Source organism: Pinus tabuliformis, chromosome 5_2, assembly GCF_031772625.1.
Source record: "Pinus tabuliformis cultivar Carrire ecotype Pingquan chromosome 5_2, CPIR1, whole genome shotgun sequence".
In the NCBI taxonomy this organism is placed as follows: Eukaryota; Viridiplantae; Streptophyta; class Pinopsida; order Pinales; family Pinaceae; genus Pinus; species Pinus tabuliformis.
In genome coordinates this window covers 518915223-519059401 of record NC_142306.1, presented here as the reverse complement: position 1 = coordinate 519059401, position 144179 = coordinate 518915223, and the positions used below count along the sequence as shown (strand labels likewise).

At 38.8% G+C, this 144179-nt stretch overlaps 1 protein-coding gene and 1 pseudogene across 2 annotated transcripts; one reads left to right on the top strand and one right to left on the bottom strand.

Annotated features, from left to right (window-relative positions):
- The first annotated feature begins 31670 nt into the window (after positions 1-31670).
- Positions 31671-68771, top strand: LOC149159962 (U-box domain-containing protein 45-like; annotated as a pseudogene). Its single transcript, XR_016261343.1, has 3 exons — positions 31671-31898; positions 67541-67866; positions 67991-68771. The product of XR_016261343.1 is annotated as a U-box domain-containing protein 45-like (transcript).
- Positions 68772-74605: 5834 nt separating this feature from the next.
- Positions 74606-114759, bottom strand: LOC149159961 (uncharacterized). Its single transcript, XM_089434477.1, has 5 exons — positions 114280-114759; positions 113805-114042; positions 102848-102993; positions 75818-76173; positions 74606-75693 (listed from the first exon to the last, which is right to left on the bottom strand). Exons 1-5 carry the CDS (start codon positions 114757-114759, stop codon positions 74913-74915), a joined length of 2001 nt encoding a protein of 666 aa, XP_089290603.1. The 3' UTR covers positions 74606-74912.
- Positions 114760-144179: the final 29420 nt, after the last annotated feature.

The following is a 144179-nucleotide window of genomic DNA, read 5'->3' as shown; positions in this document are numbered from 1 at the left end:
TTTATTATTTTCCCTAAAAAGTATTTACATGTACCTCTTTTTAAATTTAAAGGATTTTAATTTGTTATATTATGAAATGGAAGTTACATGAAAATTTCTTAGGCACTTTTGAGCTAAAATTTCCCCTAATGGTATATGTTAATGACAATGCCAAAATAAAATCAGCAAAAAACCCCCTTTCTTCTTCCCATTTTGAGATATCATAGTCCTGTCACTGCCTTCTGAAGAAACCATTTTTGTCTATAGTATATTATTTATATTTTCCACTTTTCTACATGATTTTGCACATACATGAGCATATCTTAGAAAATGTATCCAACACATTGTAAACCTAGAGCGCCACTTGATCTCTTATTCATCCACTTGCTAGGCCTTATGCTTGAGCTTTGTACATGGAATATATATAATATATTCCACATATTTAACACATGGGATAATTTTGATATCTAATAATTGTTGAATCAACGTTTGAGAATCCACCCAGTTAGAGCCCCAAATCAAACTATTTTCCATTGAAGTTGGTGGTTCCGACTGCTATTTTGGGTTCGGTTACCCGTGAAAAATTATTTGTGTATGGGGATCAAGTGGATGGTGTTGATAACTAATAAACTAATGTAATTATTGATATAAAATACAAGCTAATCTAATCTCATTACTTTTACCCTGGTATATTAAGTTATATGCGCTAGAAAAATAACATTGTTTCATGACAATAAGGATTCTCATGGATTAACGTTATTAAAACTGATTAAGGAATTAATTTGATTAAATAGTTAATCAAATTAATTATAAGCTCATCACATATAAACAAAAAATTCATTATTCATTGTATGTTATGTAATTTAATTCACACACATAAAAAATGATGATGCTAGAATTAATAAGAATGCATACATGAATAATATTTAAACACTTGAAACAATTTCTTTAAAATAGAATGCATACGGAACTGATAAAAGTTCCTATAATTTTAGAAATATATGCATACTAGAATTGAAATTGGTTCAAATTATATTAAAGTAAAACTCGAGTACAAAAGTGCAACAAAAGATTTTCTTTTACCTCAAATTTTGAAATCCATAGAAATGAGTTTGAGAGGGTGATTATAGCGTTATTTACAACAAGGAGTGAAACTATTATCCTTAAAAATGATCACCTAAAGCATAAAAAAATAACAGAGAAATAGAATAGTTGTAACAACTCTCAGTTGGTTGAGGAAAAGCCAATAATTTGTTGCCATATCCTTTGGATATCTAGAAGCACTGCTAACTCTGGAGGGGAACAAGGCGCGATGTGCACCTGATTGTTGAAGATAGATTCTTTCAAAGGTGGCAACATTTGAACAATAGTATTGGTGAGTGCCTTTTAAAATAACCAATTACTATGTGGCTTGACCAAGAATTTTATATTAAGTTCAAGATTAACTTTAGTCAATTGGTAAATTCTCTCAGAAAACTCTACCTTCTCTTTAAGCCAATATTTATGCAATCTCTACACATCTAACAAATAATCTTCTGAACAACTAGGAATAAAATTTAATTCAAGCAATGAATCATAGATGGATTCAACTATGGAATTTTATGACTCTCTTGCATCATTGATAAGCTTATTAACCAAATGAATCTTGGCTTTCCATCCTTTGAAAATCATTGACATTTGTATTTTGTCAAATTTTAAGAAAGTAAGATTTGTTTCCCTCAACACTATTTTTCCATTTCAGTAGCTCATTGAGGTATCATTTTGTCTGATCATAATATGTTGTCATATCCACCAACTCATCAGTAAATGTATTACCCAGTTTTCATTGTACCTGAATCAATTCTAGCTTGTTGCAGAAAAGTTGTTGCTACTTTTGGAGCTAAGAACTAAGGTCATAATCCCCCTATTTGAATTTCAATAAATAGGGTGTCTCAACCTAAAATTTCTCCAGTTTCTACTGTGATTCTCTGAGCAATGCATCTTTTGACTTGATTTCCTCTGCATGCTGAATTTGAAGTGTATTGAATTGATTTTGCAATTCTGCCAATGTAATATCTTTCTGGTTTAACTTAGTTTTCCATTGTGTTATCAATTACTCTTTTTCATTCATGAATTCTTGCTCAATAGTGGTAATGTTTTCATCCTTTTCCCTTATAAATTATTTCACCTCTATTGCTTTATCCATGGTTACAGAGGCATATGCACCTTTAAACTAAGTTAATTTCCCAAGCTCTTTAGCAAGGGAAGCAGATGATCCTTTCCAGAGAACTTCAAGAGAGGTGACTTGAGAGGCTTTTCCTATTACTAAAGAATGGGATTCATCTGTTTTTCTCTTATTTCTTCCACTATTGACCAAAAAATTGTTCATTGGGCTATAAAATATGTCCATTGGAGACTCAATATTGAGGAATATTTTAGAAGTAGAATTAACAGGAGTAATCTCTACCTCAGTTTGAGTGGCCACTAGTGTCTTCTCAGATACAAACTACTCTAACATGGTATTTTTCTAAGAGGAGGGATTACTATGCAGATTCTATTTTTAATAATTAATCTCTCCTCCTAGGATCACATGTTCTTATTCCCCTTTCTTTGGTTGTTTTAAGAACTGATCAAATTGTTCCCAAACCTTTTCCATCCTTCGATCCATTGTACAAATTTATCTGCTAGGGTTTGAAGAAATAGTTGCTGCTGTTTGTTGTAGTTGAGGAGGGGCCACTGGTTGAGAGGAAGCTTCTCGTTGAGTAGAAGATCTAGTGTCCTTCAAAGAGGCTTGTTTTTGTAGGGGAGGCTGCAATAATTCTATAGGTAGGGGAGCTATTCTTGAATTCCTGAAGGTGAAAAATTGTTCTCACTCCACTAATAATTTCTCACCCACAGTACTCAAGAATGTATTATAATAGTAGGCTTCAACAAATAAGTCATCTAATTTATGTTCCTAATGCAAATATTTTCTAATACTAGAAGCTATGGAAACCTGTTTTTCTACTCCATTAGGGTCATATGGACTAGCTAGGATGGTGGCTAACTTCAATGCTTCAATAGGTCATATCTTGTTCTCAACATAACCATAAATGTCCAAAGAGAAAATACCAAAAAGTAGAGGAAATTGAGTCTAAACTTTCTTGCCACTGTCCTTCAATGCCTTAGTAAATTTATGGAATGTATAGGGGCAAGAGATGGGGAGTTGTGTAACTTCCCAAGTCACTGATATATGTAAACAAATCTTCACTAAACCAATTCAGAACCTTCTTGAGGTTTTCCATGGCTTCCAAAGACATTTTGGAAGGTTTGGTTCCAAATATGATTTCATAGATAGGGATGATGACCTGGTGGAAAAAATGATAAAAATCGTACAAATAATTGGACTCTAGGAGTATATTATGATAGATATGAAGTGGAAGAGGATTAGAGGGGGTCCATTTCCATCCCATAGTTGGGAAATAAAGAGAAAAGCACAAACAATCCATAATGTAGGCTAAGATGTAAAATGGGGGTATTTTATTTTAAGACACACTGCAGGAGGTACGAAAATCCAAAATGTGCTTGGCTAGGTTATTGGATAATATGGCGGTCCAATAAAGATATAACCCTCAACAACCTCACAAATTAAGGAAACCCAACTATTAGGAAATTTAGACACATTGGGATAGGCATGCAATCTGTAAATCATGGCAACAATCTGACTAAAAGGAGAGGAAAGTGAGTCTATTGAGTACTTACCATCCTCTTATGTTTTTTGTTTATTTAAGTCCTTCTTCCTTTCTCTTATAGATTCAGCTGGTTCCCCATGCTTCTTTATGAAGTCCTGCACATAATGGTTGTTGTAAATGCATTGTGGGTCTGGTAAATGGTACATGGCCTGAAGGTCCTTTGTTGTGAATGAGATAATTATGGTTCCTTTCTATGTATGAAACTTCCTCTCTTTGATATTCACATTTTCTACAACCCATATGACCTTATTTGTATATGGAAAAAGTCGACGCCTCACTCCAATTCTGTGCAAGAAAGAATTTTCCATACCTTGAGGGGTTGTCTATGAATTTGGTGTTTCATCATCAATCGAAAATTTTCTCATTGTCACACAAGGCTATTCATCCTCAAAATATTTGTAGATGTTTTCCCACAAGGAATGCCCCAAATCACTGGTACAAATTGTATCTGAGAAAAATCCTGCACCCGATAGCTTTTCTCTATTGTTTCTTTGAATGGACCAATGGTTGTTTTACATGTGCCTTATTCTTTTCCTTAGACTTCTTCATTTCTTCTTGACAAGAGGAATCAAATCTTGCCTACATAAAGAGCAGAGAGATTAACAAAGTATAGCCATTACAAGAAACAATGGGACAAAATAGTAAAATAATAGTTTAAACTCATTAAATAAACTAAGTTTTTAACCATAAGTGTGCGCACACCATCAATGAAGACATTAAATTTATTGGACAAGGAAAAGGTAGGGTACCACATGAAGGATGTCACATCATAACTTGGGAGTAGAAATACTGTAAGAGTTTGGAATTAAAATTTTCTAAAGTTTATGTGGTTTCGGGTATTTGGGAAATAGAAGAGTATAAGTGAGGTGAAATCGCAAAGGGGAAAATACCATAAAAGAATGAAATAAGGCTCTAGGGAAATAAGGCGTGGGATGAATGAATGGGAGAGAGGATTACTTGGAAGGCCAGATGATATGATAATCACCCTATGAGTGACCTCAGTTAAAGATTTATTGAATAAAGGTATTATAGACTCATGTGTTGATGTGTGTGTCTATGTTATTTAAGTAACGGATCGATCAGATTGCAAATACACAGACACTAGAAATGGAAAGACAACAGAGAAATATAGTAAGCAAAACAAGAACACAAGAAATTAATAAGGAGTTCACCCTATACTCCAGGGCTACATCTCAGGTCAAGCTCTCAGTGGTGGCCTTATTTTATTATGTCTTAAGAAGAGAATTACAATGTAGGAGCTCAATATGAGTCACCTGAAACAGATTTGCTTGGCAGGGTGGTTCTTGGATTCCCCAAGCCACTGGAGTGCACAGACTCTGTTGCCTACCAGCTCTTTGACCTCTTGGGTTTGACAGATCCTCTCAGGGATGGTTTGAATCTCTCAAACTCTCCGGTGCTCGACACTACCTTTGGTCAGCTTGGCCCTCTGTCTTCTTTCTGCTTTTGCTTCACTGTCTTCTTTGCTTCTCTGTCTTCTGTCTTCCTCTCTGTGTTTTATCCTCCTCTCGTGGTTATCTCTTCTCCATGTGTTTTCTATCTCTGTTCATGGCTTTAAGGCCATTCGTTCCCATTCTGTTCAGTTCCTCTTCTACCTCCGTCGAATCGCCTTTTGCAATTGCGCTTGGAGTTCCCTATTCTGTGTCAACATTAGGCTCATAGGGAGTGGCCACATATCCTCCTGTAACTGCACTAGCTTGCTTCGTCGGTTCAATTCTTCGGTTACGTTGTGGAATGAGTCTTCCTCCACTGTGGTTGTCAAAATAGACCTCAAATCCTTTACAAACAGCGGCTTAATCCCTCATCGATTTCGCTTCCCCATTGGGTGCGATCTTAGCCGTTAGATCAAGGGACCCCAGAAACAATGCCATATGCACGTTTCGTGTGGTTGACTTGCTTGAGTGTTAGCACATGATGAGTGACGGTTTTCTCTCTCCTCCACTCGCCATGCATCGGGTGCTGAGTGGAATCACTCTGCTTTCATCCAAAATCGCTTACCATTCAAGGAACCCCCGATCAATATCGCCAGTTTTTCGGAGCATGGGTCCCACCTTGTCCTTTGGCCTTTTTCTCCTTTTGCCCTTTGGTTCTTTGGCTCTCCACACGACCAAGCGCTCGGGGCTTCTCCATTTTGAGCCTTTTCGCTTAGCGATGCACGATCAAAAACCTCCTCTGTTTCCTGATCCGGGCCTCCCAGGTGCTAATTTTGCCTCTCGCACAGTCTCCATGGGCCTTGGTCAGCGCGCTTTAACTGAGGTCCTCGTCGTTCCACGCTGGATGCCACTGCCACTGGTTTAGAGGTGTTTTTGATTGCTGTTCTGAATTCTTTGATGTTTGTCCCAACCTAATAAAGTCATGGTTCTTCTGACAGTTCTTTATGGATCCAATTTGGATCACGACCTTCCCACTGAAAAAATATTTTGGACCACCAAAAGTTGGTTTTCAAGCATCGACTAAGTGAGGGTATTGCTTTCTCACTTGCCTAATCTCAATCCACTTTGCACTACTTGGCTTTGAACCTTTGAGCCCAACCCTGAGGTACTCGACATCTCCCCTGCGCATTGTCCTCACCTTCCTGTCCAGCACTGTGTCCTCTTGCAATTCGTTAAGGTATTTAGGTAGAAGGTCATCAATAGAAGGAAATTAACTCTGCTCTTTAGGGTCCTCAATCATTGAAGGTTCAAACAATCTCAAGTAATCTACATTTACAACTGAGTAGATGTGCATGTAAGTTGGTAAATAAAGGCGAAAAGCATTTTCACCAATCTTCTCAAGTATCCTAAAGGGTTCATACCTGATAGGATTTAGCTTTTTACCTTCACCTTGCATCCTATCCTTGCTGGTATATAGCCAGACCTGGTCACCAACTTGAAAACTATGCTCCATCCGATGCTTGTCATGCCTAGCCTTGTATTTGGCTTGGCTCTTTTCTGGCTATTCTTGTACTGCCTAGTGGATCTCCTGGATCTATTCAATGAACCTAGTTGCCTTGTCCACATCACTGTTTCCATCAACCATGGTATCTTTACCAAAGACAAAATCCAAAGGAGACCTTGGTGTGAAACCAGAATAGGTCTCAAAAGGAGATCTCTGTGTAGAAGAATTCTTTGCTCTGATGTAAGCATGCTGCACATAACACAAGTGTTCATCCCAAAGCTTAGGATGTTTGCTGCAATATCCTCTTAGTAATTGGATCACTGTCCTATTAACTACTTCTGTCTAGCCATTACTTTGTGGATGAAAAGTTGTGCTTTTCTTCAATTTGGTGTCCATTAGTTCCCACAGACTCGACCAAAACTTCCCCACAAATCGGGTGTCTCAATCAGATACAATAGAAGTGGGTAATCCAAAATGAACCCATACATGTTCAAAGAACAATTTTGCAGTCTGTTCAGCTGTAATCTATTTATTACAAGGTATCAAAATACATATTTTGCTGAACCTATCTATAACAACATATAAATAATCATGACCTTTCTTAGATTTAGGTATTCCTTCAACAAAATCCATGGAAACACTATCCCAAGGGTGAGAAGGAATTGACAATAGAGTGTACAAGCCTAGTTTTCTATTGCTGGGCTTGCTTTTAGCACATATAGCACACCCTCTTACATATCTAGAAACTGTGTCATTCATTTTCAGCCAATAAAAAAATCTTTGCAGCTGTGCAACTATTTTACTTACCCCAAAGTGAATTGATATCAAAGAAGTGTGTGATTCCCTAATTATCTTTACTCTCTCAGTTTGTGGAATGCAGAGTTTCACACAATGGTATAAGAGTCGGTCCTTCATATGATAGTCCAATTCTTCTACTCTTTTGCCTTGACTCAAAGTTGCATATACATCTTTAAAGTCCATATCTTGAGCATATTGTTTAATGTAGCTCTCATGTAGTATAGAATTATGCTTAAGTATGGTAGATGCATTTATAATGGGTCTGGAAAACATATTTGCAACCTTGTTATGTATGCCAGTTTTATATCTGATGACTAAATTAAACTGTTGTAGAAAACCCATCCATCTGTAATGTCTTGATTGCTGCAACTTAGTTTGGGAGTGTAGATATTGAAGTGGTTGATGATTAGTATGTATTATTGTCTCTTTTCCCATTAAGTAATGTTTCCACTTTTTCACACTTTGAACTAATGCATACAATTATTTATCATATGTAGGATAGTTAACTACTGCAGGATTAAAAGTCTCAGAATGATAACATATGGGTTTACCGTGCTATGTCAACACTGCTCCCATGGCATAGTCACTGGCATTAGTTTGTATCCCAAATTGTCTTTGTAGATCTGGCAGTGCTAGTATAGGTGCTGTACTAATATTTTCTTTCAAGGTGTCAAAGGATTTCTGATGTTTGCCTCCCCACTGAAACACCTTTTTCAATCCTGTTAAAGCATGTAAGGGAGCTGCAATTGAGGAAAATTTAGAATTGAACTTCCTCCAATATTGTGTTGCTCCTAAGAAGCTTCTCACTTCTGTAGCAGACTTGGGTTTAGGCAAGTTTACAATGACTGCCACTTTAGAGGGATCTATTTTCAATTCACCACCCCCTACTGTTGGAAATAATACTGAGAGGGGGGGTGAATCAATATTATAACATTAATAAAACTTTTTCATTTCCATATTCAGATTCATATATGCTACTTCCACAGCTTCTTATGATTCAGTTAGTTCAGTGCAGTAGAACATTATCAATCATATTAACAGTAAACTGGTGCAGTAAAATAGAATAGATCATCACACATAAGTCACACACATGAACACCATGATATAAGGTGGAAACACAATGTGGGAGAAAACCACCTGCTGCAGGTCATCTCAATCTTCTTCTTAATAAGAAAATTCTTTTACAATATTTTGTACTGGTGCAGTCTTATACCAGTACGGGAGCTACAACCCCCTTTGCTCTTGTACTAGCCGATTCATTTACTAGTACGTAGGCTGCTACCTGCTACAATGCTCCATAGATTTCCCTTAGCTCTTGTACTAGCTTAGATACTAGTACGTAGGTGCTAGCCTACAATCTTCTCTCCTCCAGGTACCACATTTCATCAATTTTCATACTGGATACACTGAAGCACATCACATAATCTGAGAGGCCACGTTTCATCCAATTTTCATACTGGACCCAACAACAACATTGAAGCATATAAAAAATCTTCTGAATTACCCAAGCACTAGATCAATACATATACAAGTGAGTCATCAACCAGATCTAGTCCATCAGATCACTTAAAAATGAGTCATTAAGAACCTGATCCACTCATCCATCAATGTATAAACATTTAATCAATCACTTCTCAGATTGCTGTTATCAGAACATAATACCAGAAACCAGACGTCACTTCAAAACCTAGAACACAACAATAATAAACAAGGGCAGCTAAATATATTTCATGAAAAGTCCGCAGCTTCACCCATAGACCACCTGCGTACATCCACACTGTTTCCAACTGCTTTCCTGTGCACCCCCGCACTGTGTCTCACGGACTTCCTGCACACCTCTGCTCTGTGTCCAATGGAATGCCTGCGCCCCTCCGCATCTTCTGCAATTCTGGGCCTGTGAACCTTCGCGCCCACAATGCTTCTAGGCCTGCGTACCTACACACTTTTCCTTCACTGTACTTGAGGTCTTGCGGGTATAGATAATTTCAAGACTTCAGGAATAACCCAGACTGTCAGATCTACAGATCTGAACATGCGCCGAGGAGATATCAACCCATTAGTAGATCCCACTTGTAATTCTCATGTTTCTCCTTGATATTGATTCAACTCTCTCTCACAAACTGATTACAAGAATTTCAGATCTAGCTTCTCTTAAGATCTTCTAATTTCACAAGTGTCTAGCCAAATGATCTCCTTTGCTTTATATAGGCAAGCTCTTGCTAAAACCATGAATCAATACCATAGATAACCAATACAAGGGGCCCAAAAACATGGGGCTCAATAATAATAATAATATAAAACAATACCACTGACCAAACCATAGGATCAAATACGTCGGGCTAAATACTATGGTCCACCATTGGATTCCCACGTGAGAATACTTTTTCACTGCATGAAAGTGCGTGAACTAGGGTCCGCACCTTTTACATGGTGTACCTGCGGGTATGTACGCACTTTATCTATGATATTCCTGCGGGTCCACGCCTTTTGTATTGTGTACCTGCGTACTTCTTATTTTCTTCATTATTGTGAGCTAATCATCAATCTCTACTACTCACTGGTTGTACTGTGATCCATCACATGTCTGAGTTGCCATCAAGGACAACACTTTAGCCATAATGCCAACAATCTCCCCCTTTGGTCTTGATGGCAAAGCTTACTTGTCATACTAAGAACTTGCCATTTGATTCCTTTGAACTGTCCTGCATCCATGTATTATGTCACATCTGATATTTCTTCTGTAGATTCATCTGAATGTAAATAAGTGAGATGTTCTTCTATGAGTGGGTTGCCATCAAGTACAACACATGCATCATAATGCCAACAATCTCCCCCTTTGGACTTGATGGCAACAACACCACATTACTCTCCCCCTTTGACATCAAGGGCAAAGGGTTATGCTCCCCCTAAGAACATGCTCCCCCTGACTATAAATCAGATGAGCTCCCCCTTTGTATATGCCATGGTGCACCAATCTGATCATGCTAAAATGTCTGCTCTATTATATAGTGTTGTTCATGCTCAAGCTCCCCCTGACAGTAAGCAAGGTCTGCAAAAAGATGTTCTACAAGAAAAACATGACTCTATACATCATAAATGACCTTCCTATCACCAAAAGACTCAATACATATATTCATCACCCAACCAAGTGAGGATCATCCACCCAACCAAGTGGGGATACATCAGAAATATTACATCTTCATCCCAGGCATAGTGGGGAAACCAACATAGGCCGTTACATGACCTGAAGAGATCTCATCAAATGACTACAATAGATAGAGACACACTATTACATCATGAGTCTTGATATGACCTTTACAGAGATCAAACACCTAAATAAGATCATGATAAACATCAGCAACAACATTGTATGATCTGCTTCATAGTATCTGTCAACAGCAATTAGTGCATGAATCATCAAGGTATGTCCGCATCAACAGAATTTCACATTCTATGTGAGAAACACCATAGCCATCATGAACTAAGTATCAACAATCTGCATTAATCATCATATGTATGAAACAATCCTATCATCATAAGAGCTCATTATCATCATGTCTCCAAATCATCCCTGTATCCAGCCAACAATCCTCATCCATATGAGCCAAGAATAAAAGGAATCATGCATCATAACTGTAATATATGATCTTTATGCATATGAGAACAACAACATATGAGTGACTCATCATCAAGAAGATGTGCATTCAAGTTAAGTATTGCTCCTTATCCTTATGAAGATCACCATGAAAGCACCACATATGTAGCATCTGATCTGAAAATCAACTATGTAAACCCCAAGAATCATCTGAACAACTCATGACCATATCATAGCAAGATGAATCATTTATCCATATAAGCATCATCACCAAGGACTATTACCCATAATGCCAACAATGCATTAAAAACATATGCTCCCCCTAAACCGGTGCCATAATGTTTACTGTCAGATCTGATCATGCATAATAGTAAGAAATATCAAGATATCATCAATATCAACACATCAACTCATTTCCACACATCATCAGCAAAATACAACCAATATCAACTAGAGAAAATCATAACTGATCCTTTTCCTGAACCTGTCCCTACTGCCTTTCCTCAAACAATCATATACGTGATTGTGCAGTCACTAACTCGCGTATATATACAACTTCCCTTTATCAAGATTGCATAGGATATTGAAGTTTTACACTTCCGGCTCCCTCTGTTATGTCTGTATGATGTGCAGCGCTGCCACTTTCTGACTGAACTTCCTTTTTCTTCCATATCTTCAAGCGTGATGATGTTTTCTCCTTTTGGTGTGATGTCCGTGCTTTGTTCCTGCATGCCTTTGCTATATGTCCAAGCTTGTTACATGCATAACATCTTACATGTTTCATATTCCTTTTGTAGCAATCAACAACTTTGTGACCATACATATTGCAAGCAAAGAAATATCCATTAAAGTACCTTGAATGAGATGATCTTTCTGCATGATGGTCTTGAACCCTTCTTCTTCTACATCTGGCTGCAACATGTCCAAGATTATGACATACATAACATTCAACATTATTCATAGGAGGAGTAAAAGATTTTCTTTGAAGCATCTCTTTCCTTGGTAGATGATGTATTTGACCTTTCATCTCTTCGTTGATCATTTTAGAATTCTCTTTAGAGTTCCTTGCCTCACCTTGTGAACTTGATTCACCTTCAACATTTTCATGAAAGCCAAGACCAGTTTTGATAGCAGGAGACCTTTGACTATTAAGAATATCATCCAAGACTTTAGAACTATCTTGAAATCGTAAAAGCTTATCCTTTTCTTCTAATTTATTTTTCAAGATATTTACCTCAACTTGAAGCTGTTCTTCCTTTTCCAAACATTGCTTCTTCAAAATTTCTTCAGATTTTCTTCCTTCTTCCATTTGTTGCCTTAGTTTGAGTATCTCCTTTTCTTGTTCTTCATTCAGATCTTGCTGCATTTGACGAACTCTAAAGGCACATTCCAGCTGGGATTTTAAGCTGATGACTTCGTTGTCTTGTTTTTCAATTGCTTGGTGTAGATATTCATTCTGCTTCTTTGATTCTTCAAGATCTTCCTTTAGTGAGAGGATCGTGGCTTCAAGACTTTCATAATAACTGGATCGATCTCTGAGATCCTTGATTGTTGTGTTCTTTTCAATGACTTCATTTCTTAGAGATGTTGCTTCAACCTGCAACTTTTGATATTTTTCCTTGAATAACTCTTGATGAGCTTTTTGTCTAGTAACAGCTTCTTTGAGGGCACCACTCTTTATGTTCAGAAGTCTTTCTTGTTCACTAATTTTGTTTGTCAGCCTGCTAAATTCTGCCTCTATTTGATATCCTTCTTCCTCACCCATAAGAGCACATTCAGTTGTTTCATTATCACTTCCATCTTTTCCAAATGGATAGATAGCTAGAACATCAGAGGATAGCAAATTCATACCTGATAGTTCATCTTCATTCTGAAATGATTCTGAATATGATTCTGAATCTGAAGAGCTTCTTATACCTAATCCCCAATCGATTCTCCCACTGTCATAGTTCTTCTGAGATGTCTTCTTCTTCTTAGGTGCTTTCTTCTTAAGCTTCTTTCCCATTGTTCCATGGATCTCCTTCAAGCGATCAAGCTTCTACCAAAGGATCGGCTCTGATACCAATTGTTGGAAATAATACTGAGAGGGGGGGGGGTGAATCAATATTATAACATTAATAAAACTTTTTCATTTCCATATTCAGATTCATATATGCTACCTCCACAGATTCTTATGATTCAGTTAGTTGAGTGCATTAGAACATTATCAATCATATTAATAGTAAACTGGTGCAGTAAAATAGAACAGATCATCACACATAAGTCACACACATGAACACCATGATATAAGGTGGAAACTCAATGTGGGAGAAAACCACCTGCTGCAGGTCATCTCAATCTTCTTCTTAATAAGAAAATTCTTTTACAATATTTTGTACTGGTGCAGTCTTATACCAGTACGGGAGCTACAACCCCCTTTGCTCTTGTACTAGCCGATTCATTTACTAGTACGCAGGCTGCTACCTGCTACAATGCTCCATAGATTTCCCTTAGCTCTTGTACTAGCTTAGATACTAGTACGTAGGTGCTGGCCTACAATCTTCTCTCCTCCAGGTACCACATTTCATCAATTTTCATACTGGATACACTGAAGCACAACACATAATCTGAGAGGCCACGTTTCATCCAATTTTCATACTGGACCCAACAACAACATTGAAGCATATAAACAATCTTCTGAATTACCCAAGCACTAGATCAATACATATACAAGTGAGTCATCAACCAGATCTAGTCCATCAGATCACATAAAAATGAGTCATTAAGAACCTGATCCACTCATCCATCAATGTATAAACATTTAATCAATCACTTCTCAGACTGCTGTTATCAGAACATAATACCAGAAACCAGACATCACTTCAAAACCCAGAACACAACAATAATAAACAGGGGCAGCTAAATATATTTCATGAAAAGTCCACAGCTTCACCCATAGACCACCTGCGTACATCCGCACTGTTTCCAACTGCTTTCCTGCACACCCCCGCACTGTGTCTCACGGACTTCCTGCACACCTCTGCTCTGTGTCCAATGGAATGCCTATGCCCCTCCGCATCTTCTGCAATTCTGGGCCTGCGAACCTCCGCGCCCACAGTGCTTCTGGGCCTGCGTACCTACACACTTTTCCTTCACTGTACTTGCGGTCCTGCGGGTATAGATGATTTCAAGACTTCAAGAATAACCCAGACTGTTAGACCTACAGATCTGAACATGCACCAAGGAGATATCAACCCATTAGTGGATCCGACTTGTAATTCTCATGTTTCTCCTTGATATTGATTCAACTCTCTCTCACAAACCGATTACAAGAATTTCAGATCTAGCTTCTCTTAAGATCTTCTAATTTCACAAGTGTCTAGCCAAATGATCTCCTTTGCTTTATATAGGCAAGCTCTTGCTAAAACCATGAATCAATACCATAGATAACCAATACAAGGGGCCCAAAAACATGGGGCTCAATAATAATAATAATATAAAACAATACCACTGACCAAACCATAGGATCAAATACGTCGGGCTAAATACTATGGTCCACCATTGGATTCCCACGTGAGAATACTTTTTCACTGCATGAAAGTGCATGAACTAGGGTCCGCACCTTTTACATGGTGTACCTGCGGGTATGTACACACTTTATCTATGATATTCCTGCGGGTCCGCGCCTTTTGTACTGTGTACCTGTGTACTTCTTATTTTCTTCATTATTGTGAGCTAATCATCAATCTCTGCTACTGACTGGTTGTACTGTGATCCATCACCTGTATGAGTTGCCATCAAGGACAAGACTTTAGCCATAATGCCAACACCTACTATATGATCCAAGTAGTTTAAAGATGTTTTGCCAAATTCACATTTTAAGAGTTTAACATAAAGTTTTTCTCTTTTAAAAACATCTAATGTCCTCTTAACATGATTTAAATGTTCTCCCACGTTTTAGTAAAAATCAGAATGTCATCCAGGTACACAAGAAAAAATCATCAAGAAAAGGCCTGAGTACATTATTCATTAATCTCGTGAAAGTAGCAAGAGCATTTGTTAAGCCAAAATGCATAAACAACCATTCATATAATCCCCGCTTTGTTTTGAAAGCAGTCTTCCATGTATCTTGCTCTGCAACCCTGACCTGATGGTATCCACTGTGCAAATCCAGCTTGGTGAAATAAACAACTTCCTTCAATTGATCTAACAGATCATCTATGCAAGGAAGGAAATAATTATTTTTGATTGTTATCTTATTCAGTGCTCGGTAATCAATGCACATTCTCCACGGGCCATCTTTCTTTCTCACCAAAATGATTGGTGACCCACATGGTGATGTGCCAGGCCTAATGAACCCTTTCTCGAGCAACTCCTGCACCTGCTTCTTGATTTCAGCATTCTCTAAAGCAGACAACCTGTACATTCCGATGTTAGGCAATGGAACATCTTGTTGCAAAATAATATCATGTACTGTTCCCTTTTTGGGTGGCAGACCTTTAGGTTCTTGAAATAAGACATCAGACTCCAAAACAAACTTTTCTATATTAGCTCACTTTTCAGCATTACAACCCTCAAATACATTGGTTTTATCAGGTTTATTTTCCTTTACAACCATCAGTAAGATTTGTTCACATGAATTTATAATTCTTTTCATCTGCCGTGTGTTTATGAGAGTATAATTATTCTTGATCTTGTGAGCTCTTATAAAGTATTCGATTCCATATTTAACAATTAGATACTTGTTCTCAGCTCTATATAAGATAGCCTTCCTATCATACAAGTAAGGACTTCCTAAAACAATTCCACATATATCCAAAGGAATTATATCTAGCTCAACCTCATCTACAAATGCTGACCCAAAAGAAAACTTGAGTTTGCACTGTCTAGTCACTTGTAGCTGTGCTTTATCATTCAACCATCCTAATGGGTATGGTTTCTTGTGAGGTGTAGTTGATAATCCCAATTTATTTACAATTGCTTCAGAAATCAAATTTACTTGTGAACCGCTATCAAACAATGTATCAATATTTTGATTTTTGGAAACAACTCAAATATGGGAAAGCTCATGTATTTTTCTCTCATTTTCTTCATCAATAATAGATTGAGCAGAATTACTGGTAGATGCTTTAGAATTCTTACCTTTTATTCCTATGGCTACAATAGTTGTTTCATCTCCCAAGTTTGACCCCAAATCTTTTTGAATAGTTGCACCAATCTTCTTCTTCTTTCCCTTAGACTTCTTAGGTCTCAGCTTTGGATGCGGAATCCAACAATGCTCATCATCATGGCCATCCTTTTTACAGTGAGTGCATGAAGCTTTACTTTTCTGTGCAGTGTTAACCTTCCTTGCTTTCCACTTCTGCTTGCTTTTCTCCTTGCTTTTGCTTGCAGTCGGTTGGGATGGTCCCCCAGCTTCTAGATTTCCATTCTTTCCTCTAGCTTCTAGATGAGTAGCTTGTATAGATACCTCATCTATACTAGTGGGATTAAACATGAGGATGGTACGCCTCATGTAGCTATGTAGACCACCAATGTACTTCAAAAGAGTTTCTGGTGAGTCTAATGAGATGCCTAGAATCAATGCTCTCTTTCTAAATTCTTGAGCATACCCTTGCAGACTTTGCCCTTTCAACTATCGAAGAGTTTGCCACCTCATCATGGCTTGTTGCACGTAGGCCAATGGATAGAACTGCTTTTTGATTGCAGAAACAAATTCACTCTAGAAAGAGATAGTCTTACCATGTCTTTTCATATCAACTTGGGTTCTGCCTTCCCACAAAACCAAGGAAGTGCCTCCTAGGCGTAGGCTTTCCAGCTAAATCTTACTCTTGTATGAGTCTATGTTCTGTACTCTACAATACACTTCAATTTGTCTACTCCAATTGTCCAAATTTTCAGCATTTAGCTCTCCATCATATATAGGCAAGTCAAATTTAACATCAGCTTGATCAAAGATGCTTTCTTATTATGCATAGGGCTATTAGGAGGGGTGCGAAAGCTTTCCTATTTCCCTTTTCCCTTGGAGTGGTCATGGAAATGAGACTCATCTTCTTATTTATCTTGTTTATAGCTCGAGGAGTCTTCATCCTTATGATTTCTAAAGTCCTTATACATTTCTTCTACCATAGACTTTGTAGCTAGGAAACTTTGTATGAATTAAGGGTCTGGCCCCACATAACCTTCCTCTGACATTGTCTTCCAAGGATAGACTCTCCCAATTTCAGGATTAGTTTCCACCAACTCTCGTTCTCCTAATTTGAGCTTTTATCTAGTGAGCATTCAACAACTAAATCAACACAAGCTTGTCTAACCTTACAACCTAAAGCTCTGATACCACTTGATCTGATAATCACCCTATGAGTGACCTCAGTTAAAGATTTATTGAATAAAGGTATTACAGACTCATGTGTTGGTGTGTGTGTGTCTATGTTATTTAAGCAACAGATCGATTATATTTCAAATACACAGACACTTGAAATGGAAAGACAACAGAGAAATATAGTAAGCAAATATAAGAACACAAGAAATTAATAAGGAGTTCACCCTATCCTCCAGGGCTACATCTCCAGTCCAGCTCTTAGTGGTGGCCTTATTTTATTGTGTCTTAAGTAGAGAATTACAATGCAGGAGCTCAATATGAGTCACTTGAAACAGATTTGCTTGGCAGGGTGGTTCTTAGATTCCCCAAGCCACTGGAGTGCACAAACTCTGTTTCCTACCAGCTCTTTGACCTCTTGGGTCTGAAAAATCCTCTCAGGGATGGCTTGAATCTCTCAAACTCTCCGGTGCTCAATGTTGGCATTATGATACATATGTTGTACTTGATGGCAACCCACTCATCTCAGATGATAAATTATAGTGCAACAAATTTCACGCACTTTCATGAAGATAAAAGTTTCTTTCATGTAGAGAAACGTTCACACACTTTCAAGAAGATAAAAGTTTCTTTCATGTAGAGAAATGTTCACGCACTTTCATGCAGAGAAAAGTTTCTTTCATGTAGAGAAAAGTTCACGCACTTTCATGCAGAGAAAATTTTCTTTCATGTAGAGAAAAGTTCACGCACTTCCATGCAGAGAAACATTCCCTTCATGCAAGAGAAAAGTTCACGCACTTTCATGATTGGTTCATGGTATTAGTCCGACAGTTTTTGATCCTATGGTTTTGGTCCATGGTATTGCATCCAAAAGTGTTGATCTCACGCACTTTCATGGTTGGTTCATGGTATTAGTCAGATAGTTTTTGATCCTATGGTTTTCGTTCGTGGTATTGCATCCAAAAGTGCTGATCCCAAGTATTGGGTCCATGGTATTGTGTTATTATGGTTTTGCACCGTGGTATTGTGAAAGGCCTAAGACTGTAAAAGAGGAAGGAGATCATTCGGCAAAGCATCATCTGAATTATTGAATATCTGATAAAGTGCTAGATCTAGAATACTATGATTCGTTTATGGTGCAAATCTAGATCTGAGCTAAAGAGGGATCTCACTCATTGATGGAGAACAAGATCTAAGGATAGATCGGGATCAAATGGCTTGAAATGAACTATCTCTATATAGTTGATTATGCTTATTCTAGATCTGTATACTAACACTTGTAATGATCTGAACTGGGTATAACTTAAGTTTGAAATCGCTGCAAGTCATGATTGAATATTTATAGATCTGTACGTGGGTTGGCTTTGGTGAAAGCGCGTATATATGCATGTTTGGTTCATTGTAGTAGCGTATACCATTTGAGCTATGATGTTTAAAGTTACAGGTGGTTCAGGTTGTTGATGTGTTCTGATGACTGTTTAATGGTGTCAATATTCTACATATTTAGTTTGATTGATTGTGTTGATGGATGAGATCTAATAATGGATCAGGATCATAATGACTCATCTTTATGTGATCTAATGGACTAGATCGGGTTGCTAACACACATATTATCCTTGTATATGTATTGATCTGGTGATTGGGTGATTCAGAAGATTGATTGATTATGTACTTCAATGATATTAATGGGTCCAATATGAAAATTGGATCAAACGTGGCCTTTCAGATTATGTGTTGTGCTTCAGGTGTATCCAGTATGAAAATGTATGAAACGTGGTACCCGGAGGAGAGAAGATTGTAGGGCAGCACCTACGTACTAGTATTTTAGCTAGTACAAGAGCTAAGGGGGTGGTAGCTCCCTTCTAGTAGCAGTTGAAAACTTTGGAGCATTGTAGCAGGTAGCAGCCTACATACTATTAAATGGATCGGCTAGTACAAGAACTATGGGGGTTGTAGCTCCCTTCCAGGAGAGACTGGAGAACGAGATAGGGTTGTAGCTCTCTACAGGTAGAAGCCTACATACTGGTATAAGACTGCACCAGGACAGAAATATTGTAAAAGGATTTTCTTATTAAGAAGAAGATTGAGATGACTTGTAGGAGGTGGTTTTCTCCCACATTGGGTTTCCACCTTATATCATGGTGTTCATGTGTGTGACTTATGTGTGATGATCTGTTCTATTTTACTGCACCTGTTTACTGTTAATATGGTTGATAATTTTCTAATGCACTCATTAAGGATCAACTAACTGAATCATAAGAAGTTGTGGAAGTAGCATATATGAATCTGGATATGGAAATGAAAAAGTTTTATTGATGTGATAATACTAATTCACCCGCCCCTCTCAGTATTATTTCCAACAATTGGTATCAGAGCAGGTCCTTTTGTAGAAGCTTGATCGCTTGAAGGAGATCCGTGGAACAATGGGAAAGAAGCTTAAGAAGAAAGTGCCTAAGCAGAAGAAGACATCTTAGAAGAACTATGACAGTGGGAGAATCGTTTGGGGATTATGTGGAAGAAGCACTTCAGATTTAGAATCATTTCAGAATGAAGATGAACTATCAGGTATGAATTTGTTATCCTCTGATGTTCCAGCTATCTATCCATTTGGAAAAGATGAAAGTGATAGCGAAACAACTGAATTTTCTTTTATGGGTGATCAAGAAAGATATCAAATAGAGGCAAAGTTTAAAAGTCTTACAGACAAAATTAGAGATCAACAAGATCTATTGAACAAAATGGAATGTGTCTTCAAAGAAGAAGCTGCCAAACTAAAAGCTCAACTAGAGGAAGGAAACAAGGTAAGGAAGTTATTCAAGGACAAATATCAAAAGTTGCAGGATGAAGTAACATCACTAAGAGGTGAAGTCAATGAAAGAAGCACAACCATCAAGGAACTCAGAGATAGATCCAGTTAATATGAAAGTCTTGAAGCCACGATCCTCTCGCTAAAAGAATATCTTGAAGAATCAAAGAAGCAGAATAAAGAACTACTCCAAGCTCATGAAAATGAAGTTCTTGAACTAAGAAGTCAGTTGGAAGAAGAAAGAAATGCTGAAGAAAACGTGAAGAAGCAATATCTTGAAAAGGAAGAGTAACATCAAGTTGAGGTAAATATTCTAAAAGATAAATTAGAAGAAAATGATAAACTGTTACGATTTCAAGATAGTAATAAAGTCTTGGATGATATTCTTAATAGTCAAAGGTCTCCTGCTATCAAAACTGGTCTTGGTTTTCATGAATCTATTGAAGTTGAATCTAGTTGACAAAGTAAGACAAGGGACTCTATTGCAAAATCTGAAATGCCCAATAAGGAGATGAAAGGTCAATCTCATCATCAACCAAGGAAAGAAATTCTTCAAAGAAAATCTTTTACTCCTCCTATGAATAATGTTGAATGTTATGTATGTCATAATCTTGGACATGTTGTAGCCAGATGTAGAAGAAGAAGGTTTCAAGACCATCATGCAGAAAGATCATCACATTCAAGGTACTTTAATGGATATTGCTTTGCTTGCAATATGTTTGGTCATAGAGCTGTTGATTGCTATAGAAGAAATATGAGATGTTACACACGTAACAAGCTTGGACATATAGCTAAGGAATGCAGGAACAAAGTATGGGCACCATACCAAAAGGAGAAAACATCATCATCACACTTGAAGATGTGGAAGAACAAAGAAGTACAGTCAGAAAGAGGCGGCACAGCACAACATACAGACATAATAGAATCAGAGGGAGCTGGAAGTGCAAAATTTCAGTGTCCTAAATCTCATATGCAAGTTTCTTAAAGAGAGGTCACTTATATACGCGAGTTGGTTATGGCATAGTCGCGTATATGATTGTTTGAGGAAAGGCAGTAGGGACAGGTTCAGGAAAAGGATCAGTTATGATTCAGTTTATTATTTGCGCTGTTTGATAATAGTTACAATTTGCTGATGATATGTGGAAATGACTTGATGGTTAGAAGTGTTTTATTTCTAACTTGATAATGATGATGTCTTGATACTTCTTGCTGATATGCATGATCAGATCTGACAGTAAACAAGATGGCATAGGTTTAGGGGGAGCATATGCTTTTAATGCATTGTTGGCATTATGGTTAATAGTCCTTGGTGACGATGCTTATATGGATAAATGATTCATCTTGCTATGATATGGTTATGAGTTGTTCGGATGATTCTTGGGGTTACATAGTTGATATTTAGATCAGATTTGTGGTTGATTCTCTAATGGTGCTTACATGGTGATCTTCATAAGGATAAGGAGAAGTACATAGCTTTAATTCACATCTTCTTTACTTGATGATGTGTCACTCATATGCTGTTGTTGTCATATGCATAAAGATCATATTTTACAGTTATGATGCTGGATTCCTATTGTTCTTGGCACATATATGGATGAGGATGGTTGGCTGGATACATGGATGATTATTCAAAGTTGCATTGTTGAGACATGATGATGATGAGTTCTTACCTATATGATGATAGGTTGTTTCGTACATATGTTGATTGATGCAAATATTCCCCATTGATGATACTTGGTTCATGCAGATCTGGATGGCTATGGTGTTTCTCACATATGATAAGAATGTGAATGATTTTGTATATACAGAATTCTGTTCAAAAGGATGAGTTGATACAGACATACCTTGATGATTCATGCACTAATACAAGTTGCTGGTCTAGTTGCTGTTGACAGATGCTATGGAGCAGATCATACAGTGTCGTTGCTGATTTTTATCATCATCTTATTTAGGTGATTGGTATCTGTAAAGGATATCAAGACTCATGATGTAACAATGTGTCTCTATCTATTGTAGTCATTTGATGAGATCTCTTCAGGTCATGTAACGGCCTATGTTGGTTTCCCCACTATGCCTGGGATGAATGATATTATTCTTTTATGTTATCATATGTAAACTTTTGGTATATACCCATTGTGATGGGAGATAGATGTATGCATGAATCTTTGGTGATAGGAAGGTCATTTATGATGTATAGAGTCATGTTCTTCTTGTAGAACATCTTTTTGCAGACCTTGCTTACAGTCAGGGGGAGCATGAACAACACACTTCAATAGAGAAGAGATTTCAACATGTAGCATGGATAGATTGGTACACCTTGTCATATACAAAGGGGTATCTTATTCAGAGATTTTAGTAGGTACTCAGAGGATGCATGGACAGAGTGGTACTTCTTGGCATATACAAAGGGGGAGCTCATTCAGAGATTTCAGCAAGTACTCAGGGGGAGTATGGGTAGTGGAATGTTCATCTAGGAAAGAGATTATCTTGGTCTGCCCTTTGCCCTTGATGTCAAAGGGGGAGAGTGATTGGTTGTTGTTGCCATCAAGTCCAAAGGGGGAGATTGTTGGCATTATGATACATATGTTGTACTTCATGGCAACCCACTCATCTCAGATGATAAATTATAGTGCAAAAAAGTTCACGCACTTTCATGAAGATAAAAGTTTCTTTCATGTAGAGAAAAGTTCACGCACTTTCATGAAGATAAAAGTTTCTTTCATGTAGAGAAAAGTTCACGCACTTTCATGCAGAGAAAATTTTCTTTCATGTAGAGAAAAGTTCACGCACTTTCATGCAGAGGAAAGTTTCTTTCATGTAGATAAAAGTTCACGCACTTTCATGCAGAGAAGAGTTCCCTTCATGCAAGAGAAAAGTTCACACACTTTCATGATTGGTTCATGGTATTAGTCTGACAGTTTTTGATCCTATGGTTTTGGTCCATGGTATTGCATCCAAAAGTGTTGATCTCATGCACTTTCACAGTTGGTTCATGGTATTAGTCCGACAGTTTTTGATCCTATTGTTTTGGTCCGTGGTATTGCATCCAAAAGTGTTGATCCCAAGTATTGGGTTTGTGGTATTGTGTTATTATGGTTTTGGAATGTGGTACTGTGAAAGGCCTAAGACTATAAAAGAGGAAGGAGATCATTCGGCAAAGCATCATCTGAATTATTGAATATCTGATAAAGTTCTAGATCTGGAATACTGTGATTGGGTTATGGTGCAGATTTGGATCTGAGCTAAAGAGGGATCTCACTGATTGATGGAGAACAAGATCTAAGGATAGATCGGGATCAAATGGCTTGAAATGAACTATCTCTATATAGTTGATTATGCTTATTCTAGATCTATATACTAACGCTTGTAATGATCTGAACTGGGTATAACTTAAGTTTGAAATCGCTGCAAGTCATGATTGAATATTGATAGATCTGTATGCGGGTTGTCTTTGGTGAAAGCGCGTATGTACGCAGGTTTGGTTCATTGTAGTAGCGTATAACATTTGAGCTATGATGTTTAAAGTTACAGGTGGTTCAGGTTGTTGATGTGTTCTGATGACTGTTTAATGGTGTCAGTATTCTACATATTCAGTTTGATTAATTGTGTTGATGGATGAGATCTAATAATGGATTAGGATCATAATGACTCATCTTTATGTGATCAAATGGACTAGATCGGGTTGCTAACACACATATTATCCTTGTATATGTATTGATCTGGTGATTGGGTGATTCAGAAGATTGATTGATTATGTACTTCAATGATATTAATGGGTTCAGTATGAAAATTGTATGAAACTTGGCCTTTCAGATTATGTGTTGTGCTTCAGGTGTATCCATTATGAAAATGTATGAAACGTGGTACTCGAAGGAGAGAAGATTGTAGGGTGGCACCTATGTACTAGTATCTTAGCTAGTACACGAGCTAAGGGGGTGGTAGCTCCCTTCCAGTAACAGCTGAAAACTTTGGAGCATTGTAGTAGGTAGCAACCTGCGTACTAGTAAATGGATCGGCTAGTACAAGAACTATGGGGGTTTTAACTCCCTTCCAGGAGAGACTGGAGAACGAGAGAGGGTTGTAGCTCTCTGTAGGTAGAAGCCTGCGTACTGGTATAAGACTGCACTAGTACAAAAATATTGTAAAAGGATTTTCTTATTAAGAAGAAGATTGAGATGACTTGCAGCAGGTGGTTTTCTCCCACATTGGGTTTCCACCTTATATCATGGTGTTCATGTGTGTGACTTATGTGTGATGATCTGTTCTATTTTACTGCACCTGTTTACTATTAATATGGTCGATAATGTTCTAATGCACTCATTAAGGATCAACTAACTGAATCATAAGAAGTTGTGGAAGTAGCATATATGAATCTGAATATGGAAATGAAAAAGTTTTATTGATGTGATTATACTGATTCACCCTCCCCTCTCAGTATTATTTCCAACACTCAACACTGCCTTCGGTCAACTCGGCCCTTTGTCTTCTTTATACTTTTCTTCACTATCTTCTTTGCTTCTCTGTCTTCTGTCTTCCTCTCTGTGTTCTGTCCTCCTCTCGGGGTTCTCTCTTCTTCGTATGTTTTCTATCTCTGTTCATGACATTAAGGCCATTCGTTCCCATGTCTGTTCAGTTCCTCTTCTGCCTCCGTCGAATCAACTTCTGCAGTTGCGCTTGGAGCTCCTTGTTCGGTGTCATCATCAGGCTCACAGGGAGTGGCCACATGTCCTCCTGTATCTGCGCCAACCTGCTTCATCGGTTCAATTCTTTGGTTATGTCATGGAATGGTCTTCCTACACCATGGTGGTCAAAACGAACCTCAAATCCTTTACAAACTGCGACTTAATGCCTCGTCGATTTCACTTCCCCATCGGGCACGATCTTAGCTGTTAGATCTGGGGCCCCCAGATCTGATGCCATATGTACGTTTCATGAAGTTGACTTGCTCAACCATTAGTGTGTGATGAGCAGCGGTTTTCTCTTTCCTTCACTCGCCACGCATCAGGCGCTAAGTGGAATTGCTCCGCTTTCATCCAAAACCGCTTACCATTCACGGAGCCCCCAATAAATACCGCCGATTTTTTAGAGCACAGGTCCCACCTTGTCCTTTAGCCTTTTTCACCTTTTTCCCTTCAGTTCTCTGGCTCTCCATGTGACCAAGCGCTTGGGGCTTCTCCATTTCGAGCCTTTTCGTCCAGCTATGCGCGATTTGTCATAAGTGCTAATTGCGCATAAAAAAACTCCTCTATTTCCTGATTTGGGCCTCCTAGTGGCTAATTCTTCCTCCCGCACAGTATCCATGGGCCTCGTTCAATGCGCTTTGACCGAGGTCCTCGTCGTTCCACGCTGGTTGCCACTACCATTGGTTTAGAGGTGTTTTTGATCGTTGTTTTGAATTCTTTGATGTTTGTCCCGACCTGATACAGTCATGGTTCTTCTAACAGTTCATTATGGATCCAATTCAGATCACCAGATGCCCATAAGTATTTAGAAATTAATAGTCATATTTTTTTACAGGTTTCAGTGTAGGCAGGATATTGGAACGGAAGGAACCACATACCGTAAAACAAAGTGAAAGCTTAAAATAATCGGGAATGTGGGCCATGTAATTATTAGGGTGACATAGAACCCAAATACCTAGATTCTTGTAAGTTTTTTGTAAATATAAATTCTAAACTATTACGTGCTTCTGGGGTTAGCAGGCTTAATAGAGTTGAGTGGTAGAAGTGTGTCTTTTTCCCTATATAGGGAAATTAATGCATAAATGAAAATGTAGGCCAACTTATCAAAGCATACTGTTCGAGAAAGGGATGATGTGGAGCCTGGGAACCTGCATCCACATTAGTTTTTTTCAATTCAATTAAATAAGATTTATGGGGTTCTGGAGTACCCAAATAACTTTGAGAATTTTCACTTTTTCAATTGTTTAAAGGTTTAGGTTGAGGTTGCGATGGTTCGCTTTAATGCATGTTTTATTATTAATATTCATACTTAATGCCCTAAATATTTATTAAAGATAAAATTAAACACATAGATCAAAACAAAGGGCCCCCATTATTATTATGAATAAAAATTAATGGGGGGTTGTTGTTTGCTACAACAATTGGCAATGCACGGGGAGAAACAATCATCTCTGAAATGAATATGAAATTTCTAAAGATTAAGGAATAAATATTAGACAATATCATAATGCTAGAATTCAAATTTCCATCATAATTTTCCCTGATAAACCAAATCAAGAAAAAATCATCATCATTATTTGCGAAACTTATAAGGATTCTCCCCATAAGATATACAGTAATAGAAAATTATGCATTAACAACAATAAAGTTTATTGAAAATCAACTTTGATAATACAAAGTAATAAGTAGAGTTCAACATTAAAAATAAACTTCAATGCCACAAATAGAGGCACTACTTCCAGCAGGCATCCATAGCCCTGATAGGGTTACCTTTTAACCTTGGAAATTCCAGTATCCCATCCACTAGTAAAATTTGTAGAGTAAGTATATCTGAGGTAATTTTATATTTTGTATTTAAGTTAATCGAAATCCATTTTTGTAGCTTTGTCACAAGATGTTGAAAATGCCATTCAAAATACCTAACAAGAGTGAACAAGCCGACTTGTGATGAGAACTCTTGTCTTATAGTCATATGGATGCAAGCCATAATCCTGGCTTGGTGACCATATGTGATAATGTCACTATTGTTGAACCGATGATCATGGTAGGTTAGCTCATGATGAGACCTCTTATCTTTCAATTTCTTTCTTTCTTAATATTTTTGAATTACACTCTAAAAATATTTAATTATTAGATGGGGATACATATCCTTAAGAGACGGGTTGGATTTTTTTTTTAGATGACTAAACTTTATTTGATTAGGTCCGTAGCTTGGAGGATGATTACTTTGAAGTGGTTGTTGATAAGTATCTTTTCTTATATGAACCATGAGTTTAGAATAGTCCACAACATAATGACAAGTAAACCAAAATGAACAATAATCAGGGACTCTATTGTTTAGGAAACATGAATAAAAGCAAGGCAATATCATCTCAATGGTGTTTTCCTTAGAAGATAAAAATTTGCATATAAATAGTATAGATTTATATATAGCCCAAACAATTATTCAAAATCAATAATGCTCAACTTAAATACAAGGACATGAAAGAAAAAACATTCATGAAAGGATAAACTAGGGTAACACACCAGATTGTACATGTGATTATTTACATATTTACAAGTCATACTGACTTTTCTAGAAAATATTTTTTCAGGATCAATCAATTTATAGGAATAGATTCCTTTCTTCCTTGAAGATTTTGTGAAATAAAGGTAGATGGACCAAGTTGTTCTACAATTTGAAATGGGCCTAACCACAATCTTTGAAATTTAATATGTTTTCCCTTTTCTTCATGGGCTTTGTCCCATTTCAGTACTAAGTCACTAACTTGAAATTTATTTTTACCCACTGAACTAGAATCGAACCCAGATTTGATAGTTTTCTGACACTTGGAATATGTTTGATTTTCTTTTTCCCTATGTTCCTCAAGTTTAAATATTTGAGATATTCTCTCTTGTAGGTAAGAGCAAGGTTGTTCCTCAATTGACTACACTAAGCCTAGGGGAGAAAAAGTAACGTTTTGAGGAAGAACTGCCTCTTTTCCATAAACTAAGAAGTAGGGTGAGGCACTTAATAATTTTTTATAAGTTATTATATCATCCTAGAGAGAAAAAATTAGTGCCTTATGCCAAATTCCTTGATTATGATAAATACTTAGTTTAATAATCTTTAAGATATTTTTATTAATTGATTATGCTAGTCCATTTCCTTAAGGGTAATAATTTGCAGAATATTTAATTTTAAAACCTCTTTTGAGTGAAAATTTAGTTAGTAAATTACCAGAAAAATACAAGGCATTATCAAACATTAAATCACTTGGGAGACCAAACCTAGTAATGATATTTTGTTCAATGAAATTAATTACTAGTTCTGAATTGACAACTTTTAGCGGTATGGCCTCCACCCACTTTGCGAAGTAGTTTGTAGTTGTAAGAATATAATTGTGTTTCTTAGAAAAGTGAAAAATTATCTCATCTATTATATCTAGTCCCCATTGTTCAAAAGGTTGTTAAATGTTTACTAATTGTAGTGGTAGGGCGACCATCCTTTCTTTTCCTGAAGAAATTTAGAAGATCTTCACTTCCTGACATAAGCATAAGTATCTTTAAACATGTTTGGCTAGTAGTATCCAACATGAAGGATTTTGTGTGCAGTTGTGTCACCTCCATAGTGTTCACTAGCTGGGCCATCATGCATTTCCTACAATACTTTATCAACTCATATTTCTCAAGACATCTAAGAAAAACAGAGTCATAATTTTTCGAAATAAAATAACATTCACAAGCTGATATTGGTTTTCTCTTAGTCTCAAGGCTATTTTCTTCTTAGGTTATAATTTAATAGGTGCATAACCACAATTTAGATAAAAAATGAGGTTTTCATATTGAGAATCTAAGTTGATTAGGCATACCTCTTGTGCTTCTTCATGCTTACTTAGAATGTTTTATGTTGAATTATCATTTGAGCTAACAAATAATTTACACAAGTTTTGACCCCTCACAATCTTAGCAGTTCTAATCTCTAAGTCATACTCTTGAAACACTGTGACCCAATTTTCTATTTTTTATCCAAGGTCTTTTTGAACTAGTAATTGTCTCACTACTGGGAAAGGTACAATTACTTTTGCATGTGATTTCAGAAAAAAGGATCTAAAGTGTTTGATTGAATTAACTATGAAAAGGATTGTTTTTCAACTTCTGAATAGTTTAGTTCTACCCCTTAATGTTGATATATTGAATGCAATAGGGGCTTCTGCTCCTTAATAATTCTTTTGAGTTAGCATAGATGCATATGAATGATCATAACAAAAAGTATAAAGAATAAATTCTTTTTAATAATTAGGTGAAGATGGAGAAGGGGCATGAACTATGGCTTAATTGATTAAGTCAAAATGATTTCTTTAAATTATACCCCACTTGTATGTTGCATTTTTCCTAGTCATATTCTGTAATGGCATGACAATTTGATAAAAGTTCGGGACAAAAATATTTACAAAATTAATTTGTCCTAGAAAGGATTGCATTTATTTGTTACTATGAGGTAAGGAAATTTTAGAAATGGATTTTATTCTATCAAGAACAATAGTGACACCTTATTTTGAAACAATTCCTAATATCTTATCCTCAATCAAAGCAAAGAATGATTTTTAAGGTTCAAAGAAATACCATATTTTCTACACCTTTCAAAGATTTGGTTAAGGTCATATAGATGGTTAACTTGTTTTTCAGAGTATATAGTAATATCAACGAGATAGATAACCATTGATTTTTTAATAATACCTCTAAAAAATATGTCTATGGCTCTCTAAAAAGTTTCTCCTACATTAATTAGACCACAGGGAATATTTTGATAGGCATATGTTCCCCATTTGGTTCTAAATGTAGTCTTTAACCTATTTGTAGGTTGTATGAAAATCTTATTGTAACCAGAAAAACCATCTAAGAAGGACATTAATTCTAAGCCTACTACAAATTGTAAAGTTTTCTCCATGGAAGGCAATGGAAATTTGTCTTTCTCAGATGCTTTCTTCAAATTTCTAAAATCTATAGAAATCCTGATATCACCATTCTTCTTTCTAACTGGAACTAGGTTAGATACCCATTTAGAATGTATAATAGGAAAAATAATTTTGGCCTTGAGTAGTTTGTTAAGTTCAGCTTTGATTTGAGACTCAAGGTTTGGATGGATTTTCCTGAGTTTCTACTGCGCAGGCTTGACATCAGGCAACATGGGCATTGTATGCTAAATTATTGAAGTATCATACGTTTTTAGGTCATCAAAACTCCTGAAGGACATTTTTGTATCTTTCAAGTCAGCGTATGAAGCTAAGTCTTTCATCTAGGGAGAGACCTAGTCCTAGATTAATGTTTTGAGGCTTTTCCTTAGCACCTAGATTGATAACCTCAAACCTTAAAGTAGAACTTTGAATTTTATAGTTATTTGGGAGTTTAAATATATCTTTTAAATAATAAAGTTCCTCCAACTTAACTAATGATTTAGGAAATGCATTTTCTATTTTATCTTCTCTAGAATATTTTTAAAGTTCTTTATCATGCATGTCATCAATTATAGTTTGGTCATCATAGGTCCCTTCAGATGTGAGAAAAAGTATAATGTTAGCATCATCGTTAAGCACTCTCCAATTGGTGATATTATCAGGAATAGAAGGTCAAAAAATCAACTCAATTTAAAAATTATTAGGACTAAAGTCTTCCGGTGGGATGAGCTTAGATGCAACATTGGCCAATAAGTCAACACTAGCATTCTATAACCTAGGAATATGAGAGATATTAAATGCCAAAAAGTGTGATGTTAAGTCCTAAACTAAAGTGTTATAATGTTTAAGGGGATTAGAGACACAACGAATGTTGTTTCGTACCTACTTCATTACTATCTTTGAGTCTCCAAATACTTTCAAGAACTTGGCATCGAGACTAATTGCTTTTTGCATTCCTTGAAAGAGTTCTCCATATTCTACCACGTTATTTGTGCATTCAAATTCTCATCTGCATGTAAGAATGGCTTTTTCATTTTTTTGGACTGACTAGGATACAACCAACTCCTACACCATCATCAAGATTTGATCCTTCAAAATAAATTTTTCAAAATAAATTATCTACAATATTATCTATAAAAGAATATACAATATTTATACATCAGGGTGAATATGTTTGTGAAAAAATTTCAATTTGGGAAGACACAAATTCAAAAGGATGAGGAGAGATATGGGTAGGAAAATTACCAAAGAAAGATTTTGAAGAATAATTACCCAAAATATTGTTCATGAAGGCAACATGTTCATTTTCCTCATCAAGATTGGCCACTGTGTAATTCATATGTTTCTCTCTGTTAACTCTAATATGATTTGGTTTTCCATTATAAGGGAGCTAGAGATGAGACCAATCGGTAGCAAAATAACCATTCAATGTTTAATACCAATATATACTCAATATAAATCCATAAAATTTTGGAATGTCTACAACCAAGATATCAATTATTTGGAAAACCTTGAGATTAGATGACAATCTAATCAAAACCTCATTCATTTCTCCTAAAACTTTGACCTTTGTCTTGTTTAGTTAAACTATTTGAGTAGAAAATTTTTGAGGCTTCACATTTAGTTTTAAGCACACTTAATAGGGCATGATATTTGATGAAGCACCTAAATCAACTAGACAATTATGAACATTTTTATTAAATATTTCAAAGGTTAAGAGAAAAGGAGGTGTATGTGAGTTTGACCTATCTTCAATGAGAATAACATATGTTGGATTGATATTATCTGAAGATGAAGGAGGAGACTTAGATTTAGCCTTACTCTTAGAAGCCTTAGTTGTAATAGTAGTTGAAGGCAATGAAGAAGTAGGAACTACATTCAAAGAATTTAATAATAATTTTTGCTGTTGTTTTAATTTACTGACTTCATAGAGTGAAATATTAGCCTTAGTTTTCTTCATGTATTCAACAATGTTATACTTGATATTATCAGATACTATCAAAGTTTTAGATGAAGGTGAAGCTGAGGAATATGATTTAGGTGTGGTAGATGAAGAACCAAATTTACCAGAGGTTTTCTTAGACATACCTTTTTCAGCTGAAGCATCACCTGCAACTTTTTGGCCTTTTGAGGGTGCATATGCAAATCCTTTGCTTCTGGTTGTAATAGGCATAAATTATTCTTCATATTCATATGAGGTAGGTAAAATAAAATCTGATAGTCCATGTGCCTCAAATAATTCTTCTTCTTCAATATCCTCTTCAACATATTGTGCTTCTTCTTCATCTTCATCATCATCAGCTGATATTTGTGAAGGTCGTTGAGTAGGGGATGCAACTTTTTGATTCCTTCTAAAAGGTCTAAATGATTGTTTTAAGGAATAAATTTCAACAACCTGCTCATTTAACTCAACCATTTCATTTGAAAATATTTTAATAAATTCTTGTAAGCCTTCCATGTGATAAGGATCTTGGGTACTTTTCTTCTTAGGTTCCTATTTGAATGTTACTTACTTTGTAGGCTTCCTTTCTTCAACAACACCCTTCTTCTCCAAAGATAACAATCTTTTATTAACAACCAAGGCTTATTTCATGTTATCAATGAATTCTTGTTTTTGTGCTCTATCAACAAACATAGATGTATTTGAAGGAGGAGAACTAATGTACCAATTGAATCGTACTTCTTCACCCAACCTACATCCAGTTGGGATATTATTAAACTTTTTATTAAATCTGGAGTTAAAATCTTTAAGTTTTTTGTTAGGGGTGGCCTTTAGATTAGATAAATCATTGCTTAATGTGGTCAATGTTTTGTCTTCTCCATATTTCTTAAGAAATTTCTCTTCAAATTTATCCCAATTATTTATTGATCTAGTGGGTAGAGAGAAATACCGAGACCCAACTGATCCTTTGAATGTGTAAGAGAAAATCATATAGACAACATCCTCATCTGAGACACCATTAAGATTAATGGCCAACATGAAATTATGGAGATGTTATTATACTAGAAGACCATAATCCTCGTTGTACTTTGGTAGCCATATCTTTGGATATTTGGGAAGAGGATGTAAAGGAGGGTTCATAGCTACATCTCCTAGATTGTTCCAAGGTATGTCTACGATTTTGGGATTTGGAATAGGACCTATGGTGGAGGAGCTAGACCCAAAAGGAGATGTACTTGATGAAGGGGTAGTTGAAATGATAGTAGATGATGATGCCCCTATAGAAATACTAACAATAATAGTACAGGTTGCTTGTACATAAATAAAGACGATGGAAGAAATTGGCGAGGTTGTAGATATATGAATGGAAAAGGATAAAGTGTGGTAAGAAGGTGGTAAAGAAGAAAATGGTATAGTTTGTGAGGAAATTGATGGGATAGTAGGGGTATGAGGAGAAAACACTGTGATATTCTCACTAGCAGCTGAATTAAAGCCGACAATGGGTCTATTCTATGATGAGCTTGTAAAGGGAAATCAAAAGGTTTTATACCTAATTTTTTCTCTGTGCTCTGGTCAAAACTCTAGAACATTTTAAAGATGATGTGGTAATGCCTTCATAAGGTTCATGTATATCAGTTTGCTCTTTAGAAATTGAAAACTTTTCAAGTTTATGAATAATGGTTTGGATTTAAGTATGCTTAAGAGGTTGAGTAGGAAGAGGAGTATTTACTGATGGCTGATTGGTAGATCTTCTTAGAGGGATAATATATTTATGAGAACATTGTGCAACTTCCAATCTAGCAAATGGAGAAGGATAAGCAGATCCAGAAGTTAAAGGTGAGGGTTGGGGCAATGAATACTTGATTTAATATGTGACCTTTTCTCCATTCAAAGTATGATGACCCTCCTTCTAGTTCCAAAAATGTTGATAGCCAAAATTGACTGCATCAACATTTCGGAATCCACTCGGTTAGAGCCCAAAATCAAACTCTTTTTCATTGAAATTGGTGGTTCCAACTAGTATTTTGGGTCTAGTTACCTATGAAAAACTATTTGTGTATGGGGATGGAGTGGATGGTGTTGATAAATGATAAACTAATGTCATTACAGATATAAACTAAAAGCTAATGTAATATCATTACTTTAACCCAGGTATATTAAGTTATATGTGCTAGAAAAATAACGTTGTTTCATGACAATAAAGATTCCCATGAAGTAACATTGTTAAAATCGATTAAAGAATTAATTTGGTTAAATAGTTAATCAAATTATTTATAATCTCGTAACATACAAGCAACAATTTCGTTATTCACTGTATGCTATGTAATTTAATTCACACACATAAAAAATGATACAAAGCTGATAAAAGTACCTGTACTATTGGAAATCTATGCATACTAGAATTGAAAATGGTTCATATTATATTATAGTAAAACTCAAGTACAAAAGTGCAACACAAGCTTTTATTTTACTTCAAATTTTAGAACCCATAGAAATGAGTTCGAGAGGGAGATTTGTTCTTTATAACAAGGAGTGAAAGTACTCTCCCTAAAAATGCTCACCTAATGAATAACAAAAGTAATATAAAAATAATATAGTTGTAACAATTGTCAGATGGTTGGGGATGAGACAATAGTTTGTAGCCACAGTCTTTGAAATTCTTTAAGTGCTTCCATCTCTGTAGGGGAATGAGGCTTGATGTGCACCTGGCCATTGAAGATAGGCGCTTTCAAAGGTGGCAGCTTATGAATGATAGTATTGGTGAGTGCCTTTAGAACCACTCAATGACTAGATTTACTACGAATTTCCAATTAAGTTCAAGATTAAATTTAGTCAATTCATCAATTCTCTTACAAAACTATGCGATATCTTCAAGCCAATATTTGAGAAATCTTAGTACATTTGGAAAAGAATATTCTAAACAAATCATAATCAAATTTGATTCAAGCAATAAATCATTGATGGATTCAAGTATGGAATTTTATTAACTCTCTTGCATCATTGATAATCTTGTTAACCAAATGAATCCTTACTTTCCATCCTTTGAAAATAATTGACTTTTGTATTTCATCAATTTTAGGAAAGTCATATTTCTTTCTCTTAGAATTGTTTTTCCATTTTAGTAGTTTATTTAGGTCTTTTTGATCTCATCATAATATGTTATCATATCCACCAGCTCATTAGTTAATGTTTTACCAGTTTACATTGTATGTGAATCAATTCTAGATTCTCACCAAAAATATGTTGTTTCTTTTGGAGCTGAGCATTAAGGTCATAAGCCACATGTTTGAATTTCACTAAATGGGGTTTCTCTACCTGTAATTGCTACAGTTTCTGTTGTGATTCTCTGAGTTGTCCATATTTTGACTTAATTTCCTCTGCATGCTAAATTTGAATTGCATTAAAGTGCTTTTGTAGTTCTTTCAATGTAATATCTTTCTGGTTTAACTTAGTTTGTCATTGTGTTCTCAATTTCTCTTTTTCATTCATGAATTCCTGCTCGATAGTGGAAATATTTTCATCTTTTTCTCTTAGCAATTCTTGTACCTATATTTCTTTATCCATGGTTATAGAGGCATATGCGCCTATAAAATGAGTTAATTTCCAAAGCTCTTTAGCAGGGGCAACAAAGGACACTTTCTAGATAACTTCAAGAGAGGTGGCTTTAGACAATTTTCTTGGTACTAAAGCCAAAAATTCATTTATTTTTCTCTTCTTTCTACCCCTCTTGACTACAACTTTGTGCATTGGCTATAAAAGATGTCAATTGGAGAAATATACTCAATATTGAGGAAGATTTTAGAAGTACTATTAACAAGAATAATATCTATCTCAGGCTAAGTGTCCACTAGTGTATTCTCAAATAATAACTACTCTGGCATGGCATTTTGTCGAGAAGAGGGATTACTCTATAGAGTCTGCTATTGAGAAGTAGTCTCTCCTCCTAGGATCAATTTTCCTATTCTCCTTGCTTTGGTTGTTTCAAGAATTGATCAAACTGTTCCCAAACCTTTTCCATCCTTAGATGTATTGTATGATTGTTTCCACCAGGATTTGAAGAACTAGCTGTTATTGTTTTCTATAGGTAAGGAAGGACCATTGGTTGAGAGGAAACTTTTTGTTGAGTAGAAGACCTAGTGTACTTCAAAGAGGCTTATTTTTGTAGGAGAAGCTACAATTAGTCTATACACAAGGGAGCTATTCTTGAATTCTTGAAAGAAAGAATTATTCTCTCTCCATCACTGGTAATTTCTCATCCACAATACTCAAGACTATATTATAAGAGGATGCTTTAGCAAATAAGTAATCAAATTTATTTTCTTCATGTAGATATTTTCAAATACCAAAAGCTATGTTAACCTGTTTTACTACTCCATTAGGGTCATATGGCCTAGCCAAGATGGTGGCTAACTTAAATGCTTAAATAGGTCACAACTCTTTCTCAGCATGACCATAATTGGGTAGAGATAAAATACCAAAAGGTAGAGGAAACTAAGGCCAAAATTTCTTGTTTATATCCTTTAATTCCTTGGTAATCCCATGACATATTGTTTCGTAAGCCACTTACCTTCACAAAATATTGTCAAAAATATAGAGGGGTGAGACATGGGGTGTCACATAACTTCCCAAGACTCTGATATATGAAAAAGACTATTCACTGAACCAATTCTCAAACTTGTTGAGTTTTTCCATGGCTTCCAGGGACATTATGGGGGGTTTGGTTCCGAATATGATTTTATAGGTATGGGTGATGATCTGGTGGAAAATACTATAAAAGTGGTCGAAATAATTGGTCCTTCAGAGTATATTATGATAGATATAAATTGGAAGAGGATCAAAGGGGGTCCATTTCTATCCCATAGCTAGGAAATAAAGTTTAACCTACCTCCTCCCACATTTACTCACTTTCATTGGTTTACCCAGGGTAAACATGAGCTGAGGATCACTATGATAAGACGCAACCTCATATATGACCTTAAGGAAATGGAGTTGACAAATTAAGACCTTACTAACTTCGCTCAGGTGTTACAAGACCTTCAAGAGCTACCCAACCCTTTGTAGGTTTTAACCCCGTATAGAAATTACTTGGATATGAATTCTAAAACACTCGTAAATAAACAATGCGAGAGCATAACACATAAAACACATATACACAAAGATTTTCCCTTGGATCCCAAAATCGTGACTACCAACTTGATTTTTCGTTATGTTCCTTTCAATGTTACAATACATATTTATACATGCCGAAGCATCCAATACCATGGACCCAAAACCATCGCATTCAAAACCATGGACTAAAAACCATCGCGTCCAAAAAAATGTGCAAAAAACATGAACAAAACCATAGGTAGGTCTGCCCCCTCGCTACATGCACCCCTCAAAACCCCTGTGACTCCCCCCCACTACACAATTGGCACAATGAAGGGGGTGCTCTGCCCCCCCCTCTAACCCCCCAATTAACTACGTGGGCTAGTCATGGAAAGAATATAACACAACCCAACATTCTCCCACTTGTTGTTTTCTTTCCACAGGGGGCCACAAGAGAGCTTAGTCATTTATCTAGCCATGCAACGCCCATTGTTTCTCTACACCAAGAGAAATTCTCAGAGCTCACAGATTTTGTCAATGCATCTGCAATATTCTTTAAAATGTCCACCTTTATCGGCAACACCTTTTTGTCTTCTATCATATCCCTCACAAAGTGATAATGAACATCAATGTGCTTTGTCTTTGAATGATATGCAGGGTTCTTTGCCAAGAAAATTGCACTTTGGCTGTCACATTCTATCCTTATAGCTCCCTGTACTAACCCCATACTTGAACACAATCTCTACAACCAAACTGCTTCCTTGCTTGCATGAGTGGCTGCCATGTATTCTACCTTTGTAGTTGATAGTGCCACTATAGATTGTTTCTTACTCATCCAACTGACTGCACCTCCAAATGGGTTAAACACATACCCACTTGTAGATCTTCTTTGATCCAGATCTCTAACCCAATCTGCATCAACAAAGCCACGATATCCAACAATATGTCCAATCCTGGTCTTCCTTGGTAGCACAAACCATAATCACTAGTGCCATGCAAATACTTAAAAACCCGCTTCACTGCTGTTCAGTGCTCCTTCCCTGGTATTGACATAAACCTGCTTAATACTCCCACTGCATGTGCAATGTCTAGTCTAGTATAGACCATCGCATACATCAGGCTACCAACTGCACTTTCATATGGAACACAGGACATGTCCTCTTCCTCTTCTTGTGTCTTGGGACACTATTTAGCAGATAACTTTACACCTACAGGAATAGGAACCTTCACCGGTTTACTATCCTGCATATTAAACCTCTACAATATTGTCTTCACATACTCCCTCTGGTTTAACCAAAGCTTCCTCTTCACTCAATCTCTTTTAATTCCATGCCCAAAATATAGTTTACAACACCAAGATCTTTCATGTCGAATTTGGAGGACAATTGGGTCTTCAAATCTTGGATAATTTCTTTGTCATTTCCAACCAGCAACATATCATCCACATACAAGACCAGATAAATAACACGGTCACCAATTAATTTAAAATACACATAGTGATCTGCTTTGCTTCTGGTGAAGCCAAGTCCCTGTATAAATGTATCAAAATTCTGATACCACATCCTTGGTGACTGTTTTAACCCATATAGAGACTTCTTTAACTTGCATACCAGTTCTTTCTTACCCTTCACCTTAAAGCCTTCAGGTTGCTTCTTGTAGATCTCCTCTTCCAGATCCTCATGAAGAAATGCTCTCTTCACATCCATCTTTTCTACCTCAAAATCAAAAGCAACAGCAACAGGTAAAAGTAATCTAATAGAAGTTATATTGGCAAAAGGAGAAAAAATATCACCAAAAAGAATTCCCGACACCTGGGAATAACATTTTGCTACCAACCAAGCTTTGTATTTTTCCACCGTACCTTTTGCATTTGTCTTCTTCTTGAACACCCATTTGATACCAATGGGTTTCCTTCCAGCCAGCAACTCCACCAAATCCCAAGACTCATTTTTGTGCAAAGATGCCATTTCATCAACCATGGCCTCTTTCCAGAGTTTTCCATCCTCTGAATCTACTGCTTCCTTCATAGTTCTGGGATCATCATCAGTAATAGATAAAGCAAAATTTGAACAGAAAGCAGTGGACTATACCTTTCTCACTGCCTTCTTTCTCAAACTAATCATCTCACATCCGGGGTTTTTGGCTCTTCATCTTCTGGTTCCTCCTCTATTGTAGAGTCTTATTCTTCGTCCTTAAGCTCAAACTTTGTCTTCTCAGGTTCCTTTGGTTGAGCTTCATGTTTAATAACATCTTTTACCTCTCTGAACACCACATCTCGACTGTACACAACCTTCCTTGTTACTAGGTTCCGAAGCTTATAACCCTTTAAGCCATCCTTATACCCAATAAAGATGCACTTTTTAGATTTACTATCCAACTTGGTTCTTTTCTCCTTTGGAACATGTACATATGCATCACATCCAAATACCCCCATATGTGAAAGAGAGGGTTTCTTACCAGTCCATACCTCTTGTGGAGTCTTATCCTCCAACATTGATGAAGGTGATATATTGACCAGGTAACATGTTGTCTCCACTACCTCTTCCTTGAATTCTGTCCTAACCCAGCACCACTAAGCATGCTTTTTTCCCTTTCCATCAACGTCTTGTTCATACTTTATGCAACTCCATTTTGTTGAGGTGTATATGGAGTAGTCTTCTGCCATGCTATACCACACTTCTTATAGAATTTTTCAAACACCTTCTCCACTGTTATTTGTCCTCAACACCTTTATCTTCTTCTCTGTCTAGTTTTCCACTAGAGCCTTAAATTCTTTAAACCTATCAAAGACTTTAGATTTCCTCTGAAGGAAATATATCCATGTATTCCTTGAGAAGTCATATATAAATGATACATAGTACACAGACTTACCCAGTGATGGAACCTTCATAGGTCCGAACACACCACCGTGCACAAGCTCTAAGATCTATTTCACCCTCTTACCTCCAGAGGGGAAACTCACTCGATTTTGCTTCCCATATACACAATTCTCACAGAAATCGAAATCCAGAGAGTTATTACTCATACCTTCTACCATACCTTTACCATGAAGTATTTGAAAGCCCTTCTCTCCAATATGTCAAAGCGTTTGATGCCACAACATGGTTTTCTCTCAAGAGACCACTAGATTTTATGCTCCATTTTCAGGAACCAAAGAACTGTTGCACCCATCAACAACAGTGCTACCTTACAGCTTGTACAAGGTTCCAATTCAAACTCTTCACATCAATACCAGTGCCCACCAAACCATCTTGCAGGTATCCTTCTCGAACACTGCTTTTACACCTTCATCATCCAACTTGCTTACAGAAATAAGATTTTTGGCGAATGTAGGATTATGCAGAACACCCAGAAGTGTTCTAACCCTCCACCTTGCAGCTTCAACTTTACTTTTCCATGACCAACAATTCTAGCCTTTCTGTCATCCCCCAAGAAGACATCACCACATCATATTTCTCATACTCGTAAAACCACTCCCTATGGGGAGTGAAGTGAAAGGATGCACTTGAGTCAATCAACCATGCCTCATGATCTACATGTGTGCTTGAAGAAGCCAAGTACACATCCCCACCTTCATCTGAGGTGGTTTTTTCCTCTGTAGAAGGAGCATCATCAGATCCCTTTCCTTTGTTAAGAGCTTTAGATTTACAGTCCCTTTTGTAGTGCCCTTCCTTTCCGCATTTCCAGCACATCAACTTCACAGGTTTTCCTGGAGATTTAGATCTCTCTCTAGATTTAGATTTCCCACTTGATGACTTATTTTTGTTTATGTTTTGGGACCATCCTTGTACATATGAGGCATTACCATTCTAGCTCTCCATATTTTTCTATCTCATCTCCTAAATAAGCAAGGATGAGACTATTTCATCAAATTGCAATGCAGTTACTTTGCTACCTATTGCAATAACTAAGCTATCCCACGAATCTGGTAGAGAACACAAAAAACTAATGCACTTATATTCATTTGAGATTTTGACATCAACAGATAATAATTGACTTATCACAGTATTAAATGCCTTTAGATGATCTGTCACCCAGTCTCCATCTTTCATCCTTAGGTTATACAGCTTTTTCCGTAGGAACAGTTTATTCACCAAAGACTTAGATTGGTACAAAGTCCCTAACTTGTTCCACAAAGCCTTTGCCGTAGCTTCCCCTGATACATTCAAAATTACTGAATCTGAGACACAAATCGTATTTTTCTCTTTGCCTTCCGATCCAACTTCTTCCATTCTTCATCGGACACTCCCGTTGGTTTAGTACCTGGATCTACCGCGATCCACTGATCTTTATCCACCTACATATCCTCCATATTGAGTTTCCACAACTCAAAACTCTTACCATTAAATTTCTCGATCTTTATCTTTCCACTTCTTGCCATCTTCTTTTACCACTAGAATCAATCTCGCAGATCTCCCACTGAACAGGGTCTACCACAGGCCCGATCGAAACCTCTTAGCAATAAAGGAGTCCCCTTGAAGCCAAAACAACTCCAATAACAAATGTAGGTTTTAACCTCGTACATACCTGCATACAAATTCTAAAACATAGAAAATAAACAATGTGAGAGCATAACACATAAAACACATATACACAAAGATTTTCCCCTGGATCCCAAAACCAGGACTACCAGCTTGATTTTTCATTATGTTCCTTTCAATGTTACAATACATATTTATACATGCCAAAGCATCCAATACCGTGGACCGAAAACCATCGCGTCTAAAACCATGGACATAAAACCATTGCGTCCAAAACCATTGGCGAAAAACATGCACAAAACCATAGATAGTTTTTCCCAACCTAATATAGGGTCCAGAAACAAAATTTTCCCGGGCGCTACCTCAGACCCCATAGAGTGGGGTTACCTGTACCCCTCAAACCCCCTGTGACCCCCCTCGCTATGCAATCGGCACAACTAAGGCGACACTTCACCCCCCCTGTAACCCCCCGGTTAACTACACGGGCTAGTCATGGAAAGAATATAACGCAACCCAACACCCTTCTAGGTGTCCAACTCCTGAGCTAACTCTCTTTTTCACTGACCTAGAGCCTTGGTCGCTGCCTTGAAAATGCCTCCAAGTGACTGTAAGCCTCCATCCACTCCCATAAGCTTGCTTCCTAGTGACTATGATCCAAACTTGAATAGGAAAGCAAAAATTTATAGATATAACCATAAATACAAAGATGTAAAAAAATAAAACTTCATTTCATTAATAGCAGAATACTAAAATATGCTTACAAACAAAATGGGAATAAACTAGCTTAGGCAATGGTAGCTTATCTTTGAGAAGAGATGTGGCAGATACATGCCTCTTAACTATGTTACAATGAGGCTCAGGGGCCTATTTATTATCAAACAACAAGGAAAAACCCTAAACAAACAAAACCCTAACCCCATGAGATAAAATACCAAGAGTTTGTGGGCCTCGTTGGCATTAGTTGGGCAGATAACTTCCCTGGGTCATAACCTAGTCATATTATCTCCATTTGGTACGTACAATACATTGTTGGAAAGGTATCTCCAATTACTACAAGATTTGTGGAAGGCCCAATTGTAGACCTTAAAAATTTCCATTTAGGGGGTCAAAACTACTCCGAAAGTTCAGGACTCAAAAAACTACTAAAAGTAGTAAATGCTGAAATAAACAAGGAAACAAATGAAAATGAGTGGAGGTCTAGGTGGAATAGGTAGGTGGCCACCAATATCCACTTGGATCATTATTCCCTCCTTAGGAAAAAATGGTCCCCATTGCATGCGGAGCCTCCATGAGGTGAGGAAATTTCTCATGAACCTAGTCTCTGGTGAACCACTTGCCCTGGTGAAGGAGTTGGCCTGCTTTGACAACTCGATATATCTAGATCCTATATTGGTGACTTTTATTGATCTCTGTATCCATGTTCTGATAAGTTGTGGCATGTTCCATGTAGTATGGGTTGAGCTCTGTTGGTGTGAGTTGTTTTTCAATGTCGTATGTGTCCAACAATAGTGGAAAGTATGGTTGAAGGAGGTCTACATTGAACATTGGGTGCAGACTAAGGAATGGTGGAATGATGCAATCAAGGGAACTGTACCCCATAGTCTTGGTGATGATGTATGCCCCATATCATAGCAGGTAAAGGTTGCAGTGGGGTCCAGCGAGGTGCTCCTTCTGCAAATGTAGCCAAACTTTGTCGCCCACCTAGAACATGTGTGGAACGTGATGTTGATCATGGTGCTACTTGTACTTAGAATTGGGTATGTCCAATATATAATGGAACTAAGGTAAGATGTTTTGAATGTGCTCAATGAATCTGTTAGCCCTGTTTTCTTCAGACTGGATATGAGCTGAATATGTCTGAGTAGCTGCAAATTGTATGAAGACATCAATTGGAAATAGTGGCTCAAATCCCAACCTTACCCAAAAGGGGTTGTGGTCTGTTGAGTTGTGGAGAGCTCTGTTGTAGCTGTGCTAGACATAGGGGAGGCTTTCATCCCATGTTTGTGGATGCTTTGAGTTGTACATGCGCATAATGTGTATGATCATCCTATTGACGACCTCTATTTGGCCATCAGTTTGGGGATTGAAAGTCGTGGACTTAGTAAGTTCATTGACGAAGTACTTGACCAAAATGCACTCAAGAATCTCCTATCCCAATTTGAGATAATGGATTGTGGGATCCTGAAGTTTACCCACACTTTCTCAAAGAAGAGCTTAGCAGTGGCCTTTTCTATGATACTCTTCTTACAGGGTGCCATAATGGCCATCTTAGAGTTTTCCCCACAATCAAGCCCACTTAGATAATGGCCATATAATCACCCGATGCAATGAGTGCTAAGTGAACTATTTAAAAATCATGAGAAATTAGTCAGTTACGACTGCCTTTCATGGAAATGGTCATACGTGAATGACTTACTTAATGCAGTTGAATCCCTAAATGATATCTAATATAATGCACTACATAAACCCCCTAATACTTAAATTCAAAAAGAGTGAAGCGATCTCTACTTGAATGGTTCATGAGGCACAATACTTGCTAAGGTTTTGTAAATGTGGTAGCAAGATAAGTGGGCTTGAATGTGGGGAAAACTCCATAGTTAAGTGCACTTGAGCCAGAGGAAATCTGGGCTGGGTGACCTCCTGGGAAGTCCTGGTTACTAAGTGCAAGCCTCGAAAGTGATGATTGACACTATGTGATTCATTGCACTAGTTTCAATCCCACTTCTTCACCCCTGTGAGCATCACTCGATGCAATGAGTGCGAAGTGAACTATTCAAAAATAATGAGAAATTAGTTAGCTACTACTACCTCTCATGGAAATGGTCATACGTGAATGACTTACTTAATGCAGTTGAATCCCAAAATGATATCTAATATAATGCACTGCATAAAACCCCTAATACTTAAATATCATTGGTGTTGCCCTTCTTGTACTTAATGTTCAAATGAAATTGTTGCAGGTATGTGGACCATTTCTGATGCTGATTGTTTTACAACTGCCCTTGTGTCTATATGAACTACAGGGGTTGGTGGTCTATGTGGATGACTGTTTCCTTCCCCAGAATGTAATGCTTCCATTGACGGTAGACCTACACAATGGAATACATTTCTTTTTCATAAGTGGGATACTTCTATACTGTGTCAAAAAGTGTTTGACCGTGGTAAGCCACTAGATGCCTCTGTTGAGTAATAACTACACCAATAACATAGTTAGAGGCATGTCTCAATCTCAAATGGTTGTTGCAAGTTTGGTAATGTGAGCACTGGTGCAGAGTAGCTCAGGCAATGCTTCAATTGGCAAGACCCATAATGATGTGGAGCTCTATTAGAATGGTTTGGGCCGGCCAATCTTGAATGACTTGTAAGGGTCCACATGCGAACTCTTCTCATAAATAATGTACCCCAGATATTGAACCTGGGTCATGCCAAAAGTGTGTTTCTCCAAATTGCACACAACTTGTGTTGTCGTAGGGTTTGAAGGCCCTGTAGAATATGGTGGAGTTGCTCTTCCCAACTTAGGCTGAAGATCAGGATGTCATCTAAATACACCACTGTGAATTCATTGGTGAAGGGTCGCAAGATCTTGTCCATAAATCTCATTAAACTTGCGGTGGCATTCATCAACCTGAAACGAATGACCAACCATTTGAAAAGGACCTCCTTAGATTTGAAGGTAATTTTCCACACATTAGAGTGTTTGATAGGCACCTGGTATAATCGAACTTCAAGTGAATCTTGCTAAAATCTTTGGCCCCCTTGAGTTGGTCTAGAAGGTCATCAATCTATGGGATTAGGTACCTATTCTGGACAGTGATCTTATTCAACGCCCAATAGTCAATACAGAGTCTCCAGGTCCCATCCTTCTTCTGCACCAATACAATCGGGCTCCCACAGGGTGATGAGCTTGGCCTACTTTTCCCTTTCCGTAGCATATCCTAAATTTTCCTCTTGATCCCATCATTCTCTAGAACATAGTGTTGATATATTTGTCCATTGGGTAAAAAAGCGTCATTTAGGGGGTCAAAACTGCTTCGAAAATTTAGGACCCGAAAAAATGATAAAAATAGTAAATGGTGAAATAAACAAGGAAATAGATGAAACTGATTGGAGTTATAAGTGGAATAGGTGAGTTTCCACCAATACCCACCTGGATCAGACTGTGGAATTTTCATTCAGTTCTGTGCCAGTAATGCCGAATTCTGGGCAACTTCTTCAGGGTTAGGACTTAGGCCTCCACCCAGAACTCAATGAAACTTATAGAAATGATAAATAACATAGAAACAAAGCTTTTAAAGCAAAAAATTGATAAGGACTTCACCTGACCAATGCCTTCTCACAATAGCTTTCATAACACCAATAAGTCATGCATTCATTAAATAGACATTCATTAATTAAATTATTATAAGAGCCATACTTAGATATGTCATATAGCCATGCTTATAACCATCTTATAAGCAAATAGATAAAAATTATATAACAACCATTAAATACACATAATAAAAAGTATAATTACTCATTAAAGACAAGATAAACTTATCTCTTATTAACCATATGAAAAAACCAACTAAGTGAGGGACTTCCATGTACCACCTGACCATAGATTGGGATAAACCAAATATTTCTTTCAGCTAATCACCCCCATGCCATATTCCAAGCGTGAATATAGGATCTCATGGGATAAAAAAATACATGAACAACCAAGGGAATCCATAGGTTAAACCACCTCCACCCTCACCATACCGTGATCTGACCTAAACCGGTCTTGAGATCACAAAACCAAACCAAGGTTAGATACCTCAAAATTCCTTTACCATCCCTTGAGGAATTTTCCTGTCTCCATCCACCTGTTAAGGGATTCCCAAAGAAAACCATATTTTTCCCCAACCCTTGGGACTTTCTTGAGACCACCTCACTCGGATCCAAAACCTTTTGGCAATCCAAATCTCAATCAAGAAAGAATCCCATCACACCATGGCTATCCAGAAATGAAAAAGCAAGGCTAAAACCACTGTCGGAACATGACAAAACCCATGCCAATGAAAACAAATGAACATAAACACACACATGGACATAACATGCATGCCAAAACCAACCAGGAAATCATACATGCAACCTGTTACCTATAAGTATTCTCGCTAAAGCTGCTTGATCCGACATTTCCTTACTTGATCCTTGCTTTCCTTGTCCTTCCTTTTCTTTCCTTTCTTTCCTTCTCCTCTTCGTGTTCTTCTCCTCTCTGAAACCAATTCCAAAAAAAAACTGACAAAAGGCCTCAATTTGATGCTCTGATGTATTTTCATTATTGATGCCTCTAATTTCTTCATTTTCCTTCAATTACCTCCTCACATGCAATCTGTGACCTTTCACCTCCCTTTTTTCCTATTTTACTTTATTTTCATAAATAAAAATACCAATAATGCCTTTTTTTCCTTTTCAAAGCCTTTCCCATTGCCTTTTCCAATTTCCCCTTATCCATAATACACAAGAAGTGATACCCATTAGGATATTTTTCCCAAATTTCAACTTGGAATAAGTGTCTCATGACCTTGGTCTTATTTTTCCTTTATTAACTTTATTACATGAACTTTTAACTCAAGGCTGTTACATCAAGAGAAAAGCACAAATAATCCATAACGTAGGATGACATGTAAAATGGGGGTATTTTATTCTCAGACACTACAGGAGGTACAAAAATATAGAATTTTTTTGGCTAGGTTATTGGATAATATGGTGGCCCTATTGAGAATATAACCCTCAGAAGCCCCATCAATTAAGGAAACCAAACTATTAGGAAATTTGGACACATTGGGATAAGAATGCAATCTAGAAAGCATAGTAGTAATTTGACTAAAAGGAGAAGAAAGTGAGTCTATTGAGTACTTACCATCCTCTTCTTTTTTGTGTTTATTTGAGTCCTTCCTTCATTCTCTTATAGATTCATCTGGTTTCCCATTCTTCTTTATGAAGTCTTGCACATACTGCTTGTTGTAAATGCATTGTGGGTCTAGTAAATGGTACATGGCTTGAAGGTCCTTTGTTATGAATGAGACAATTATGGTGCCTTTCTCTATATGAAACTTCCTCTTGGTGATATTCAAATTTTCTAAAACCCCTTTGACCATATCTATATATGGAAAAATCCAAAGCTTCAATCCAATTACGTGGAAAAAAGAATTTGTTGTATCCTGAAGGGTTGCCTTTAAAGTTGGAGTTTCATAATCAACCACAATTTTTCTCATTGTCACCTAGGGCTTTTGTAACACCCTCCCCCCACACTTACCTAAGCTAACTGATCGTTGGGGGTAAATATGTGATGAAGAGTTACTATGATATTATTCAACCCCCCAGGTACAGTTAAGGAAGTGGAATCGACAAACCAAAAATGAACCGACCTTCCTCAAGAGCTATAGGACCTCTAGACGCTAACAAGCCACTATAGGTGCCCAAAATCTAAGTTAACTTGCTTTTTAACTAAACTAAACCCCTAGTTTCTCCCATGAAAAGACCTCCATGTGATTGAAACCCTCACGTATCTCCCATAATAAGGCATCCATGTGAATGTAGTTTTTCTGCCAGTTTTGTGCCAGCGATTGCGTGATTTAATCCAATTTTTTAGGTATCGAACCTAGGACTCTACCCAAAACTTAATGAAACCCTCAAAAACTATAAATAACAAGAAGACAAGGCCTCTAATGCAAAACTTAAACAAGGACCTTACCTGACTAATCCTAACCATAACAATGATTTCGTCAAACACATCATGAACATCTAATGTACAGGTCATAAATACACATCTGAATAGGGGCCTCATACTTATCTAAGATTCATCAAGAAGGTCTAATTCCCTCTCACAATAACTGCATTATCATCTATTAGGTACTCATATATTCATTTACATTTCATTTAATAATGAAAACATGACGAGAGCCGTAACCAAATTATGTCATAAAACCATGCTTATATCCAACATATAACTAACATATTAACAATTATAGAACAACCATTAAAATAACATAATAACCAAACACATTTTCTCATAAAACTCAAGAGGAAATATTCTTATTATTCATATGAAAAATCCAACCAAGTTAGGGACTTCCACGTACCACCTAACCATAGATTGGGTTGAACAAAATATTTCTTTTAGCCAATCACCCTTGTGCCATATTCCAATCATGACTATAGGACTCCAATAAAACCAACCGGGGCTTCTCAAACTTTATTGTGTATCTCAACATTCCCGATCAAGGGATTCCTAGGCTTGAAACCCTCATATATACAACCAGGGTTTACTTTGTATCCCACCATTTACTGGTAAAGGGAATCCTAGACCCAAACAATAAAAATACACTACGGGCCTTTGCCGCAATACCACTCTATACTGGTAAAGGGATCATTGGCCCCTAAACAAGCATGGATGCCTCTATATTTCTCCACCTAAACCATGAGGAATTTTCTTGCCTTCACCCTCATGCTTTACTGTGTATCCTGCCATTTATCGATCAAGGGATTCCTAGGCCTTTGGGAATTTTCCTGAGACAACCCCACTCAATTTCAAAACCATCTGACAATCCATCTCAATTAAGTAAAATAACCCCATTGCACCATGGCTATCTAGAAATGGAAAGGAAAGGCTGAAACCATTGTCACACTTGGAAAAACCCATGCCAATGATAGGAAGATAACCAAATACAGACATCAATATACTTTGCATGTCAAAAATAGCAAGGAAATCATACATGCAACTTGATACCTGCAAGTAATCCTATTGTAGCCACCTGATCAAAATCTCCTTTTTTTGATCTTTACTTTCCTTTACTTTCTCGTCCTTCATTTTCCTTCTTTTTTCTGATGCTAGAGTTCTCCAAGAATTCTCTAAGTGTGCAAGAGTATGAGATAGTAGATTGAATAGAGAGAAAGCTCCTAAAACTGAACTCATAAAAAGTTGTGAACTGATCCTCAGAAGGCTTTTTATCAATTAGGTCTCTATTTTCTTCAATTTCCATTATTTTCCTCCTCATATGAAACCTATGACTTTTCACCTTCCTTTTCTCCTATTTTCAATTATTTTCATAAATAAAATTCTAATTAATGCCTCTTTCCTTTTCAATTCCTTTTCCATTTTCCTTAGCCACAAATAACCAAATGAAGACCCACAAGGATGTATTTCCCAACATTCAGCTTGGAATACATGTCCCATGACCTTGGTCTTATTTTTCCTTTATTAAATTTATTACATGAAATTTTAACTCGAGGCTGTTACCAACCCCTCCCCCTTAGGGGAACATCGTCCTTGGTGTTCAATGACACATACAACTGGCAAGGCCATTGAAGAGAAATAACATACTTCCCTTGGATACTTATAACTTATCTCTATGTAATATTTATAATGAACAACTTGTTGAAAAGAAACCAACATGAAAACATAATAACATGACACCCATATCTCTTATTGGATATTTCCAACACAAATCATGGTGGTATTTACATCCATATGCATATATACATATACAAAAAATACTTTGCCTCAACTAATAAACAAGGAAGGATACATAGCCCGCATCTAATCAACCATCTCCCATGTAGCTTCATTGGACCCACCTATAATATAGTCCAATCAATAACATGATCAACATCCTTTAAATATCTTTTAAGCAACAAAACATGGAAATCATCATGGAATTTCACTATCGGAGGCAGTTCAAGTATGTAGGCCACTGGTCCAATCCTCTCAAGGATCTCAAAAGGCTCACAATACCGAAGGTTAGCTTCACACATGACCCAATCCTCAAGGATATTTTCTTGGGATTGATGCACAAGTACACATGCTCCCCAACCTAAAACTCGTTAAATTCCCTATCCTAATATGCATAACTTTTTTTCCTATCCTGTTATACCTTTAGATTCTTCTTTATAAGATGCATTTCCTATTCCATCTCCGGCAACATCTCTGGTCCAATCAATATCCTGTTCACTAGATCACTCCAACTGATAGGAGTATTACAACTCTTCCCATAAAGCACCTGAAACATACTCATATTCAAATACTCTTGATATCCATTGTTGTAAGAAAATAAAAAATTGGAAGGTACTCTTCCCACTTACGCTGCTGATGCATAACATATAATCTAAAAATATCCTCTAGCATCTCGTTTACCCTCTTTGTTTGTCCATCTATCTACGGATTATAAGTTGTGTTGAAGGCCAACCCTATACCCAATCCTACAAATATTTTTTTCCAGAACTTGGAAGTGAACTTGGTATCTTTGTCCGATACAATCTTCTTTGGAACACCATGAAATCTCACTATATCTCTAATGAAGACCTATGCTACGTCACTGACTGAATATGTAGACTTCACTAGAATGAAGTGTACTACCTTTGTCAACATGTCCACCACAACCATGATGGAATCATGCTGTCTATATGTCCTCAGAAAACATGTAATGAAATAAATATAAATGACCTCCCATTTCCACTTTGGAATTGGAATCGACTGTAATAAACCACTTGGACACTTACACTCTTCTTTTATCTATTGACAATCCAAATATCTAGCCACAAACTCTACCACTTATTTCTTTAGAATTCAACCAATAGTAGAACTTATTTATCACTTCCAATGCCTTCTGGTATCTTGGGTGACCTAAATACGACTTAGCATGAAATTCCCTCAAGATAATATTCTTGAGTTGACTATTATCCAACAAAAATTCTATTCCCAAACCTGATCAAACCATTTGGTGTAAGATGATAGCCCACGCCTTAATCACCTATAGCATACTGATGTAACCTATCCCTAAGCTCCCTATACTTGTCATCCTGTTGTCCTACCTTGAAGGTCTGACCTTGTAAGTCTATCCTATATGAACTGATAATTACTATATGATTTACTTGTATCCCTCTACTAAGAGCATCTGCAATCCTATATTCCTTTCCCTTAATGTACCTGATCTCAATGTCAAACTCACTGATAATGGCCAACCATATAGCTTTCCTAGCATTCAAATTCAATTGATCAAATAAGTATCTCAATCCAATGTGATCACTCATCAAGATGAATCGACTGCTAAGAAGACAATTATAGAAAATCCTTTAGATTCACAAGATCACACAATGTACTAAAGCAGAGGACAAGAATGTACTTCTACTTTCAACCAGACGAATTGAATAGATCAATGAAAACAATATGAAAAAGAAGAAGATAAATCAATGGCACATAACACAAGATGTATCTGGGGAAAGCCACTGCTCAAAACACCGCTATGTATTTCATATATCAAAAAAATGAGTGAAGATTCAAAGCTTGTTCTCACTAGAAAAATTCCACACAAGTATGCTCAACTTTGTCAACTCACAATCTAGCTCTTGGCCAACACTTAGCCAATTATGCATCCCTCCAAGCTCCTAAGATCTTGCGTAATTCCTAGGATGAATAGTTCTTATTTAAAGGGAATTCATGCTTCCAAAATTGCACAATCCAAACATAGGATCAATATCTGATGTATGCATGATATTTACACTCCAGTAAATAATACCACTGATAGTACAATGTCCATGCACTCCAGTCTCAACTGGGTCTTTCTCTAAACTAACATGCATGAGTTTCTCATGAGGGAATATTTAGTTAACTAGAGTAGCACTAGTGGATGCATTAGTGCACCAACTGACTGTTAGTCCTCTATTAGTTACAAAAATAATTTAGAACTAATTTAATTGAACTTAACTGAGTAAACTAAGTGATCTAATTTCCAACTCAATTTAAACTCATACTAGACCCCTAAAACTTAGGGAGAACATATACATGACTACATAAAGACTTCCAACTCGAAATTCCTAAGATAATTAAGTTAATTAAACTTAATTAACTATTTACAAGTTGCTATGAGAATACAATTCAATATGAATTCTCAGTTTAATTCAAGGACAAATTAAACTAGAATTTCTTGTTTCCATTTATCAACACTCCCTCTCAACAAGAAAGGGATTATCAACTACCCTGATCATGTCTCTGTGAAACTTGAATTTACATCTTGACAATGCCTTTGTCAAAATTTCAGCATCTTTCTCCTTCGTGGGAATGTACTCTAACAACATAATCCGCCTCAATACAAAATCTTTGAGATGATGATATCAGATATCAATATGCTTGGAATGACCATGAAAAACTGGATTTTCAGAGAGTTTGATACAACTTTGATTATCATAGTAAATCATAGTTGGATCCATTTGATGACCAAACAAACCAACCAGGATCTTCCTCATCCAGATGGCCTCACATGCTGCCTGAATCATAACCATGTAATCTGACTTTTCTGAAATGAGAGCAACTGAACTCTATTTCTTGGTATGCCAAGGAATTATCACTGACCCAATACTGAAGATCCCTCCTGATGTGCTCTTCCTATTGGATGGACTCCCTTCCTAATCTACATCAGTGAAGCCTTGAAGGTTCACTCCCTCTATCCATCTGTACCATAATCCATACTCAGAAGTGCCCCTAAGGTATCTCAACACATGCTTTGCTGCCTTCTAATACATCTTGGTAGGCCTAACCATTGCTTGACTAAGATGGTTAACTACATAACACATATCCGTTCATGTGTTCACCAAGTACATAAGTGAACCCACAAGATGCCTGTAAACAATAGCTTCCATTACTTCCCCTGAAGTAACATCATCCTTCCTCCAAATACCTGCTAGAGGAGTCTTCATGGGTTTGTTTCTCTCCATGTGGAATCTCCTGAGTATATCATTAGCATACTTTCCCTGAGACACAAACAACTCCCCATCACCCTACCATACCTCGATGCCAAGAAACTAATGCATGAGCCCCATGTCCTTCATCTCAAATTATCTTCCAAGGTCCTCCTTGCAAGATTTGATCAACTAATTATCACCTGTCGGTATGAGATCATCAACATAAAGTAGAATGATAAAAAATTTACCTTCCACCACTATGTGATACAAGTTCGCATTCGCTTCACTCTTCATGAAGCCCAACCTAGTGAAGTAGTTATCTATCTTGGTGTACCAAGCACGGGGTACTTTCCTCATCCCATTCAATGCTCTCTTGAGCCGATGCACATGCGGCTCATGGTCAAAGGTGTCAAAACCTTCAGGCTGCTCTATGTACACCTCTTCCTCAATTATGACATTAAGGAAGGTTGTCTTCAAATCCATTTAATGTATCTTCCAACCTATATGTTCTAATAGTGCCAATATAGATTTGATTGATGAGTACCTTGCAACAAGAGAAAAGGTCTCATCATAGTCAATCCCCTCTACATGTGAAAAGCCATGAGCCACAAAACTAGCCTTATGCTTCTCCACACTACCACCTACAGATTTATTTACCTTGTAAATCCAATGGGAGCTCACCACTAACTTGTCCTCCGGTATCGAGACCACACCCCAAACATTGTTACGAATTATGGAGTCATACTCCTCCACCATGGCATCAAACCAAACTGACTACTGCACTACTTCCTTAAAGGAAGATGGCTCTATCATAACACATTCACCCATAAGAGCCATGTATCCAATGTACCTCTTAGGTGGCCTCCTCTACCTATGCTGAGAAGTGGGAACTCCCACATTCTCCCATGCATTATCCAACAATCTGTCATCCTCTCTAGTGCAATTTCTTCCCTCTCTAGAAGAATCTACTTGAGTGGATGTCTCCACTCTTGGATCCTCTACATTTGGGTGCTCCACATCAATATGAGGCTCCCCAAACTTAAGAGCTAAAAGATCCTCATTATTGGGTGTGGAGCCTGATTATCTTCTTTATTTAGAGGTATCGCCGTATTGGACTCCATTTGTAATGTGGTGATAATGACGCCCATTATTTTCACTGCAAGGGGGGTCTGGGGGGGGGGGCGAAAATAATATTTAGGAGTCCCCCCTTGTGGGGGATCGAGGGTAGTGCTCCTAAAGCTAAAAATATATGTAAAATTGCCTTGTAAAATGTTGTAATTTCGTAGTCAATCTAGGCCATTCATTAGGCATAAATATGATCGTAAAAGTTATGTTTAATTTAGGGTTTTTTTCTCTAGAAGGCAACCCTTTTCTATATATAAGGGAATTTTATTTCTGCTATGCAGATGTGTATTCTGAGCAAGAAAGAGAGAGGAGATTGTGTGAGTACGAAGAGGGAATTACAATGGATCTATTGCAGGTTTTATCTCTTCGTTTTTGCTGGATAATTTAAAAGGAAGGATTGTCTATTTCTTCGTGGACATAGCCCAAATTGGGTGAACCACATATACTTGTGTATCTCTTGTTTTTATGTGTTTTCTGTGTTTATATTTATGCAATATTCTATGTTTTCCATTTCTCTGTAATTTATAATTTTATAACACTCATCCACATGCAGCTCAAACTCCCTCTCAACGGAAACTCACATTGCCTTCTCCTCATCGAATTTGACTTCCATGCAAACCAATGTCATCTTTCTGGTAGACAGGTACACATGATATTTATGAGGTGTATCAATGCACCCCACAAATATCCCCAACTCTACTGTTAGCTCAAGTTTCTTCTATGAATATTTGGTCAAATGGAAATATACCGATGAAACAAAAATCTTGAAGTGACCAACATCTGACCTCTTATCGGAATAAGCCTCCTCTAGTGTCTTCATCTAAAGTATCTAATGTGGGCTGCGGTTCTGAACATAAACCACTGTGTTGCATGCCTTAGCCCATAAGTGCAGTGGTAGGCCCTAATCATGAAACATTGCCCTAGCTACCCCTACTATGCTTATGTTCTTCCTCTTATCCACCCCATTCTACTGAGGGCTATCGGGTGCAGTCAACTCCCATTTAATACCTTTCATTACATAGAAATTATTAAACTCATTTGATACATACTCACCATCATTATCATTCCATAGAGCTTTAACCTTCTTTCTCGACTCTTCCTCCACAAATGATTTAAACTCACAAAACTTTGTGAAAGTTTGATCCTTTTTCTACATGAAAAATATCCCGCATTTATGAGAATAGCCATCAACAAATATAACATAATAGATGTGTTTGGACATGACTGGTGTCACTAATGGTCCACACACATCTAAATGGACTCTCTCTAGAGCAAAATTTGATCGACTGTCTCTGTCTTGAAAGGAAGACTTGGTGTATTTTCCCAGAGTACACCCGTTGCATGTATCAACTTGCCTATGCATACCTTGGGAAGATTGGTAGAGATCTTCTGCAATATCTTCAAATCCCCATGATTCAAGTGGCCCAATTGTCTGTGATGTGAATCACCAATGTCTCGGCTCTGCACCCTTTCTACTTTTGTGCTCAAAGCAACACACTTCTCTACCTCTAGCTTATAGAGATTCTTCACCCGAATCACTATCTTCTTTACTTAACCCGTGGCTATGTGTCGAAGGAATGCCTTTCCTTACAATAATATCATGTTAGATCCCTATACTAATTGTGTAACTCGTTATTGTTATTAGTGCAACCCCCTTATTATATTGTTGTGCCCATGTAGTCTCCACATTGTTATTATTGTGCCCCATAGAAGCCCACTATTTTTATTGTTTTGCCCTTACATTATTATTGTTATGTCAACTGTGATTATAATGTGACCCCTTAGAATCCCATATATAGAAAGGTATTTTCATTTATATCATCCAATAATTGTTCATTTTTGTAATGTAAAAGAGGTTTCCCCCTCAAAGAGGCTGATTTGAAGTCGATCCGTATTTTCTATCTTTTTGTGAGCTAGTTTCATAACAGATCACATCATAGCCTCTATCCTCAAGCATGGCAATGATTACCAAGTTCTTATTTAGCCTGGGAATATACATAACATTCTTCAAGGTGAGTGGATCTCCATGCTCCCTTTGAAAAGTAATCATGCCCAATCCAGTAACCCTATACTTCTCGTCGTCACTCATCTCGATATGCATATGAAGATCTCTCTCCTCCAAGTCACTAAATAACTCTTTGTCGCCAGTCATGTGGAATGAAGCTCCACTATATAAGTACCACACATTTCCCATCATTTATGACACCATGAATGCAATGAGGGAAAAGTCCAATTCGAATTGAGAGGCCAAAGCCTCACCCATTGCTCCTCCTGATGACTTATTCTTGGACTTCTTGAGTGGAAAACTTACAAAAAATGGCCTAGATCATGACAATGAAAGCACTTTACTTTTGTCATGTTTTTCTTCTTACCTCCATGATAAGAATCCAATTTGGAATGGGAAGATTTCCCTTTCCCCTTATTCGCTTTAATTGCTAAGGCACAATTCTCTTCATCATCAGTCTTTGATGAAGAGACATCCTTGATGTTCTTCCTGATCTCCTCCTGCATCAAATCTGACCATAGTTGTTCCCAATCTAGAAGCTTCTCCCAAGCATTGACAGATTCTTGATAACTATGCCAAATCTTTGGGGGTCCTAGAAGAGAAAGGCTCACCATATCATCCTCGACAATTGTGATTCCAACACTTCCATGTTCATCACAACATTGAGGGAACTTGTTGAAGTATTTTGGAATCGTATCACCTTTCTCCATTTTGATTTTTCGAAGTTTGTCCTTCAATGCCAATTTCCTTTAGTCACTGCTATTCTGATACAAGTCCGTCAATCTTTTCCACATAGCATATGGAGTTTCCTTGACATGGAGACTCGAGACAATGTGGTCTCGAACTTGCTCAAGGATTATCCTCCTCGCCTTCGCCACGCACTTCTTACATTCGACCAAATTCTGTGCATCCAATGCTACTGGCTTGGGAATTTCTTGGCCAATGAATTCATTTAAGCCATTATCCTCTAGCACAACCTCCATTCTGTCCCTCTAGGATATAAAACTCGAGCTGCCTTTCAAGGCATACTTTAAATGAAAACCATAGAACACCATTTGCTGATCTTGAAGTATTATTGAAAATTCGAATTTCACCTATAACCCAAAACTCAAAACTTTGAAATCTCCTCTAGTATACTATTCTCAGCTTCGAAACCATGTAGAAAATCCTATAGATTCACAAGCTTATGAAAAGTAGTAAAGCGCAGGACAAGAATATACTTCTACTTTCAACCAGCGGAAGCAAATATATCGATGAAAAAAATATGAAAAAGAAGAAGATAAATCCATGGCACATAACACAAGATGTATCTAGGGAATCCACTGCTCAAAGCCCCACTATCTGTATTTCATATATCAAAAATATGAGTGAATATAAAAATCTTGTTCTCACTAGAACAATTCTGCACAAATATCCTCAACTCTCTCAGCTCACAAGCTAGCTCTTGGCCAACACTTAGCCAAATATACAACCATCCAAGCTCCTAATCTCTTGCATAATTCCTAGGATGAATAACCCGTATTTAAAGGGAATTCATGCTTCCAAAACTGCGCAATCCTAACACAGGATCAATCTCTGATGCATGCATGATATTTACACTCAAGTAAATAATACCACTGGTAGTACACTATCCCTACACTCTAGTCTCAACTGGGTCTGTCTATGAACTAAAATGCATGAGTTTCTCATGAGGGAGTCTTCAGTTAACTTGAGTAGCACTAGTGGATGCATTAGTGCACCAACTGATTGTCAGTCCTTTATTGGTTCCAAAAACAATTTAGAACTAATTTAATTGAACTTAATAAATTGAGTGATACAATTTCCAACTCAATTTAAACTAATATTGGACCCCTAAAACTTAGGGAGAACATATACATGACTACAGAAAGACTTCCAAGTCAAAATTCCTAAGCCAATTAAGTTAATTAAACTTAATTAACTATTTACAGGTTTTTATGAGAATAGAATTCAATTTGAATTCTTAGTTTAATTCAAGGACAAATTAAATTGAAATTTCTTGTTGCCATTTCTCAACAATAATGTCTCCACATCTTCGAAGCATGATGATCATTTCCAACTCAAGATCATGTGTAACATAATTCTGCTTGTGGTCATTCAATTTCGTTGATTCATAGCATACCACATGTCCCTCCTGCATAAGGAATCCACCAATTCCTCTCTTGTGAGCATATGTACACACCAAAAACTCTTTGTCTAGATATGAAATATTTAGAATTAGAGCATTTTTCAACAACTTTTTCAACTTCTCAAAACTTGCTACACATTCCTATGTCCATTCAAACTTACCTTTTTTCTTTAATGGATTGATAAGATATGAAATCTGCAAGAAGTTCATAGTGAACCTCCTATAGTAACTTTATAACCGCATCAATTAAATTACCTCATCCACATTACTAGAAGCTTCCCATTCCATGATAGCCCTTATCTTTTCTGGATCCACTTCTATGCCTTCCATGGAGATAACATGCCCCAAGTAATGTATCTCAGTATGAAAGAAAATGAATTTACTAAGCTTGGAATACAAATGATTCTCTCTTAGTAATGTTAATACTACTACTAAGTGTTCACCGACATGCTTTTCCTCATTCTTAGAATATATCAATATATTATCAACGAATACAATAACAAACTTGTCTAGATAAGGACACACCACACTATTCATCATGCACATAAAAGTAGATGCAACATTAGTCAAACCAAATGGAACTAAAACAAACTCATAAGTCCCATACATTGTCCAAAAAGAAGTCTTATATATGTCCTCTTCTTTGATGTGTACCTCGTGATATCCTGATCTTAGATCAATCTTCAAGAACATTGCTGCTTCAACTGGTCAAACAAATAATCAATCCTTGACAACAAATACTCGTTCTTTATGGTTACCTTGTTCAACTACTTGTAACCAATGCATAACCTGGGAGTACCATCCTTCTTCTTTACGAACAATATTGGTGCACCACAAGGTGATACACTTGGCCTAATGTATCCCTTGTCAAGCATTTCCTTCAGTTACAACTTCAATTCTACTAGCTCCAGAGTGCTCTCTTGTAAGATGCCTTTGATGCTAGTGCTACCCCTGGTACCAAGTCAATATAAAAGTCATCTTCTCTATGAGGTGACAATCCTAAACTATTTGTGGGAAATACGTCTTGAAATAGTTGTAAAACCAAGTACTTGTTTAGGACCTCCACATACTCAACATCCTTACCTTTATCACTAGAAATATGCATTGTAAATAACACACACCCTTTCCTATGACTATGCTTTGCCTGCATAGTTGTAACCATTCTAACACATGTTTCCTTCTTCTTACCCTGTAATATTTTATGTTCTCCATTGTCATCTAAGCACTCAATAGCCTTGCCATAACAATCTACCTTGGTTATGTGAAGATACAACCAATTCATACCCAATGACATATTTTGTGATCCAAACAAAAGCACATTCAAATGAGATGTTGTAGTTATACCATTCAACTCAGATGCACAAGCACTTACCCTATGATGAATGCTTTTATTTGTACCTATAGTCAACTACACTAACTAACATTCTACATGTACTTCTTTTCTCAAATCACACTTATCCACCAAGTCAGGGTTAACAAAACTATAATTAGATCCAGGGTTAATCGATATAGAAACCACTTGATCACAAAGATTTCCATCCATCTCGATAATAGATTCTTGGTGCTCCTCCTACCTATTATCTAATGCTACATAGATCCAATGAATGCTTTGTCCAACATCCCCAATGTCTACCCTTACCATGCACTCTAGATTTGAGGCCTACCACCCTAATATGATGGAAAATCCTTCTTAAGATTCACCTTGCCACATATCCAGCAATGCAGCTGTCCCTTACCCTCACCTTTATTATGTTACCCTCTACGAGGTGATCCATGTCCCTATACAACTACATTAAAATTCTTGTAACACCATTCTCTTTCTCACCTTTGGGGGCCACTTTCCCTTAGCTTTTTCTTTCCCTTTCCAACCTCACTAAGACTCTGTCTTATGTTTTTATTGCTCATAGCAGTGTTTCAAATTTTTGATGCATTTCTCCAATGACATAGGCTCATCAAAATCGATCCTATCTTTGAATGCAACTGACAAACCAATGATTAATATTTGAATCTTCACTTTCTCCTCATTAAGATAAGGCACATACCTGAAAAAATCCAAGAATCTTATAGTATACTCCTCATCGGTCATAGAACCCACCTTCAAATCATAGAACACCTTCACCTTGTCATCATAGTATCTCTTAGATAGATACTTATTCTTGAAAAGTCTTTCAAATTCCCTCCAAGTCAACTCCTCTTTCTGAATTACTCTGACATTCTTCACATCTTCCCATGAAATGTCTGCTTTACCTTTGAGACTGGAGGTAGCTATCCTGACTTTCATGTTCTCTAAATAGTCATTCAATATGGAGAACTTATTCATCCCAAGAAACCAAGTTCTATATCCTGTGACTTCTTCATTTCTCCATAAAATTTAGGTGGCTTGACTTTCTTGAACTCATCCAGAAAATATCCCCTATCACTCCTCCTATAAGGATGATAGTGATGATTACCATGGTACCCATTTGAACCAGAACTAGAATAATTCCCATGTCCACTACATCTCCTATCAGGTGTATCCAAGAATATTCCATCGCTGTCAAACATGTTTCCATCATGAGATATGCTACCATAGGCTCCATTAGTCCTATCCTCCTATCCATGAATGATCCTAAAATCCTTGTCTCTACAAGTTTGGAAAAATCTAAAGGATAACTGCATTGACCTCTGCTTGTTTCTCCTCTTCCCTAGCAAGTCTCTCTTGTGATTGAATGATTTAGTCATTATTTGCTTTGAAACTCCTTATTTCTTCCTTCAAACTTCTCAAAGTGTCTGCTATGTGAGGGGAATAATCATCACCATGTTTGTCATGTGATATATAGGGAGGATATTATGAACTAAAATACACCACTTTTCTAGTCATCTTTCATATTCTTCTTTCTGCAAGTATATCATGTTAGCTAAACCAAAATATAAACATAACTAACATACCTCAGTATAGTTCAGGGGAGGATGTCTTGTCTGCAAGATCAATCCAAATTAGCACAATACATGTATAACCATAATCATAATAGTATATAGAAATCATCTCAATAATCATCTAGTTACCATGAATGATTCCAAAAACTGTAACACTAAGTTGACACAATGCATGCATAACAACATGTAAATCCCGACATGCATAAAAAATGCATATACAACCAACATGCATTCATGACAACACATCCCTACAACACTTCATAAAATTCTACATGAAAACACAACTGTAACAATAACCACCACCTTGCATACATAACAAACACATATAGAACCTACATGCATGCACGACAACCACATTCCACCTATCCAGTCCGAGGGGTGAACCATGCTCTTATACCACTCTATAACACCCTCCTCCCACACTTACCCAAGCTAACTGGTATGTCAAGATAAATATGTGACGAAGAGTTAATATGATGTGATTCAACTCCCTAAGTACAATTAAGGACATGGAATTGACAAACCAAAACCAAACTGACCTTCCTCAGCAGCTATAGGACCCCTAGAGGCTAACCAACCACTCTAGATGACCAATCCCTAAGTTAAATTTCTTTTTAGCTGAACTAAAGCCCCAATCACTCCCATGAAAAGGCCTCCATGTGACTAAAACCCTCAAGTCGCTCCCAAAACACTACCTCCATGCGATTGCAAATTTTTTTAGATAGTTTTGTGCGAGCTACTATGGGATTTAAGCCAATTTTTCAGGGCTACGGCACAAGCCTCTTCTTGAACTTACTAAAACTCTCATACATGATAAATAACAAGAAGGCAAAGCCTCTAATGAAAAAATGAACATGGAACTAACCTCACTCATCCTAACTATGATAGTAATTTCGTAAAACACATCACAAACATGTAATGTACAAGCCATAAATATACATCTAACCATAAGGGCCTCATACTTATATGAGATTTGTCAAGAAGGTCTGATGCCCACAATAAATACATTATCATGTTTTAAGTCATACATTCATTTACATTTCATTTAATAATCAAAACATGATGAGAGCCATAACCAAAGTATGTCATAAAACCATGCTTATATCCAACATATAACCAAAAAATTAACAATGATAGAAAACCATTAAAATAACATAATAACCAATCAAATTTTCTCATAAAAATCAAGAGGAAATATTCTTATTATTTATAAATAAAATCCAACCAAGTCAGGGACTTCCATGTACTACCTGACCATAGATTGGGCTGAACCAAATATTTCTTTCAACCAATCACCTCCATGCCATATTACAAGCATGAATGTGGGACTCACAACAAAACCAACCAAGGATTCTCAGGCTTTATTGTGTATCCCTCCATTACCGGTTAAGGGATTCTTAGGCCTAAACTCTCATCTAGACAATCGGGCTTTACCTTGTATCCTGCCATATATTGGTCAATGGATTCCTAGGCCCAAATAATAAACATACACTACCAGGCTTTACCACAATACTACCATATAACAATCAATGGGTCAGCAAGCCATAAACAGCCATGGATGCCTCTAGATTTCTCCACCTATATCATCAAGAATTTTCCTGTCTCCACCCTCATTCTTTACCATGTATCCCACCATTTACCAGTCAAGGGATTCCTAGGACTTTGGGAATTTTTTTGAGACCACCCCACTCAGTTTTGAAATTATTTGACAATCTAGCTCAACCAAGTAAAATAACCCCATCACAACATGGCTATCCAAAAATGGTAAGGCAAGGTTAAAACCACTGTCACACCTAGAAAAACCCATGCCAATGACAACAAGAGAACCAAATACACACATGTGGATACCATGCATGCCAAAACTAGCAAGGAAACCATACATGCAAATCGATACTGACAAGTAATCTAATTTATCCTCTTGATCTAACTCTTCCTTGCTTGATCTTCACTTTCCTTTACTCTCTTGTCCTTCCTTTTACTTCCTTTTTCCAATTCTAGAGTGCTCCAAGAATTCTTTATGTGTGTAAGTGTATGAGAGAGTAAAGAGAATAGACATAGATCTCCCAAAATTGAACTCAAAAAAAGATTTGAAATAATCATCAAAAGCCATTTTTATCAATTAGGCATCTATTTTCTTCAATTTACTTTAATTTTCCTTCATTTTCCTCTTCACATGCAACTTGTGAATTTTCACCTTCCTTTTCTCCTATTTTATATTATTTTCATAAATGAAATGCCAATTAATTCCTTTTTCCTTTTCAATGCCTTTGCCATTGCCTTTTCCATTTTCCTTAGCCATAAATAAGAAAACGAACATACACTAGGATTTTTTGCCCAACATTCAACTCCAAATACATGTCTCGTGACCTTGGTCTTATTTTTCCTTTATTAACTTTATTACATGAAATTTTAACCCGAAGATGTTACACTCTTCATCCTCAAAATGTTTGTAGATGTTTTCCCATGAAGAATGCCCCAAATCTATGGTATAGACTATATCTGAGAACAACCTTGCGTCTTGTAGCTTGTGTCTTTGAATGGACCAATGGTTTTTTGTATGAGTGCCTTCTTCATTTCTTCTTGGCGAGAGGAATCAAAGCTTTCTTGTAGAAAGAGAAGAGGGATTAACAAAGCATAGTTATTATGGGAAGCAATAGAGTGAAATAGTAAAATAACAATTTAAACTCGTTAAATAAACAAAGTTTTTAACCATAAGTGTGCCAACGCAGACCATAAATGAAAATGTTAAATATTTTGGACAAGGAAAAGGCAAGGGGCCATGTGAAGGATGCCACATCATAACCTAGGAGTAGAAATTTTATAAGAGTTCAAAACCAAAATTTACTAAATTTTCTGGGGTTCTAGGTATCCGGGAAATAAAAGAGCATAAGTGAAATTAAGGCATGGAGGGGAAAATCTCGTAAAATAATGAAATAAGGTTATGGGGAAATAAGTCGTGGGATGAATGAGTGAGAGAGAGGAGTACTCAGAAGCCCAGATGACCATAAGTCTTTATAAATTAATAATTATAAATTTTTACAGGTTTCCAGGTAGGTAGGATATTGGAGCGAAAAGGGACCACATAACATAAAACAAAGGAAAACATAAAATGACCTAGAATGTGGGCCATGTACTTGTTAGGGTGACATGGAAACCAGATACTTGGATGCCCATAAGATTTTTGTAAATAGAAGTTCTAAAATGTTACAAGGTTCTGAGGTTAGCGAGCTTAATGAAGGTGAGTGTAAAAAATGAGATTTTTTTCCCTATAAAGGGAAATTAGTCCATAAACAAAAAAGTGGGCCAAATTTTTAAAGCACGTTTTACAAGAAAGCGATGACATGGAGCCATGCACACATACACACAACACATTTAACACAAAGATTTACCCTGGAAACCCAAACCATGAAAATTGTAATGATATTTTTGTATTATATCTTTACAATATTTGAACACAATATGTATATCTTGTAACATATGGCATAAAACCCTATTTCATTAACCTTGGATTAGAATACAACCATATTTACTTCATTTGAATTACAAAACCATGGGTTGAATCACCATGTGCCACAAAAGTAATGAAAGCAAAAATTATGTGTGGAAAAAAAAACAAATGCAAAAAAATTGTTTGGGGAATCCATTAGTACCCTCCCACGCTCCACACAATGAATCATGCATGGGGATAATTGTACAAAGAATATAGTATATACTCAACACTCTCTCACTTTCTTTTTTTTCTTTCATAAAAGGGTTGCAAGAGTACAAGATCAAAAATCCATTGCATCAATTTCCCGTTGTTTCTCTCCACCAATAAAAATTTTAAGTGCTCACATACTTTCTTATTGAATTTGCATCACTCTTCAACATTTTCATCGTTATCAATAACACCTTCTTATCTTCACAAATGTCTCTCACAAAGTGATATTAAACATCAATATGGTTTGTCTTAGAGTGATACATAGGTTCTTTGCTAGAAATGTTGCACTTTGACTATCACAATCTATCCTTACAGCTTGCTATACCAATCTAATACCAAAAAATAATATTTGTAACCATACTTCTTCCTTTATTACATAATTGGTTTCCATATATTTAGATTCTATAGTTGAGAGTATGACTACAAACTATCCCTTGCCGATCCTACTAGTTGCTCCTCAAAATAGGTTAAAATCATACCCACTTATAGATCTTCTACAATCTAGATCTTTAGATCAATCTACATCAAAAAATCCTTAAATATCCATCACTCTCTCTAGTCTTGGTCTTCATTTGTAACACAATTCATAATCAATAGTAGCATGCAAGTAATTAAAACCTTCTTTACTACTACATAATGATCTGTCCCTAGTTTTGGCATACACTTGCTTAATACTCCCACTACATGCAATGTCTGGTCTACTATAGATCATTGCATACTTAAAACTACCAATAGAACTAGTATATGTAACATGGGACATATCCTATTTCTCTTCCCGTGTGATGACAATGGTATACAAATTACCTTACATCCATAGGAATAGGTACCCTTACTAGTTTTATTCCAACATATTAAACCTCTGTAATATTGTCTCAACATACTTATTCTAATTTATCTAAAGGAAAAGGGTTTTTCACTTTTAAATAACTAACCAGTGATATGTTTTATACATAGATGTTAGGATTGATACTATATAATATGTTGTATATGAATGAAGTATTATTTCTATTTTCTTTTTGTAATTTAGAATTCCTGTGGAAACATGCACACACACGTACACATACACATATGGTTAGAAGGGTGGAGAAACACTAAAAAAAGAAGAACCTTAAGGCTAATCTCATGAATATTCACTTCCATTGAGTGTTGGGATTTTCTCTCTCAAGGATAGACTACAAGAGCCCAAAATCAGTTTCTCTTGTGTAGAGCAATAGAGAGAGAGTTATTTGACTTAATGTAAATACCAAAAGAAATGAATACTTTAGTATTGGAATGGATTTTAGAAATATTTACATGTTTAACTAGATAAGTTATCATATATCCATAACATTGTATACTAATCCTCAAAATAAGTTGTAGACATTATATGAAATCAAAGTATGAGAATAAGATGGAGGCAATGTTAGCATGCATGCATGTGGAAACCACAAGAAAATGAGGGTTTCACACTCACCTATGAATGCATCCAAGTTTGTTTTTATTAATTGCTCTTGAGGAATCAAATGTAGAAACTCAATACACAAGCTTTACATTGTTACCTTGGCCTATAGATGTAAATATATAAAAATATATTGCCTATATTTATATATAAATACTTAGCTATAAATCAGGATGCATGATATAGAGAGGTAAGTCTATGATAACTGTCATAAATAATTTTGAATACATATGCATATAAATGTAAAGAAAAGGAATTATTTTCAAGCCATTCTAAAGCAAAAATTTTATTGTATTCACATGTAAGATAATAAATGAATTACAACATAAATTTCATATGAAATGCTTACAAGTTTACAAATAATGTTCTAGACATTTTTCCCTTAATCCTGCAGCCAAATCAAGGAGATACTAGAATTTTTGAGAGAAAATATTAATGAACAACTTGAAACATTTGTTCAGAGTATAAGGGTTTAGCCATGTGCATATATGAAAATAAAAAATTTAAATAACTTGGGATGGTAGCCCTGTCAACTACACAATTGTTTTTACAAAAAGATCACCTAGAATTGGCTAGAGTTTGACATGATTGAGGGATAACTTAGCCAAGTTGGATTTGCTTAGCTGGTTGGAAGAAGAAAAAACTTTGGTATCTCTAAATTCCTCAGAATTATAGAGATTCGCTCGTAAGAAGCGGATGTGCAAATGATAGAGTAGAAAAAATATGGCGAGGAGGGTAGTTACGTTAACTTTTGATTATCACAATTCCACTGTTGGATCCATCAAAATAACCTAAACCGTCTATGTCTCTTCCCCCACATTATTAGGGATCTGTTGCCTCACGTTTTAGGCCATGTGGCCCCCGTTGCATGAAGAGTATGCCAATGAAGACCAACTCGATAATCCCACAATATATCATTGACAAGTCAACATAATATTTATAAAGTATTTTAATTCAAAGCCTAATAGGAGCATTGTAATTCAAAGCCTAATAGGAGTAGTCTAATAGGAGTAGTCTAACGAGGCAGAGGAATTGTCTGGATTCCGGTGCCACCCGGAAAAACCTCTGGCTCCGGCCACCGGACAATTCCTCTGCCCTCCGCCACCCTACGCGAGCTCTGCCCACCTCTGCCACCGCCAGCTCTGCCACTTCCCGCATTAACTGCGTCTGACAGGAGGATCGACTTCCATCGCTGTCTGCCACCGTGAGTTAATTCCAAAATTTCAATTCGAATTCCGGTTTTCCGCGGGCTTCTCCTAACCAATTAGACCTAACACTCCACAGCTCCCTCCCTTGCAGTTCACTAGGTCACCAGAACACTCCGAAAACTCACAAAACAGGCTGACTCGCGCCTGCAGCTCACCAGCACAACGGAAAAACTCACTCCGACGCTCTGTAGCTCACCACCTGCACCAGCTGGGACCGTCATTAGAACTACAATGTAGAGTAGCAGAAGAGATTAGATTTCTCGCAAAGGATGATGATGAAGCTCGTTCTTACATGGGTGCCAATGGTTTCATTCACATGCTTGTGAACTTCCTATGTTCTGCTATTGATGCATGTAATGTCCAAGCACAAGAGACTGGAGCTTTGGCGCTTTTCAATATTGGTGTGAATAATAACAGGTAGAAGGATGTCTGAAATATTTTTTAGTTTATCAAAATACACAAGTCTAGCAGATGTGATTTATTCTTTTACTAATCATCTTAAAACATTTTTTCTTACTTGTGTTCATGCTTTGTATTGTAGGAACAAAGCAGCAATCTTGGCTGCAGGTGCAGTGCCTCTTTTGTTGGATCTTCTTGATTCTGAAACATCTGAAGCAGCTGTAGCTGTCTTGCTTATGTTATCTAGTTTGGAAGATAATAAAGCTAGCATTGGAGCTTCCGGAGCAATACCTCTTCTCATTAAACTGATGGACTCGGAATCTAACCAATGTAGACAAGATGCTATAAATGCCTTGTATAATTTATCAACATTCAAGGGAAACAGGTCCTAGGTGGTATCTGCAGGAGTTGTTTCCAGGCTTGCTCATCTTCTTCTTGTTGCAGAGGGTGACTGTACAGAAAAATGCCTTACAATTTTGTATAACCTTGCTTCTACTGAAGAGGGCAGAGCAACAATTGCTGATACGGAAGGCTGCATTGGAACCATTGCAGATATTCTTGATACAGGTACAACCATTGCACAAGAACAAGCAGCAGCATCTCTCTTATTGTTATGTACTAATAGTTTTGAGCACAGTCAAATGGTTTTAAGGGAAGGGGTCATTCCTTATTTGGTTACTCTTTCTATGAATGGAAGCCCAAGGGGAAAGGACAAAGCACAGAAATTGCTACAGCATTTTAGAGAGCAACGACAGCAAGATGTTTCCTGCCAGTCTTCTACAGCTGTGTGTACCCCTCAGCCATCAATCTATGGGGAGAGCTTGAAGGAAAATAAAACAACTCATAGAACAAATTTCAAAAATATTGGCCGAACATTAAGCCTCTTTTGGAAGGCAAAGTCATTTTCTTTTTATCAGTGTTAGTAAATGCGAACCAAATGGAGGCAGAACATTTATCTTTAGTTTCTGTTGGAAGTCCTTGTAAATCAATTTCGTTTGTTGTACGGTTCTAAATTTTCTACGTAGTTGGGACCATTCAGAGGCTGCCCTGACTGTTTGTTGTAACGAAGTTAGGAATTGAATCATCTCATAGCTTGATGATTTAGGAATATACTGTACAAAAGTTTCAGAGGTGAAAAATAATTAGATAACACTACTTTGTCGCAGATTTGTACATTATCACAGAGAGGATAATTACCTCTTTCAGTAGATGTGATGTTCTTCTATTCTAGTATAGCCTGTAAATATATATCAGAGATTTAGTTTGATCATCACATCTTAATACATTCCACACCAACTTCTCCTTGTTTATTGGATCATACTGAGTTTGCACTTGTTAATCTGTTGATGCTACCAATAGATGTGTAAAATTTTCTTTTCAAGGTGGCCTATGGGGAGTGGTGATTGCTATGTTTCTTGAAGTAATTGTGGCTGGTATAGTATTGTCTTTCCACCAAAGGACAGGAAACAAGAGATCAACGCACACGGGGTTATGTAATCTATCTTCCTCCTCCAATCTAAACGTTGTATAAAAATGTTTATTTTCCAAGGTATATTTTTAAAAAATGCTGCATATATTACATTGTAAATCAAGGATACAAGTACATTAATATTGTACTTATTCTAAGAAAATTTTAAAGGGAAACATTCGACCACGCATATAGTTGAATAATTAAAACAAAAAGGCACAAATTCCACAGGTGGCTAGAATTAATGAACACATTTGAGTATACTAAACATGATACTGTAGCAGAAAATTTGTGAAAAATTAATAGAAACAAATCGAGGCATTGAAGACGTTGTAATCCAAAGAGAAAATCATCTGGAAGGAAAAATAAAAATCAAGTGTCCAACGTAAGACGTTTTATAGATACTTTCGAAGTTGTGCATGGTAAAAGATCCCGTGATTTATGTATGAAATCGTTGATAAAATATTTTGACGACCCAAAATAATGCAATAATGCAGGGGTTATAGGTTGTGACAGGGCTGGATGTTTTATCAATACCAAGTTGTTTTTATTTAAAATGTCTTGTATCTCTTTGTGCAATGACCAAGTGGTAGTAAATGAGTCGGTCATTCTACGAATCTGAAAGTGTCAAAATTTTGAACTAGCCATTGATGACTATAATCCTCATTCTCCAATGTATGAGAAAATTGATCGCTATGACTAGAGATATATTTGGGACATTTGCAAAAAGAATAAATGGGACTGTTCAAAATGTTTCAAATGGGTGTGCAAATTTACAAACTTTTTAGACTCAAATTGCAACTATGTTAATTTGATCTTGAATTTGGTTCATCTCTCTTCATTACTATGTATCTGTCCAAGTCTTGGTATTTAAATTTTCAACTTCTGTATCTGTCCATCTTTGCATCAAGCAACCATACTCTCGAGTCAATATTTATATGCCTATATTGTTACCTTTGTTTCTTGTTATGTAACTGTATTTTCCTACTAGCATTTTTCTAATGCCCCTTGATCTTTGTAAGCCTTTGATCTTGCAATCTTTTGTTTTCTTCTTGCCTCCTTTATGCTTTCAAACATGCCTTTCTTTCCAGTGTCATGTTTGTGCTGTTGATTCTGTATCTCTTTGTCTTCCTCTATGATAACTTTGATTTCCATATTTATGGTGTTGTTGACATGAGAAACAATGTTGATGAATTGTTAGTACATTGATTAGTAATCAACACTATAAACATTTGATTACTAATAAATGTACTAACAATATGATTTATATAATATTTTAAATCATACATGTTAAATGCACAAGTAACATCTTTTAGGGCAATTCCAACAACACTAAATTGTATGAACCTCCATGGTGATGACATCTCATGATGTTCTGCAATGCCCATGTAAAATTCTATTTGTGAATACCCTTGCAGCAAAACTTCTTGGATATACATTCCTTATACATTGATTGAGCAGAGCTTTGAATCTTGAAATATATGAGGAAATGCAAGTTGCAGGAAGGTTAGTTAACCATTACTCATTTCAAATAATAGGCAATAGAATATTTACTCTCCGATTTCATGCTTTGAGAGCATCATAAGCCAAAGAATAGGCTTTTAGCCAAGCACACAATGTTTATCTACAAATATTTTTTGTTGTAAAAAACACATCATGGAAGTGATGGTCATTGTTGAAGGCTTGTATTTTATCTAGTGCATGGTTTTCCGACTTCCAGTTGTACAGCAAGTGATAAAGCTATGATAGATTAATTTACCTTTTGTATAGGCATCATCACACGAAATGATGCTCTGGAAGCACAAGGGAAGTATTATTCAATATTGTGGCAGTTTCCACAGTCTTGAGGAAACAATTATAGCATTTTGTAATAAATTGAATATAATGAAATCCATTGTAGTGAATTTTTTGCTAGCAATCTATTATATTTCTAAACTTTTGATGTTCAGCTCCACTCCATTTGGTAATCAATAAAATACAAGTTTAGGAGTTCTTTGATGGAATCTCAGAAAAAGGAACTATTGTGAGTAATTTGCATCTGTCTGGAAATCAAATTGTTGAGACAATTGCAGGATTGGGATTCTGTAGATTCTACTGCTCTCTATTGTAGGTCTCACTATGTCATCTTGTCCTCTGCATCATTCCTCATAATGTCTAAAACCACTCACTCCGCATTCATACTGAAGCTTGTCCAGGAAGTTCTTGTCTGAGCTACATTTCTCAACATCAATTACCTCGACTTGAGCTCCATGGTTCTCTTGTCCCTCTTCAAAATCACCATGCTACAATCTAGCAACCAGTGCTTCTAACCACCTAATAAATTCTTCACCAATATTTCTCCCATCTTGTGCTCATTCTGCTATTCCTCCCTTAACTGAATTTGCAGGGCTTCAGTAACGGATTTGTACACTATTGACTGTATACTCTAGAGTGAAAGAGCCAAGGTTTAGTTGGTAATAGATTTAATTCATTTTGGACGGGAATATTCAATAGATTCACCTCACTCGAGAAGTTAGAAAAAAAATTGGCATTTCACATAAAATTTTGACAAGAAAAGTCTTCTCTTTCAAGAGAGCTATGTTCTAAAATTGTGAGAAATATCGTGAGCCACTGAATGACTTAGTTATTATGCACTCTGGTAACCTATGCCAGTGCCAGATAGATAATAGCAGAAAAACACATGAAGAGTAAAAATCAGGAGAAATTAAGCATGCTATTTAATTGAACAGTCACTGAACAAGAGACTTTCATTGTCTGTAAAGTTATGAACACGAACTCTCACATATTTGGAGCTATACTTTACAGTCTGTCACAGTAGCTAAAGTTGCAATTTATTTGTCAATTTTTACCTCTTGGCTTAATTACATTATGTAGTGCCATTGGAAAATGAGAAAATATTAGGTACCAGATTCAAAGGAAGCTAACTTTGTTTCAATAAGACCTTCATACTCCAAAATATAAAAAATTAGATCTAGCAAGGATGGGTCTTGCAACATGCAACAGACGATTCCAATAACTTGTTTGACTATGTGCTAAAAAGCTCATCTTGTTTACTTTGGAGTTGAGAAACTAATGGAAAATCTGTGCTGAAGATATTTATGTCTAGCATGTACATTTGTATCTTAAATATGGCTGAGATATCTTGGTAAAATCCCAAGGATTGCACCTCTGCAACCTATCCAATTTACTGCATGCCTGATTCTCTATTTCTCAAAAATCCACATCTTGATACTTGTGTCCAATTCAGTTACTATCACTTCTCACTACTCACCAATCCCATTGACTTTGAAAGTTTAATTTGTTAACCTCATTTTGCCACCTTTTCTCATATTTCTATCAGCTAAGCATGCACATGACTCGAGTAGAATACTTATTATGAATTTAGAATATGAAATTCAGAAGATGTGTGCTAGGAACCATTTGTCCTAGTCCTTACAGTAGCCAAAAGCCTATTCTTTGGCTTATGATGCTCTCAAAGCATGAAATCGGAGAGTAAATATTCTATTGCCTATTATTTGAAATGAGTAATGGTTAACTAACCTTCCTGCAACTTGCATTTCCTCATATATTTCAAGATTCAAAGCTCTGCTCAATCAATGTATAAGGAATGCATATCCAAGAAGTTTTGCTGCAAGGGTATTCACAAATAGAATTTTACATGGGCATTGCAGAACATCATGAGGTGTCATCACCATGGAGGTTCGATTTAGAGTTGTTGGAATTGCCCTAAAAGATGTTACTTGTGCGTTTAACATGTATGATTTAAAATATTATATAAATCATATTGTTAGTACATTGATTAGTAATCAATTGTTTATAATGTTGATTACTAATCAATGTACTAACAATTCATCAACATTGTTTCACATGTCAACCACACCATAAATATGGAAATCAAAGTTGTCAGAAAGGAAGACTAAGAGATACAGAATCAACAACACAAACATGGCACTGGAAAGAAAGGCATGTTTGAAAGCGTAAAGGAGGCAAGAAGAAAACAAAATATTGCAAGCTCAAAGGCTTACAAAGATCAAGGGGCATTAGAAAAATGCTAGCAGGAAAATACAGTTACATAACAAGAAACAAAGGTAACAATATAGGCATATAAATATTGACTCAAGAGTATGGTTGCTTGTGACATAATATGCAAAGATGGACAGATACAGAAGTTCAAAATTAAAATACCAAAACTTGGACAGATACATAGTAATGAAGAGAGATGAACCAAATTCAAGATCAAATTAACATAGTTGCAATTTGAGTCTAAAAAGTTTGTAAAGTTGCACACCCATTTGAAACATTGTGAACAGTACCATTTATTTTTTTTGCAAATGTCCCAAATATATCTCTAGTCATAGCGATCAATTTTCTCATACATTGGAGAACGAGGATTATAGTCATCAATGGCTAGTTCAAAATTTTGACACTTTCAGATTCGTAGAATGGCCGACTCATTTACTACCACTTGGTCATTCCACAAAGAGATACAAGACATTTTAAATAAAAACAACTTGGTATTGATAAAGCATCCAGCCCTGTCACAACCTATAACCCCTGCATTATTGCATTATTTTGGGTCGTCAAAATATTTTATCAATGATTTCGTACATAAATCACGGGATCTTTTACCATGCACAACTTCGAAAGTATCTGTAAAACGTCTTACGTTGGACACTTGATTTTTATTTTTCCTTCCAGATGATTTGCTCTTCGGATTACAACGTCTTCAATGCCTCGATTTGTTTCTATTAATTTTGCACAAATTTTCTGCTACAGTATCATGTTTAGCATACTCAAATTTGTTCATTAATTCTAGCCACCTGTGGAATTTGTGCCTTTTTGTTTTAATTATTCAACTATATGCGTGGTCGAATGTTTCCCTTTAAAATTTTCTTAGAATAAGTACAATATTAATGTACTTGTATCCTTGATTTACAATGTAATATATGCAGCATTTTTTAAAAATATACCTTGGAAAATAAACATTTTTATACAACGTTTAGATGGGAGGAGAAAGATTGATTACATAACCCCGTGTGCGTTGATCTCTTGTTTCCTGTCCTTTGGTGGACAGACAATACTATACCAGCCACAATTACTTCAAGAAACATAGCAATCACCACTCCCCATAGGCCACCTTGAAAAGAAAATTTTACACATCTATTGGTAGCAGCAACAGATTAACAAGTGCAAACTCAGTATGATCCAATAAACAAGGAGAAGTTGGTCTGGAATGTATTAATATGTGATGATAAAACTAAATCTCCGATATATATTTACAGGCTATACTAGAATAGAAGAACATCACATCTACTGAAAGAGGTAATTATCCTCTCTGTGATAATGTACAAATCTGCGACAAAGCAGTGTTATCTAATTATTTTTCACCTCTGAAACTTTTGTACAGTATATTCCTAAATCATCAAGCTATGAGATGATTCAATTCCTAACTTCGTTACAACAAACAGTCAGGGCAGCCTCTGAATGGTCCCAACTACGTAGAAAATTTAGAACCGTACAACAAACGAAATTGATTTACAAGGACTTCCAGCAGAAACTAAAGATAAACGTTCTGCCTCCATTTGGTTCGCATATACTAACACTGATAAAAAGCAAATGACTTTGCCTTCCAAAAGAGGCTTAATGTTCGGCCAATCTTTTTGGAAGTTGTTCTATGAGTTGTTTTATTTTCCTTCAAGCTCTCCCCATAGATTGATGGCTGAGGGGTACACACAGCTGTAGAAGACTGGCAGGAAACATCTTGCTGTCGCTGCTCTCTGAAATGTTGTAGCAATTTCTGTGCTTTGTCCTTTCCCCTTGGGCTTCCATTCATAGAAAGAGTAACCAAATAAGGAATGACCCCTTCCCTTAAAACCATTTGACTGTGCTCAAAACTATTAGTACATAACAATAAGAGAGATGTTGCTGCTTGTACTTGTGCAATGGTTGTATCTGTATCAAGTATATCTGAAATGGTTCCAATGCAACCTTCCGTATCAACAATTGTTGCTCTGCCCTCTTCAGTAGAAGCAAGGTTATACAAAATTGTAAGGCATTTTTCTGTACAGTCACCCTCTGCAACAAGAAGAAGATGAGCAAGCCTGGAAACAACTCCTGCAGATACCATGTAGGACCTGTTTCCCTTGAATGTTGATAAATTATACAAGGCATTTATAGCATCTTGTCTACATTGGTTAGATTCCGAGTCCATCAGTTTAATGAGAAGAGGTATTGCTCTAAAAGCTCCAATGCTAGCTTTATTAACTTCTAAACTAGATAACATAAGCAAGACAGCTACAACTACTTCAGATGTTTCAGAATCAAGAAGATCCAACAAAAGAGGCACTGCACCTGCAGCCAAGATTGCTGCTTTGTTCCTACAATACAAAGCATGAACACAAGTAAGCAAAAATGTTTTAAGATGATTAGTAAAAGAATAAATCACATCTGCTAGACTTGTGTATTTTGATAAACTAAAAAATATTTCAGACATCCTTCTACCTGTTATTATTCACACCAATATTGAAAAGCGCCAAAGCTCCAGTCTCTTGTGCTTGGGCATTACATGCATCAATAGCAGAACGTAGGAAGTTCACAAGCATGTGAATGAAACCATTGGCACCCATGTAAGAACGAGCTTCATCATCATCCTTTGCGAGAAATCTAATCTCTTCTGCTGCTCTACATTGCAGTTCTAGTGACGGTCCTGGCTGGTGCAGGTGGTGAGCTGCAGAGCGTCGGAGTGAGTTTTTCCGTTGTGCTGGTGAGCTGCAGGCACGAGTTAGCCCGTTCTGTGAGTTTTCGGAGTGTTCTGGTGACCTGGTGAACTGCAGGGGAGGGAGCTGCAGGGGAGGGAGCTGCGGAGTGCCAGGTCGAATTGGTTAGGAGCAGCCCGCGGAAAACCGGAATTCGAATTGAAATTTCGGAATTAACTCACGGCGACAGACAGCGATGGAAGTCGATCCTCCTGTCAGACGCAGTTAATGCGGGAGGTGGCGGAGCTGGCGGTGGCGGAGGTGGGCGGAGCTCGCGTAGGGTGGCGGAGGGCGGAGGAATTGTCCGGTGGCCGGAGCCAGAGGTTTTTCTGGGTGGCACCGAAAACCGGACAATTCCTTCGCCTCGTTAGACTACTCCAATAACCTAGACTATTCAAATGACTAGGTATTAAGGATTAAATTTATTATATGGCTATAACATGGTATTGCTACTTAATATTTTTTTACGATAATGCCCCCCTTTATGATCAAATAAGAATATTTATGTCTATATGAAATTAAAACAATAATGGTCTAAATACAATAGCTAACCTTAGCAATTTAAGGTAAAAGGATCTTTAAAAAAAGGGATAGTTTTTCATACTACGAGGAAAAAAAATTGAGATAGTAGATTCTAGTGCTTCCTATCATGATGATAACGAAAAGGAAAAGAATAGTAATCAAGAAGAGTGATATAGAAAAATAATTGGGTGTAAATTCCAGATGTTACATTGATTTGGTAAATATTGAGGCATGTTACAATATCCATTAGCAATCTAATGCAATAAAATGGGGGAGGAATTGAGTGCATGTGGAATACATCCCTAAAATGAGAGACGGAGACATATAAGGGTTTTGAGAATGTGAATTTAAATAGAAGGAGGATAAAAACCTTTTAAGACAAATACCTTGTGTGGAATTTTGATTCACTTAATTTAGTGATAGGAGTTATTTTTGAAGTCATTAGCTTGAGATACAAGGATAGGAAGTTGAGCAATTTGTTTGATTGAAGAAAAAAAACACTAGGAAAGGGGAAGTGCCAAGAAATTGTTGGATCAGAGAAGGAATTCATTGGGAAACATGTTATCATTTATGTCAACGGCGGCAGTTCCATGGAGCTTACCAAGAAAATTCAAGTTCAAGGTGAATCCTATGGTAGCTGCATTTATTAGTAGAGGACCATCATAATAGTAGGAAAAGTGAGGAAACTAAAATATAACTATGATGGTTTGGTGACCCAGTCGTTGAAGGCACTTATGCCTCAAGAGATTTTCTGATTTTCTCCTAGAAATGGTACAGATGGATAGGCCTTGGAAATACCTTTCCAATAGTATATGAAGGTTTGGAAAAATCCTAAGGATGAAGGAGTTATGGCTAGTTGAATTTTTAATATAGTTCATGAGCCCAAACTAGGCCAATTAGGCCTTCGACCTAGTCGAGACCTCGATCAATTAGGTCTTGCTACAGGAAAATAGGGAATGAACTCCCTGGACCCCTGACTCCTTACTTATGTGGGACCTGGTGCATGCATGACACATGGTGCACTTCTATTGGCTCATGATGGTGAGTAGGATGATGATGTGGTAGCCATGGTGGAAAGATGACATCAGTACAAGGTTATATGGCACCCCAGGAATATGACATATGACATGCAGATTTTGACTTTTTGGGTGGAAAAGAGGCACACATGGCACCACATAGGCATTGATGATGTTAGGATGATGCAGACATGACGTTAACAAGATGATGTGGTAGAGACGTTGAAGATTGCATTAGGAGGTTGTTATGGTGAAGCTTTCTTGTGTATTTTATTTTGTTGGTCTTCGACATTAAATGAGTTGCATGCTTAAAAACAAAGGAAAATGTTAGAAGTTGGGTAGTTTAACCTAGTCATGGCCTTCAATCTAGTCACGGGAAAAAGTGTTGGCACATAACAGAAATGGGGGTGATCCCTTGACCTTTCAACCACTGTGGGAGCCAATGTAGGAAGACTGAGGTGCATGTTAATTTGGCTAGTCAGTAATAGGGCATTTGGACTACCTTCACTATAAAAGAACTCCCATCCTTCGAGTTGTGGTATTAAGAACTCTTCAGTTAGGAATTTCGTTCTAGTGATTTGGGCATATGATGCCAAGTCATTAAGGTCACAAAATGACATAATTGGTGACATTCATTGAATCTAGTAGTTAGCTAACATTGGAGATATAACTATGTTGGGTTGTGTTATATTCTGTCCACGTAGTTAACAAGGGGTTTGAAGGGCACCCGTAACCCCACTTTATGGGGTCCGGGGTAGCGCCCCAGAAAATTTTGGTTTTGACCCTATGTTAGGTTGGGTGGACCCACCTATGGTTTTATGCATGATTTTCACACATGTTTTTTGGACGCGATGGTTTTCAATCCATGGTATTGGACGTGATGGTTTTCGGTCCATGGTATTGGATGCTTCGACATGTATAAATATATATTGTAACATTGAAAGGAACATAATGAAAAATCAAGCTGGTAGTCTCGGTTTTGGGATCCAGTGGGAAAATCTCTGTGTACATGTGTTTTTATGTGTTATGCTCTGGAATTTTTTATTTTTCTGTGTTTTAGAATTCGTATGTAGGTAATTTCTATATGGGGTTAAAACCTACATTTGGTCTCAAAGCTGTTTTTGGCTTCAAGGGGATGCCTTTGTTGTTGAGGGGTTTCTCTCAGGCCTGTGGTAGACCCTGTTTAGTGGGAGATCTGCGAGATTGATTCTGGTGGTCAAAGAAGATGGCGAGTGGTAGAAAGATAGAGACTGAGAAATTTAATGGTCAGAGTTTTGAGCTGTGGAAACTCAATATGGAGGATCTAATGGTGGATAAAGATCAGTGGATCGAAGTAGATCTAGGTACTAAACCAACGGGAGTGACCGATGAAGAATGGAAGAAGTTGGATTGTAAGGAAAAGAGCACAATATGATTGCGTGTTTCAGATTTAGTATTGTTGAATGTATTAGCGGAAGCTACGACAAAGGATTTGTGGGACAAGTTAGAGAATTTGTACCAATCTAAGTCTCTGGTGAATAAACTATTCCTGCAGAAAAAGTTGTATAACCTGAGGATGAAAGATGGAGACTCGGTGACAGAGCATCTGAATGTGTTTAATACTGTGGTAAGCAGTTAGCACCTATTGATATCAAAATTTCAGATGAATACAAGTGAATTAGTTTGTTGTGTTCTCTACCAGATTCATGGGATAGTCTGGTTATTGCAATAGGTAGCAATGCAACTGCCTTGCATTTTGATGAAATAGTCTCATCCTTGCTGACGGAGGAGATGAGACGGAAAAATATGGAGAGCTAGAATGGTGATGCCTTATCTGTACGAGGATGGTCCCAAAACAGAAACAAAAATAAGTCATCAAGTGGGACATCTAAATCTAGAGGGAGATCTAAATCTCCAGGAAAATCTGTAAAGGTGGTGTGCTGGAAATGTGGAAAGGAAGGGCACTTCAAAAGGGACTACAAATTTAAAGCTTTTGATAAAGGAAAGGGTTCTGATGATGCTCCTTCTACAGAGGTGAAAACCACCTCAAATGAAGGTGGGGATGTGTACTTGACTTCTTCAAGTACACATGTAGATCATGAGGCATGGTTGATTGATTCAAGTGCATCCTTTCACTTCACTCCCCATAGAGAGTGGTTCTCTGAGTATGAGAAATATGATGGTGGTGATGTATTCTTGGGGGATGAAAAGAAGGCTAGAATCATTGGTCGTGGAAAAGTAAAGTTGAAGTTGCAAGGTGGAAGGGTTAGAACACTTTCGAGTGTTCTACATATTCCTACACTGGCCATAAATCGGATTTCTGTAAGCAAGTTGGATGATGCAGGTGTAAAAACAGTGTTCGAGAAGGATACCTACAAGATGGTTCGGGGAGCATTGGTATTGATCCAGGGAGTTCGGACTAGAACTCTATACAAGCTACAAGGTAGCACTGTTATTGATGGGTGCAACAGTTTTTTGGTTCCTGAAAGTGGAGTAGAAAATCTAGTCATCTCTGGAGAGAGGACCATGCTGTGGCATCAAAGGCTTGGACATATTGGAGAGAAGGGCCTTCAAATACTTCATGGTAAAGGTATGGTAGAAGGTATGAGTAATAGCTCTCTAGATTTTGATTTCTGTGAAAATTGTGTATATGGGAAGTAGAATCGGGTGAGTTTCCCCTTTGGTTGTAAGAGGGCGAAATAGATATTAGAACTTATACACAGTGATGTGTTTGGACTTGTGAAGGTTCCATCACTGGGTAAGTCTGTGTACTATGTATCATTTATAGATGACTTCTCAAGGAATATATGGATATATTTCCTTAAGAAGAAATCTGAAGTCTTTGATAGGTTTAAAGAATTTAAGGCTCTGGTGGAAAACCAGACAAAGAAGAAGATAAAGGTGTCGAGGACAGATAATGGTGGAGAGTTTTGTAGTAAGGAATTTGAGGAATTCTGTATGAAGTGTGGTATAGCATGGCAGAAGACTACTCCATATACACCTCAACAAAATGGAGTTGCAAAAATAATGAATAAGACGTTGATGGAAAGGGCAAGAAGCATGATCAGTGGTGCGGGGTTAGGACAAGAATTCTGGGCAGAGGTGGTGGATACTGCATGTTACCTGGTCAACAAGTCACCTTCATCAATGTTGGAGGATAAGACTCCACAAGAGGTATGGACTGGTATGAAACCCTCTCCTTCACATCTGAGGGTATTTGGATGTGATGCATATGTACATGTTCCAAAGGAGAAATGAACCAAGTTGGATAGTAAATCTGAAAAGTGCATCTTTATTGGGTATAAGGATGGTTTAAAGGGTTATAAGCTTTGGAACCTAGTCACCTGAAAGGTTCTATACAGTCTAGATGTGGTGTTCAGAGAGGTGAAAAATGTTATTAAACATGAAGTCCAATGAGAGGAACCTGAGAAGATAGGGTTTGAGCTAAAGGAGGAAGAATCATACTCTAGAGTAGAGGAGGAATCAGAAGATGAAGAGCCACAAAATCCGGCTGTGAGAAGATCAGTTCGAGACAGAAGGAAACCTGAAAGGTATAGTCCATCTGCTTTCTATTCAAATTTTACTCTATATATTACTAACAATGATCCCAGAACTATGAAGGAAGTAGCAGATTCAGAGGATGGAAAACTCTAGAGAGAGGCCATGGTTGATGAAATGGCATCTTTGCACAAAAATGAGGCTTTGGATCTGGTGGAGTTGGTAGCTGGAAGGAATCCCATTGGCAGCAAATGGGTGTTCAAAAAGAAGACAAATGCAAAAGGAACAGATGAGAAATACAAATCTTGGTTGGTAGTAAAAGGTTATTCCCAGGTGCCAGGAATTGATTTTGGTGATATTTTTCTCCTGTTGCCAAGGTAACTTCTATTAGATTACTTTTATTTGTTGCTGTTGCTTTTGATTTTTGGGTAGAATAGATGGATGTGAAGACAACATTTCTTCACGGGGATCTGGAAGAGGAAATCTACATGAAGCAACCTGAAGGCTTTGCAGTGAAGGGTAAGAAATAACTGGTATGCAAGTTAAAGAAGTCTCTGTATGGGTTAAAACAGTCACCAAGAATGTGGTATCAGAAATTTGACACATTTATACGGGGACTTGGCTTCACCAGAAGCAAAGCAGATCAATGTGTGTATTTTAAATTAATTGGTGTCTGTGTTATTTATCTGGTATTGTATGTGGATGATATGTTACTGGTTGGAAGTGACAAAGAAATTATCCAGGATTTGAAGATCCAATTGTCCTCCAAATTCGACATGAAAGATCTTGGTGTTGCAAACTATATTTTGGGCATGGAAATTGAAATAGATTAGGCAAAGAGGAATCTCTGGTTAAACTAGAGGAAGTATGCCGAGACAATACTGCATATCTTTAATATGCAGGATAGTAAACCAATGAAGGTTCCTATTCCTACAACTGTGAGGTTATCTGCTAAACAATGTCCCAAGACACAAGAAGAGGAAGAGGACATGTCCCGCGTTCCATATGCAAGTGCAGTCGGTAGCCTGATGTATGCAATGGTCTGTACTAGAACAGACATTGCACATGCAGTGGGAGTATTGAGAAAGTTTATGTCAAAACCAGGAAAGGAGCATTGGATAGCAGTAAAGCAGGTTTTCAGCTATTCGCATGGCACTAGTGATTATGGTCTATGCTACCAAGGAAGACTAGGATTGGACAGAGTGTTGGATATTCATGGCTTCGTTGATGCAAACTGGGCTAGAGATCTGGATCAGAGAAGATCTACAAGTGGGTATGTGTTTAACCTATTTGGAGGTGCAGTCAGTTGGATGAGTAAGAAACAATCTGTAGTGGCACTATCAACTACAGAGGCAGAATACATGGTAGCCACTCATGCAAGCAAGGAAGCAGTTTGGTTGCAGAGATTGTGTTCAAGTATGGGGTTAGTACAGGAAGCTATAAGGATAGATTGTGATAGACAAAGTGCAATTTTCTTGGCAAAGAACCCTGCATATCATTCAAAGACAAAGAACATTGATGTTCAGTATCACTTTGTGAGGGATATGATAGAAGACAAAAAGGTGTTGCTGGTAAAGGTGGATACTTTGAAGAATACTGCAAATGCATTGACAAATTCTGTGAGCTCTGAGAAGTTCTCTTGGTGTAGAGACACAATGGGAATTTCAGGGCTGGGAAAATGACTAAGCTCTCTTGTGGCCCCCTATGGAAAGAAAACAACAAGTGGGAGAACGTTGGGTTGTGTTATATTCTTTCCACGTAGTTAACAGGGGGTTTGAAGGGCACTTTTGACCCCACTTTATGGGGTCTAGGGTAATGCCCCAGAAAATTTGGTTTTGGACCCTATGTTAGGTTGGGCGGACCCACCTATGGTTTTGTGCATGATTTTCGCACATGTTTTTTGGACATGATTGTTGGTCCATGGTATTGGACGCGATGGTTTTCGGTCTTGGTATTGGATGCTTCGGCATGTATAAATATGCATTGTAACAATGAAAAGAACATAATGAAAAATCAAGCTGGTAGTCCCGGTTTTGGGATCCAGTGGGAAAATATGTGTATATGTGTTTTATGTGTTATGCTCTCGCATTGTTTATTTTTTTGTGTTTTAGAATTCGTATGTAGGTAATTTCTGTACGGGTTTAAAACCTACAAACTATAGAAACTACTAAAAAATTATGATATACCATACTTTTTAAATCAAGAAGATTGAATTAGAGATTGATGTTAGTGTTATCAACAATGTAAACTTTGAAACGGGAACTATAAACTCAAAACGAGAACTCTGGCCCAAAAACCCCAAAAAAACCACAAAAACAGTGCTCAAAACGAAAAGTGTGTATACTGGAACGATGTTTTTTTTTTTTTAGGTGTCAATTTTGCGGTTGTTTTAAAAATGGCAGCGACTACGAAATTTTCTACGAAATTTTCCTGCAAAATATAGCTTCAGAAAAAAAGTGTTGATACTGGAATAATGATTTTTTTTTTAGGGGTCAATTTTCATACTTTTTAAACAATGCTAATAAAACCAATTTTTTATGTCTCAAACAAAGTTAACTTTTAAGGAAAAACACATTAATGTTTCTGGTAGAATATCATTTTTCTTTCTTAAGTATAAATTTAACATGTTTTCAACCACAAAACTAAAAAAACATGACATTATGAACAAATTATTTCACTGAATGAATTCAAAAGTCTTTATTTGTACACTGAATAAAAGAGACATTATATCTCTAATTTGATATTGCATTGTAGATATTTAAACAATAAGATTTATCATACTTAAGACATAATCCAACAACATAAAAATGCTTCATAACTTCTCATTTAACAAAATATGGAAAACATCCATTTTATTTGAAGATACGATGCATACATAAGTTATATAAACTGTCTTAAACAATTATTCAAAATCACTCATATTTTCTTGCACACCATCAGAATTCACATCTTCAGATGAGTGACTGGATGCTGACGAAGATGTTCCATATTCTTCTCTGTCATCAACTAGTGCCCCATCTGAGTCCACATGCATGCCCAAGATTTCAGGTTTCAAAAGTCTTCTAGATCTACGACTGGTTTCAGCAGAGTCCCATGTCAACACTGTTCCTTCTGGTAACAACCTTTTCAGAATCTCTGTCGTCTTGAAGCGAAGAGTTCCTCTCTTTGTTAAATTGAAGTCATAAACAAGTATGTCAACATCCTTCAATTGTAATATGTCTGTGCGGCGGCGATTTATATTTGTACCCTTTCTTTTTCTTTTTCCACCATTTTTTTTGTCAACTACCATCTCTGGCTTATACACACCATTGAATGGGTGTGTATTTGTGGCATACCAATGTACTTCAACACCTGTAACATCCTCATTTTCTATAAAGACCTTTAAAACTTTAGCAACCCAAAATGGATAGCCATTAGGATCTCCATCTGCTAGCACTGCAATCATGCAACCCTCCTTAATATCCTGGACTGAACCCCTATAAAGGTCTTCCATGGCTTCACGTTGTGCACGAGATCTTCTGGAACCTATATACATCTCTCTTTCCTCTGCCTGTGAAGAATTAATAATACCCTGAGATTGTTGTTGTTCAACAATGTTTACTTCCTCATGTTCATTCGACACATTTTGTGGCCAAATAAATGGATTTTTCAAAGGTATATCTTCATTTATTGTTGTCGAAATGAGATAACTTTGATTATTGAAAAACGACTCCCACCAAACTGAATCAGCAATGTCAAAGTACTCATATGTATATCTAATACATTTTTTAATTTCTTCCAGGCAATCAGAATAATTTATAGCCCTGTTCTGTCTACGTGCATTCTGAATAATGACAATATTTTTGATGCAAATATTGGATGATCTGGAATGAACTTCAAAAATTGCAATCCTGATGACGGTGCCCACTCTGTAGTAGTTGAATACTTCTTGCCCCATATTAGTGTTTTCCCATCAATTTTTTTGATACGAAATTGATGTTGGAAGCTAATGTCATTAAGTTGTTCAATGCATTTCCCCTCACCATATGATCCCAGAATAAACCTTCGCATGTCAACAGTTTCTTCCAACACTTTAAAAGCAGGCTCTGGCATGTATGATTTCTTAATACATTCAATTAGTGATGGCAAGCTCCCAACTTCCTTCCTCCTCAATGTGACTGAAAAACGACTGAACATCTGATCAATATGGTCATGAGTGTGCCGAACAAGAAGGAAACCAACCTTTACCTTTTGAAAAATTCTCAATTCAACAAGCATGTTCAGATACCCAAAAACAATCTGATTTTTGTTTTCACGGCAAGTGTTGTCCAATTGTAGATACAAAACTTCAGGAAGATTACCAGACCAATGAGAAATGACATCATGAATTATGGTTATGGTCAGATTTGCATCATTATGAATATTTGGAGCTGTGAAGTACACCCTTGGCAACATTTTCCCATTGAAGACCATACAACCGACCAAGTGAAACTGAATAAAATTTTCCTCTTGTAGATTTTTGGGTGTGCGAACAAAATGTGGTAAAAGTGTTTTCTTCTGGTCCATACCATCAATTATCAAACCCAAATATTTATTTGGATTATCATAACACTTCTTTCGATGCTTGTACAACTTCTTCCTTTCATTTGTTTGTTGTTCGCGATGCTCCTGAAGTTCTTTGACAATTAAATCTACACAACATAAAAGAAGTTCATTAAGAAATATGTTTTCATAGTTGATGACTATACAGTTTTAAAAGTAAAAGTTATGAACACTTACCTCTTTCTGAGCCTTCACATTTATCCCTTTTTGATTTAAGAGAAGCACATGTACTGCAAATCCCCATCCTTGTCTTCTTAAGAATATGAACATTATTGAATTCTTTCTTCCATAGCTTCACAAAATATTGATATGTAATAAAGTGGCCCTGTCCCTCAGCACTTTCTGCATATTCTTTGTATAAGTTGTAGATTTCTCGTCTTGAAAAATTATCTGGAATATGTATTGTCTCTCTATTTGGCATACACTCTCCATGCTTTGAAAAGAAATCTTTCATCCATGACATTGCAGTATTTGATAATGGCCCAAACTGTCTTTTATAACGTACTTCTGAATAAAATGTGGGATCCTTTTCCAAATTTTCTTGAATTCTCGAGAGACGAAAATTCCCAAGTGAATGAAACATTTTGAAAGCTTTTCTACACAATAAAAAATTCCTAATATGATAATCATAACCTAACAATGTAGATTGCATGCAGCCAACTAAATATGAGTTTTGCATGCTTTTATTCATTGACAAATATCTCTTCCTGCTTTCTAATGCAAATGTGAAATCCATACGTTTCAAGCAATTTTTTTGGCAACATTCACTTGAAATGAGAGCGCTGATAGAACTTCTTCTCGTTAGATATTCTGCTCTACCCCTTGTATAACTAGAATAGCTTGCATTGATACGAAAAGGTCTACTCCTACTCCTTGATACAATATTTCTTGGCAACATCTCCATCATTGGATCTTCATTTTTATAAGGACTTTCATCATTAAGAGGAACGTTATCCACACTATGATCTGCTCTGATTTTCAAATTTTGACTGAGAGGATACCCTTCATCTTCCCCTTCTTCAGTGCTACTATCATAGTCCTTAGAATTCAGACTAAATGGAAAATCTGACTCGATGTTTAATGGATATTCTTCCTCATGTACATTGTCAGTGCTGCTCTCATAGTCCATAGAATTAGGACTATGTTGAAAATGTGGCTGTTTACTTATTGAAGATGCTACATCCTGTCCTTTGTCACTGCTACCTTTATACTGATTAGAATTAGGACAAACTGCATCATACTGTTCTTCATCACTTTTGCTCTCATAGTCCTTAGAATCAGGACTAAGAGGACATTGTGATACTCCAATGTTTTGAGAATCATCATCCTGCGCTTCATCACCGCTGCTCTCATAGTCCTTAGAATCAGGACTAAGAGGACATTGTGATACTCCAATCTTTTGAAAATCATCATCCCATGCTTCATCACCGCTGCTCTCATAGTCCTTAGAATTAGGACTAAGAGGACATTGTGATAATCCAATCTTTTGAAAATCATCATCCCGTGCTTCATCACCGCTGCTCTCATAGTCCTTAGAATTAGGACTAAGAGGACATTGTGATACTCCAATCTTTTGAAAATCATCATCCCGCGCTTCATCACCGCTGCTCTCATAGTCCTTAGAATTAGGAGTAAGAGGACATTGTGATACTCCAATCTTTTGAAAATCATCATCCCGCACTTCATCACCGCTGCTCTCATAGTCCATAGAATTAGGACTAATAGGACATTGTGATACTCCAATCTTTTGAAAATTATCATCCCGCGCTTCATCACCGCTGCTCTCATAGTCCTTAGAATTAGGAGTAAGAGGACATTGTGATACTCCAATCTTTTGAAAATCATCATCCCGCGCTTCATCACCGCTGCTCTCATAGTCCATAGAATTAGGACTAAGAGGACATTGTGATACTCCAATCTTTTGAAAATTATCATCCCGCGCTTCATCACCGCTGCTCTCATAGTCCTTAGAATCAGGACTAACTGGACACTGTGACAATCCATACTTTTGAAATTCATCATCATGCTCATCATCACTGCTGCTCTCATAGTCCTTAGAATTAGGACTAAGTGGACACTTTGACACTCCATTATTTTGAAATTTTCCATCATGCACCTCAAAACTGCTGCTCTCATAGTCTTCAGAATTAGGACTAAGTGGACATCGTGACCCTCCATTCTTTTTAACTTCACCATCACATTCTTCAAAACTGCTACTCTCATAGTCCTTAGAATTAGGACTAAGTGGACATTGTGACACCCCATTCTTTTGAACTTCACCATCATGCTCCTCATCACCGCTGCTTTCATAGTCCTTAGAATTTGGACTAAGTGGAATCTGTGACTCTTTAAATTCTCCATCCCCTCTTTCATCAGTGTTGCTCTCGTAGTCCTTAGAATCGGGACTAAGTGGAAGAATTGACTTTCTATTCATAGTGGAAGGATTCCCACTATATTCATCAATATGAATAGAGTTGTTACGCGATGAAGATGTTGATGGTGTATAAACCAAAACTTCACCATCAGAGCAATCCATCACTTTCAAATAGAAAATGTTGAATGACACAAATGGAGTCTCCTGAGAGTATTATATAGCTTAAAGAATGAAATATTCCCTCCAAAGTTATTCCCTCAAAAAAATTTCGCGAAAATATTTCCCTCCAAAAATTTTTGCGAAAATATTTCCCTCCAAAAATTTTCGCGAAAATATTTCCCTCCAAAAGTTTGTTAGATTTATTTACCTTTATTATTTTATTCTACAATTGATTGAAAAACATAAACTAATTTATTTTTATGAAATAAATCACTAAAATTCAAATTGTAAATCACAACTTGTACATTAATTATTCTAATAGTTAAAGTATATCATATTTACTTAACAATTTCTTTTTTTTCTAATTTTTATAATATACTCTCAAACATATTAATCCCACATTCAATCCGTTGTAAAACAACTCTACAATATTCTCTCTATAATAATGTAAAACAAATTATCCCACACTAATCGTATGGAAAAACATTTTCGTAATTTCACTTATATAATAAATTTCGCTATCACTATTACTCGCCTCACATCTAGGTTTTCTGAAATTCCTTGAAAGACTCATGAATTTGTGGAGCAGCGATATTGCTATCAGCAATATATACAACGAAGAATTGTCACAATTGAAAGGCAAGTACAATTATTTTTTCGAAATTTTCATATTAAATTACGTTAATGAAAAATATATTTTTTTTTAAATTAAAAAATTTTCCAAGCCAATTTTTTTTTTTTACACCACATGGTGAATCGGTAACTGTGAATCGGGCTGGGAGGGGCAGGCGGGCCGGGTGGGCTGGGCGGGCAGGGTGGGCTGGGCGGGCCGGGCAGGCGGGCCGGGTGGGCTGGGCGGGGCGGGCGGGCGGGCCAGGTGGGCTGGGCGGGGCGGGCGGGCGGGCCCGGTGGGATGGGCAGGGCGGGCGGGTGGGATGGGCGGGGTGGGCGGGTGGGCTGGGCGGGGCGGGCAGGTGGGATGGACGAGGCGGGCGGGGTGGTCTGGGTGGGCGGGGCGGGGCGGGCGGGTGGGATGGGCTGGGCGGGCAGGGTGGGCTGGGCGGGCCGGGCAGGCGGGCCGGGTGGGCTGGGTGGGGCGGGCGGGCGGGCCGGGTGGGCTGTGCGGGGCGGGCGGGCGGGCCGGGTGGGATGGGCGGGGCGGGCGGGTGGGATGGGCAGGGTGGGCGGGTGTGGGCTGGGCGGGGCGGGCAGGTGGGATGGGCGGGGCGGGCGGGGTGGTCTGGGGTGGGCGGGTGGGCGGGGCGGGGCGGGCGGGTGGGATGGGAGGGGCGGGCGGGTGGGCTGGGCGGGGCGGGCGGGTGGGACCACCCCGCCCGCCCCGCCCATCCCACCCGCCCGCCCCGCCCACCCGCCCACCCCCGGGGTGGGCGGGGCGGGCGGGTGGGATGGGCGGGGCGGGCGGGGTGGTCCAGACCACCCTGCCCGCCCCGCCCATCCCACCTGCCCGCCCCGCCCAGCCCACCCGCCCACCCCGCCCATCCCACCCGCCCGCCCCGCCCCGCCCACCCGCCCACCCCAGGGTAGGCGGGTGGGCGGGGCGGGGCGGGCGGGTGGGATGGGCGGGGTGGGCGGGTGGGCTGGGCGGGACGGGCGGGGTGGTCTGGACCACCCCGCCCGCCCCGCCCAGCCCACCCGCCCGCCCCACCCACCCGGCCAGCCCACCCCGCCCACCCGCCCACCCCGCCCACCCGGCCCGCCCACCCCGCCCATCCCCCCGCCCGCCCACCCGGCCCGCCCCGCCCACCCCGCCCGCCCCCCCACCCCACCCGCCCGCCCACCCAGCCCATCCCGCCCGCCCCCCACCCCGCCCATCCCACCCGGCCCGCCCACCCCGCCCACCCCGCCCATCCCACCCGCCCGCCCACCCGCCCATCCCGCCCGCCCGCCCACCCGCCCATCCCACCCGCCCGCCCGCCCCGCCCCGCCCCGCCCATCCCACCTGCCCACCCCGCCTGCCCCGCCCACCCGGCCCAGCCCGTCCCGCACCGCCCACCCCCCCCGCCCACCCCGCCCGCCCGGCCCGCCCCACCCCGCACGCCCAGCCCACCCCGCCCGCCCGCCCCGCCCAGCCCACCCGGCCGGCCCGCCCCGCCCAGCCCACCCGCCCACCCGCCCGCACAGGGCCACCCCCGGGCCGCCCTGCCCCGCCCGAGGGCGGAGCGTCGATTCCCGGAATCGACGCTCCGCCCTCGGGCAGGGAGGGGCGGCCCGGGGGTGGCCTTGTGCGGGCGGGGTGGGCTGGGCGGGTGGGCTGGTGGGCTGGGCGGGGCGGGGTGGGCGGGCGGGCGGGGCGGGCGGGGTGGGCGGGTGGGCTGGGTGGGGCGGGCGGGCTGGGTGGGATGGGCAGGGCGGGCGGGCCGGGTGGGATGGGGGGGTGGGATGGGCGGGGCGGGCGGGTGGGATGGGCGGGGCGGGGCGGGCGGGCGGGTGGGATGGGCGGGGCGGGGTGGGCGGGCGGGCGGGCGGGTGGGATGGGCGGGGCGGGCGGGGTGGGATGGGCGGGGTGGGCTGGTGGGATGGGCGGGGCGGGCGAGGTGGTCTAGACCACCCCGCCCGCTCCGCCCATCCCACCGGCCCACCCCGCCCAGCCCACCCGCCCGCCCGCCCCCGCCCACCCCGCCATCCCACCCGCCCACCCCGCCCAGCCCACCCGCCCGCCCGCCCCGCCAATCCCACCCGCCCACCCCACCCCGCCCGCCCCGTCCATCCCACCCGCCCACCCCGCCCAGCCCACCTGCCCGCCCGCCCTGCCCATCCCACCCGCCCGCCCGCCCCGCCCATCCCACCCGCCCATCCCACCCCGCCCGCCCCGCCCATTCCGCCCAGCCCACCCGCCCGCCCTCCCGCCCCGCCCATCCCACCCGCCCGCCCGCCCGCCCCGCCCCTCCCACCCGCCCATCCCACCCCGCCCGCCCCCACCCCGCCCGCCCCGCCCATCCCACCCGCCCACCCCGCCCAGCCCACCCGCCCATCCCACCCACCCATCCCACCCCGCCCGCCCTGCCCATCCCACCCGCCCACCCCGCCCAGCCCACCCGCCCGCCCGCCCTGCCCATCCCACCCGCCCGCCGCCCGCCCGCCCACCATCCCACCCGCCCACCCCGCCCCGCCCATCCCACCCGCCCGCCCCGCCCCCCACCCCACCCCCCGCCCGCCCCGCCCACCCTACCCGCCCCGCCCATCCCACCCGTCCCGCCCCGCCCACCCCACCCGCCCGCCCCGCCCACCCCACCCGCCCGGCCCGCCCGCCCCGCCCATCCCACCCGCCCGTCCCGCCCGGCCCGCCCACCCGGCCCGCCCCGCCTGGCCCACCCGGCCCGCCCACCCCGCCCGCCCCACCTGGCCCGCCCACCCGGCCCGCCCCACCCGCCCCGCCCAGCCCACCCTGCCCGCCCGCCCGCCCAGCCCACCCGGCCCACCCCGCCCGCCCGCCCCTCCCAGCCCACCCCGCCCAGCCAACCCGCCCAGCCACCTCGCCCGCCCGGCCTGCCCCGCCCAGCCACGCCCGCCCCGCCCAGCCCACCCGACCCGCCTGCCCACCCCGCCCCGCCCACCCGGCCCGCCCCGCCCAGCCCACCCCGCCCAGCCCCGCCCAACAATTTTTTTATTTACTAATTTATGTGTTTTTTTTTTAGGAAAATGGCATTAAGAAAAATTTTTGTGAATCTTTCTGGAGCAAGGAGTCTTAAAGGTGTATCTTCAAAAAGCATTGGTGAACGAACTCCACCTGAGCTCATACCTACAAAAAACGTTGGTGAACGAACTCCACCTGAGCTCATACCTACAAATATGTCAACTGTTTTAAGTGATAAGAAGCTAATCTCAGATTGGAAAAGTTCAAAAGAGGTGAAATTTCCATCAAGAGCCTGGTATGTGAAAGAAAGAGAGAGCACAACTGTGAATATATATCTATACATTGATACACGCAATAATACGAAAATTTGGAGGTGATGGGAAAAGTCATAGATATGTGTTCGGTACCAAACACTGAAGTTGTTTACGTACTTACAAAAACTGCCAAGTCACATGAAAGGATTAAATACCGACTATCATATTCATTATATGATAGGAGAGAGGTATCTACAAAGTTGTGTAAACAAATCGTAAATGATATGACACAAAACACGGTAAGTATTGTTATTTGTATTTTTATTTTGCGTTTTGAAAATGTCTCGCTATATTTTTAACTTTGATTATATTAACATATGATATTTTGTTTGGCAGAATTTTGTTGAAAGCTGTTCAATTATGGTGGGAGGCATTCATTACATAGAGAATGATATCATGAACGTTGTCAGCCATTTTTACTCAGTGTCAGAGGAAGATATGCAAAACATGGAAAATGTAGTAATTGATGATGCTACAAAACTACATCCAAAGAATCAGAAAAAAAGGCCTCTGGTGGATAAATCTAGCAAGGGTAAACAAGTTACTTTTGAGGACGATGAAGTTGACAATGAAGCATATGTTGCCATTACTGAAGATGACATTGAAATTGTGGAAGGTCGTAAAAGACCAAAAGTAACAATGACCAAGAATAGATCTCTTCAGAATGTTAAGACGAAAAAAAGTAGAGTTGAAGATCTTGAAGTAGTCATTACCAGCAGTCAAGAACCTAGTGAAACTTCAAAAGAAAGCAGAGAAATCATTACACCAGGAGCTGATTTAGGTGATGGCATTATCAAAACAAAACAAAATGCCATTCGACAGAATTTGACAAAGAGAAACCTAGTTGATGGTGGTCGTACATTTCAGTTAAATGTGACACAAACCTATAAGGCAAGTGAAGGACAATGCCAATATCAAGTCAGAAAGCCGCACCATCTGCATGTTCACAACTTGAAGACATTGATGAGGTACAATCCATATGCTCATGTGGTTAGTTATGTGCTTCTTGTTGATCCACTTCAAGTTCCCAACAAAGAAGCATTTGATAAGTCAAAATGTTTTGAATACAATTATTATGTGCTTGGGGGGAACCATTCTGTTGAAGCTCAAAGACAATTAATGGAGGAATATCCTAATAACCCACGTTTTGAAACGATGAAATGTATCATTTATGCTGGTTTAAATGAAACAGAAGCAAAGCTAGTGGCATGGGATCATAATTCAGATAATGAATATAGGATGTCTATGACTTTGGTCCAAAAGGTTAGATTTATTCATAGTGAATTCCTAGAAAAATGTGGTGGGGATAAGATCAATATTACTACAGATTTCCGAAAGGAATGTTGTATGGAAATAGGCTATCAAATTGAAGATAAAGGCAATTCAAAAAATGGAAAAGACAACAGATCTAGCGATTTATTCAGAGGTGTTGATAACATTTTCCAATTGGCATTTAGAACTGGAGATATTTGGAATTTGATTGATGACATTTTTAGCATGTGGGAAGACATTGGCATTAAAAACCAGAAGGTCAGAAAGTCTAAGCCATTGATATGTAGCAACAATAAATCAGCGCCTGAACTGAAGCAACTTCCAGACGATATGACCATCACGCCTTGGAGGGCGATGTAAGGAGTGAAAGATGAAAAAATTGTCAAAACAATATTATCTCGTGTGAAGTCGAGGGAATTATCATTGGAAGAAATGTCTGAAGAATTTCAAAAGTAAGTTTGCTGAATTATTTTTACTTATTTCCAGGATTATAGTTATCTTTTAACTAAAACATGTTGTTATTGGTAGTATTTGTTATACATATCAGTATATTAACTTTTTCTTACTTTATCTATGCAGTCACAAAGTTTACATGAAAATTCAGGAACACATGGTTAAATTGTTGAATGAAGATAGTTGGGATGATGTTGTACGCAACTATCCAGATTCAAGTTCTACATCAACATTGAAAGCTTTTTATCTTGCATTTAAAAAGGTAACTTGATTTATACATTCAGTTTTAATCATCTGTGTACTATTTTTAATTTAAATTAAAACTTACACATACATTTGTTTGTTTGGTAAAAGATGAAGAAAGAAGATAATGGAGCACCAGACAGTTTCAAGACTTTTATTGAAAAAATAAAGATTGAAAGACTGAGAAAGCAACGTATTAAGAATGTTGAACTTGATCCAACTCTTAATCATTTCATTTGGAATGGGCTAGACACTATTCAATATCAAGTAATACAAGGCGACTGTGAAGACATTGCGAAACTCATACCAAAAAGGGATTATGCCCTCGTTATTGCAGATATTCCCCATGGTTTCAATATTCCAAACATTTGCTATGATAATGACCCTTATACTTATCAAGCTTTTAATAAAGTGGTGGCGGGATTTAAGGAAGTGACGTCATCACCATTATGGAGATTTGTGACATTTCATTCAGACACACAGTTGGCAATGTTATTGTCAAGCTTCAAGGGGAAAACAAATTCAAGGATGCAGCTTACATGGTAAGATGTTTAAAGGTATATTTGATTAATGTTGAAAAATTAATTTATGTACAAGTTAATTGAAATTTTACTATTTTATGTTACAGGCAAAAGTCAAATCTTCTTGACAATGAAGATCAACAATTTATAAATGACTGTGAGTTCATTCATATTGATAGTTGGGCAAAAGATGATAGCCATATGCCTATGATTTTTAATCGGGTGGACAAAAAGAGTCATAGCCAAATACTGACTTATGATGCTGTTGTGAGAAAACTAACATATGAAGACAAAGAAATGAAAGGAGAGATAGTTAACATTTATCAGAAACCACAATTATTGATTAACTATCTTATAGACATATGTTCAAATGAAGGAGATTGGGTTCTGGATTTATTTTCTGGCTCAGGTACGTTTTGCCACATGGAATTGAATTTCAATATGTTCTTTTTTTTAATTAATATGTCATTGTACTAATTTACTTCATTATTTTTTTGTGCTTGATAATTAGGTACAACACTAGCATGCTGCCTTCAAAAAGGAAGAAATTGCATTGCAATTGAGAAAGATCCATTACAATGCAATTTCATTCAGCAAAGAATTAATGCTCTTCAATTTCTTCCAGATGCAATGCAAGAAATTGGGTTGAAGAAAGGGGACTTTAGTGAATCACGTGTGGCAAAAAAGGCAAAGGAACCCCAACCACCATTACATGGAATGTATGGAAAGACACATATTGGGGGATTTGCAGACATGAAAGACCCATTAGACGAGGAAAATGAGCAAAATGAGCAAAATGAAACAGAAAATATTGTGGAAGAGGACAATGATGAAACTCTAGAGGACGAAGAGTTTGGATTACATGACATTCTTGATTAAATTTAAGTTATGCTTGTAACTCAAGCTTTGCAATGTTTTGACTTTGACATTTTATGAGAAGAATAAACACTCAATTAGGGTTGTTATACGTTCAATATTGGTAATATGTGATTTTTGCATTGATTTTTAAGTTAATCATTTTTTTTTGAAAAAAAAGTAGTTATTATTATCCTTTTGACATGAAATTCATAAAAAAAACTATTATTTGACCATTTTTAGTTAATATTTTTGTATAAAAATTGTGATTTTGACATGTTAATTCTAGCAAAAAATTATCAAAACGTTTAGCTTTTTTGTTATATTTATGTTAAAAATGGTTATTTTTTATGTCCATTGTTAAAAAATGTTGTTTTTTAGAAACAATTATTTCATGTCGATTGAAAAATTAATTAAGGGGGTTGAAAAGATGTCTAAATACGTAGATTATCTAAAATTCAAACTATCGACTTTATAATTTAAAAACGCAAAACAATAAAAAGCCCACTAAAAAAAAAAAAAAAATTAAGATAGAGAACAAGAAAATATGAATACAATGACGACTTCAAAAACTATCAAATTTAGAAAATAATTTTTTACATTTCACACACTAGAAAATTTAAAGTCAAAAAATAGGTCTTTTAAAAAAAGGGTGTGATGCAGAATACACACTTTTTAAAATCAGGATGAAAATCACTACCATTCACCGAGCCTCACCCACTTAATGCACATGAAAAAAATTAAAGTTCCAAAAAGCATGTTCTTAAAAAAACATGTGTATTCTGCATCAACACTTTTGAAAATCGGGTCATTTTTTTGCCACCTCTACAAAACGGGTAACAGTATCAGTTCCCGTTTCAAAGTTTACATTGTTTATCACTCAGGTTGTCCCTGAAGGTTAAGAAAGGGATACGGCCGAGGTAACCACAAACCAACTTTGGACTGCAGGTTCTAGCCAACCTGCAACCAGAGGGGGCTCTCTCTTTTAGATTTAGCTTTGTTTGAAGGGATTTTAGGCTAGGTCTTGGGTCCAGAGGGTTTTTTGTTTTGTTTTGGTGGGAAAATTGACACTTTCAGGTAGAGAGGCAGCGCATAGTCTGAATGTTTCAAACCATTGGGCGTAGAGTCGAGGAGGGGAACTGCTGGTGCGTTTCCTTAATAATAGTGAGGGAACATGGAGAAAGAGAGTTGAGCTTGAAGCAATTTTCAGGTTTAAAGGATGAAATGAATGCTAAAGAAAGAGAGGCAATTAAGAATCTCTCCAACAGATTAGCAGAGAAAGTAACAGGGCGCTACCTAGGGGCAGTTAAGAATCCCTAGATAATTGGCCAACACAGGTGAATTGGGGTAAACATGAGCCAGAAGGAATTCACTATTCATAACCAATTCATTCAGAGAAAAACATCAAGAAACAACAGAAATTGAGCATAGAGAGTATTTAAAATAATTCTAGGCTATTCCTTTTTCCTGCTATTTAGATAATGGCAAACACATAAACAGAGATAAGAGGCACTTATTGCTTCAGGCCGTAGCATAAGAATTCCATCTTCAGTCTCCAAAGCATTTATCAACAACAGACAGTTCGCTCTCCAAGCTTTTGGCAATCTTTGATTACAGAAAAATTCAGGTATACACAGCGAGTCTCTAGTGAAGAATTCTCAATTTACCAACCCTTAAAACTATACAGAGGGTGGTATATATAGGGAAAAACTTTCTATCTACTGCTTTTATTACATCTTGACCTAATCAGGTCATAAAAATAATTTATTGACCTACTCCTATCTGAAATAAATGCATGAAAATTCTCAGGCTGCACTGGGGGCGGCCGTAAAAAAAATGAATAAATGATGTAGTCCTGGGTGCCTTGGTGCAATGTCTTCTGAAATAAATATGCATGGGTTTCTGCTTCCTTGCTATCCTGGTGCTTTGAATGCCTTAATGGTGATTTGAAGGCAAGGATGGGCTGATGCTTATTGATTTGACTTTCTGTGGGCTTCATCAATGTTCAGGTGCTTCAAGCCCCTAAACAAATCTTTGCTGATACTCTTTGGTGTCTTTTCTTCCACTGATACTCTTTGACAAAATCTGGACTACTGATCTGATGTACTGCGGGTCTAATCACCAGTAAATGGCTGCTGTTCGGCCTCTGTATCATTTGTAATTGTCTTCTGCTCCTTTTGGTATGCTCTGTGAAGAAAATGGAACATTTTTGTGCCTTTTCGGGCTTCCTGGGGCCGCATGATGAGAAGATTCCCTGAAGATTCTCCATTTTGGCCCAAAAATCCTGCGATGAGCGATTTGCGCCTAGCGCAAATCACTCATCAAAAACTGCCTCAAAATTGGATTCCGGGGCTCCAAAGTGTGATTTTCGTGCCTTTACGCCCAAAAAGTGCTGATGACGTTAGCATGACATCATCACGTACGGACGATGACATGGTAGGTACGGTGACAGGGACACGTGGCAGTGACATGGCAGGAGGCCACGCAGGCAGGTGACTCATCGGGTGACTGGACAAAGGGGTGACGTAAGCAGGGACTGTGCAGGGGGTGACGTGGGATGTGACGTCACAGGTGGTAAGCGGTTTTGTGGTGCACCGCTTATGGGAAAAGGCAGTCTCAGGGGAGGGGGCTCTGCCACAGCTCAACGCTTGATGCGTGGCGGGAGTACGACGGGAATACCGCCCATCTCCCGGACGCTAAAGCTCGGGCGCTTAGGAGATGGGACGGCCCGCCCACCATTGATCTGCGAGGCGGGCGATCCAACAGTTGGCGGTCGGTGCGAGGTGATGGCGGGTTAGGGCGGGGAATATTCGCAGTAATATTCCCTTTTTAATATATGCACGCAGTGGGTTATGACTTAGGGAAAGCGGGTTTAGGGTCTTTTAAAACGGGCGCGATCAATATTTATGGTTGGCACTTAAGGTAAGGGGTAAAATATGGGTTAAAAGTGCACGAGTTTAGGATTTTATGCACAAAGCTTTGGTTTGGGGACAAAATAGGGAGTTCTTGAGGGTTTTAGAGGGGTTTTTGGGCTAGGGAAGTGGTTACTAGCTGACCTGATGTCAGACTAGCTCCTTAATGACTCGGATGGGCTAAAGACAGCCCCATATGGACTATGATTTCCCGGACTTATAGGAAATATGGCTATATTGCCAGGGAGGGGTATTTACATAGGGGAGTTTTATATACATGATTTTAATAGGGGAAGGGGAAAATTGTTAGGGAGTTATATAATAAAGTTAATAGTTAACATGGAGATGAAAAGAGGGCACTAAGGTATGATACCTTAGGCTTTGTTGGGGAAAAGAAGGCTCACAGATGGTGAGTGAGCAGTCCTTGAGTGAAGCAGATCCTCACCAAGGCGAATGTCATGGAAATGATGAAACTGAGAGGCTCAAACAGACCTTGACCCCTTGGGGGATGTTAGTAAGTGACTTGGGGGAAATGAGAAGAAGGGGAGGTTAGTGAGTTCTAGCTTGAGTACCTCCTTTAAACTGCCTGATAACTATGATCTGAAAAGATAAGACATTGTGAGATACATAATTGATCATCAATTATCATTCTGCCACCAAACAACTACCTACCCAGCCTACTGTCCTAACATTTTTTCTTCTTTTTGCTTTGGGTGCACTTAGACTTGCAGTCCCATGTTTGCAATTTTTCTCTCTTTTTTTTTTTTCTTTTTTTCTATATAAATCTACACTTATTTCTACCAGGGCCCAGATTAAACAGTTGGGTCCCTTAGTTTCTCTACCTATCTACAAATCTGCCAAGATTAGACTGTTTGGACAGATATCATTCTCTATATTCTACAACAGGAAATTGAAACCTAGGGAGACAAGGATTAGACTGTTTGGACCTCCCTTTAAGAAATTCTTCAAAATTGGAACAACTCATCAAAATGGAATGTAGCAGTGGCATTTGGATCAGCACACTTCATGGCTTCTTCTTTGGTCTCCTCTGGAAATATGGAACACTGCAGCTTGCAAAGTACGACATATTTGTCATGTAAAAATGTCAATCATGAAAGATGATACCCTATTGCAACAGGAGGCTAACAGTGGCTCCACTTGGGGATGGCTTTTCCTTGTAAAAAGTCAAGAACAGCAGGTTAGAATTCCTTGATCTTCTATTTTTTGTTGTTAACTGTGAATTTCTTCTTTGTTGTGGCTATTTTAGATATGAAACTTTGAACTATGAACCACTCCTCCTCAACAGAGCTTTCTGTGAGCTGTACAGCAATGCCTGCTTTCTTTTGTGCGCTTGATCTTTATGTACAATGCTTGAGCAACTATGCTAATATAAACTGAAAGTTCTTGCTCTATTTTGATGCTTTTGAGATTGAAGAATTTGCATCGGCTGCGTCCTTTCCAAATTTACTGCTATTCCTTAACAATCGACCTGTTTACAAAAATTTAAACTGAGTGCTGATATATACAAATAATATTGTACAAATATATTTATAGAACTTGCATTGTTTCAATAACAAGGATCGTGATAATGTTTCAACATCCTGCCATTCACAAGGCCTTCTTAAACAGTGCTGTTCTCCATAGATCTGAGAAAATAGGTGTTGTTTCCTTGAACAACAGAAATTACAAATGGACCTTTCCATAGAAAGTCAAACTTGGCATGTTTACCCTTGTCTTCTCTTCTTGAGTCCCACTTCAAAACTTTGTCACCAATACTGAAATCTTCAGCTTTAGCTCTCTTATCAAACATCTGTTTGAGCTTTTCTTGTAAGATTTGTGCTCTGTCATAGACTTGTTCTCTGGTTTGCTAAAGGTGAATTGTCTGATTAATTCTTCTTTGAATGTCATTTGGTTCAGCCTGAATTTCCTGTAACAGCTTGATAGTAGGAATGCCCAGGGATGAAGGAAATATAGCCTCCATGTCATATACCAGTTCATAAGGGCTCATTCCAATTGATCTTTTGCTTGAAAGTCTGTCTGCCCATAGGGCGTTCACCAGCTTTTTGTGCCAGTTTTTCTTGATTTCTTCTAGCATTTTCTTTATGATGTTGATGAGGCTCTTGTTAGATGATTCGACCAATCCATTACATTGAGGGTAATATGTTGTAGAGTGGCCCAGGGTGAAATGAAACTTATGACAGAAACTGATCATCTTTTTGAACTTAAAGGCAGCGGCATTGTCAGTGATGATTTTCTCAGGGCAGCCAAATCTGGAAAGGATGTTGCATTCAAGGAATTGGATAATGATGGTATCATTGGCTTGTCTACAGGGAATGGCTTCCACCCACTTGGTGAAATAATCGGTGGCTGTTAGGATCCATTTGCCCTTGCCTGAGGAAGAGGGATGAATTTCTCCAATGAAGTCAAGACCCCATTGTTGAAAAGGTTTTTCGGTGGAGATGGGTTTAAGGGGCAGGGGCAACAATTTTCTCTTGCCTTCAAAAATTTGGCACTTGCGACATGTCGCGGAAAACTTTTTTACATCTGCAAAAAGAGTGGGCCAGTAGAAACCAGCCCTCAGGATTTTGTCTGCTGTGGACTTCCAGTAGAGATGTCCTCCACAATCACCTGCATGGAATTCTTTCATGACATTGTTAGTTTCATTCATGGTTAAACAATTTAACAATATACCTTCATGATTTCTCCAAAATAATGCACCATCTATAACACAAAATCTCAAAGCCTTCATTTTTAAAAATCTTTTCTTTGTTCTGGACAATCCTGGGGGAGCACACAGGTTTAACAATACAAAGCAAATATCAGTGTACCAGGGGCATTGCAGAAATATTTCACTGATCTGTGGAGTCGCCAGCTCCGGTTCATTGTCCAGCTGGTTAATGTCTAAGGCCTGAAAGTTTGTTTCGGACATCAGCTTGGCTAAACCTTGTCCCTTTATCAGCTTGGTTGGTTTTATTTCAATGTCATATTCGAGGATACTTGCAATCCACTTACCTCTTTTGCCTTCTAATCCGTCTTGAGTCAATATATCTTTAACAACAGCGTGTGGGACATAGGTAGTCACGTGTGAATATAAAATGTACACTCTGAAATCCTTGATGGCCTTAACAAGTGCGTAGGCCTGCTTTTCCATTATTGGTTACTTCAGAGGGGCGTCTCTTAAGACTTGGCTGAAAAAAGCAATTGGCTTTTCAGCTCCCTGCTCATCCTTTTGCAACAGGACAACAACGATTATGTGGTCTGATGTGAACGAAAATATGATAAAATCCTTGTCAAACTGTGGACTGGTTAGAACAGGAGATTGGGTCAATGTAGTTTTGATACTCTCGAATGCCTGCTTGGCCTCAAGGGACCATCTTACCTTGGCATCCTTCTTTAGCATGTTGCTTAACAGTCTTATTACTTCAGCTAAATTTGGAATAAATCTTCTCAAAAAGTTAATTTTACCAAGGAATGCTTGTAGCTCTTTTATGTTTCTCGGATGTGTTACTTGGAGGATGGCCTGTATTCTTTCAGGATCAATTCTGATCCCATTCTTTGATATAATGTGGCCAAGTAATTTTCTTCTTCCAGGCCAAATAAGGACTTCTTTGGATTCAAGGAAATGCCATATTTCCTGCATGTCATGGAAATTTGTCTGAGATGCTTGAGATGTTCTTCATTAGATTTGGAAAATGGGGTTAAATCATCAAGGTACACAACTAGGAAGTCATGTAATTCTTTGGCGAATGCAATGTCCATTGCTCGTTGAAAGGTAGCACCAGCGTTTTTAAGTCCAAATGGCATCTTTACATATTTAAATGTCCCCCAGGGTGTGGTAGAGGCAGTTTTGTCTTGGTCGTCTGGGTGAACAAGTATCTGGTTAAAACCTGAAAAACCATCTAGCAGGGAAATTCTAGATGCTCCCACTACTCTCTGCAATATGTGGTCCATTTTGGGCAGGGGATAGTGGTCTTTTAAGGAGACTTGATTTAAATTTCTGAGATCTACACAAAGTTTGATTTCACCTGTCTTTTTTCTTGTAGGCACTAGGTTGGACACCCACTCAGAGAATCTGATAGGGGCTATAATGCCTGCTTCTCACATCCTTTTTACTTCTTTTTCAATCGGGGGAAGCAACACATGGTTGATTATTCTCAATTTCAGTTTGAAGGGCTTCTAATTGGGCTTCAATGGGATCGTGTGCTGAATCACTGATGTATCATAGGATTTCAAATCCTCATAGCTCCAAGCAAATACATCTTGAAATTCTTTGAATAAGTCAATGTACTTGGGCTTTTGATCAGGTGGCAAATTTTTGGACAGTTTGATCATTTTTGGGTTCTCTGGTGTCCCAATGTTGTGTTCTTCAATTTCCGTGTTTATTGGTTGCAGTTTTGGTTTTCTGGGAACGTCATTAGAGTCAAACATGTCTTCTAGCGGAGTTAGTCCAGTAGGCAAACAATTATCACTCAAGTCAATGACCTCTGCCTCTGTTCTGTCTACTTCTTCTGCCTGTGTTTGTTTCAGCTGTTCAATGTTTTCATTGTAAAAAATGGTTGGCTTCAGAATCTGTTTGGCTGTTGCAGCAGTTAGAACTTGCTGACTTTCATTTCTCTGCTGTTCAGAATCTGTCATGGCATCCATGTCAATGTTAATATTTGAAAATTCATGCTCGAGGGTAAGGAAATTATTAATCTGGGCATCATTCTCGAATACTTTCCAATCTCTGACATTATTTGGGATGGTGGGCCTATGTTTTATTTCGGCTGTGAAGTGATGATTCGGGTCAAAAGGTAGCTTGCATGTACTCACGAAGGTGGCTCGGCTGTGTGCATGAATGTTGTGATTTCTGGACATCTTGTCAAGCTTGAATTCAGTGAATGCCTGGAGTATGTTAGTAGTAGCAATTCTGTAGGCTCTCATTCTGTTGTTATTGGTAACAAAATTACCTTTCATCTGTTGTATAACTAGATCAGAGTCACCTAAGATAGACACTTTTACAGCACCTAGAGTTTTCAGCAGTTTAAGGCCTAACAGCAGAGCCTCATACTCTGCCATGTTATTTGTGCATTTGAAATTCAGTCTATAGGCATGTCCTTCTGCATGATTATCATGTGTATTGTGAATCCAGACACCTACCCCTACTCCTAACTTGTTGACAGAACCATCAAACTCTAAGAACCATGTGATTTCTTGCTTGTTGACAATGCTAAGAGTGTCATTCGAATCAGGGTTGGGCAAATTTAAAATTTCTGTTTGGGGAGGTTCTTGTAACATGTTGGTTGCATTTACTGTTTTGACAATTTCTTTATTGTGGGAAACCATTTCTTCATCGATGTGCACTTGTTGCTCTAGAGCCAAAGGCTCCTTATTAGTGGGCAGATTTGAATCATCATTGAATAAAATGAAAGAATCCATATCAGAATGAATTGAATAAATGGGAAAATTTTCAGGCTTGCTTTCACTACTTACTACATATTTCATCAGCGTTTCTCTGTACAGTCTCTTTGGTTGCCCAAAGACTGAAATGGTAGCATAGGAAAGGTCTAATTGAAGGGATCCTTGGAGCTTTGCCCCCCATGATCTCGAGAGGAGCATACCATACTTTGGTGGGATGTCAGCCACTACTACATCCATGAGGATGGTCTTGTTGGGATATTGGACTAAGGAGACACATAGATCTTTAATGAGGCCTAAACATTTCACTTGACTTGAGTCAAATGAGTATAAATCTTTGTAAGGTCTTGTGATGTCGAGATTCAGTTTTTCCATAACTGCTTTGGGCATAAGATTGTGCGATGCCCCTGAGTCAAACATAGCATTGTGTAAAACTTTGTCATGTATATGCAGACTGACATAAAAGGGTGGGACAGGTCCTTGTGTTGACTTTCCATTAACTTCTGGTCCAAACAATAGTTCAGGGGAATCATCCAAAACATTTACATCATCTTTGTTTTCTGGGAGTTGAAGTGATCTTTGAATTTGTTGCCTATATACATCGTGTTTAGCCAATTCTGAAAGAGGAATGGCTATCTTGAGTTTTCCAATCTCTGTTTCTAAACTAAACGGCTTCTCCAATGGAGTCTTAGTATTGGCATTGGCAGTTTTTTCCTTTTCATTTGAATTTTCAGCGACTTGCTCTTGTTTATCAGTGCTATGGGAAGTATTTGCTTGCGGTTTGGCAACTTCAGGAGTACTTTTTGGGAGCTGTTTAAATTTTATTTTGAGAAAGGAGGAGGCAAAGGCTGATCTTTGGAAGGCTTTATTTCTGTTATATCTTCTACTATCACTTGATGTGGATTTGGGATAGTCATATCAGCTGGTTCTGTTACAACAGCTTTGTTTTTAATCTTGTTGGGCTGTTTACTTTCCTTTGTCTTGCTAGGCTCAGAGATGTCAATGGTCCTAGTTATGAGCTTATACTGTTTGTGTACTTCATACACAGCAGTATCATAACCTTGTTTAAAATCAAAAGACTCACCAGATTTAGTCTCAAATTGATTGCAGTCATGCTCATTTTGGTCTTCTTGTGTCAGGAAAGTTTGATGCTCACCCTTTAGATCCATTAAATTCATATGATCGTCTTCTATGGGTTGCCTAGAAGTAGATCCTTCTACATAGTTATCTTGAAAAGGGGGTCTTATATCATGGTCTTGGTTAGACCTACCAGCATTTATGTTCTGCGTTTTTCTGAAATTTGGGTTTCTTATGGGATTAGACTGCTGTCCTTCCCATGATGCCTTTCTCTCCACATTTTCTACCCTCTCTCCTAGTCTTTGCAAGCCATTGATGATAGTATCAAGCTTCTGGTCGAAGGCTGAGGGTTCGTCCTTAAAGGTGGTTCTATTTTCCACTCGGGCTCTATTTCTTTTGGCAATTAAGTTGGCTTCTACCTTGACAGCAACCTTTTGCGCGTCTTCAAGGGTTTCAAGAGATCTTTCTTTCAACTGATATGCCATATCAGGGTCAAAACCATCAGGAAATTTGTATAAGGCAAGGTCGGGTGGAGGCCTTAAATTTTGTGGTATCGCATTATATACATTGTTGAATCTTGCACAGTATTCTAAAACGGTCTCTTGAGGACCTCGTTTAATTGTATCATATTCGGCTAGTATGTGCAAGGGATCTTTCTTTTTCTCCCATCTGTTGGTAAAGGATAGGTAAAGCTCATCGAGAGTGGTTATGGAATTTGAAGTGAGTGATCTGAACCAAGTTCTCACATCACCTGTTAGACTCTGAACAAAACTTCTCATTCTCACGCTGTCATGATCTATTTCGTAGTTCTCAAAATAGTCTTGCATCTTTTTGGCATGCTGAATGGTTGTGAAAGGACCAGTGGAATCAAAATATGTAATTTTCGATTGGTAATCTTGGGGTAAAGCCGCAGCATTAGCAGGTAATTGCAGGGGTGCATATCTATTAGCCATATTGGCCGGTACAAGTGGAACAACGGGGATGAATGGAACAACGGGGATAACAGGGATAACGGTAGTGGTAATGGAAGTATGTGCAATGAATGAAGGTGTGGAAGGAGTGCTATGAGATGTGGATGACGAACAAGGGGAAGCAGGGGTAGACCAGAATAAAACCTTGACAGGGTTTGGAACAGAGCTAGGGTAAGCTGTTTCAGGACTCAAATCAGCAAAATTTTCCTGTCTTTGTTGCTTCCTAAGGATTTTAGGGATTATGTTAGGGTTTTCAAAAATAGCTGGAGGATCTGGGTCTGGGTTTGACCTTGTATATCGTGAACTTTTCTTGGGAGCCAGCTTCCGCACTTGTTTTTTTTTTTTGGTATATATATATTTTTTTGGAATATTTTTTGTATTCACAAGGGCCAGATAAGATTTTGGAATGGCTGTGTATATCTTAAAACTAGCATGAAGATTGACTGAAGCAGCTTTTATCAAAACCTGTTAATGTAAAACAAAAACAGTTTCAAAGGCTTCCTGGCTGACATTCATGCTTCATCTGTAGTTTTAGGAAATATACAACAATTAGAAAATCGATTTCTACAGGGGATTTTTAACCTTCTTCGTGAAACTTTGTAAAATTAACTGAGGAAAATCCCCAGTGGAGTTGCCATTATGTTATCACTCAGGTTGTCCCTGAAGGTTAAGAAAGGGATACGACCGAGGTAACCGCAAACCAACTTTGGACTGCAGGTTCTAGCCAACCTGCAATCAGAGAGGGCTCTCTCTTTTAGATTTAGCTTTGTTTGAAAGGATTTTAGGCTAGGTCTTGGGTCCAGAGGGTTTTTTGTTTTGTTTTGGTGGGAAAATTGACACTTTCAGGTAGAGAGGCAGCACATAGTCTGAATGTTTCAAACCATTGGGCGTGGAGTCGAGGAGGGGAACTGCTGGTGCATTTCCTTAATAATAGTGAGGGAACATGGAGCAAGATAGCTGAGCTTGAAGCAATTTGCAGGTTTAAAGGATGAAATGAATGCTAAAGAAAGAGAGGCAATTAAGAATCTCTCCAACAGATTAGCAGAGAAAGTAACAGGGCGCTACCTAGGGGTAGTTAAGAATCCCTAGATAATTGGACAACACAGGTGAATTGGGGTAAACATGAGCCAGAAGGAATTCACTATTCATAACCAATTCATTCAGAGGAAAACATCAAGAAACAACAGAAATTGAGCATAGAGAGTATTTAAACAAATTCTAGGCTATTCCTTTTTCCTGCTATTTAGATAATGGCAAACACATAAACAGAGATAAGAGGCACTTATTGCTTCAGGCCGCAGCACAAGAATTCCATCTTCAGTCTCCAAAGCATTTATCAACAACAGACAGTTCGCTCTCCAAGCTTTCGACAATCTTTGATTACAGAAAGATTCAGGTATACACAGCGAGTCTCTAGTGAAGAATTCTCAATTTACCAACCCTTAAAACTATACAGAGGGTGGTATATATAGGGAAAAACTTTCTATCTACTGCTTTTATTACATATTGACCTAATCAGGTCATAAAAATAATTTATTGACCTACTCCTATCTAAAATAAATGCATGAGAATTCTCAGGCTGCGCTGGGGGCAGCCGTAAAAAAAATGAATAAATGATGTAGTCCTGGGTGCCTTGGTGTAATGTCTTCTGAAATAAATATGCATGGGTTTCTTCCTCCTTGCTGTCCTGGTGCTTTGAATGCCTTAATGGTGATTTGAAGGCAAGGATGGGCTGATGCTTATTGATTTGACTTTCTGGGGGCTTCATCAATGTTCAGGTGCTTCGAGCCCCTAAACAAATCTTTGCTGATACTCTTTGGCATCTTTTCTTCCACTGATACTCTTTGAAAAAATCTGGACTGCTGATCTGATGTACTGCGGGTCTAATCACCAGTAAATGGCTATTTTCCTGCCTCTGTATCATCTGTAATTGTCTTTTGCTCCTTTTGGTATGCTCTGTGAAGAAAACGGAACATTTTTGCGCCTTTTCGGGCTTCCTGGGGCTACATGATGAGAAGATTCCCTAAAGATTCTCCATTTTGGCCCAAAGGAAATCGCTCATCAAAAACTGCCTCAGAATTGGATTCTGGGGCTCCGAAGTGCGATTTTCACACTTTTACGCCCAAAAAGTGTTGATGACATCAGCATGATGTCATCACATACAGACGATGACGTGGTAGGTACGGTGGAAGGGACACGTGGCAGTGACGTGGCAGGAGGCCACGCAGGCAGGTGACTCATCGGGTGACTGGACAAAGGGGTGACGTAAGCAGGGACTGTGCAGGGGGTGACGTGGGATGTGACGTCACGGGTGGTAAGCGGTTTTGTGGCGCACCGCTTATGGGCGAAGGTGGTCTCGGGCGAGGGGGCTCCGCCACAGCCCAACGCTTGACGCGTGGCGGGAGTACGGCGAGAATACCGCCCATCTCCCGGACGCTAAAGCTCGGGCGCTTTGGAGATGGGACGGCCCACTCACCGTTGATCTGCTGGGCAGGCGATCCAACGGTTGGCGGTCGGTGCGAGATGATGGCGGGTTAGGGCGGGGAATATTTGCAGGAATATTCCCTTTTTAATATATGCCCGCGGTGGGTTATGAATTAGGGAAAGCGGGTTTGGGGTCTTTTAAAATGGGCACGATCAATATTTACAATTGGGACATAGGGTAAGGGGTAAAATATGGGTTAAAAGTGCGCAGGTTTAGGATTTTATGCACAAAGCTTTGGTTTGGGGAGAAAATAGGGAGTTTTTGAGGGTTTTAGAGGGGTTTTTGGGCTAGGGAAGCGGTTACTAGCTGACCTGATGTTAGACTAGCTCCTTAATGACTCGGATGGGCTAAAGACAGCCCCAGATGGACTGTGATTTCCCGGACTTATGGGAAATATGGCTATATTGCCAAGGAGGGGTATTTACATAGGGGAGTTTTATATACATGATTTTAATAGGGGAAGGGGAAAATTGTTAGGGAGTTATATAATAAAGTTAATAGTTAACATGGAGATGAAAAGAGGGCACTAAGGTATGATACCTTAGGCTTTGTTGGGGAAAAGAAGGCTCACAGATGGTGAGTGAGCAGTCCTTGAGTGAAGCAGATCCTCACCAAGGCGAATGTCATGGAAATGATGAAACTGAGAGGCTCAAACAGACCTTGACCCCTTGGGGGATGTTAGTAAGTGACTTGGGGGAAATGAGAAGAAGGGGAGGTTAGTGAGTTCTAGCTTGAGTACCTCCTTTAAATTGCCTGATAACTATGATCTGAAAAGATAAGACATTGTGAGATACATAATTGATCATCAATTATCATTCTGCCACCAAACAACTACCTACCCAGCCTACTGTCCTAACATTTTTTCTTCTTTTTGCTTTGGGTGCACTTAGACTTGCAGACCCATGTTTGCAATTCTTCTCTTTTTTTCTTTTTCTTTTTTCTATCTAAATCTACACTTATTTTTGCCAGGGCCAGATTAAACAGCTGGGTCCCTTAGTTTCTCTACCTATCTACAAATATGCCAAGATTAGATTGTTTGGACAGATATCATTCTCTATATTCTACAACAGGAAATTGAAACCTAGGGAGACCAGGATTAGACTGTTTGGACCTCCCTTTAAGAAATTCTTCAAAATTGGAACAACTCATCAAAATGGAATGCAGCAGTGGAATTTGGATCAGCACACTTCATGGCTTCTTCTTTGGTCTCCTCTGGAAATATGGAACACTGCAGCTTGCAAAGTATGACATATTTGGCATGTAAAAATGTCAATCATGAAATATGATACCCTGTTGCAATAGGAGGCTAATAGTTAGAATTGAAAACATGACACAAAATTGAACTAAACTTCTTGAATGCAATAGATCATAGCTAATGTGGTTGGTGTAGCACATTTATTTTAGTAATGGGCTTCCTATGGTCTTGGAAAAATGATAATGTTATAAAAGTTTTAGCTAGTTCATAATTAGAATGCATTCTCAATTGAGAAACTATGATCAGGTACTGTGGTCAATTAATTGACAAAGGAAGCCATACAAATAATCTAAGGATCACTGGTATTGTGCAAGAAATCTTTATGTGTAGTTACGATTACTAGTTTTGTGCTCCATTATTTACTTCCTTGCAAGTTTTGATTCATTTTATTCATTTAATGGGGTTCTCAAACTAGATGATATAGTTGGAAGATACTATTTGTATAGTGTTGTATTGAGATTATTGAGATAGTAGCTGAGAGCATAATGTGTGGGGGATTATGTGTGAAGTGAACATATAAGCCCAAATAAAGTAGAATAATAGAGTGAGTTGTGCAGAATAATATGTATGGTTGTTTTCCATTCCCAAGTATGAGTATTGAGGACTAGAATATGTAGCAGAATTGAAGTAGCTAAAGCAAGGACAAATATGTGAGAGTGTAGAGCAGAGAAGAGGGATTTGTAGAAAGAGAACACATTAGTGTCACTGTTGCTTTTGTAATAATAAGGTAGGCCATGTTATCAATCTAAAAATTGTATGAAAAGTAAAACACTTGACAGAAGCAGGTAGGGGCTTGCAATTATAAGAGTTTTATGCCTCTAAGAAAGCTGGGGCTTGCTGATTTGAAGGGGGTTGTGTCCCACTGTGAGTATGTGCTAAAAAATTAGCGACATAATCTGAGTAGGTGTTTTAGATTTACATCATAAACAAAAACAAGCTTCAATAATTTTTTCTGTGTTCAAGTGTTTTGTGATTTTTGGTCTCTCAATTTTTGATTGAATGTTTGCAATTAAAAGTTTAAGTGCTTATCATAAAGAAAGAAAAATTATAAATCACTTATTCACCCCCCTCTCAGTTATTCATGATTCCCAATAATTGGTACCAGAGCCTAGTTCCTTTAGGAACAACTTAATCAATGGAAGGTATATCAATAAAGAATCATTACCATACAAGAAATTCAAGATTCCTATTCAAGAAATATACCAGTCTTTGGGGGTACAAACTATATATTCTAGAAGATTAAGATGTAAGCCTATCTCATGTCCATAGATGCAGATGTTTGGAGCTCTATACTAGTTGATTATATTATCCCAAAAACCCGTCATGTGGATGTAAATGGTAAAAGGGTTTACTATAACCATGCACAAGACAAGAATTCCATTCTCTTTGGTCTTAATCAATATGAACTAGTAAAAGTAATGCACTATAAGTTAGCCAAGGAAGTATGGGACAAGATTAAGAATAGTTATGAAGGAGATGGGAGAGTGGCACAAGCCAAGCTTCAATCTTTCATAATGATGTTCAACTTCTTAAGAATGAATGAAGAAGAAAATGTAGAAGATTATTTTCATAGAGTTATTGAGGTAGAAAACATGATTAGAGGACTTGGTGAAGAACTTAAATAGGAATTAGTTGTTCATAAGGTATTTAGATCACTTCCTATGAGATTCAATGCTGAGATCAAGGTTATAGAAGAGATGTTATATTTGAAGTCTCTTTCAATGGAGCAGCTATATTGAATTATCATAGCCTATGAAATGAGAATAGAAAAAGTGATGTTTGTTGGCTAGTTGAATTGTTTATGAATTAAACATTCAAGTACCACATTAATTGTCGACCAGGGAAAGTCTTTTTATTTCAAAGGCACTGCGTACTGTATGTACTTAAAGTCTAAAAGCATCAAAAGCTGTAGTATACGTAATTCTTACGCTATGTCATTACAGTACTTGTTAAGATGAAAGCAATTAATTAAAACTACGAATCTGGAAAGAAAAATAATGGACGCTCTGTTGGCAGAGGATCAGGACCCTATCCTCCAGATGGGGACGTTCAGCACCTGCCCCTGTAATCAGAATTACTAATGCACATTGCACTCTCATTCACCGGTGAGAAACAAACTCAAATGATCAATGAAACAGAGTACTAGCAAAACAAAGAATACCAGAGGTAATGCTATCAAATCTAAACAGAGTACCAGAAAGAAATTACTGCACACTTACACACTTGATAGGAAAGTAAATGGGTGAATCTTGTGAGGAAGGTGGGCCCAGTCCCTCTCACAAGATTCCCCAGGAAAACGAAGACGGGATTAAGTTCTCAAAACAGTTTTATATTCATCTGCCAAAAAGATTAAATACAATAGAGTTCAGACTTGCTGATGTTCTCAGAATCTCGATTACAGACTAACCATAGACACCGACTAACCCCCTTTTCATGTAGATTTCTCCTCTTTATAGAGGAGACATCTATTGCAATAGAGTATTATAGCCTATTCAGTTAACCCATCTTGTCAAAAATAAGCAGTTCAGAGTGTTGTTACAACAGTATGATAATACATTCTTTTCTTGAGCTTTAGCTGTTACACGACGGGTAACTGACTTTGACTGTCTTCTCGGGATCTTCATATTCCTTCACCATTTCCCCATGCTGTTCATGCTGACTGTGTTCTTCTTTCTTTAGACTTCCGCTTGATTATGCCACGTCAAGATTCTCTAGATAGCTGCCATCTGTTGTTCGTGGCTGTTACAAAATAGCTTGCTTTAGGTAATTGCTGTTGCTGACTGTAGCAACTATGGAGTTGCTGCTTTTGGTGTTGCGGCAACTGCGTAGTTGCTGTTTCTGGTGTTGCAGCAACTACGTAGTTGCTGTTTTTGGTGTTACAACAACTATACATTATAACTCCTGCAAGCTTAAGACAATTATTTGACAATTTAGTCAGCATTTCCAAGGATAAGTATAAAGATATTCACGAATATGAAATAAACAATTAAACATAGACATGCGGAAGGTTACTTCATACCTTGGGGTTAATATGTCATTATAAAATAAAAGCTTTCAACTTATGACTGCAAAAGGGTAATTATACGGCAAAAGATAAGGTCAAAAATAGGTCAATTGTGAGTCCCAACATCCCCCCCAACTGAAGAGATTGCATGTCCCCATGCAATGTCTACTCTGAGTCTGAGTCGGAGAACTGGGACGAACAATGGAGATTACTAAGACAATAGCTGTAGGGAGTGACATCAAACTTGTCTCTGAAACCACAAACAGTTCGTATATGTTTCCATACTGCTGCCTCTTCTCTGTTAGAAAGTCCAAACTGACCCTTATACTGATCACCCGGCAACCATAAAAGTGGGAACTTGAATTTGTAACCTATCCAGTTCTCAGCACAATGTTGCATGCTTTCAACATACCGAGGTACCCTTGATAATGCTACTTGCAGATTTGATGGGTTATACGGGTGATATTCTTTCCTTTCTGCGGGGCAGTTATCCCAAAATAGTTTATTTGCTTTCACAGCCAATGATGCTTTGGTTTTTACATACTGCTGACAGTCTGTTAGGACCTCTGTTCGCAGTCTCATAACATGATCCTTCATATCATCATTGTCTATCATTTTTAAATGTTGCAAAATGAAAGTGGCGGCAATCTGTGGTTCAGCTCGAATCCACAAAAGGCAATTCTGTTCGTTTTGGAGGCCTGAGACATAGGCATTTTGCCAGGTAAGCTGATTCGCCAAAAAGGAAATGAAAGCTCTCAATTGTATGTCACCTACTACAGGTGTCATGTTCATGTTTCTTTCTTCAGACACAGCCTCATTATGGAGGTACAATTCACATAGCAGGTTTTGGTCACTTTTGGGTGCTTCTGCAAAAGTTTTCATAAACTGATCTGCTGTGACCACTTGATAAGGCCTCCCCTCCTTGATGGCCTTCAGCTGAATAAATGCAAGCCTTTCCCTTAAGAATGTGGCATAGTTGAAGGAGGGTTTCCTTGTGGCGAGCATCCTTTGGCATAACTCAAACATCAGGGACATCCTGTGTTTCAGTTCCTTAATTTCTTTATACTGGGCCCTGCACTGTTCCAGTGCTTCCCAGTTCCTATAGGCATGATCAAACCAGGTCCCTTTCTGTTGTTCAAATGCTTTGCCTTGAGACTGATGATATTCTCTCCACCATATGCATTTCAATTCCAGAAAACTTTCTGTTTCTACACATGCATCACTAACAGTGGGAAGCTCTGTTTGCATACAGGCATCAACCAGAATCATCTGTTCTGTTGAAGTGGGCTGGGATGATCCAGCATCTTTCTCTTCATCTTCCACCAGAGCTTCTTCCTCCTGTTGGGCTAATTCATTGTTCTCCAGATTGATTTTGGTGGTCCGGGGTGAATCTGTCTCTTTTTCTTCTTCTGCTCCTTGCTTCTTGCTAGGTGAATTCAATTCTTCCTTATTTCCTTCTGAGACTGTTTGCTCTTCTTCCATAGTAGTCTGGGTAGGCCGGGGTGAATCTGTATCTTCTTCTTCTTCCATAATAATCTGGGTAGGCCGGGGTGAATCTGTATCTTCTTCTTCCTTTTCTTCCTGCATAGCATCGGGAAGCTCCTTTGTTTGTTCTTGTGCAGCCTCTGAGGAACTTACTGGTTCTTGTGTGTCAGTAAGTTCCTGGTCTTGGTCTTGCATGTTCTCTGGATGACCTGTTGGTTCTTGTGTATCAACAGGTCTCACCGACTGCATTTCTTCTAAGGATCCTGTTGGTTCTTGTGTAACAACAGGCTTCTCTGTCTGCACTTCCTCTGAAACAGGTTCTTCTATCTGCACATCCTCTGAAGCTCCTGTTGGTTCTTGTGTATCAACAGGGCTTTCTGACTGTACTTTTTCTGAAGCTCCTGTTGGTTCTTGTGTGTCAACAGGGCTTGCTGACTGCGCTTTTTCTACAGATCCTGTTGGTTCTTGTGTAGCAACAGGTCTTTCTGTCTCAGCAGAAAATTGTGAAATTTTTACTTCAGCATCAACAGACTCCTTTGTTTCATTTTCAGCCTCGGGGGCTTCCTCTATTGGTTCTTGCACTAACCTATACCCTGCCTGAGCATATATCTCACCACAACTTGTACACAGATATTCGATATCTTTGCTTTTCTCTGCTGCCGAGGCTACTCTTGCTAAAACATGCAGACTGAATTCTTCTTGATATGCTTCCCTGATCATTATTATCTCTTCCTGGTAATCCTGAATCTGAGCTTTCAGAAACTCAATTTCTTCTTCCAGGGTGGGTATAGTAGGCTGATCCTGTGAGACAGTAGATTCCAGTGGAGGCAGAGGTTCTGCTACGTCAATTTGATCAATATTTCCCACAGGTGGTTCTTGTGTGTCACCTGGGGTAGTGGCTGGTTCTTGTGTTGCAGCCACTTGCTCACTATCATTCTGGGTGTCGGAAGCTGGTTCTTGTGTATCAGCTGTCTTAAGATATGATGCCACGAAGCTATGAATGCTCTGCATCTCAGCCTCTGTGGGTGAGGGAGAAGGGTTTCGAGAAGTGGCTGGAGTGCGGGGTTTTAAAGCAATGGATGGTGGGCTGGAGGAATCAGGGGATCCAACTACTGCCGATTTTCGTTTTGGTAAAAAGGCAGGGAATTGAGGTGTTTTTCTCTTCCTGCTGGCTCTTGAGGTCGGAACAGTAGTCGGGGTGGTGGGTGCTTTGGTTGAAACCCTCGTTCTTCTTCTTTTTACTGGGGTTTTCTTTACCTACTGCATTTTTCGTTTAAGCTGCGTAATTGGGATATTATCGTCAGAATCATCAGTAGAGATACTGAGTATGGGGGCAGGAGAATTGGTTCTTCTGGGAGACATAGTTAATTCCGCTGCTTCTTGTTCATTTTCTGTAACATGCAAAGGTGTTTGCTGGGCTTGTTCGGGAATAAGCTCTGTCTGCTGGGGGTTTTCCGAAGGGGTTTTCTCAGGGGTGTCGTCCATTTGTTGAGGAGGCTCCTGGTCTCGCTGAGGTGTATCCTCAGCTTGACGAGGAGTTTCCTCTTCTTGATGAGGACTACCCTGGACAGGCTGTGGAATTCTTTCCTCCGGATGGGGATTAATGGGGGGTGGAGGAATGTTCAGAGGAAGAGCTCTGTTAATCAGCAGTTGGATTAGGCGATGGTGTTTTAGGGAGAGGGCTGGATTCTTCGCTTTCATAGCATATCGTGCCATATTTTTAAGACAACCCAACAAATAATATGGCATGTTCAATAATTGACCATTTCTTAAGTGATTTAACAGAACGAAGTCGTGCTGGTAGATTACCTGGTAACGACCTTCGCATGTTAGATACTGCTTGACGAATTCAGCGACTCTTGGCCATGGTTGAGGTAATGACCGCAATGCTACACCTCTGCCCTTGGTTTCTACTTCCTCGCCCGGACGGAGAAAGTCTTACTGCGCGTTCAGAATCAAGTGCTTCCTGCTGAACCACCTTGTACCAGTGGCTGGGAGTCCGGTGACTTCGGCTATGAATTCTTCCGTAACCGGAACTTGAATTCCTTGGACGACAGAGAATCCTTCTGTCAAATTGCATGTGAATTCCAGGACTTGCTGCTCATCAAAGTCCGGAAGTCTCCTGAAATATTCTATCCATCCAGCTTGCAGGAAAATTTGGTAAATTTCCGGAAAGAGCTCCAGAACTGCTGTCGTGCCTGGTTCATGAGTGATAAGGGTTCCTCCCATGGCTGTTGTCTCGGTAAATCTTCAGAATTCGGGGCCGAGCTACCGATTTCAACTCAGAGTATACATCACAAATGGTAACATGCTGTAGTTTTTACATACAACCAGGAGAATTAAGGGTGGCAGTGGTTGGCGTGGTTAACCATTATGGAAATTGCTTTGGTAAGCCCCCCCTTTCCTACGTGTGAATGATATGATTGGGAAATGCAATCATTTGATGGACCTATCATCCTTTTTCTGCTTATCTATTATTTAATGCTTATTCATAACGTGCGTACCTTCGTCCTTTACCTTTTTGGATCGCTGCGTCAAAATGTCTTTTCTCGTCTGCTGTCAAATTATAATCATTACCGCGGATCTGAAAGCACGGGAATATGATAATGACGGGAAGTGACGGTGAGGTACTGTAATCATCACGAAAGGTGGTATGTTTCGTGTGGAAAGGATATTTCGGATCAAAAAGCACTGTCGTGGCACCGAGATTGGTGTTGCGGCAACAGAGAATTACCGTTGGGGCAACCGGGATTAGGGGGAAACGTTTGTAAAAAATGGGGAATGTGCTGGAATAATGGAACTAGTGTTACAGCAACAGGAATAATGTTGGGACAACGGGAAGTGGTGTTGCAGCAACGGGGATAGTGCCGCAGCAACATGGTGTTGCAGCCACGGGAAGTGGTGTTGCAGCAACAGAAAATGGTGTTGCAGCAACAGGAAATGGTGTTGCAGCAACAGGAAATGGTGTTGCAGCAACAGGAAATGGTGTTGCAGCAACAGGAAATGGTGTTGCAGCAACAGGAAATGGTGTTGCAGCAACAAGAAATGGTGTTGTAGCAACAGGAAATGGTGTTGCAGCAACAAGAAATGGTGTTGCAGCAACAGGAAATGGTGTTGCAACAACAGGAAATGGTGTTGCAGCAACAGAAATTCGGAGTCCGCCCAGTAATTCCTTTTGAAGCCTTTGCTCTCAGCTACTTTCCATGCTACATCTGCAAAATCTGGAAATATAATATTGCAATCCTTGGCAGGATTTATTAGTTCCTAAAAAAAAATGTCTAATCCTAATAATTACATAAATAGTAGAAATTCAAGTGTTCTGAGGGACGGCAAGTTCCCCTGGAAAAGAATACTGTTTTATTGCCATGCAAGTGGCTTTAAAGTCCTCTTTGGAAACCGGCCGCTGATACAACCGAAGTCGGTAGCCATTCACTAACAGTGGTGTTATGCTTCCATCGATTGTTAATAGTCTGACTGTTCCATTTGGGAAAACAGTATCCACTTCATACGGTCCCAACCATCTTGTTCTCAGCTTCCCTTGAAAGTTCTCGAAACGTGAGTCGTAAAGAAGGGCCCAGTTACCTTTCTGGAACTGCTTTTGCTTAATGGTTCTGTCATGCCATCTGCTCCTTTGTTGCTGTATCATAGTTGTTTGGTGGACGACATCCAGTCTTTTCTCGTCCAGTTCCTGCAACTGCTGCAACCTGGCTTTCTGTGCATCAGTTAAATCAAGGTTAACAACTAAGGCAGTTCTTAAGGTTTTAATTTCAAATTCTACAGGAAAAATAGCATTCTTTCCAAAAACCAATTCATAGGGTGAAAATCCTGTTGTTTTTCTCCAGGTGGTTCTGTAGGCCCAAAGAGCCTCGGGAAAACGCTGAAACCAGTCCCTTCTATTCTCCTTTATTGTTTTTGTTAAGATAGCTTCTATGACCTTGTTTGTACTTTCCAGCTGCCCATTTGCTTGGGGGTGGTAAGGTGTGGTCATCTTATGCTTGATATGATATTTCTGAAGCGTATCTTTGAAACCGTGAGAATTAAAAGGAGGTCCTCCATCAGTGACTAATTCTCTGGGTAGTCCAAATCTAACAAAGATTTCTTCAAATAGGAATGTTAATACTGCTTCTTCATTAGCTTTGATGAGTGCTTTGGCCTCTACCCATTTAGTCATGTAATCTGTGCATACTAAAATGTAAACTCTTTGATTGGATGGAGGATTAATGGGACCTACAAAATCTAATGCCCATTTCTCAAAGGGTTCGAGAGTTACCTGAGGGTTGAGTGGCATTTCATCCCTATGGTTGGGCTGGCCCATTCTTTGGCAGCTGTTACAAGCCTTCACATATTTTTTTGCATCTTTAAAAAGTGATGGCCAGTAATAACCCATTATAAGTACCTTGTGAGCTGTTCTTTTATCTGCAAAATGTCCTCCACAAGGACCATCATGACAAGCTTTCAATATGTCATAAATCTCATCTTCCCCAACGCATCTCCTGATTTCTTGATCTATCCCTGTATGGAACAGACACCCGCTTATCCAGCTATACATAGCACTTTGCTGGATGATCTTTCTTCTTTCTCTGTGTGATAGGTGTGATGGTAATTTTCCTGCAACTAAATAATTGGCAATGTCTGCATACCAAGGTGAGTGAGCAGATACTGCAAATAGATACTCATCAGGAAAAGAATCATCTACTGGAACATTTTCATTGGTTTTTAAACGAGAAAGAAAATCAGCAACTACATTTTCTTTTCCTGGCCTATCTACGATTGTGATATCAAATTCCTGTAATAGTAATAACCACCTGGTGACTCAAGCATTAGTAATTGATTTATTCATTAAATACTTGATGGCCAAGTGGTCTGTATGCACAAAGGTAGTATAGCCAGTAATATAATGCCGAAATTTATTAATAGCATAAATAACTGCTAAAAATTCTTTCTCAGTTACTGTATAATTTAACTCAGCTGGTGTCATGTTTTTGCTAATGAAATAGATAGCATAGGGGAGATTGTTTTCTTCCTGACCCAGGACAGCTCCAATTGCCGTGTCTGAGGCATCAGAGGAAATGTGAAAGGGTAATGCCCAATCGGGTCCTCTCAAAATAGGAGCTGTGGACAACTGATGCTTAAGTTTATTGAATGCAGTCTCACAGTCATCAGTCCACTTGAATTCAGCATTTTTCATTAATAACACAAACAAAGGAGAAGCTATTTTAGAAAAATCCTTAATAAATCTTCTGTAATATCCGGCATGTCCTAAAAAACTTCTCACCTCTGTTTGTGTTTTGGGGATAGGAAGGTTCTGAATCACCTGAATCTTTGCTGGGTCGACTTGGATTCCTAAAAATGAAATGAAATGACCTAATACAATGCCCTGGTTCATCATCATGTGGCACTTTTCAGTGCTCAGAGCGAGGTGTGCTTCAATACACCTCTTGAGTACTTTTTCAAGGTTTTGCAGGGCATCTTCAAAGGTCACTCCATAAGGAGTAAAGTCGTCCATGAATATTTCTAATGAATCGTTTAACATATCAGAAAAGATTCCTATCACCGCTCTCTGAAATGTCGCTGGAGCATTACACAACCCAAATGGCAGTACTCTATAGGCAAAGGTTCCCCATGGGCTGGTAAATGTGGTTTTGTCCTGATCCTGGGGTGCAATCCTGATTTGGTTGTATCCACTAAACCCATCCAAGAATGAGAAGAATTTCTTGCCTGCTAAATTATCCAATACTTGATCAATAAAAGGTAAAGGGAAATGATCTTTTTGGGTTGCTTTATTTAATGATCTATAGTCTACACATACCCGCCATTTCCCATTCTTCTTTGGTACAATTACGAGTGGAGAAACCCACTCGCTGTCAGATATTGGGTATATGAATCCTGCATTTAAAAGTTTTTGGAGTTCCTCCTTCACAACTTCTCTGAGGTTAGGGTTCATTCTTCGTTGGGGTTGACAGACTGGTCGGGATCCCTCCTTAATGTATATACGATGAGTACATAATTCAGGGGAGATTCCTTTCATGTCTGTGTAGTCCCATGCGAATGCCTCTTTGTTTGCTTGGAGTAATTTTATTAATTTCTGTTTTTCAACCTCAGTCAAATCAGGATTTATATTTAGCGTTTTACCAGGCTCAATTTCAACTGTTGTGCTCTTGGAAGAGTTGCCTAGTGCTGTCTGGCATAAGTTTTCATCATTCATATTCTGCTGGGATTCTGGTTCTAGGATTGCAGCGAAGTGATTAGATGTTTCTGGGTTAACCGAAGAGGGTTCAGAAATAAAACTGCTAATTAGCTCATCTTCGGTGGAATCTTTAAAGGTCAAAGCTTGCCCAATAGTTAATATCGGTTGGGTTTCCTCATCCTCATAGTCTACCCATATAGAATTATCACTGTTAATCATGGGAGTGGCATGGGGATAGAGGGTCAGTTGTTTAGTTTCTTGTCCATTGGAGATGGTCATTGATCCAGATCTACAGCTGATGAAAGCATCTGCTGTAGCCAACCAAGGTCTCCCTAGAATCAACGGATGACCCCCCAACTTTGTTTTGGTTTTTAAGACCATAAAGTCAACCGGGTAGTTCCAGGATTCTACAGAGATTATAAGGTCTTCAATGACCCCTTCAGGTTTGATCGTAGAACGGTCAACTAATTCTAAGATAGTAGGAGTTTCCCTGATAAAGTTTTTCAGCTGGAGCAATTGAGCTGTTTCGAGAGTCATGATGTTTATTGCAGCACCTAAGTCTACTAAGACTTTAGAGATAAAGGTTTTTCCGACCTGGACTGTTACTGTAGGGTGACCAGGGTCACCATACTTGACAGGATAATCTTTTTCAGTCATTAAGGCAGTTAATTCCCCCATCACACGAACTGTGAGGGGGTCTTTAGCCTTCCTTCCAGGTTTCTTTACACAGATGTCTCTAATAGTTCTAGCGTATATAGGAACATCCCTTAGTGCTTGCAATAATGGGATTTTGACATACAAGTTCTGTAACTCTCCTAAAAGATTGAAGGTAGGTTGTTTAGGTACTTTAGTGAGAGTTAGTCTTTCAGGGAATGGTGGGTCTACCGTTTGGTCATTATTGTTAGGTGCTGTTTCTACTGTTTCAGTACTATGGTTAGCTGGTTTCTCTTTTCTAGTCTCTTCTTTGTCAGAGTCCGTGATATCATCTATAATAGGTTCGACTATTCTCCCTGAGTGAAGATGGATATCATTACATTGCAGGGGAGGAATAGACTGACTCTGAATGTCAATAACTTGCAAGGCCTTATTATTCGGATTAGGGTTAGGTTGTACAGGCAGTTGTGGTCTCATTGCCTGATTATTCGGAGGATTATTAGATGGTAAGGAAAGAGATTGTTGTTGTTGAGGAAAAGGTATCTGTTGGGCTGCCCAGTTTGGGTTCCATTGATTAAAGTATGGTTGTTGGGGGGCCCAAGGATTCCACATAGTAGGGTCAGGAAAAGGAATATTTGGTTGCTGCGTAAGTGGAAAGTTCATTGTGTTGAAGGGTGGGTATTGCATTTGATTCATGGGTGGGTAAAAAGGAGAACTATTATTCCAACGATTGAATGTTGTATTAGAGCTCGTACCTTGTCTTTGCGGCCATTGCCTCCTCTGAGTCATTAGGTACACCGCTTCAGCTTCTTCTTCAGTTGTTTGCAGTGCTGCTTTGATTCCAGGCAGAGAGGGGCATTGCTGTGTTTCATGATCCTTCTCGCAGATTGTGCATATAGGCATCCTATCTAGTGGGCATTCTCTAAGTGGATGTTTCTCTCTGCATTTTGAACAGAAAATTGCCAGAGCAGCTTCTACTTCTGCCTGTTTCTTTTTGACCTGCAGAGCATCAATCTGTGAAGCAAAAGAACTTAGCATTTCAGTTTTAAATTCTTCTAATAAGTTACCTATCTCAGCTCTTGTTGCTCCTCCACTGGCTGACTTCTGAACCCTTGAATACACATTATCTTTGCTTTTCGATCTGCCTGCCGCTCCCCTTAAACACCGTATATAGAGCTTAATAATTTCATCAAAGGGTTCTTTAGAAATGTCCCCTTTTCCAAGCATGTTCAGCATGTCCAGGCAATCGTCTCTTACCCCTTTCAACAGTATGGTCTTCAAAATATCTTTGCTCATATTAGGATGATCAGACCGCTGCAGATTATACTGTAATCTTTCCATGAAATCTTCCAAATTCTCGTCCTCTTTCTGGACCATTTTAAACAATTCTTGCTTTCTTTCTCTTGTCTGACAGTAGTCTTGATACTTAGCCAAAAATCCCTCTTTCATTTGGTCCCAGGTGGTGATTTCCTGAGCTCCCAAGCTCATAAACCACCTCAATGCGTTCCCTTTTAGTGTTGCTGGAAACAATTTCAGCTTCTGATTAGGACTTATGTAATCATAGCTTCTACATAGTATGTCGAATTCGAAGAGGAATTCGTCCGGATCTTCGGAGGACAACCCATGGAAATTGGGTAATGCCGAGAGTGGAATATTTTTCATGGGGGTTGTTCCTCTCGGAAGTTCCCCAATAGGGAATTCCAGAGTAGAGAGCGAGTTTTCCCCTCTCCCTTCTGTTCTGTTATCCTCCATTGGTATTTTCCGTGAGTCACTCGCTTTGTCTTCTGTGTCTTCTGTTTCTTCGGGTTCCTCTTCCGGTTCCTCGGTGTACTCTGGTGCTTCCAGCTTCCTCTCAGGTCCTATCACTTCCTCCGTCTGCTGGTTTGTTTGTGAGGAGTATTGGATCTGGGGTCTCCGGGAACTCTTCCTCTATGATGCTTCGACCTTAGAGATGATTTCGTCGATGTAAGTCTTCCTTCCTCCTTTGCCGCCTGTAAAATTAGGTTTCTTGCGTCCTCTCATACACCTATTATTTTCACAAAGAAACCATTAATGCTTTTAGAATTCTTTAGTTGCCTTCCCCGGCAACGGCGCCAAAATGTTGGCTAGTTGAATTGTTTATGAATTAAACATTCAAGTACCACATTAATTGTCGACCAGGGAAAGTCTTTTTATTTCAAAGGCACTGCGTACTGTATGTACTTAAAGTCTAAAAGCATCGAAAGCTGTAGTATACGTAATTCTTACGCTATGTCATTACAGTACTTGTTAAGATGAAAGCAATTAATTAAAACTACGAATCTGGAAATAAAAATAATGGACGCTCTATTGGCAGAGGATCAGGACCCTATCCTCCAGATGGGGACGTTCAGCACCTGCCCCTGTAATCAGAATTACTAATGCACACTGCACTCTCATTCACCGGTGAGAAACAAACTCAAATGATCAATGAAACAGAGTACTAGCAAAACAAAGAATACCAGAGGTAATGCTATCAAATCCAAACAGAGTACCAGAAAGAAATTACTGCACACTTACACACTTGACAGGAAAGTAAATGGGTGAATCTTGTGAGGAAGGTGGGCCTAGTCCCTCTCACAAGATTCCCCAGGAAAACGAAGACGGGATTAAGTGCTCAAAACAGTTTTATATTCATCTGCCAAAATGATTAAATACAATAGAGTTCAGACTTACTGATGTTCTCAGAATCTCGATTACAGACTGACCATAGACACCGACTAACCCCCTTTTCATGTAGATGTCTCCTCTTTATAGAGGAGACATCTATTACAATAGAGTATTAGAGCCTATTCAGTTAACCCATCTTGTCAAAAATAAGCAATTCAGAGTGTTGTTACAACAGTATGATAATACATTCTTTTCTTGAGCTTTAGCTGGTACACGGCGGGTAACTGAATTTGACTGTCTTCTCGGGATCTTTATATTCCTTCGCCATTTCCCCATGCTGTTCATGCTGACTGTGTTCTTCTTTCTTTAGACTTCCGCTTGATTATGCCACGTCAAGATTCTCTAGATAGCTGCCATCTGTTGTTCGTGGCTGTTACAAAATAGCTTGCTTTAGGTAATTGCTGTTGCTGACTGTAGCAACTACGGAGTTGCTGCTTCTGGTGTTGCAGCAACTGCGTAGTTGCTGTTTCTGGTGTTGCAGCAACTGCGTAGTTGTTGTTTCTGGTGTTACAGCAACTATACATTATAACTCCTGCAAGCTTAAGACAATTATTTGACGATTTAGTCAGTGTTTCCAAGGATAAGTATAAAGATATTCACGAATATGAAATAAACAATTAAACATAGACATGTGGAAGGTTACTTCATACCTTGGGGTTAATATGTCATTATAAAATAAAAGCTTTCAACTTATGACTGCAAAAGGGTAATTATACGGCAAAAGATAAGGTCAAAAATAGGTCAATTGTGAGTCCCAACAATGTTTGAGCCAAAGGAGGAATCATTTAAAGTTTCAAAGAGGAAATAGGAACATAAATATCACCAAAAATGTTCTAGCTATGAATATGACTAGGAGCTAGTTCAATTTGCCAAAAAACATGGTTTAGGTAAGTATAAGGGAAATCTACAGTTCAAATTCTTTTACTATGGAAGAGTTGGGGATATTTCCTCCAAGTTTCCTTATAGAGATAAGCTAGAAAAGGAAAAGGATCAAAACCTTATAGATAAAATTCAAAAATCATAGAAGAAGAAATCTTTCAAGAAAAAGGGGCTTTGGTCCAAAAAGGACAATTTTACAACATAAGAAAAAAGTGAAGAGTATTTATAAGATGAGCTTGATGAATTCTTACTCATGGCCTTTGAATATGAATATAAATCCAATAATGACTCAAACCTCAAGGAAGAAGAAAAACATGTAGTGGATATCAAAGGGGATATCATCGACAATTTTGATGAATTAAAGAAGGTCAGAAGGAAGAACAAGCAATGAAAAGAGTAGTTGTTATGAGTTGAAGTTATGTACAACTTTGATAATGAAGAGTTTCTTTATCAAAGAGAAAAAAATGAAGAAGCTATTAAGAGTAAATACATTCTAACACAATAATTAGAAGAAAAAAAGAACTATAATAAGATAAATGATGAGGATAAACTCTTGAAACAGGTACTCACCAAGAAATAGGTGAAAATGATTCCAAAAACATATAAAGAGGAAACATTGTCTCTGAAACTCAAGCTTGAGGAAGAAAAAGGAAAGAAGAGGTTTTGAATGAATTAATAATTGAATGGTAAAATAACTGCCACAATTTAGAAGTAGAGGTTGTATCTCTAAGAACAAACCTCAAGAAATTGAAATTTGATATGGATTTGGACAATTTTTTTGCTAAGGAACAAAGAAACTAAACCACATTCTAATTAGTTAATGATCTCCAACAAATAAGGCAGGCCTGGGATACCATGAACCACAAAAACATTTTAAAGGAAAGGCTAGTATCAGGTCCATAGGATTCAAAGGTCTCCAAATCTATGCAAAGGAATTACAAGGAAGATCCAGTGAAGATAAAAAAAAATAATCAAAGAAGAACTATGGATAAGTTCTATTAAATTTTCAAGTACTCCTCTGCACAAATTTGTAAATCAACCAACATGACAACTAAGGTACACTGAATCTACTCAATCTCATTAATTCTCAAATATCAGGTATGAAAATATTTTCTGTGGAAATTTCTATTCATGTAATATTGTTTGACATAAATTCATTAGATTTAGAAATGTTAAAGTTGAAAGAGATGAAAATTCCAGATCTAGATTCCGAGGTATATAAATTCATTTTCTAAGAGTACAAAATACTTCTTTGCTCTATTGAATGAAACTGAGTGTTTAAAATGAAATAACCTTTTCCACAAGGAAATGAATGCAGAAGCAAGTTTATCTATCCATATAGACAACATAATTCTAAACAAACAACACATCCAAGAGACATGAAAAGGTGGAAGCATAAGACTGAGAAAAATGAGTGTCAATTTTCTTTATTGACACATTACTAGGAAGAAAATGGTGTGTAGATAATGGTTGTTCCAAGCACATTAATAGAGATAAGTGTAAGTTCTTGTTTCTATAAGATAAAAGTAAAGGCAATACCACATTCACAAATAATGCTACTACAAAAATTAAAGGAAAGGGCACAATCAGTCTAGATGAAAATACCAAGGCGTAAAATGTATTATGTGTGGATGGTCTCAAGCGAAACCTACTGAGGGTAAGTCAAATGTGTGATAATAACTATGCTGTGACCTTTTCCTATATGGATTGTGAGATACAAAAAGTAGAGAATGGAAAATTGTTAGGGAAGGCAATCAAGACTCACAACAATGTGTACGTGTTTGATGATTCCAAATTTATTTCTACTTGAGAAAAATAGATCAACTGTGGATGTGGCACAAAAGGTTAGTGCATGTAAATTTCGATGACCTAGTCAAGATTAGTAAGTTAAGGGAAGTCAAAAGTTTACCAATACTATCAAAGATTGATAGTCCAATCTACAAGTCCTATTAATTTGGAAAACATACAAGGATACAATTCAAAATACAGGAGTTATCATCTTATAGACCTTTGGAGCTAGTTTTCAAGGACATCTGTGGTCCCACAAGAACAAACAACCCAAGTGGAGAAAGGTACTTTATTTTATTTATTGATGATTTTACTAGGGCTACTTGGATAATGTAGTTGAAACAAAAGTCAAAAACCCTAAGTAGGTTTAAAATATTTAGGTCCCAGGTTGAGAATGAAAAGGAACATAAGATTAAATTCTTAAGATCTATCATGGAGGGGAATTCACCCCAAAGAATTTGAATATTTTTGTGAAAAACATGGCATAATGAGGTAATACTTAGCAACAACTGCACAATAGAATGGGGCGGTTGAAAGGAAAAATATAACCATTCAGGAGATGGCCAGAGCAATGATGGATGAAGGGAAGGCTTCACACACCTTATAGGGAGAAGTGACTCAAGAAACTGTTTAATTAGCAAATAGAACATAGCTCAAGCCTTATAGTGATCAAGAAAGAAATACCAACATCTCTAAACAATTTCAAGGTATCTAGGAGTAAATGCTATATCAAAAGAAATGATAAATAAATTGGAAATATCGAATCTCTAGTAGATGAGAGTATATTCCTTAGATATTTGGTCAAGAGAAAAGGCTACAAATGCTTCAACAAGAGGAGAAAAAGGGATGAAAATTGCATCGATGTTATAGTTGATGAAACTCTTCCAAATTTGGTATAGTATAAGAAAATAAGAAGTTAGATGATGAGAACTATTGTTCTCTTAGGTATGTAGATCAAGAAGAAGAAGCTAAAGAAGAGGAAGAAGAAGAAGATATAACACAAAGGTGCAAGACCCCATCTAGGTATGTACATAAACAACACCCACAAAATCAAATAATTGGTGATTGAAGGCTCAATGTCAAATCTAGAAGAAAATTCATTGGTAGTGATAGCCATACAAATATTTCCACGGTCTCACAAATCAAGCCTAAAAATGCGAGCCAGGAAGGTGAAGACAAGTTCTAGGTGAAAGCAATGAATGAAGAGTTGGAACAAATTAGGGAAAATGACACTTGGAGCTTGTCCCTAGACGCAAGGAAATTTTTTTATCAACATCGAATGGGCTTTCAAGAATAAGTTAAACGAGGAAGGACAAGTTGTAAGAAAGAAAGAAAGACAAGTTTTGAAGATTTATGCACAAGTAGAAGGGATATAATTTGAAGAAACATTTGCACCAATAGTAAGACTGGAAGCCATTAGAATGTTTCTAGCGTTTTCTAGTCATAAAAACATTAAAGTATATCAAATGGATGTAAAATCAACTTTCCTCATTGAATATCTAGAAGAAGAAGTGTATATAGAACAACCATAAGGTTTCTTGCTATTAGAGAATGAAGATTATGCTTGTAGATTAAGAAAGGATATGTATGGGTTGAAACAAGCTCCAAGAGCATGGTATGCTAGACTAGACAAATATCTCTAGCTACAAGGTTTTAAAAGAGGGACTGGTTATATAAATATGTACATCAAATTTGAAGCTGATCACTTTCTAGTTATTATGGTTTATGTAGATGATATTATCTTTAGAAATTATTTGGAACATATGGGACAATAGTTTACTGAGGTAATGCAAAAATAATTTGAAATTTCAATGATAGGGGGGTTGTATTTCTTCCATAGATTTCAAATTACCCAATATAAAAAGGGTATCTTCATATATCAATCCAAGTATCTAAAAGAAGCATTTAAAAAATTTGGGATGGAATATTTCAAGCTAGTTTGTACGCCCATGGTGACTAGCTATAAGCTAAGTAAAGAGGATGAATCTCCTCTTGTGAATCATATAACCTACATATCAATCTTTGGAAGCTTGTTGTATCTAATTTCCTCACTTCCAAACATAATTCAAGTATTGAGATTGGTCTCCATATTTCAAGAATGTCCCCAAGAAATCCATGTTAGTGTAGTAAAGAGAATTTTCAAATATTTGCAAGGCACAACAGACCTTGGATTGTGGTATTATAGAGGTAAATATTTCAATTTAAAATATTATACAAATGTTTATTGGGATGGTAGAATTGATGATAGGAAAAGTATCTATGGAGCAACATTTTCTTGGGGGACTATCATGTATCATGGGTAAGAAAAAAGTAGGACTCAATCTCTCTATCTATAGTAGAAGTTGAATAAATAGCGGCAAACACTTGCTACACTCAAATCCTTTGGATGAAGCAAACTCTCAAATAAATAAAGGTTGAGTTAAATGAAACCATCCCAATCTTGTGTGACAACACTAGTTCTATTAGTATCTCCAAGAACCATCTTATGCATTAAAAAAAAACATATTCCGATCAGATCTAATTTCTTGAGGGAACAAGTTGGTACTAATATTGTTTGCCTTGATTATGTGGCCACTAATGAGAAGCTTTTAGATATATTTACAAAACCCTTATCGTGAGACAGATTTCAATATCTCATATAAAAATTCAGAGTAATATCTCTAACAAACAATTGACTGAGCTCAGGGAATGGTCCATAGCTAATTGTGTTGGTGACCAATTTAATGAGTAGGATATGAGAGAATAACATCAAATTCAAGCATGGTTTGAGGGGGAAATGGTGCTACTCTTTACCGTTGATGTAAAAGGGACAATAGTGGCCCAAACATTTTGAAATGATAACATCCAAGAGGGAGTTTTGGCTAAAGAACAGCTGTAAATATGATAGTTTTGGGGGAGTGTTTGTAAGAATAGAAGAGTCTGAAGATGTCAGGGGGAGTGTTTCTATTTTTTAGAGCCATCAATGTTATGATAATGTTTGCAAAGGTTGCCATAAATGTCAAAGGAAGAGATTCTCTGGAAAAATATTGTCATTGATATCAAAGGTGGTGGTTCTATGGAGCTTGCTAAGAAAAGTCAAGTTCAGAGTGAATCCTCTTGTAGTTTTAATTATTAGTAGAGAACCATCATAGTACTAGGATAAGTGAGGAAGATAAAAATATTATAACTACGATGGTTAGGTGACCCAGTATTTGAATGAATTTCTACCTCAAGAGATACTCTCATTTTCTCCTAAAAATGGTATAGATGGATAGGCCTCAAAAAGACGTTTCCAACAATACATGGAGGTATAAAAAAATCATAAGGATGGAGTTATAGCCAATGAATGTCTGGCAGAGTTCATGGTCCCAAAATAGGCTAGTTGGGCCTTTGACCTAGTCAGGACCTCAATCAATTGAGCCTTGCTATGGGAATATAAGGAATGAACTCCCCTAATCCTTGACTCATGACTTGTGTGCAACCTAGTCTATACAACACACGAAACACTTCCATTATAAAGATGATGAGAAGGATGATCATGTGGGAGCCATAGTGGCAAGATGATGTCAGTACAGGGTGATGTGGCACCCCAGACATGTGACACATAGCATGAAGATTTGTATTTTTTAGATGGATAAGTAGGCCAAAACTAGGTTCCATGTGGCACCATGTAGGCACTGGTGACGTCAGGATTATGCAAGTATAGGGTCAACAAGATGATGTGGCAAAGACCTTGAAGATCATCAAGAGGTTATTATAGTGAACCTTTCATGTGTATTTAATTTTCTTGGGCTTTGCCATTGAACAAGTCGCGCTCTGAAAAAAGAGAAAAAGGTTAGATGTCAGGCAGCTCAGCCTAGTCAAGGTTTTCGAGCTAGTCAGGGGAAAAGGTGTTGTTGCATAATAGAAATGGGGATGATCCCTCGACCTCCCAACCAATGTGGGACCCAACGTAGGAAGACTCAAGTGCACATTAAGTTGGCTAGTTGGTGATAGGGTAGTTAGACTACTTGCACTCTAAAAGAACTCTCAACTTCCAAGTTGTGGTTTTAAGAACTCTTCATGTAGGCCTTTTGCTATATTCCCTCAGGCATATTATACCAAGTCATTGAGGGTGTTGAATTCCATAGTTGGTAGCATTCACTGAATCTATCTATTAGCTAATATTGGAGATATAGATATAGACACTGCTAAAATCTTGTGATATACCAAAATTGTTAAATCAAGCATATTATATTAGAGATTGATGCTAGAATGAGAAACACAACACAAAATTGAATTGCATTGGTTGAATGCAATGGATCACAGTTAGTGTGGTTAGTGTAGCACATTTGTTTAAGTAGTGGGATTTTTATTGTCTTGGATAGAAGATAATGGAGGACAAGTTTTAGTAAGTTTATAATTAGCATGGAGCCTTACTTGAAAAAATATGATCAGGTACCATGGTAAATTAAATGGAAAAAGAAGGCATACCAAGAATTCAAGAATCACTAGTATTGTAAAATAAATCATTATGTATAACTGTGGTTACTCTCATGCTCCATTGTTTTAGTTCCTTGCAAGCTCTGATTCATTTAATGTGATTCTCAAACTAAATGATAGAGTTGAAGGATACTCTTTGTATTGTGTCATAGTGATATTATTGAGAGAGTAGCTAAGAGCATAGTGTGTGGGGGCAATATGTGTGTGTGGATTGAATGTACGAGCCGAAATAGAGTAGAGTAGGAAAGTTATTTGTGGAGAATAATATGTATGGTTGTTTTCTATTGCTGAGTATGAGTGAGGAGAAGATTATGCAACATAATTAAAGTAGCTGAGGCAAGGAAAAATGAGTGAGAGAGAAGAGCTGAGAAGAGGGAGTTTTAGAGAGAAAACATATCAATATTACTATTTCTTTTGTAATATTGAGGTAGACCATTGTTTTTAGTTTGCAAATTTTATGAAAAGTAGAAGACTTGGCTAAAGCAAGTAGGGGTTTGCAATTATAAGAGATTGGTCCCTCTAAGCATGATTGGGCTTGCTAATTTGAAGGGGGTTGGGGCCTTCTGTGAGTAGGTGATCATAAATTAGTGATGTAATATGAGTAGCTAATTTAGATTTACATCATAAAATCAAAACAACCTTTGGTTGTTTTTTCTCCTAGAAGGGTTTCCACATTATATCATTGTGTTCAAGTGTTATGTGATTATTAGCCTATTAATTTTTTATTGAATTTATGAAATTAAAATTTTAATTTCTTATCATAAATAAAGAAAAAATGTAAATTACTAATTCACCCCCCTCTTAGTAATTTCTGATTCCCAACAAAATTTCTTTGTGTTGTGCAAGTGCATTGTGGAAACATTGCGAATGATAACAAGCTATATCTTAATAGGTTCAAAGGAAATATACTTATTTATATGTGGATGAAGTAGAGTGGCCTTTATCCTTACACCAATGGTATCCTAAGAGAGAACATTTATTTTAGGGTGTTTTCTATGCAGGACAATTGAGAAACCACCTATAACATTTGGGAAAGCTTAGGGGTTAGTCGGATTTTGAGAGAACTATTGAGTTTGAATTAATAAAGGTCAACGATCTTCATGACTCCACCTTTAATAATTGAGTAAGAGAATCCATTCATGGCTTGTTATTATAGCTTAGGGATGACCAACTACAAAGAATAGAATATAAAATACAATCTATGGTTGGGTGGTGTTATCCCCCACAATTTTTGAGGCTGAGAGGAATTGACAGAGGTAACCACAGACCAAGCTGGCATTTTAGTAGCTAGCGCTACCAAACTAGAGAGGGCTCTCTGTAGGTTTTAACCCCGTACAGAAATTACCTGCATACAAATTCTAAAACACAAAAAATAAAAAATGCGAGCGCATAACACATAAAACACATATACATAGAGATTTTCCCCTGGATCCCAAAATTGGAACTACCAGCTTGATTTTTCATTATATTCATTTCAATGTTACAATACATATTTATACATGCCGAAGCATCCAATACCATGGACCGAAAACCATCATGTCCAAAACCATGGACTGAAAACCATAGGTAGGTTTGCCCAACCTAATATAGGGTCCAATTTTCTTTTTCCCGGGGCACTGCCTCGGACCCATAGAGGGGGCTACCCACCCCCCTCAAACCCTCCGGACAGGGGGGCTACTGCCCCCCTGTGACCCCCACGTAATGCAATCAGCGCAATGCAGGGGAGGCTCCACCCCCACTCTAACCTCCTGGTTCACTATGTAGGTTAGGTGTGGAAAGAATATAACACAACCCAACACTCTTTCTATGAGATCACAACCAAAGAATTGACTGGAATATAAAAGGATTTTAGGCTAGATATGCTAGGCTTAGATATGTTTGAAAATTTAGGATTTTGATGCTAAACAAGGGATGAAAACCAGGTAACAAGGTCAAAAGATCAATGGGTAACAACCAAAAAAACATAAAGGAGCAAGGTAGCAGTAGTTTTGTGATGGCTTAGGGTTTGTCAAGGTAGTGTAGTGTTTAGAATAAATTTAGAAAACTTAATGAGAATATATGTCATGAATTCATTAAGCATGAAAGAAAATAACATATAATGATAATTCCATCAAAACAAAGATTTAAGACAAGAATTCTGTTTATAAACTTAGGAAAAATTACAGAAGAAAATGATGAATAGAAAGAAGAGATGAATATATATCATATGAAACTATAAAAGAGAATAAACAAGATCACAAATTCACTGCACATGAATTCCTATATAATAGCTACAACTATTCTTTGATTTTCTGAAAATGTTGAAGCACAAGTTACAAGAGTTCTCGTCTCAAATGCCCAATATTTATCTTTGACTGAGAAAATGATACATATAGACTAAGATAAAAAATTTCCCCACCTTTACGGGTCAAACCCATGAGTGGTGGAACAATTTCCAAGAATACCTCAACCAACAAGTGAGAGTGAGAAGGTTGAAAACAAACTATTCTCTTAGACTTTGATTTGAGTTTCTCTTCATTAATGAGGCCTAATATATCATAAAAACAACATATTATGATAATTTATTCATGATTACAGCATCAAAACATTGAAATAATGAAATTACATCAACAATTTTACCTTTACCCAAATCTAACTAGAAACTTTGAGAAATTACACAGTGAAAATTGTAATTAAAATGTCAGAAAATTTCAGAAGCGAAGTGCCAAATTTTTGGCCATTTGTAGGTGCTTTCTTGAAGTCAAAATTGAAATCTTAATGAATGGTAAACTAGCCTTGTCCATATAGTTTCCATAACATATTTAATTTTTTAAAATGACCCATGGGAAGGCCTCCAAAAACTCATTCTCCCAAGGTGTCTCCAGAAGCATAGCGCCTATCAAAAAGAGGGGTAGAATGTTGATTTTTGACCCCTTTTTCTCGTTTTTCTCAAAATTTGAGCCTTGTTTGAAAAATATGAGGAAATTGGTTTTGATAGGAGGCCATCATATTTACAAAAATGTAAACCATTTGTCATTTAGAGCTATGAGGAAAAAGCGTAGTGCCAAGGCGCTCCGTTTCTGAAACTAATCCATTTTCTTGAATTTGCACCAAATTTCACCACAAACCCAAAATGCTAGAAAACTCCCAAAATTGGTCTAGAAGTGAAAAATGAGGTGTAATATGCTATAATGGATGCCTCAGCAAGCATATCGAAGTTTTAATTTTCATATTTTCCTTTTAGGGTTTCCTTTAGCTTGTTTTGCATTTGTTTGACCTTGATGTTACAAATCTTGTTTCTAGTTTGGTAGTGGTGGGCCATGTGCCTCAACATATGGTTATTTGTATTAACCTTGTCAGGAATAATCTATATATGGCCATTTAATTTTCCTAGCCAATATTCCATGTCTTCATTGATTTCCATAGCAATTTTGTCTTCAATACTGATATCCTCATCTAGTAGGTTTTGGTCTATTTCCTTCTGCAATGCTCTTTTGTGACACATTTTCCTAGGCATATTCCTTCTAATATTATTTTCTTGTTCATTATTCTCATCATTCTCTAGCACTTCTTTACCTTTGACCTCTTGCCTCATCATCCTGAATTGCTCTTTTTCCATAATTAATTGTTTGACCTCGAGTTGACTGTTTTCTTGCTCAAGGAAAGAAATGATAAATTTGGCCCTTGCCAAATTGTCCTGGAGCTCCATGATCTGGGAATCCTTCTCTTTAATAGCTTGTTGCAAGGTTGAATGCTCATCTGTTGCCTCCAAGTCAACTAGGTAAAAATCATGCTCAATTAGCTCCTCATCCTACAAATGTGATCCCTGCTGCATTTATGTAGAACGCTTGGCCATTTCCTCAACTTAAGGAGTAAACACAAGTCTTTTTTATCTCTAGTATGTTTTGGTCACCTTAGGTCTAGGTGCCTTGGGAATTGATGAGCCCCACATTTGGTAACATTGTGGGCTCATTTGGCCTAACTACCCTTGCTCAACCCTTCATTTTTCATAACTTATGCATCATTTTTTAGTATATTTATGTCATTTGTACGAATAAGGGCAGTCACTAGTCCTAGGTGGCTAACACGTGCTTATTTCAGGTTTTTTGACATTTAATGGAGCAAAACCACACAGATGTGGGCTAGGAGACAGTCAAGATGGGATTGAGATTTTGTAGGAAGGTTGTCCACAACATTGAATGACCCTCCTCGTGATCTTCACCCCCAACTCCGAGCTCTGACAGCCACCACCACCGAGTTAGAAGGCAGCCAAATGGATTTTGAGGAAGCAGCAGTTCACTCCTAGTTTGGTCAGCCAAATCCCACTGATTTAGGAGGCCAGCTTGGGGCCTCGTAATGTATAAATGATGAGGCTTTAGCCTTCGAAGAGGACTTTTGAAACCTTGTTGCACATTCTGGATTACGAGCTGCTAGCTCTATTTTGCTCTTTTGTAGCCATTATTGGCATGTTATTTGACTTATGATTATTATCTTTTAATGGAAAGCAGGAAGATTTGAGTTCAGTTCTGAGTTCTTAAAGGAGCCATATCTCTCGGGGTTGGGCCCAACCTGAGAGCCTAAGGCCTCCTTCATTTGTATTGTTATCTTTCTTTCAGCATTATGTTTTCTTTCCTTTACATGCATTCAAACACAGTTTGCTGGGTTAGATTCCTTGGTGTGGTTAAGTAGGACATTTGTAGAAGATAGAGTTGCTTTAGCTTTTTAGAATAATTTGAAGAAGATTGGAGTTGATAAAAGTTCCAAAAAAGGGTTGCTTGCACACACATTTTCACCTCTTTCTAGGGGCTGGAATTGTAGACAATGCTACCCACCAAAAACATCGGTTTACATGTTCATGCAATCTTTGATGCAATATCTTGTTTGTAGAAGTGTCCATGCATTCAGATCTCTTGGAATGTTTCTCTGTTTCAGTACCATGCATGATTCTCCTTAGGAATAACGTTGTTGTTCATTGGTTTTGTTAAACAGTTAGAATAGGTTAATAATATTTCGGTTGTGTGCAGGACGTGGATGATTTGTTTCGTTTACACTGTGCAGCGCTACTCCCTCACTCTCTTGTCTTTCTAAGTCGGGCCCAGGCCAACTACTCGTTCCCCAATTAGACCCATTGTCTCTCAACTATTCTATTACCCTTGTTATTCTACCTTTTTTTGGCCTTCCATTCCCTTTTCCCTCTTCAAGACAACCTAGCTTAGCACACCCCCTCTCCATCTCATCTCTCTGTCGCTAAGTCATTACAAACTCCCCTCCTACCTCCCTATCCATCCATGCAGCCTCTTCCACTCACCCATCACCCAAAAATCCGATTGTAGAACATCCTGTAGGAATTACTGAACTTCCTGTAGAAATTCTGAACATCCTGTAGAACCCCTGCAGACTTCCTGTAGAAGCTCATAAACACGGTTGCTTGGCATCTAAACTTTGTGAACTTCTCTAAAAGGATGTTAGGGACTCCTTAGACCCTCTCTGAGCATTTCTGACCCCTTCCAGGCATTTCCCTCCTTAATCTACCCCTGCACAGTAAAAGACCCAGTTAGAAGCACATGCATAATAATTCCAACAACTTGAACAAAAATACAAAAATGTGTTCTCTTCAGATAAACGTAGTCTAGACACATGCATCTCACCTTCATAGAAGTAATGGCATCTCTTTCAGTAGTTTGCATTCCCACCTTTTGCATCAGTAGGACTAGCTGGTAGAATTAGGGTTTTCTAGGGTTTGTGTTTCTTGTTGGCTTTCAGTTCCTTTCTGCAAGTAGGTTAATTTCCTTTGAGTTAGCTTTCATTCATCGGTTAAAAAGCTTCTTCTAAGAGCTCATAGAAGTTGGCTTGAGCCCTAGCGGACTTGTGCCAGCTGACCAAGTGACAGCTGCAGCAAGAGGTAGTGCTTGTGCATACAGCACCGTCGCTTCCAAGTTTGTACGAACTACCGGGTTGATAAAATTAGAGAAGGAAGCTCCAAGAGTTGTAGCATTATTTCTACAATACTGGAGCCCACCATCTTTTTGGCGCCATTGCCGGGGAAGCGTCAGAGTATTAGTGATTGTTGCTTTTCTTCTATTTTCCTACTCTCGCCTTCTGCTAAGTAGTTTATTTCATTTCCATTCTGCAATTTCCTTTCTGCAAAAGTAGCATAGACATTTCCTGCTTTCATAGATTAACATTTCAATTCCGCAATTTCATTTCTGCAAGCGTAGATTAGCATTTCAATTCTGCAAGCGTAGCTTAGCATTTCAATTCTGCAATTTCATTTGAGAAAAATAGATTAAGTTCTTTCATGCTTTCATTTCAATTCCGCATTTCCATTTCAGCAAGATAGTTAGTTGTAGTTCAATCTGTTTTAGTTTTGTAGGTACCAGAAAAAAACAAAAGCAACCAGAAGTCTTTTCATTTCATGCCTCGTAGAAACCGAGATAAAACAGGAAAATTCCTACCCAACACCCACACCACATCACTAAGTCACCCTTCTCTCTTCTTTGGTCACAGTGATCCAGAAGAACCTATAGGCGAACCTCCTGAGATATACGAAGATCCTATAACAGAAGAAGAGTTAGAGACCACTCCATCTGAAGCTATGGCTAACCATAGGGGAGAAGATGAGAGAATAGAAGGTGCTTTCCCCATCTGAGAGACCAATGGAGACATGAAAATGAAGAACATAAGCCGTTCTACTTTAACTCACTTCCATGGACTTACTACTGAGGAACCTGATACCTTCCTATTTGAGTTTGCTGTCCTTTGTAGAACCTATGACTATACTGAAGATGAGCAGAAATTGAAACTCTTCCCCTCAACCCTCAAGGATGCAGCATTACGTTGGTTCATGGGCTTACCTGGGAACAATATCACCACTTGGGCTTAGATGCAGCAAGCTTTCAATACCAAATACTGGGACTACTGTAGGTCCAAGGAAACTAAGGGAGAAATCTTTCGGATGACCATGGGGAATGATGAGTCCTCAGAGGATTACGAGGAAAGGTTCCAGCTTAGCTATAAACGGGCCAGGTGCACACTTGACCTTGAATCTCTTAAGTTGGTCCTGCTCCGAGGAGTCCCGAAAGACCTCTTAGATACCCTTCACATGCTAGTTGGAGGAAATATTTACCAACTGCCTTATGAGGACATAAAGACCGTGTTTAGAAACCACTCTAGGGCAGCCCGAAAAAGAGGTAGAGGAAATCCCCTCTCAGCTGGTATTCCTTTCTCCAAACATGAGTTTGCAAATCAATTAGAGGATCTCAAGAGTGAGGTGAGACAGACCATCGCCATGCAACTTGATACATTCTGAATTCAGCAGAAGAAAGAGGAAGCTGAGAGGGCTTTGGCTATTTTCTGCCCCAGGTGTACAAGGAAACACCCTAAGAACGAGTGCCCATTACATTCGGTTGAGGTATGCTTTGTCTGTGAGGAGGACCACCCCACAAACCAATGTCCAACCTTATCTGGGCTTAAAGCCATGTATCAAGGGACAGAGGCACCCACTGAACCCCTCTATTTCCTCAACCAAAGGAGGCCACATGGAGCTAGACCTTACCCACAGGGGATGCAAGGGACACCCCAAACCTATTACAGCCCCAACCAATCTGCTCCTATGCCTTCCTGGGGACCCCCTGTTCATCCTTCCTGGTCTATACCTCCTCCATGGTCTTACCCACCTCAGTACCATAATCAGCCCACTACTCCTCCGTTTCACCCACATGCCCAGCCACAGCCTCAGTGGAATGCACCTCAACCGGGGTGGAGGCCCCAGTACAATACTCCTCCCGCCATTTTTCCTCCACCACCAGCTCAACCACAACCATTACCTCCTGCTCCTCCAAGGCAGCCCCAAATGCCTGCTCAACCGAACCCGAACCCCAACAACAGACAGACCCAGCAGGTATATAATGGGGAAACATCATGCCCTACCTATGTTGTGGAGATCCAGGAGATCAATCTGCGATCTGGAAAGACTCTTCCGGATCGCCAACCTCCTCCCCGAGAGGAAGAGGAAGATAAACAGGAAAGTGAACCAAAGGCCACTGCACCCTTTCCTGAGAGACTAACAGCCACCACACAACCCAACCCAGAGGAGGATGAGCTTCTGGGAGAGCTCAAATAGTTGTGTGTGAAAATACCACTTCTCCAAGCCATCAAAGATGTACCGATATACAACAAACTGGTTAAGGAAAAGTGTTTCAGACATCCAGGCAGGCGAAAAAGAGATGCTTCAACCATCAATGTCATAGGACAACTATCTGATCTTATGTTGGGACAAGTCATCTACCCAAAGTATTTGGATCCTGGGAGTCCTGTAGTGGATGTCCACATCAATGGCACCATCATACCTCACACATTGATTGATCTGGGGGCTGCCATTAATGTGATGACCAGGGATACCATGCTCAAACTCAACCTTCAGGGTTCCCTGAGAAAGACCTCGATAGTCCTGCAACTAGCAGATCACTCCACTGTGACTCCTGAAGGGATCGTAGAGGATGTCTTGGTCTCGGTTGACTCTTGGGAGTACCCTGCTGACTTTTTTTTTCTGCAACCAAAGGCAAAGCTTACTCAATACCCTCTTATTTTGGGAAGGCCTTGGTTAGCCACTGCAGATGCTTACATAAGCTACTGTGCAGGAAACATGACCATCAAAAATTGTCCTATGTCCAAGTAGCTAGTCTTGTACCCTCCTGCCCAACCCTCATTAGAGCATGACTTACCACTTTGGTTGGAGGAAGGAGAAGAGGATGAGGTATACTCAACACCTTTGTGCACCCTAGACACCACTAGGGGATGCCTCCCAACCGAGGATGATTTGATTGAGACCTTGATCCAGACCCCACCTCCCAGTGCATTGTCCTTAGAGGAATTGGTGGAGGATGCCCAAGCCACTACCTTAGTGGACCTTTGTGTGACCGACCCTGTCACTCCCAGAGTCAAAAATTTGGAGTTCAGCCCTGAGAGAACGTTAAATATCAGCTCCTCCCTATCTCCTTCCCAGGAAAAGGAGCTGTGTAATCTATTGGCCAGTCATCTAGATGCTTTTGCTTGGAGCTATAAGGAGATGAAAGGAGTCCATCCTTCGGTCTGTACCCATCACATCTACATCAAAGAAGGTTGTAAACCGGTTAGGCAACCCCAAAGGAGAATGAATCTAGCCCTTAAGGACATCGTCAAGGAGGAATTACAAAAACTGTTGGATGCCGGATTCATTTACCCCATCTCGGATAGCGAATGGGTGTCCCCTTTGGTGTTGGTTCCCAAGAAAAATGGGAAGTGGAGAATCTGTGTGGACTACTGAGAATTGAACAAAGCTACCAAGAAAGACCATTTTCCTCTACCTTTCATAGATCAAGTGTTGGATGGACTGGCAGGAAAGAAGTTTTTCTCTTTCCTGGATGGGTTTAGCGGGTATAACCAGATCCAAATCAGCCCGGAAGACCAAGATAAGACCACCTTCACTTGTCCTTGGGGTACCTTTCCTTACCGAGTTCTTCCCTTTGGACTATGCAATGCTCCTGCCACCTTCCAGAGAGCCGTCTTGAGCATTTTTCTGAGCTGGTCCATGATGCGGTGGAAATCTATATGGATGAATTCACTCCTTATGGGTCCAACTTCCAGGAAGCATTGTCCAATCTGGGAAAATTCCTAACCAAGTGCATTGAGATGAACCTGTCCCTTAGTCCTGAAAAGTGTGAATTCTTGATGACTGAATGGACCATGCTAGGCCATACCATTTCTTGCCAAGGGTTACAGGTGGATCCTAACAAAATTTCTCTCATCAAGAAGGTTCCACCTCCTCAGAATGTAAGAGATGTTCGAAGTTTCTTAGGATTAGCGGGGTATTATAGGAGATTCATTAAATACTTCAGCAAGATAGCCTCGCCATTGTTTTCCTTTTGGCAAAGGATGTTGAGTTTAAATGGACTGACGATTGTCAGAAGGCTCTGAATGAATTAAAGGACAAGTTGGTGTCTGCCCCAATCTTGAGAGGTCCAAACTGGGCCCTACCTTTCCACATCCACACTGATGCCTCAAACAGAGCCATAGGGGAAACCTTAGGACAAGTTGAACAAAAACTTCCATATGCCATCTACTTTGTTAGCAAAAGCTTATCCAAGGCAAAACTGAATTACACTGTAACTCAGAAAGAATTCTTGGCCGTGGTCCATGCACTGAACAAGTTCTGACATTATATCACTGGCTATCACACATTTGTACATACTGATCATGCTGCAATTAGATATTTAATGAATAAACCAGATGTGAATTCTCGTATTATTAGATGGTTAATTTTGTTGCAGCAGTTTGACTTGACTATCGTTGACAAACCAGGTAAAGAGAATGTTGTTGCTGACTTCTTGTTTAGATTGGATTTACCTGCAGGTGAGGATGGAACAGTGGATGACCAGATGCCCGATGAACATCTGTTTTCTATTTCAGTACTCTCTCCATGGTTTGCTAATATAGCAAACTACCTTGTTTCAACACAGTTCCCTCCGCACTTATGCTCAAGAGAAAAGAGCAGAATCGTCAGAAAGAGTGCCTCATTCACTTGGATCGGGGGTAACCTGTTCAAGCTTGGCCCTGATCAGATCTTAAGGCGTTGTGTAAGGGAGGAGGAAGTCTTTGATATCCTCCTCACCTGTCATGATGGGCCTTGTGGAGGACATTTTGCAGCAAAGAGGACTGCCTTCAAAATCCTGCAGGCAGGCTACTATTGGCCCACGCTTCATCAAGATGTCAGAAGATATATCGGCCAATGTGATCGATGCCAAAGGATGGGGAAACCGACTCCAAGGGATGAAATTCCTCTCCAACCTCAAGTGACTCTTGAGCCATTTGAGAAGTGGGGTATGGATTTTGTGGGTCCAATCAATCCTCCTTCGAGGCAGAGGTCTTACATCATTGTGTGCACAGACTACCTAAAAAAATGGGCAGAAACCAAGGAAATCAAAGCAGCGATAGAAGAAAAGGTGGCCGAGTTCTTAAGAGAAAACATCTTCTACAAATTTGGCTACCCAAGAGAACTAGTCACCAATCAAGGAAGCCAGTTCACCTCCAACTTAATTGAAGACCTGCTAGCTCATCACAAAATCAAGCATAGGACTTCCACCCCCTATCATCCTCAAGCAAATGGGCAGGTGGAAGTCACCAATAGAGCATTGGAAGGGATCTTGACTAAGGTGGTGAGCAGCAGTAGAAAAGATTGGGCAGATCGCCTGGTTGAGGCCACATGGGCTTACAACACCACTTGGAAGACCACAACCGGTTTCACACCTTATGAGCTGGTCTATTGTTGTAGGGAAAAGTATCCGATTCGGATGACCCTATCCCACTCTAAGGGTGATAGTACCTCAACAACAACTGTAAAGGAAACTACTGAAGGTTTACTTCTTTATGAAAGCAAAAGAGAATGAAAGAATGCACTAACCGTTGCCTTGCGCTTAATGTCAAATCCAAACTCTTCTCTTTGGCTGCTTGCTCCCAGCTCCTTGCTCTTTTGCTGGCCCAGCTACAATGAGATCCTGCAAAATAACAAAGAAGGAAACTACAAGCAACATGCAATCATAACTGATTCAAGGATTAGTGTAAATCAAATATACAATCATCACAATATATCATTGAAACAAGAGCATATAGAAGAACCTCAATAGCTTTTATTAATGAAGAAGTAAAGGTTCTGAGAGTGTTACAACCATTGAAGGCTCCAATCCAGCAACACCTCCCAGCAGAAAGAATTTCTCCTCTTCACCTCCCTCAAGCAATCACCCAATAGCTCTATATTGAAACCAACAACATATCATTACTTTGCACAAAATTCCAGCCTCTTGAGCTCATAGGAGAGAGCTCAATATATAGATGAATTGAGAAAGGATGAGTCAGCTTGCAACTGATGTGTAGCTGCCTTGTGTCCTCTCTCTCTTCAGTTGATCTTCAGTTCTTGAGTCCACTTGGAGAAATTTGCTTCCACTTGGAGAAACAGAGCCTCTGACTCATCACAAGGCGAAATCCCTGATCCAAGTGTCATTTTTGGAGCAATGACTCAGTGTGCCACTTGTCCAATCTCGCTCAACGCAGGTGGCCTTTTTTCTACCTGCTTTGCAATGCAGGTACACCATGGAGGAGTTGTGTTTCAGCGCAGAAGCCTAGTGGAGCACCTGCTTTGATTTCAGGATTGCTTGTTTTTGAGTGTTTTCAGGTGGAGAACTGATCTGAGAGCTGTTGGTTTGCTGACCTTGTTCCTCTAGGGGTAAGAAAATCATGTTTAGGGAACTTTGGATCCCTTGGATTATTGACAATTCATACCTGTTGCTGTAAGGCATAAAATTGTCTATAACAGATGACCCCTAAAGTATGAGGTCGTTTATCGGGTGAAATGCTTTATTAGGAGGATCCGAAGTTCATTCAATCTGCTGAGAAGTGTCCTGTAATAAGATACAATACAATACATTATTCTTTCATACTTTTCATGATCTAGCTGAGGCGGGCATTCCCATGCTCAGCTTTATAAATACATTTTGGTACATAGAACAGACGATCGTCTGATGGTAGACTGATAATTCTCTGCTGAAATTATCATCCTTTGAGAAGGATGATCATCTGCTGTAATGATGTACATATCAAATGCCTTTATATCCTGAATATATATCGCAGCTCGGATGGATGAAACTAGATCCGGGGTCTTCAATCTCTTCCGATCTTCACTCGATGTACAAGTCGATCCATGTGAGAATTTCTTGAAGTCGAACATGAAAAGACATCGCTTGATTACCGGTCAATGATGTAAACTGTTAACAAGCGCGAGAGGAATCACCGATAAGGATGATGACCCTCAAGGTACGGCAGTACAATTCACATGGTGGGAATAAAGGACTTGGCGTCGACCACCATGCAAAATCTTCTGGTCGAAGGTCATTGATGTATACCTGTCGCCGGAAGTGAGAAACTTGCCATTGAGGCATGCAAGCTTCAAAGTACTGAAGGGGGTGTTCCTAGATCAACTCCTTGGATAGTGAGCTAATGTCGACAAGGAGCGATCCGTCAAAGGAGGGCCTTAGTGAATCCCACATCAGTGACACGGAACGGAGCTAGTGATTGTGATGAGGTGAAAACAAACTGTGATGTATGATTCAGGGTGGCGGTCATGAAATGGATGAAGGACAATGTATGGCAGTGGATGGGACACAGTTGACTCTTTGCAGAACAACATCTCTTGAACATATAACGACACTGATGTGATGGATTGGTAGCATTACCCCAAATGTGGATGGTGTGGCGAGGACCATGGTTATGAGACCAGTGAATGAAACAACCCAACCCGATGTGATACGGAGGACAAAGTGTCATGTTCAAGAGCGACTTGCTACCATTAAAGCTGTGAGGTTCTCCCAATTTTTCCCCAGTCATTGCTGACCAATACCTCTTTATTTTTGTCAAGCTTGAGGAGGATAACATATGCTTGTTCTATAACCTGCCCTTCGGGCAAGCCCGTCGCTAT

Coding starts and splice junctions, on each gene's coding strand:
- LOC149159961 (XM_089434477.1), bottom strand. CDS start 114,759: ATGATCAGGGAAGCATATCAAGAAGAATTCAGTCTGCATGTTTTAGCA. Junction 114,043..114,279: donor CCTTAGAAGAAATGCAGTCG/GTGAGACCTGTT, acceptor CGGCCTACCCAG/ACTACTATGGAAGAAGAGCA. Junction 76,174..102,847: donor TAGACAGAACAGAGGCAGAG/GTCATTGACTTG, acceptor GGCACTCCGCAG/CTCCCTCCCCTGCAGCTCCC.